General features: G+C 42.1%; 4 protein-coding genes across 6 annotated transcripts; all 4 read left to right on the plus strand.

The window, feature by feature from the left end:
* The first annotated feature begins 10,532 nt into the window (after positions 1–10,532).
* Positions 10,533–49,326, plus strand: SFMBT1 (Scm like with four mbt domains 1). The gene is made up of 20 exons (XM_037385901.1): positions 10,533–10,701; positions 16,901–16,995; positions 22,009–22,249; positions 22,685–22,773; positions 23,690–23,936; positions 25,122–25,219; positions 26,272–26,373; positions 27,598–27,748; positions 29,559–29,641; positions 31,570–31,696; positions 32,403–32,516; positions 33,948–33,990; positions 35,281–35,345; positions 36,800–36,939; positions 38,834–38,943; positions 40,656–40,831; positions 41,589–41,767; positions 41,959–42,204; positions 42,731–42,859; positions 43,766–49,326. The coding sequence occupies exons 1-20, from the start codon at positions 10,674–10,676 to the stop codon at positions 43,904–43,906; spliced, it is 2,604 nt and encodes an 867-aa protein (XP_037241798.1). The 5' UTR covers positions 10,533–10,673; the 3' UTR covers positions 43,907–49,326.
* Positions 49,327–51,528: 2,202 nt separating this feature from the next.
* On the plus strand, positions 51,529–90,244 carry LOC119146687 (store-operated calcium entry regulator STIMATE-like). Its single transcript, XM_037384711.1, has 8 exons — positions 51,529–51,771; positions 70,894–70,942; positions 72,715–72,810; positions 77,037–77,158; positions 83,153–83,265; positions 84,171–84,248; positions 85,144–85,293; positions 86,200–90,244. The coding sequence occupies exons 1-8, from the start codon at positions 51,597–51,599 to the stop codon at positions 86,314–86,316; spliced, it is 900 nt and encodes a 299-aa protein (XP_037240608.1). The 5' UTR covers positions 51,529–51,596; the 3' UTR covers positions 86,317–90,244.
* A 3,092-nt stretch (positions 90,245–93,336) lies between these two features.
* On the plus strand, positions 93,337–97,815 carry MUSTN1 (musculoskeletal, embryonic nuclear protein 1). Its single transcript, XM_037384712.1, has 3 exons — positions 93,337–93,760; positions 96,604–96,724; positions 97,475–97,815. Exons 1-3 carry the CDS (start codon positions 93,632–93,634, stop codon positions 97,579–97,581), a joined length of 357 nt encoding a protein of 118 aa, XP_037240609.1. The 5' UTR covers positions 93,337–93,631; the 3' UTR covers positions 97,582–97,815.
* A 3,382-nt stretch (positions 97,816–101,197) lies between these two features.
* On the plus strand, positions 101,198–121,630 carry LOC119146380 (inter-alpha-trypsin inhibitor heavy chain H4-like). 3 transcript variants are annotated; one of them, XM_037383943.1, is made up of 23 exons: positions 101,198–101,287; positions 104,719–104,879; positions 105,179–105,283; positions 105,964–106,126; positions 106,212–106,322; positions 106,402–106,530; positions 107,398–107,514; positions 108,093–108,261; positions 109,211–109,327; positions 110,843–111,024; positions 111,890–112,072; positions 112,632–112,771; positions 113,404–113,558; positions 114,059–114,091; positions 114,423–114,479; positions 115,627–115,659; positions 116,293–116,346; positions 116,656–116,694; positions 117,170–117,283; positions 117,931–118,105; positions 119,596–119,750; positions 120,607–120,709; positions 121,270–121,630. In XM_037383943.1, the coding sequence occupies exons 1-23, from the start codon at positions 101,213–101,215 to the stop codon at positions 121,343–121,345; spliced, it is 2,646 nt and encodes an 881-aa protein (XP_037239840.1). In that variant the 5' UTR covers positions 101,198–101,212; the 3' UTR covers positions 121,346–121,630. The 3 variants fall into 3 exon arrangements, with proteins under 3 accessions (XP_037239840.1, XP_037239839.1, XP_037239841.1); XM_037383942.1 differs by lacking the exon at positions 101,198–101,287 and adding an exon at positions 102,561–102,669; XM_037383944.1 differs by lacking the exons at positions 101,198–101,287; positions 116,656–116,694 and adding an exon at positions 102,561–102,669.
* Positions 121,631–121,896: the final 266 nt, after the last annotated feature.

Below are 121,896 nucleotides of genomic sequence, written 5' to 3' on the forward strand. Positions count from 1 at the left end.
GGGAAGCTGAGAAACCAGATACTTCGTAGTGCTGTTTGTGGTGGTGTACATTTCACTTAAAGGCTGCTCAGACCAAGTTTAAAGGGTCGCATAATCTGATGGCTGTTACATTGCTGCTGGCAGTTTAACTCTTGCGTAGCACTTTCTGTTGGGCAGCCATCTATAATGTCATGTGGGATTCAGGAGTAGAGATAGGAGTGAATTTTCTTTCCATTTGAGCGCTCTATTTTATCTCAGCATGAATTATACTACATGTTACTGGCAGAATATCTACTTGTTCATGCTGCCTGTCTTCATAGAGGGGATAAGAAGGTGCCGAGCTGTTGTCTGGGACTTAGGAGCAGCAGGAACTTCACATTCTTCTTTCATCTTCTTATCCACTTGTAACTTTAGGCAATTGTATTTGTGCTATAGGATACGTAATGAAAAGTCGACAATGAAAGCAGAGCAGTCTGTTCTGTCTGGTTTCATTATTTGGCCAATAACCCCCAATATTCTTGTAGTCTGTATGCTGTAGAAAGTAAATGGAGAAGGCAGAATAACACGGGAGATTTTGCATTTTAAAAAAAAAAACAAACTTGAATCACTTGGCAAAAAACCCCACAGTCTTAAACGTTGAAGAATCAAACTAAGTAATTCTTAATAGCTTCTATTTGCAACCAGTTATAAATACAAAGCAGCTTTTTGGGACACCCTGTTGTGCGTTATTCCCCTGTCAAGTAAATGCCCTGGCTGTCTGGTGGCATCTGAATTAGCTGGAAATGGAGCTGTGACTTTTACATTCTCACCTGGACTTAACGTGTGGTCTCATGGAAATTGCTTTACCATCTGGGTAGCACAGCATAGGTTGTAAAGACAGATCTTGTAATTTGTTGAGCAGAACCTGAGTGTTTCAACGTCCATTAACCAGGCTTTCCAGGTTTTGGTGTGTTATGTGTATAGTCAGGCATATCCAGGTGGTAAGTCAAATCCTGGAAGCAACTGGAGTTCAAGCCAGAGTTGGCATTGGAAAACTGGCATAAATTGGCATAATCTCAATGAAGGAAGATCAACACCACATACTGTATCAGCAGAATTTTGTTAAATAGTTTCTATGACATACAGGTAACTCTAATGAAAGATTGAGTTAAAGATACGAGCACTGGTCCTGTTTTGTGACAGAATGGATTCTCCTTTTCTCTGGTAAATATTTTTATGCTAATAAAAATGCACATTCACAGACAAAATGTCCATGTTTTCAAGGCAGAAAAGATGCCGGGCTGTAACCTTTCAGTCTGCCGTGAGGATTTTGTTTATTTGTCTGTGTAATGCAGCAACTTGCTGTATTTAAGCTGACGTGAGGGACTCTGACATAAGTTTGCTTGCAAGGCAAGCTGTGGGCACGGGCTGTGTGCTGGGCAGGTGATGGGGGAGCCCCGTGGCTGTCCTGCAGCTGGCTGTGTTGGCCCAACTGCCTCTGTCCCCACTGCAGGCTGGGCAGCTGCAAATGTGTTTCCTCTGCTGCAGGCAGGGTCAGGGCTCTGCTAGAGGGACCAGGAGTGCAGCTGGGGTGCTGCTATGTAAGTGTGTTACACAGATACCTGCCTGAGTCCTGAAGGTGGCTGTGCAGGAAGAACCAATGATTTAGAAGTCTGTAAATAACTTTGGGGTTGGCTGGTTCAGCACAGAGTCATGTGTGCTGCTGTTCTGCCCATGGGCATTGGGTAAACCCTGGGCACGGAGGCCTTTTTTTTTTTTTTTTTTTTTTAATAAACCCTTGGAATAGAGACCCCCGCGTTTATTATTGCGGTGGACTGCAGTGGTGCAGGCTGGCTAACCTCCCCTGCAGAGGTGCTTGCAGTCCTGTAGTTACTTTCATTTGGAAGGTGTGAAGGATGCTCTGGAGCCACATGACTTACTGTAAGCCTGGGTTGCTGTTTATAGTTGCATTCTGGATTCCCCACAACAGATCCTTTGGCCCTTTTGTGTTTTCTGAGAATTTCTTTGGAGGTGTAAGAACATAAGGTGTGTTCTTTAAATGCAGATCTCTTGAGGAGTCTCTGTGTTGCTCTTGCAATGGGAGGGATGAACAACTTGGAGTTCTCTTCTGCTGAAGCAGGTTTAACGGAAGTAGCAGGGAAGTGGGAGAGTGGAACTGTTACGAGTACTAGTCTGTAAGCAAAGATTGCGGTGCAGGTATGATAGAGAAATACAGTAAGTTTTAGTAAGTAATCCAACTCTCATGGTACTAGTTCCTATTTGCATTCATAATACATATATAATCTACATGCTCAATGGGTTTTGTTCCCAGAGGCCATACAGGAGCTGTTCAGATAAGAACAATCAAGCATGCTCTTGGTAGGCAAAAAGATGAAAGGGATTGCAGGAGTCCTGTGCTATGTCTCCAGGAAGGCTTCCTTTGCAAGGAGCCTGAGTCAAGTGTTAAGACAAACACAACTTTTGTCCTTGCAAGGACAAAGCCCAAATAAGTTGACAAGAGTAGAGATGTGGTAGAGAGACAGCAGCAGGGTTGAAACTTTAGAAATTTTGACCACTTGTGATGAAATAACAATTTCTCATGAAGGATAGTCGGTTGTTGGTCACTACTGCTGTCCCTGGGCAGAACGTAATTAGGTAAGGTGAAGTCTGCGGCCGGAGCTGCTGAAGAAGGGTTGGTCACCAGGACGGCACCTATGGCCTCTTACAAAAGAACAAAATCATATGATCTGACTGTAAGAGGTTAGAGATGTGGTAGTGTCAGGTGGTACTCAGAATAGATTTGGTTACAGTTGATCAAGCATCTGCAAAAGTTGTGGAAACATAACTGCCCCATTTATTTATTTAATATTGGAATAACATGGAAATATTTTGCTTTTGTTTTGGAGCACCCAATACGCTAACAAGGTGGCCTAAAGAAAGGCTTGGGAATCATACCCACAGTAAAGGGTGGTTTGATGTTCTATCTTTGATAAATCCTTACCGAAGCAAGCAAATAAACTTCTGTTTACAGACCCATTGTTCCGTATGTGTGTGTAAAAAATAATGCTTTAAAGAACACCAAGTCAGCCAAAGGTTTCTGTTCTCCATGTTGGACAGATTAATTCCTTCAGCAGCTTTGACTTTAACGAAATTGGCAGTAGAAGCATCAAACTTTATTTTGCCTGTCTGTAGTCTATGTTCTGGACCTTACAGGGCTGCCTTGGAAAGATTTGGAGCATGCTAACGGTGCTGAGACAAGGCCTCTGTGGCAGGTAGTTTTCTTCCCTGCAGAAGCAAATGAAATTGGTTTTTTGCTTGTCACAGAACAGCAATTAAAATTCCAGCGTAAATTGGAGATTGAGAAGTCTTCCACTTCATCTTTTGTTTGTGGAGGGTCAGATACAAGGAAGGGATATTGTGAAATACTTACTTTGCTTATACAACTGAAAGATATAAAATACCTTACGTGTTTATACAACTGAAAGTTAGGAAACATTTTAAGTGTTGTCCAGGCTTCCAACTGTTAGTGACTAAGTAAGAGATGACAAAATTGTAAGAGGCACCTTAAAAGCCTATTTTGAATCTAAAAGGCTTGGAGAACTAGAACTGGCATGAACTATGGTGCTCTGGAGACCTTTTCTTGGAGTAGGACTTCTGCCAAGGGCTCCAGTAGGGGTAATAACAGGGGGATGGGGCAAGAGGAAGGGGTGTAGAAGTAGGTATGTATAATACTTTGTTTCCCAAGAAAAATTTTTTAATACCCTTTCTGATGGCTGTGTATTGGCCTTCTAGTGCTGTGGGTATGGAAGAACAGTTAATGGGTGCTTAGAGAAGCATTGATGTGGTTGTTGAATCATAAAACGCAAGAATCATACTCCATGTGGCAGATTAGACAGAGGCTGGTTTTGTGGGTACCCTGCTCTTGCACGGTGTGAATGGATTTTAAAAAGCCTTCGAGTGGGGGAGAGGAGAGCGAGCACAGTATTGGTGACTGCACGTTCCTGCAGCATGCGGCTTTGTGGAGTTCTGGTGAGTTGCTTATCCAGATGTAGCAGAAGCGATCATCAGACATTTGCTGATCTGTCAGTTCCTTACCATCGCGGATATTAAAGATTTCTTACACTGAATGCTGTTCTGAATATCTGTTTGCTTTTGCCTCTCTCAGTCCTGATTTCAAGGGTGAGATTTTTTCAAAGGAAGCAAATACCTGCTGTTGTGCCCTGATGGAGATGGTTGTTGATTTGCTATGGCAGGTAATCAGCTGTATCTGTCTACTGAGTTGGCAGCAGTGCCAAGCCAGAGCCCCTGACATTTTCCTCCAAAAGGATGTGGCTGTTCTAAGGAAATGTGCTAACCCTAGTGTGGCGGGTTTGAGTGCATTGATACAAAGGAGTGAATGAAACTTTCACTGAATAGCTTGAAAGTTAATTTTCTCCAGTGCTGTTGATTTTGGTTCTGGCTGAGAAATTTGCTTACTTAGGTATCTTACTTTTTTTGTGCTGTAGATACTAAGCAAGGGTATTCCAAACTACCGTGATACGAAACTCACCAGTATGCCTGTAATGGATTTCATAGAAATGTTTATGAGGAATCAAGTACTAACTAGACCTAAAAAAAAAGTTGGCTCCTCCTACCCAAATAGTTTATTATGTTGGGTTCTGTTTGTGCTGTGGTTTGTTTGTGTTTTTTTTTTTAAATAAATTCTAGTGAAAGTTAAAATAACTCAAGTTGTCATCCTAGATGGTCCTTTCAAATTTTTGACTTTCTTTTATCAATGAAGGGTTGGCAGATAGTCAGGCCAGGTAGAGTTTCTTTGTCCTTGGAGAGGGTGCAAATGTGTTTTCCAAAGGCCTGATGTTCTCCACCTGGCTTATCTCCTAAGGTAAAGGGCCCCGCATAACTGCATTTCAGCTAGCTTAGACCAGGTTATAGGTTGATAAGGGATGTGGCCTGCGAGTGCCCAGTTGCATACAAATTTGATTGAAACATGCTCCCCTTCTCCCCTGGAGCCACTGTCTCATCTTCTTGTAGCAAAAGGGTAGCTGATGCCTATGTTCATGATTGACTATAGTGGTGTTAGATCAGGAAAAAGGTTAAAAAAACCCTTGAAGCTGTCTTTCACAAGCTGTGGAAATTGCTTGTTTCTACAGTAATAATAAAAGCAGAAGGCAAGCGAGCATCTGGAACTGACCACGGGTTGTAACCACAGTTGCATGTGGCAGCGTAAGAAATAAGACTTGAGGGTCTGTGCCCCTGTATTTCAGAGCTCTGTCCATTGCAGGGGCAGGATTGGGCCCACCAGCCCGTAGTGTTGGTGCAGAGTCTTATTTTTTCTGAAATACCAGCAAGACTCTCCACTGCAAACACTGGACCTAATTAGAAGATGCACTGTACACGGCACAGTTCATGCCATGGCTGAGTCCTACGACAAAGAATGTGTTATAAAAGTCTTTAGATTAAGTACATGTGCCATCTCCCCTCACAGGGACCACATAATTAGTGTTTCCCTGATGTGAAAAAGCACAAGTATGTGTGTGAATGGGCATAGGGGCCAGGAGGACATTCACCCCCTCTCCTGCCGCCTCTAGGCTGTGGTCCAAGAAAAACAGAAAGATCCTTTACCTTTCCTTGTTGTATTAGCAGTAGATTTCTGTTGATATTCAGTAGCAGAGTTGTACGTCTCAGGTGCTGAAGAACCCCTTCCCTGCTCTGACAGACCTCTGCAACAGGTTTCCTGCCTGCCTGCGTGGAGTGCAGCTCTGTATGGTAGACACGGGGTTTGAAATAGATTTTACTGGATGCCTTTGCATGAAGGAATTTGCTGAAACCTTATCCTTTCTGTAGCTTCTTCCCCAGTCCATAGGGGTGTCTCCTGTCCCCGTTGTCTCATGTGCCTTTGTTTTAAAATAATATTAAGCCTCAGACACCAGCTGATTTACTTTAATTCAACATCCAACTTATGTCTGATTTCTTTTCATATTCAAGTGAGCCATCTGGCTTTAATGAACTGTAACTGTTTTTAATGCTGCCTCCAGTTGCTAACATCTGAATATTTCATGTGCTGAAAGGACGTTTGAAATGCAGAAGTGAGTCTGAAGAGTCCAAAGTATTTCCAAATCAGCTCTGTTCCAGGAGCACTTGTGCTCCCCTCCCCTCGAGATTTATCAAAAGATAATCTTTGGGGTGCCAGACTGTAAGCATCAGCCATGGCGGGTGCTAATTACAAGTACTCTCAATTTTGTGTACATAAAACACCAGAGTGGCTTATGAAATCCTGAATAACTACCCAACTTGACTTGGGCAGAATATCAATCAACTTCAACAGGAGCTGCCAGTATTTGGCATCTTTTAAATGAACAGCCTCTGTGGTGTTTGGTTTTGGGTTGTGTTTTTTTGTGGTTAGTTGGGGGGGGGGTTTGAGGGGGAAGGGTGTGTGACTTAAATATTTCCATGTTACGAAAAAAGATCAAGTTCATTTTGCATCACTTAGTATAGTTATAGACATTAATTGAGAGTTGGATCCCATAAACTGAAAATATCTTAATTGCGATTAAATTCTGAGGGTACTTTGCCAGGGCTACACTAATAGAAGCCCATGGAATATGCCCAGATTTGTTGGACTACGTGCTTCTCTCGTTTTTCACGGCATTGCCCTTGTTTTGGCTTAGCATTGTGACAGCTGGTAGACTTATGGTAGACCGCTAACCAAGAAATGTTTTGGTTAATGATTAAAAAGTATTTTGTTGGTTAGTTCTTCGCTGTGTGCCAAGTGCTGTGCGGGTTGCCAGTGACATCCTCTTCCAGCATTACCTCATAAAGGATAGAATGCAGGGAGGGTGTCGGCCTGCCTGCAGGAGGAGCCTTCGGAAGGGGTAGGTTGGAACGTGCGGTTGCAGTAGCTTGCCCTGCTTTGTCCTGAGAGCGTGGAAGAGGTACGTAAGGGACCAGTCGAGACTGACAGAGATTGGTACCTGGGCTTAATTTCTCAGTCATTTTCGCACAGAGACAGAACTGAGTTGGGAGTTAACTTGGGACCTTGTAGCTGTATGCTGAGCATGGTCTTTCTGAGCTGGAGAGGAGTAGGTTAGAAGCAGTATAGCAGAAATTGGCAGCTGAGTTCCCTTCCAGATGCATTCCTGAAGCGATAATGAATAAAACAGTATTAATATCGTCTACACAGTAGATTTTTTGGCATTAAGCTACCGTTCAACAGGAGATTTTAACAATACCTCTTGTTACTCTTAAAATTTTTATTCTCACGTGTAATGAAATCTTTTAAAGTTGGCTGTATTTTTGATGGTACTTGAGAACTTCCTACACTACAGAGCACTGTTGGTGGATATTTCTTTAATTGTGTTCAAATTTCCTGTTTTATTTGTGTGTGAGTGCAGCTACAGGTGTTGTGTGCAGGAGATTTCAGCCAGGTTTTGCAATGCTTTGCACTGCAGTTCCCTAAAATTCATGCCAAGGACTGTAGCTCAGTCTCGGTACAACTTTCAGTTGAAGGGTACCGTGAGTTTGGTTTGACTTGTGCGATATTGCCAGCTAGCGAGCCTGGATGCTCCACACACATGCTCAGGACATTTGCAGCCTGCCACACAGCATTTTACACTTGCCATGGAAATCCTCCACAAAATGGAATTATGGTCCTTTGAGAAGGTTTGGGACTTCCCTTCCCACCCCCCCCCACCCCACCCCCCGCCCCCCTTTTTTTTTCTTTCCAAGTTTTCTGTATCTAAATGGCAGAGGCATTTCTTGATCAGCTTGCTTTGCTTGGAGACCGTGGGACCCTAAAGATAGCGCTATCAGCAGGAGCAGTGACGCTGCCCGTTCTGGTCCCAGCCGTGGGTGTCTGCCCAGTCCGTGTGCCTGGCGCTACGGGAGCTGCCTTCCACCCGTTCTGGTCCCAGCCGTGGGTGTCTGCCCAGTCCGTGTGCCTGGCGCTACGGGAGCTGCCTTCCACCAAGGAGCTGGGCAGGCAAGCCGGCAGAAACAGTTGCTCTCCTCCCTAAATTTCCCTGTAATAGAACTGCCTCTTCAAAATATTTCTATTTTCAACAAACAGATTTTCAAAGGGAAGAACGGTTAGAATTTTTCAGACCAGCTGTAGTTTGCAAGTTGCCTATTTGAATGATAGTACAAATGCAACTGCAGCCTGCATAAAGCTGCTTACGGTCTGCTTGCGGTTGTGGTGGGATGGAAGATGCTCTTTCAGAGAGAGAAGGGCTTAACAGTGTCTTAGTTTTGTAGCCAGTCCAGTTATACCTTCAGAAGTGAAATCATGATTACATCTTTAGAAGCAGCATCATAGTGGAAAACCTCTCTTTTGTGATACTCATTTTGCAGTAAGATTTTTGTGTTTCCATCTGCTAGGCAACTGGCATTTCTTACGCATTTGTCCATGCTATAGTAGAAAAAAAGACCACTTAAAATGGATTAGTTTCTTTAACCTTAATAAAATAATTTTAAAAAAAAAGAACCCTCCTGCAAAACCATTCTTAAGAATTATTGGGTGGTCTCAATAAACATTGTGGGTATACAGAACTCAAAAAAATTTAAAACTTTTCAAATGTGTAGAGCTTTCCTGTTTTAAACCGTAGTTATTAAAAATGTGTTTAGGTGGGAAGTGCAGCCTGTGTTTTTTAAAACCTGATTTTTAGTCCTCTACGTTATTTCTGGTATCTTGCTTAAACAGAAAAAACAGGTGCTTCCCAGATGTTCAATAAGATTGCAAAGGGTATTTGAAGATTATCCTTTTTTTACAAGAATTTTTAAGCCAATAATCTTGTTTTCAGGGCCCTCTCATGCCCCATCTCACTGATTTATATAAAGTTGTCAGTCAAAGTTTGATACTAATAAGGAAATACGTAACCTAGGCTTTTATTTGCTGTACAACTTTGCTTTAGTGGAGAATTTTGTAAGGGAAAAATACTTGCAGTGCATTGCCAGTGCAGTGAACTAGTGGACTTGCTTTAGACCTGTTCTTCCATGGTTTCTACCATTAATAATGAAATGATAATTTAATTGCATGTAGAAGTAGGTTTGAAAATTATGGCTTCTTATCTCAGAACGTTTAGGTGTGTATTTCTGCTCGCTTCTTTTATTTTTTGTGGTTTTTTATTTTATTTGGGTTTTAACCTGGTAAGTTAAAAAAAGTTATTTTCCATTGATACACGTTGGGGCAGGAATACCTTCGGCTTGCACAACCATGGAACACCGTGTGCACACGCGTCATGTAGTAAACTGGTGTGAAAAACAGCCAGTTTCAGTGCATTGTTTTTCGCATGTGCCATTCTCAAACATTCTGCAGGGCGATAGTTTCTGGTTTGCGGTAACAGAAGAAGACATTAAATGGTTCAGCCATCTGCATTTGTACAGCCTCTGTATTTGTAGGTTGGATTTGTCAAAACAGACTGCAAAATTTTCTTGTCGTGCTGTCTCCAAAACAATTTGAGTCTCTATTGGCAAAGAAGAGTATTATGAGAGTAGAGAGGGGCTGTGTCCCTCGGCAATGAAAGTGATTCTTAAGAAATTTGGTGGGCAGAAGGGCTATGTGTTACAGGTAGGCTGGAGTTCTGTCACTTGGGGTTTTTTTTTATCATACCACAGGATCATAATTTTAATGTGATGTAATTAAGAGCAGCCCTCTGCTGCTGTACAGGACTGCTTCTCCTTGAAGAACCATTGACATGGGTGAAATCAGCAAAGATGATGACAGAATGACAGGTGACTGTACCTGCATTGAATATCTTAAAATACGTTTTACCGGCTAGTGTACAGTAAAATGAACTGGTGTAAAAACCAAAGAAAGTTTTATAAGACTTTCAAAATATTATAAAATTAAAATAACATTAAATAAAATTAAAGTAAAAATATCTTAATTGTATCTTGGTATACAGAGTATGAATTGTTTTTTTCCACTTATTATCAATGTTGTCTCCTATATAAATGAGGTACTGTGTCATATAACAGTTTCATTGGTGTCTTCAAGTCCTATTAATGTGATGAAGTGATGGCTCTTTGGTTGAACTGTTAAGAATCTGGGAAGTTTAAAATTTATGTGTACATTTAAACTTCTAGCCGTTCAAGACCAGAGTGGCAAATTGCCTGAAGGCTTGTGGAAAGCAAATGGCTGAAGTATTAGAAATCCACAGCCTAAGCAGACCTTTGTCATTTCTTTGCCAGTATCAGTTTGGCTTTCTTGACTCTAGACATTTTCGTTGGTCCAGGTGACAAAGGAGCTGGATTCTTGTTTTGTCTGTTTCCTAAGCTGTGACTTGATTAGTTCCCTGCTTCTTTAGCCTTGTGAAGGGTTGAAGGAACTTTTTGAGGGGGGTAGATGTTTTGGGGGGCTGTTGAAAGTCAGCTTTATAATTAGTTGACTGATTTAGGAAATTACTTTTTCTTCGGTCTGTAGATGAGGGGTATGGAATAGCTAAACATACATAAACACAGTGAGATGCCCTTGTATGCTTTAAGGTTTTTGGCTTATTGCTGGACTAACTTTTTTAACGTGTATTAAAAGTAAGAAAATCCTTACTGGATTTTTAACTAACAGTTGTTCCTTTCAGGTTTTTTTTCAGGATCCCTTCTTGAATGTTCTGGCTGCCAGTAGAATTGAAGGCGGGAGGCAACTCATGACCACCAAATCGTGACTGCCTCGGATTCCCCTGCTTCTTCTGGCTGCTTGAAATAGCCACTGGGCTACTGTGGAGATGAATGGAGAACAGCAGTATGATGCAGGTAATATTCTGGCTGAGCTCCCTGGATAATGATTCTCAAAAAAATTGGCAAGCAAGATGGAACAAAGATGGGCACAGTGAATGTTTCACAGTGCATATGTCTGGTGCTGTGTACCGTATACAGGGAGAAACTCACATTTCAATGACTGTAGGTTAGATGCTGGATGTGGGGCTTCTGTTTGTTATTGCTCTATTTCAAAAGCAGGGTGTATCCCTGGCTTAAAGGAGGGCAAAATCTGACCCACCTTAGTAGTTGTGTTTAAGAAGCTGTGTCTTTCCTCTTCAAGGTACCACTATGAAAATCTCAGTGGCTTTAACACTACTATTTTAAGGCATTTACCTGTCATAGTGGTTAATATTGTCTTGTTCTGTTCTTGTGTTCATCTTCTAAAAAGTCAGATAACCAAAGTTGTTTGCTGCTACTGTAATCTGTCCTGTTTTTTTGATGTGCCTTGGTATGCTCACTTTGATAGGCTTGGAATATGAACTCCTAACCTGTTGCAGAGTGGTATATTATGATAAATTAGCTCAGAGTTTGGTTCACCTTGAAACACCAGGCTGGGGAAGAGCATTGGTCTGGGATGGCTGAGGATACTAGCAGCTTTCTGAAAGAGTTCTGGGATTTCTACACTCTTACGGGGGTAGGACCGTCCATATTTCTGACTTGCCTGCTGTGGTTTGTTCCTTCTCCATGGCAAGGTCCCTACCTATAGTGTTGGTACAGTTAATATCAAATAAATTCTAATTTGTAGTTACCAGTGTAAACAATGGGATTAAGATTTTATCTGAGTATTACTTCCCTTTGGTACTTGTCCAACAAGCAGCTCTTCTCATAAGACAATTCACTATTGGTAGTTTTTGTACCTTTACTTTATGGATGTCTAATCGCTGTCAGTGTTACTGAAGAAACGTTAAACATGATTTTAATCTACAGTGCTTTTAGCAGAATGCTATCATCTGCTTTATGATGCTGAAATGTGCTTTTTGATTATTAATTATAGCTGATCAGTGAAGTTGTTGTCACCGTTATATCCTCAAATAAGCGACAAAAAGCAGCTTGCGCAAGTATGCAGAATGTCTCCAGGCCCATGCAAATACTCTTTCCTCTGCTAGTGGAAACTGCTAACTTCTGTCATGTAGTGTAAGAAAGAGAAAAGGCTTTGAGTGACAAAGAACAGTAGGGAGATGTATATGTGGTCAGTGGTGGGGTGTTTACAGGCTGATAGCATATCCCCCTGTACCAAAACCTTTATTAACATTTTTCCGTCTTCCTCAAAAAGGATCAGAGGTCACGCAGTCCTCTCTATGTGCTTCTAGAATAGCTAGGAAGGGTTTGATACTGTCTTGAAATTACTCAACAGCTATTTTCCTGAGCATCCTTTTTGTGCGTGGTTTGAGTACAGGTAGCTGTGAAAAGCAAAGAGTAACTGCAGAGAGCTTTACTTGCTGAATTTGAAGATGGTTTCCAGCAAATGCTACCCACGTAAGCATAAAGCACGTTGGTTTTGTTGTGCCCTCTGACATTGTTTCCTGAAGTGCTTTCAGCTAGACCAGTCCCAACTACTACTGGAGCATTCCCTTCAGAGTCTGACTGGTGTCATTTTTTTTTCTGCTTGATGATTTTCAGCAGGTTTTGGAGATTCTGTCGTCTTGGTTTTTAGATACAGGCTCTCTGCCTATGAGAACCTACACAGTGGTCAAGGTTGTTGGTTGTCAGGCTCTCCTGCACTGCGAGGGGAAAAGACAACTTTCATTCTTGTCACAGTCTTTCTCAGCTGCTGAAATTCCAACCTGTCTTTATTTATTCATAGCCTTGCAGCTGGTATAGATGGAAAAGATTAACTGTTATTAAAATCAGATTGAAATGTATCTAAGTTTCAGGGTGAGAAACCTTTAGGTTTAATTGAAGCCTTAATTGAAGGTCTTGCAGACTTCAATATGATGTACTTAAATGTCCAATATGACAGTGTTCAACTAAATCACATTAAAGATGCATGAAAATTATTTGCAGTGAGAATTTAACTTGAATCCAAAGATCACAACAGTCTGATGTAGTCTTTCTCCGCTGCTGGTATTTTTAAGGGCCAGTGTCCTTAATATTTCACTACCTTCTTGTGTCCAAATGGTACAATTCGGTATTCCTTCTCTTCCTGCTGGAGAGCAGCAGGACAGAATTCATGGTAAAATTCAGAAAGGAAGAGTTAGTGTTCACAATAATGCTAGTAGGAATAGTGATAAATGGGAAGTGATACACCTACCTAGGAAACTTCTAATATTTTTAAAGACCATTTTCTCACCTTCAGAGTAGATAAGCGTTCTCCACAGAACCTTTGTGTAGGACACTTCTCAGGATTTACTTGAGAAAATGTTAGCTTGATTTGAAAGCTTTACTGACAAAAAAGTTGTATGACAAGGCCACAGAGATGAGAATTGCATCTGGTTTCTTTTCCCACCTTTACCAAAGCTGTGCTTTGCTGCTGAGCTAATGTCTAATAAAGAAAAATACGTCTCCGTGTAGTAGAAAGCTGAATTCATTTAGGAGTTGTAGCAGTTAAGGATATGGGGAGAAAGAACAAACATACAGGTACACCCATACAGCATTAGATTAGTAAATTGTGCTTTAGGATTAAATGGATTAAATATTGTTTTGCTTGTTGGCATCCATCATATTAATTTTCAAGTTCTCTCACAGTAGTGAGGATTTCTGGTGTAAATATCTGAGGTTTTATTAGAGTAATTTGAACTCAGACTGATCAGGACATTTAATACAGACATATGGCCCCTCAGGAATGTAGCTTATTAAACTGGTCCTCTGTGTATCCTGGGATCTGCTAACCTGCAAGGATGGTGCTGTGCAATAGCATCTTGCAAAAAATACCAACAGACTAGATCAAAGGCTTGATTTAAACAGGGCCTGCTCTGCTCTAACTGTCCTGCCGATAAAACCTGAAAAGCGATTGTATTCTGACTCGGATTTCCAGCTAGCATGACCCTTACCAGAGGGATGGTCCTTCGCCATACTCTTGGAGTATTTCTCCATTCAGATGTCAAAAAATATATATTTGATTTCTGAGATTTTTCATGGTCTATGTAGTCCTACTGTATGCCACAATTAAAAAACTAATTTACTGCTGTCACTATGAAATCTCATACAGCACTTTTGCTTGGAGCTTTATTCAAGTGAGCTTTTCATGTTCCACATTGATTCACTAAGTGCTGCACTAAATAACCTGGAATGTTGTGGCAGGGCTGTGTATGAGAAGCAGCAGAAAATGTGTTAAATCCTATAGCTAAGCGCAGCCCTCAGCTGTGGCAGCCTCCGAAAGGGATGAAAGCACCTGAACTCCCCAGCTCTGCGTGCTCAGTGGTTGAAGTGCGAGGCTACTCACCTAGTCTCATTTAATTAATAAACCTTAGTAAAATTTAGATGCAAGCTGAGCTGAACTCTTAGGAATGAACAGAACAGCCAACGTTCTGGGTGCTTTTTTAATAAATCTTAAAAAAAAATTCCCTCTGACTCAATGAAACTCCCTTAAAATAAAGCGGGAAGAGTATTAAATTTGCAGTGAGTGTTGGACAGGAATTTGTGAAATTTTGTTGTGTGTTTGGTTTTTTTTTTTTCCCTTCCCCTATGAAAAATGAGTTTCAAGAGAGCTTCTGGGTGTGCTGGTGGGATTGGGGCAATGTACAGCAGAAAGGAATCTGAGCCTTTCTCGCTGCAGCGCAGACCTGGGAGGAAACAGCTCTTTTGGATAAAAAAACACGCAGGCTGCAGAGACCATGGATGAGTGGAGTGACAAAGGACCAGTGGTAACTCTGATCCAGTTGGGAAATGGTTTTAACCGTAGTTAGAGCAAAAGGTAGCTGGAGCAGCATGCAAACTGGCTTTCTCTGGAGCTCTTGTAGCAATTAGGTGGCAACATAAGTTACTAATTGACCCTTTCAGTGTGTTAAGTGACCTGTGCCTCATTTAAGGAGCTTAACTGCCCCTTAGACAGTTATCTGATGATAACGGTTATTGAAGACTTGGTGCTGCAAGCGGTTTGGTAAAGAGCAGGGCTGGAAAGCCTCAAGGTCCGTGTGGCAGTCCCAGGTCGAGCCACTTGGCTTTCAAACTTGTTAAAAAAGCACAGAGCAGTTGTGTTGCTTTATGTTTCCCTTCAAACAGGAATGCATTAGACGTTGCAAGCGGTGGGTTTTTTGCATACAAAAATGTTTTTTTGGAGTTGGGTGGAAGCAGGATTGTTGATGCTTTTGAGCAGCTGGGTGCTTTTCAGTGGGAAAGGATGAGCTGCCTTTCTCTAGGTGGGAGAAAAATCCAAGTTAGCTCTTGGTTTTGACTGACCATTGGTGTGCTCAAGCTGACGTTTCTTCCCACTTGGGTTCTGGAGCTGTGAACTTAAGCATTTTTATGGTTATATTAAAATAAGATGATTGTTTTATGAGTTAAGAAATTTTAATCTACTTTAACAACATTTTGCAATGAAATTATATTTTTCTTAGAATGACTTGCAGCCAAAGCTTTGATCAGCTCCACCTACATTTGCAAACAGCTGTGGTGTGTGCCTTAACCTTTTTACTCCCTGAAAAATTTTTAAAATAAAATTAGTTACTTATGTCCTTCTCCAGGTTATTTGTTTAGTAAATTAAAAATTTTTCCCTAAAAGTGGTGGTGATATTCAAGCTCTGATTTTTTTTTTTTTGAGCTCTGAGGCTTATGTAGGGCCAGTACAACCAACTGTGTTTAAAACACCAAAATGAAATTGGGTTTGGGAGAGTTAAGAGCTGCCTTTAAAACAGGTAATGTGGTCAGCAAACAAAAGCTAATTGAATATACATTTCTGAATTTGGGGAAATGATAATTCCTAGAATTACAATGAAAAGTCAAGAACGAGCTTAACAATCAGGTTGATGATAAAATAAACCTACTTTGCACTCAAGACTTGAAGCGTTTTTTAAACAGTTTAACGTAGCTCAGACTTTCTGGCAAATATTTGCCCCTCTCTATTTGAGGACTAAGAACCGTTGTGGAGCATACTTAGCAGGTTGTTAGCATGTCCACGGGTCTGATAAGGGCATGTAATAGTACTTCACTGGTTTCTTTGGACATGTAATGTTTCCTACATAAGGTACTACTCCTTGAAACAGCAGTTACCACCTGTCCTAAGAAAGGCTGAGTGTGTAGGAAATGCTGGTGTCCTGTAACATTTGCTGAGCTCTCCCCATGCTTGCGATACACAGAGATTTCTGTTTTTAAATATAAACAACGTATCAGGTTTCCTGCACTGAGAGATGGAAATCTCTGGTGTTCATTCATAAAGACAACAGTGGTGCAGATGGTAGAACCAGTCTGAAAGTGAAAATGAAAAGTTTTACTTCTATGTCATGTCACTGCCATCCCATTGTGCAGCCGAACCTGAAGCTGTAGTTTGTGTGTTGAGGTTAAAAATACTGTTTACGTGAGGTGGGACCCTCCCTGGTCATGTCACGCTCTGCCTGTAGAAAACATACAACGTGGCTGCATGCTGAACTAAATAGGGGACCTGAAATCCAATCTGTGTTTGTTGTAGAGTATTTTCAGCAGAGCAAGTTAGGTGTTGGAGAAAATGGGAATAGGGAAGGAGCGGGGCAGTGAGCCAAGAACTGAAGGGGACACCGGGGCTGGGGGATTTCAGCTGTGTCTTGAGCTTTTTTCTTTAGAACTACCCTGAATCTGTTTCTGTGGTTTTGGTGTTTTATAACACCTACATAAATACTATGCAACTTAAAAAAGAAGAGAGCCATATTTCAGTATTTATTTTTAGTCTTTCTTTTAAAACCTCTTATGATTGGTATTACTGTTTCCTGGATGGTGTTTAATTTGGTGCACTGATGGTCTAGTGCACCAGATTGAGTCTCTTATTGATACAAATACAGAATTCTTCTGCCTATGTTCTCCTCTCACAAATTGTAAATAATTTGTGCTTAACCAAAATCCTCAGGATCTCACCCTTCTCCAGATCAGATCCAACTTAAGGTCTTCTTCACATACAAAGAAAGGCTAAATAGCATTGTCTGTGTGTTGAAACACGTAACTGAAATTCACTGCACACTTGTGTACTCAGTCATTTGGAATTGAGGCAGGTTTTGCTGTAGTTCTTAGTAGCCTAAAATTTAAGCCAAGAGGTTGCTAAATAGAAAGTGTTTGGCTTTTCTTCCAGATGCTGGTTCCAGTGTGGAAGAAATGGAATTCAATTGGGATGAGTATCTAGAAGACACAGGAGCAACTGCAGCCCCCCATGGATCTTTTAAACATGTGAGTAAGGGAGTGTGTGTTTACTTACCATCTCCCATGTTGGGTTTTTTTGATACACTGAATGTTTAAGGTTTCTTTGAATGAGTTAATGCTCTCAAATCTGGAAGACTAACTAGAATCATGTTTCCTAAAGAGAAACGAGGAATTTCACTCATCTTCCTCTCTGTATGTAGCGCAGAGTAATCCCATTCGCAAGTGCTGAAAGTTGAGGGGCTCCTAGTCTTTTCTGCACCAGAAAATAAGCTTGATTTTTCTCATGAAGCCCAAACTGACCAGTCTATTTCTTCTTTTGGTGATTGCTGCTGGACAACTGCTATGGAGGAGCTACCTTCAGAAAGTTGGTGGCATAGTTCTTGAACAGCGGAATTCAAATGTGCTCTCAGAGAAGGTTTTAATGGTGGCTCTCAAGATGGCCAAGGAGAAAATAATAGCTCTGCCAAACAGTTGACTGTAGTAGTTAGAAAACTGATTAGGATAATTGTCGATCACAGGCTTAATGTATAGAATCAAGTCTTGATAAGCCCTTGTCTTTGCCCTTGAATATCTTTAATCCAATGTTTGTTGGTAAAACCCTGGAGCCCACTGTTCCATTGGGTGAGATCTGAATGTGAAGTCTGCCTGCTTGTACTGGGTCATCAGTGAGGGTGAGCAGTATAGTGCTGGTTTCCAAACCTTTTGGATTTTTTCCGACAACTGAAACACCTTCCAGACTGCCAGCCTGTATCCTTACCCAGCTTCTATTAAAGTTACTATTAATTGGTCTTTCAAAGACTGGTTGTGGGTCTTTTACCATGGCAGTGAGAGTAATGACTTGTGCGTGGCACAGTGCTTGGAAAGCACTCTGTGGTGCTCAGGCTTTCGGGTCCAGTATCACCACTTTCAGTACAGGAGACTTAAATCAGCAGAAAGACAGACTAAGGTCTGTTTGTGAAGCATCACAAAGTATTTTGAGTCCAAAGATAACCTGCAGAAGTGCAAAACATTAAAAAATATATTAAAATATGGCAATTGGTAGTAAAGATGCACAGTGAATGTAGACTTTGCAGAGGCTCTTCCATACACTGGGGTGTAATTGTAAGCTTTTTGTTCAAAATAAACATTCAGGTATCTCATTTCAGCAGGAGAGAGGGCTATGCTTGCTTTATTTTTCCTTAATGTACTGAGGCAGTAGCAAGAGCACGCTTACTTAAGAGTGACAGTGACTGTGCAGCCCACATTGAGGGAGCAGTGTGGAATCAGAGCAATGGCATTTTGCAGTAGCGTGAGGACTGGCCTGTCTGCTCCTCTGGTGTGGTTTACCTTACTTGATCTCTGTTAAAGAAGCTTGCTATCATAGCTTGGACGTTATAAAAACTAATTGTAATGCCGGCTTTACAGCAGTGGCTAACTGAATTAACGTTGCAGCTCTATTTTGTTAAGTGGCAGGAGAAACACTTCGAATGAGACCGTTACCCCTGCGCTGTACTCTGTGCCAACTCAGCTATGTCAAACAAGAGGTCTGATTGCTGTGGCTGCGGTCGGTAAAAATAGTTAGGTTTAAAAATACCCCACATTTTTTATTGTTATTATTCACTACGTGTGTAGAACATAATGCAGTTTTGCTGGTGCCAGTAACATCGTTGTGGAGAGTGCTTCGGCAGGCAGGTGTGGGCAAAGCCTCACTGCATCACCCGGTCTGCTCCTGCTGCGCTGGGTGCCCTCGTGGACTGCATCACCCGGTCCGCTCCTGCTGCGCTGGGTGCCCTCGTGGACTGCATCACCCGGTCCGCTCCTGCTGCGCTGGGTGCCCTCGTGGACTGCATCACCCGGTCCGCTCCTGCTGCGCTGGGTGCCCTCGTGGACTGCATCACCCGGTCCGCTCCTGCTGCGCTGGGTGCCCTCGTGGGCGGTGCGACAGCTCAGCTGGCCACGCTCCACACCCTGGCACAGGCACCCAGCCTGGGGGCTCGGGGTGCCTGCAGTGCTGGGCAGGGGCGGGGGGTGAGCGTGGAAACAGATGACTGCGTGTTCAGAAAACTGTCAGGCATTTTGCTAGCTGGATTCCCTTAGAATTTGTCTGGAGGCCAGTTTTGATGTCCTCTTTGTATTAAGCTTGGCATAAAATTTTGGGAAGTTAATGCTGACGCCGAATTGAAAAGCTGAGAGAGAAGCTTATTTACAGCAGCATCACATCACCTAGATGTTGCTGCTCATAGAAATTCAGTAGTGTACGGTCACGTGATCAGGATTTCTGCTGTCCCTTAGAAGGCCATGGGCTGGAAAAGGTGCAGGAGGAGGAGAACCTCACTGCCTCCCAGTGGATAGTGACAGCCTGTCTATGTGACAGTCCTACAAAAATGTGAGTGTGATTCCAGGATACACCAGGTGAGAGATTTTTTCAGTGGAGAGCGTGCAGGCACTGACATCTGCGCTAGTGACTGGTGGTCCCTCCAGCTAGAATCTCTGTGGCGCTAGTTGCTTGACTTGAAGAACGATATAATTTTATAAGCTACCATCAGGAGAGCCAAGAGGGAACTACTTCTGCACTTTTGAAAAAAAGAGTGGAAAAAACAAAGCTGAAGAATAATGTTGGCGCAAGAGCAAATGAACATGTGTAAATAAATTAATATACATAAATTTTAGATGGGAGCTTAAGGTTTTTGTTTTGTTCTTTTTAAATATTGGGAGTAATGAGACTATGACCAGCTTCCCATTGTGAGTGGTGGGTGAGAAATACCTAACCCATGTTGTAGGAGAGTACCTGATCAGGTTAAGAAACTGTAATACATGATTACACAGCCTGTGTTAGCAAAGAACTAGACATGCTGATGGGAGAGGGGACTTCTTTATGTTTGTGTGCTTATATTAATTCTGAAAATTTTGTTCTTACTGTGAGCAAGATGCATTGGAAAAATGTAAGCCACTTCCTCAAACTGAGTGTGTTCTAATGTTTAATCTGTTTGCACTTTAAAAGTTAAATAATATTGAAATCAAAGTGACTGTTTTGCTTACAGTATAGCAGGAAAAAGAGTTTACCAAAAAATTGCATCGGATGCCGATGTTGTCATCCTCCCTTAGTTGAAATACACTTTCTCTAGAAATGTTGAATATTTTTAATTCCTTTCTGCCACATCTATGTGTGTAAATATTTATCAAAAATAAGTTAGCGTTCAACATCATCTGAACGTATGTGTTTGTTGTGTGTTCTTGCATGCTCTTAATACCTTTTATCTGTTCTTTATGATTATCTCCTGGGCCGAGTCAGGTCCCCAGGTCTGGCCAGTGACGTGGCCCAAGGAAGGGGGAGATGGTACCTGATGGGAAGGAGGGCTGGGGGTTGGAGCTGCCTGGGCAGTGCTGTCACTAACTGCTTGTGGCCATCTCACCTGGCCGGGTGCGTAGCAGGAAGCTGCTGCTCTCAGACCCACTGCTCCAGAGAAAATATTCTCAGAGCTTCCACAGCATCTGCTGCTAGCCAGTCTGCTCGCTCAGCCAGCCCAAAGAAACAAAGTTCTTTGCTTTAAGCCACTTCGTCGTGTCGTCTTGCCCAGCTGCCAGGAGAGGGTGCTAACTTCTTGGTCTCCGCTGTATTCACCAAGGAACATAAATGACAAAAAAACGCACCTGACTTCAGGGAAAGCTCTGTCTGTTGCTGTTGGTTTAGTTGAATGCAGCTCTCCACCGTGAGGCTTTGCTGAAAGTTTGGGTAGAGCGAGCTGCACAGATTTCCCAGTTCCTCAGACTTTGTGTCAAGTTCATGGCTTTTCTCTCGGGAATCCGAATATGAAGTCTTTAGTAATACCTCTTCAGCAAGACAGCAATCTTTTTGAAGAAGTAACCTCTGTAATACCACTTCAAAACACCTGCAGGTGTTGGGTCCTTCTGATTTTGTTTTTAAGAACGTTTTTTTTAAGTGAAGGGTATTAACCTAAAGGATTTGAACAGTTAAGAGGCATATGCTTTTCTTTCTCATGTGGTTCTTTTAGTTTTATTTTTAGCAGACCAGTATGTGGTGGCTGATGAGACTATAATAGCTATGGCAGTTACTGAACCATCAGCGCAGAACTGGTAATAAATAACCCAGAAAATATCTACTGCATCTGCATTATACTAAAAGCTTTTCTTGCAGTTGATTCAAAGAGGAAATGGAACTTGGGACCACTTAAGAAAGAAAACACCGGTTACATTCAGCTGAGAACAGGAGACTGACACGTTAGATTTTTAATTAAGACTGAACCCATGGAATTAAGCATAAATCAGAAACATACTGTAGTGAGAGCAGAACAGGGACCTGCTCTTTCAGGAGTGTTTGAGCTAGGAGAAGTTAGGGATATGAGAAACTTAATGTTTTACCTTCTCTTTTTAAGTATCTGAGCACTGTTCAGTCAGGTCCTCACTGCACGTAACGCCCACACAGAGCACACACAGTGCTTTATTGCTGTCAAAGCACGAGTTCACTGAAGAACTCATATTGTTCATCTTCAATGCAGTTGATGTAACAATGCTGCTTACAGAATTACTTTGGTTATTGGACAGAGACATTAAAAATCCTTATTCTGCAATTTGTGCAGATTTGTGACTTCTTAAATGACCACGGCAGAAGAGACAGTGATGTTGCTATGTAAACCATGCCTGTGTACTTTAAACAGGCTCTTTGTCCAAAGAGTTTGAAAGAGAGAGAAAGTCAAATTGTGTTGCTGCGTTTGACCTTTAGTTTTGCCCTGCTTGACAACCCAGCTGTGAGTTGGAAAGCTTTTCAGTGATGGCTGAGTTATTGTCCAGGGCAGGAAGATGAATTGCAAGGTATTGATTAAGGTTGAAAAGGTACTCTGAAATGCAAAGGAGATTTCATTAATGATGATTCTGTGTGCATTCCGATTTGGGTCACACAGTGTGATGAAGTTGTTTCTCTGAAGAGACTGGATGGCATTTGGCTTGAAGTTTTTTGCTAATGAACATGTCTAAATTGTTCTCCCTGTTGTTCCACAAAGTTCCTGGGTGGTACTGAAATGTGACAATCTTCTTCCTCTTCAGGTGGATACAAGTTTGCAGAATGGTTTTGCCCCTGGTATGAAGCTAGAAGTTGCTGTCAAGTCTGACCAAAACACCTACTGGGTAGCCACCATCATTACTACCTGTGGGCAGCTGCTCCTGTTGCGCTATGATGGTTATGGGGAAGACCGCAAGGCTGACTTTTGGTGTGATATCATGACAGCCGATTTGCACCCCATTGGCTGGTGTGAGCAGAACAAGAAGATTCTCAAAGTGCCTGAAGGTATTGGCTCTACATGCAGAAGTGGGGAGTACCTTAAAAAGTATGGGTTTGTCCTTTGTAAGCCTGACAGGTAGTCTTTGTAATTGCTATTATGTGCAGGTGGTGTTGCTGTCATAAATTGAGGTTGTCTGCCATGTTTTTCTGAAATTCTATGACTTATAGTAGATTTCTCTTTTACCGGAGAGGACTTAGATTAATCTAAAAACTGGATGTATTTTTACAGAGGCTTGTGGTTATCTTAATCATCGCCCACCAAATTCTACTGCTTTGTCATTTCCTTTAAAGACTTTGTTGTTTTGTTTCTTCTTTCAAGACATTACTGGCAAGTCCGGCAGATTCTTGTGAATTAGGCAGCACAAGAGTAATGTCTTGTTGTCTGAATAATCTTTAACTGGCAGGAAGAATCACAGTCTTTCTTCCTCGCTTTTCACTCAGGTATCAAGGACAAGATACCTGACCAGGAGGAATTCCTTCACCGAGCACTGAAAGGAGCATGCAGCGCTCCTGCTAACCTGCTGGAGGGGGTAAGTGCTGCTCTGTGCTGCGTCTTGGGTTTTGTCTTGATTTTCCTCTTTGTCATTAAGGAAACCCTCTTCAGATTGTCAGTTCAGTTCCTTTTTTAAGTTTAGGGAGCATTGTGGTATGCTGCTGACCTTGAAGTTCTACACTCTAGTGTTTCCTATTTACAGTATTTAATTTTGATAGTGCTGTCCTGAAGCATATCTGTCACTGCAGGTTTGGGCTCCTCATTAATCCTATCAAAAGAAAAACCTTTTTCAAACTCCCTTAGGTTTCAGTCTTCCTCCTGTTCTGCTTCTCCTTCATCCTGCTCTAAGGAAATAATCCTTTCTTTATCTAGCTTTCATGTTGTCCTCTTTCTCAGTGGATTTCTTTCACTTTTTTCTTTTCTTTATAGCTAATGGTTAGGTTATTGTTTCATTTAAATCTCACATCTTTGCTAGTGAAGAGCCAATTTTTTATCCCCTCCTCTGCAGTTAAAACAATATTTGCACCTCATATTAGCGTCTGGTTGTGAAGTACAGAACATTATGGTTTTTAAATGCCATTGACATTGTCTTTACAGCTAACATTTTTATCTTTGTATGTTTTCTGTCTAGTCATCTTTGTATGCTAGATGACTCAGTTTTAGAAAGATTATTCATGCTTCCTTCAAACCTTGAATATGTAAGTGATAATGCTTCTGAAAATGAAGATGAGGACTTAAATTAAATGACGTATGTGACTGTATCTACAGGCAGTGCAGAAGCTCTGATGCAAGCACCAGTGATTCTAAACATTGTCGTTTCTGTTGTCTTGTGTTAGTAAGGGACCTGTATTTCTTTACTTCTGTGTTCATACTTTATTTATGCAAAAGGAGTGTGTATAAATAAGTATTGGATTTGGTTTGTTCTGTTGTACAGAATAATTTGTGTTTTGTAGCTTCACAGGGGAAAAAATCCATTGGATCTCATTGCACCAGGCTCCCGGCTAGAACTGCAGAACATCCGGGATTCCCTGGAAGCCTGGATAGTCAATGTGGTAGAAAATGTTGGTGGGCGACTGAAATTGCGATATGAAGGGCTGGAGGATTCTGACAAGTTTGACCAATGGCTGTTCTACTTGGACCCTTTCCTTCATCAAGTGGGATGGGCAGCTCAGCATGGATATAGCCTGCAACCACCTTTAGGTACTTCAAAACATCTATCTTTTATATGGCCATCAGAGGCTAGAGAATACTGCTGCTGCTTTAGTGCTCTAAATCTGCCTTCTGGATGCATACAGTGGTCACATAATCGGTGTGTGATCTGACAAATATTGTATCTAACAGAATATAAGTGAAAACACCAGTAAATAGTCCTACAAGAATTTACAACCGCTCTTTCAAAAGTTGCTAAATGGTTTTGCCTGTTTGTGGAAAGGGAGGAACTCGGGAAGGGGTTGCCTTCATGGTTATTTTCAGTAGGTTTATATTCCTGGCAGGGGGAAGAGTCACCTGGTTTTGAAGTAGTGCTCAACAGGAGCTTTTGCAGTTGTGACTCCAAGTCTACTAGGCTAATTAAGGCATAAACAATTGTTCTAACAAGAACAGTCGGTTTTGTTGTGGGTTGGTGTTGGGTTTTTTTTAACGTTTTCCCCTTATGGCAAGAAGAAGCTGTGCTGAGGAAACCAAACCAATTTCTGTTGAAATGGCTGAGCATGCTGTCTTTTCTAGTGCTTGACCAATCTCTGCTGAAATCAGGATTGTGATCAGGGAGATGCCAAATCGCTGACAGAAACTGGATGGATGGATTCCACAGTGCTATTTAAGTGAATAATGTCTTTTAAAAATGTTAGTTAGCTAGTGGGTTCGTTTCCTTTTAATGTCTATGTAAGAGCTTTGATATACTCACAGGGATCCCTTGTGTGTGATGGCACTGGTACAAGTAGTTCCTCTGATAGAAGAGAGGTGTGTGGTCAGCAATTATAGATGCTAAAAGAGTAACTTGCACAACTGGGAACGTTTCTTGAACTTTCTGCTTGCTTAAGCTTAAAACAAGCTAGCATTACACAGCTGGGGATTTTTTTACTGGTCTTACATTTCTCCAGAAGTTTTCCTTGGTGTTGATGCGATCTCTGTTTTCTCAGAAGAAGTAGACTGGGCAGAGTATGAGTGATACAGTGTTTCTTGACTTCAGTCCGTTTTTGTAACACATCCAAACGTCAAAGAAAACAGGAGTTTTTAAGAGGGCAGGTATTAGTGCAGTTCTGAACAGACATGAATTTAGCAGTTGGAGGATCACAGATAACACTTTTGGCTTTACTGCTAAGTGTTCTGAAGAAAAAGAAGAAGGAAGATGACTTCTTTCACTGTTTTCCTTTCTGTTTACTTAAGCCATTAGGTCCTTGAAGAGTGAAGCAGATTGGCAAGAGATCCTAAAGAAGGTGAAAGAGGAAGAAGAGGAGTCGTCAGTTCCTACAGATCTCTTTAAGGTAAAGACACAATATGTGTAGTTTAATGCTTTGGATGATACCATGAAAAGGCTAAGAAATGATTCAGGGAATTCAGTCACTGTTAACTCAAAATTCTATCCCTGTTTTGTTTTGGTGTTTTTAATTTTTCTTCCTTTCTCTAGTTTAAAAAAGTAAGAGTAAGAAAAAAATTAGCATACTATTGTGCAATTCTTGTTAAGTTAAACAACACACACATCGCAAGTATGTGAGCCATTAGTTGCCAAACTAGGAAAAATCCCTGGTTCTGATCCTTTATAATAACATCTCCAGTTGTGCACCAGCTGGTCTGGTGGATTACTGTCCTAGAGGAGTGCAGGGTTACTACAGTCTCTCATTGTGTGAGTACATCGAAAAGTTTAACATGTGTAACGTTTAATCTGTAACTGATACAGTTACAAGTGGTATATAACATGTCCTGAGTATTAGCAAATGTTACTAATGAGCCTGAATTTAAATATATTTGGATTGAAATTAAAAAAAATTAATCTTCATGGGGTTTGAGAAGTAGGATTGTAAATTTAGTCCTTTAAGTTCTTAGTTAATTTTTCTCAGCTTCTTTTGGACCCGTAAGCAAATTAGAAGAGGAGGTGCTGTTGCTTTTGAATGTGTTGGGTCATACACAGAGTAAGATATACATAACTCTGGAAAAATTGTTTTGCAGGTTTTTGTTAGGCTAAAGATGGAGACCTCTGTAGTTCTCTTTCTGTGTAGCTCATGATGAGTGCTAAAGGGCGGGGGCTGATTTCTGTTGACTTACTAGACCACCCTGTATTGTGAAACCTTGCTTCTGTGTGGGGAATGTCAGAGGATGAAAACTTGAGGACTCAGTTTCCTAAAACTGACAGGAAACTGTCAGTCTCAGAGGACATAATTGACCTTTTCATTATAGAGAGGTTGGTGGTACTCTGACATGTTGATTGCCTAGAATGAACTAATAAAAACTCAAGTTATCCTCTTCAGTTGAATTATGTAAGGTACTTCTCTTTTTGATAGAGAAAAGCAGGTAATCACACTGATAGGTTATTTTTCAGGATAAACCTGTGATTGGGGTGCATTCATTCTCTGAAGGCATGAAGTTAGAAGCTGTTGACCCAATGGCTCCTTTTGTAATCTCTCCTGCTACAGTTCTCAAGGTACCAGGATTCTTTTAACTTGTCATGCTAAGGTTTTATTCGGTTGCTACTTCTGTTCTTAAATGCTGAAGATAACTGATTATCTTAAAATCTTGCACTAGTTTTCAAATGTAAGTATTTTGTATGTCTGCTTTAGGGGACAGGTTGCTGTGAAATAGAATCCTTGCTGCTGGTGGTGAGACCATAGGGTTTGAATGGAGGCGAGAAGTTCCATAAAAATACAAGCTCAAAAGATGAAATGCTTCAAATTGTCAAACCCAGATTTTTAAAACATAACCCTCATAATCTGAATATCCAGTTGAAGATAGGTTTTGGGGTTTTGTTTTTTGCAAATGTTGTTTCATTACTGTGTGCAAGCTCTGATGTTTAGATGGCCTGATTTTCAAACAAGGGCCCATACATGGATTTAAATATTGAAACGAAAACTCCCCCAAAAGAAGTTTTGAGCAACTTCTATCTTCCTGTGTTAGTAAGCAGGTGAAAGGTTCTAAAGAGCCCTGCTTTGATGTAGTAAACCAAAATCTTGCTGTACAACAAAAAAACAGGACATATTTTAATTATTTTTAATATGTATTTTCCAGGAACTGTTGCTTTTTCTTTAGAAGAGATAGTCTTTCAATATAATATCTTACATTTTGGTGGTCTCTCGCTTTTAAACTCTAAAATACCATTACTTCAAATAAGGTGCTCGCCTGTTACTAAAAGGTGCAACTAGTTCCAAGCAAAGCAAAATCATTTACTTTTCTTGATACTTTCTTTCCCTGTTCCTGGTTACTTCAGGAGCATAATGGTTTTACTTGTGACGGTCCATCATGGGACACAGTTCAGCCTTGTTGACATAATCTGTTTGTTATTATGGAATGGTAGTAGAATCACAAACTCTTTAATTTCTCTGCGTTTTTCATAAGAAATTTCCATATGGCACTTGATCACCTTGTTTCTGAAGTGCTCATACATTATCTTTTGTTATGGTTATTTATTTCAAGATAATGCAGAGGAGTTTGCTGGTTTATGAATCCTATAGATTCTCTCTTTTGGTTTATGGGTTTTTTTATTTTGATTTTTATTTTTATTTTTATTTTAAATGCTTACAGTGTTCCAAGGTAAAGGGTTTCCATCACACAGTGTAACTCTTTCATAAAGTTATCAAAATCGGGGAGAGAGAGCAGTAGAACAGAATCTGCTACTTACAAGACCACATGGTTCTCTTTTTGCTGACTACAGGTATACAATGACAAATATTTCATGATAGAAATTGATGACTTGAGACCAGACCGTACAACCAGCCAGTCTTACATTTGTCATGTCAACAGTGCTGGTATTTTCCCTGTGCAGTGGAGTCTGAAGAACGGCTTGCATCTCAGTCCCCCACCAGGTATGTTTGTGCAAGCTTGTCATGCTTGCTGCACTTTGAAGGAAGTAGATTGCCAATCCCCAGAGCGGTAGGTTTAGGCCAACGCTTTTGCAAAAGAATTATGTGTAGTAGCACAAGCCAAGAACAAGAAAGATCAAAATCTGAAGAACAGGAGCTTTGAGTTAGTGAATCTGAAGTTTCCTGGGTACATGCCTGAATTTGAGAAGATGACAGTGGCTGGCGTTGCTGGTCATGCATAAAAACCTGAACACTTAAACAAATGGAGTATGTGTTCCAGGGCTGAAGGCAATGTTGATTTCAGCATTAATTAACATATCAGATGCCTATAGTCTTTGCATTGGATTTTTGCTTCTGGTCAGAATGGAACATTGTTATCCAACATTTTATAATATTTTTAGATTATCACTTAGAAGTTAATGAAGTATTTTTTTTTGAAAGACTTACCAGGCAAGGTAGCAGATTGCTGAAACGTTGCTTCAGGACATAAGGGAATAGGGGAGTGATCCTCAACCATGAAATATTTATTCATTTTCTCAAAATGGAGATGTCAGTGGTACTGTAAAACCAGGGACTCGGTACTCTTATTCACCACCACAGAATTCTAAAAGTTTTGCTTTAACTGCTTGTGACATCAGGGGAGCAAAGACCATGGGATGGATGTTTGTCTCTTGCCTTTCCTTGGGTAAGGTACAAGGAGTGGCTTTGCCTGAACCAGCAATTACCTAGAATTTTGCATGTGAAAGATGAAATCTCGCTTTCTAGGCATGTGACTGGAGCTGACAAAAGTTTTAAGCTTCTCTTCTCATAGTCCCCCTGGAAATGTCAGGCATTCTGAATTGTGTGAGGTCTCAAGAGCCCTACTGGCACCAATAAAACTGAGAAAAATAAATAGGTTCTTTTGTGGTTAGGCCCTCTGTGAGGGGTAGTTGAACTTCATGTTTTTAGACTGTCATGTTAATGCTATATTCTTAAATTAGGTTTAAATTTATTTTTTTTTCATTTCTTAAGCCTTTGTCACAGGCATCCCATGTAGGGGGATGCTTCCAAGGTACTACTGGCATAAGTGCTGTAGTTGTCTCCTTGTTAATATACTGCCAGCCTCTGTCATGGCAGCACACTTCTGCACCCAGTTCCCTTCAGTTATCTGCTTTTTACTAGATCACAGGGAAGTGAAGTATTTACTTTTGTCTTTTTCTTGGAAGGATGCTCTGCCTCCTGATGGACTCCATGTTAAGACTCTTCCCTTCAAACATGTATGCAGATTTACAGCTGTTAGCAAACTTGATGAGCCTCTTAGGATGTCCAACTGCTCTCTTTAATGACTTAGTATTTAGCATGTTCTGGAGAGAGTAGTATGTTGATATTGTGCATATTTTGAGTGCTCTGTTTAAAAAAAAAACAACTGTAAGAGCTGGCATGACAACAGTGAAGTAATCTTGCAGAAATTTCTCCTTCATTTCTTCTGTACCCTGTGAAAAGGGTGCAGACGCTTCCCCGTGTTTCAATCGCTGCCCTTGTCTGCTTATTAGATGTACTTTATTCACACTTAAAGTTGCTCTCTGTAAAGTCACTTTCAGTTTGATGCCATTTCAAGTAAAAAATGGGCCCAAAGCCTCTCTGCAATGAAAATAAAGAGGGTATCTCAAACACATGAGAACCCTGCTGTGGGCTGACCTGCGGTGGCTTGGTGAAGTCCTGGTCAGCTGACAAACTTGAGCGACCCAGACAGATTTCAGTGATGGGTACTTCATGTCAGTTTGAAATTAGTCTCATGCTGTTACGGTAACCCCTTTGCTTTTTCTTCACCTAGGTTATCCTGGGCAGGACTTCGATTGGGCAGACTACCTCAAACAATGCGGTGCTGAGGCAGCTCCCCAGAGCTGCTTCCCTTTGGTAAGGTTCTCTTGCAGAAAAATCTCTCTTCTGTTCTGTGAATGACACTCTTCAATCCAGAGAGAAGAACCTTTTGCATGTTTTTGACTTAAATTACGTTTCCAAGGAGAATAGACTAGTTCAGTTGGAAGGGACCTACAATGATCATCTAGTTCAACTGCCTGACCTCTTCAGGGCTGCCCAAAAGTTAAAGCATATTATTAAGGGCATTGTCCAAATGCCTCTTAAATACTGACAGGCTTGGTGCATTGACCAGCTCTCTAGGAAGCCTGTTACAGTGTTTGACCAGCCTCTCAGCAAAGAAATGTTTCCTGATGCCCAGTCTGAACCTCCCTGGGGGCAGCTTTGAACCATTGCCATGTGCCCTGTCACTGGATCCCAGGGAGAAGAACTCAGCACCTCCGTCCACTTGCCCTTCTCAGGAAGCTGTAGAGAGCAATAAGGTCACCCCTCAGCCTTCTTTTCTCCAAACAAGACAAGCCCAAAGTCCTCAGCTCTTCCTCATAGGACATTCCTTCCAGCCTCTTCACCAGCTTTGTTGCCCTCCACTGGATGCATTTGAGTACCCTAACACTGTACCTGTGATAACCGAGGAAATAGAAAGTTAAAATGATAGAAATGTATGGGAACTAAAGTAGGTGTGTGCCCATTTTCTACATAAGGAAGTGGTGAACCAAATGCTTCAGTTGTGATAAAGCAGATCGAAAATAAATCATTGTTTTGTGAAATTGAGATGTGTAAGAGTCCATGGAATAGTCATAAAACAGCATCAATCTTTGGCAGTCCTGTAATTGTGGAAACAGGGCCTTTTAATACACCTTATTTTCATTTACTTGGTGTACTCTTTCAATCTTCCCTCCTTTCAGCTTGAAAAATTCATTCCGTTGTATTAGCCAATACCAAGTCATCTTAAATTAGTACCAAATACTCATTTTACATTAGTCAGTGCCTGAAGTACTTGCTAGATTTTGGGCTTTTGTTGGTTCAGTGACAGTACTGCTGTCTCCCAAAGCACAATACCTTGTCAAGCAGAAAAGGGTGCTATTTACATCTGCCTTCCAATTCCATTTGCAATACTTGGGCTATAGCAGTGCTTAGGGGAATAAATTAAAATGAATAATTACCATTTTTTTGAAGAGGGTGTTTCTGGCTATGAATTCCTGTTGCCCTTGTTCTGTCTTGTAAGCTGTGGCATCTTAGAACAGGTCATTGAATTTATTATCCCTTTTCTGAGAAGAGTGGATCACTGTAAGCTAGTTGCAGAATTTGTAATGTATTGATCCTGTAATTACGTTGCAGAGTGGCTCTGGGAGGAAGAGTCCTCTGTCGGGTTGTTACTTCTTATCTTTAATTCAGTAGCCTCAGAGCTGGGTAAATATCCATTCTTAATGTTTTAGGAAATTTTTTTATAATTATGAACTAAATTGATGAATAAAGTAAAATCCTACTTATCCAAAAAATGTAAAATGAAAAGAAAGCTTCCTTTGCTGTCTGCCAGAACTCATTTGGATGAGGCAGGGATGTTATTTGTATACATAAAGTGGATTTCCAAGCTAACATAATAGAACAGAGAGCCTGGTCAGGCTATTTGTCAGACTTATCACTTACATAGCAAGCAGCAGAGAACTCCTGGTTGCTTAGAATGCACTCACTCTTTTCAGTGAGTCTCAGCATCCTTATTTTTGAGTACCAACATGCTCTTTTCTAGGTCTGTCTACAGAGCAATTTTTAAACTTAAATATTTTGTAGTTTGTAATATATCTTACTTGTATTCAATATGCTAATCGTCTAAAATCTTCTCTGACTGCATGAGTATTTATGTTACTCTGACACTGAGGCTTTTATGTGTTGTTCCTGTTTATGGATATTCATATCACGTACTGGATATACAGATGGTATTTTACAGAAGTGATCTGCCCTTTTCCTAGTTAACTTCTGACCACGGATTTAAAGAGAATATGAAACTTGAGGCTGTGAACCCAGTTGATCCTGAAGAAGTTTGCATTGCTACAGTCACCAAGTTGAAAGACTCCTACCTCTGGCTTCAGCTGGAGGGTAAGCCTGATGTGGGAGAGGAGAGTAGCACTTGCATTGATTCTTGTGTAGTACCATCACCAAACTCAAGCTGTACCTGGAGCAAACTCACTGTGTGCGGAGTATGGGCAGCAAATAACCATTGTCTCTGTAAAAACACAGCAAAACCCCCCTTGGCATTGTCTGTTTCCCACTTAGCCCTGGGTGGCAGTGCTTGCTTAAGCCAGGCAAAAGTGGCATTTGTGCATTGCAGTGTGGCAGTGCTAGGGTCGTGCACTGCGCAAAGTGCTGATCAGTGTCTTTCAGAAAGCAAGGGCCTTGTCAGATTTTTTTCAAATGAGTGACTTGCATTCTGAGCAAGCTTTGACCAGACCTAGGAAGAAAACTTCTAGATAGGCTCTTCATTAAGATAGAAGAGGCCTATGGCAGCCATTCTCCATTATAATCCCATTTCTTGATTGGAAGTACATCAGCATGCACTTACTATGCACTGTGCATCTCTGCTAAACTGTCGATGGCAAATTCCCATCTCCAGCCTTTAGGAGGAAGCAAATGAGGTCAGGAAAGAATCTGGTCAATAAAAGGAGATGAATAAACAATTGATGCTGTGTTCCAGATATGCCATAAGTAAAAGCAGCTTAGCTGGCAAACATATAGCAAGCTTTAACCAAATGAGGGCTTTTATTTTTATGAGTTCTTTCAATTTTTGCTTCTCTAAACTGAACAGGCTCCAAGAAGCCCGTCCCTGACTGTATAGTGAGCGTGGAATCAATGAATATATTTCCAGCGGGTTGGTGTGAGACGAATGGATATCAGCTCAGACCTCCTCGCAAAGCAATAGGTATCAGTTCTGTTCTTTTGCAGTGGTTAGCAGGTTTGCAGGGTTGATGGAGATGGCAAGACCTTCACGAGCAGGTGACTGCAGAATTACTGCTGGCATCACTGAATTTGGAAACATTCACCATGTACAGAGAATCTATGCCTTGTGCAACTGTTCCCTGGCTGTTAGGTCCAGTTGGAATCCATACAACAACTCCAAAACTGGCAGCGTTGGCTTGAGACCCTTGCATGCTGTACGAGCACGGGGAAAAGTTCCATTAGTCACAATAAAGAAATCATATCTGTGTGTACACACACACACACATGCTATGAATATACTTTTGTCTGAGCTGTTCTCACCATGTGTCTGACTGATTCTGATTTTATACTTGCACTTGTGCAAGTCAAAGCAATGCCGTAACAGAATGGTGGTTAGTGCGTATACATTTTGGAGTTGAAATAAAGGGGACTAAGCTTTCTAAATGGGTCAGATGGTGATGATCCCTAATGCCAAAATGCTGAAAAGTATATCCTACCTGTTTTAACCATACTAGTAAGTAGCATAAGATAGTGTTTTCTCTCAAGTAGTTAGTGAGGTCTCTTTAATAAAGTTAAATGGGAGTTGGAGAAACTGAAGAATTTCCTGAATGTTTATAAAGATAAGAAAATTGTAAGATTGGAACAAGCTGTCATTTGCTGCAAGTCAAAGCAAGGGAAATTAATCTGAGACATGCCTGTGCTGCCAAGGATAGAGGAGGAAGTGGAGGGAACCTAATTAGAGAAAAGATGCTTTAAACAAAGAAAATTCAGAAGTTTACTGGAGACAGCCTGAAATTGCTGGAAAGGCACATGTTTCATTACCTTGTGTGATATTACCCAATTGTGAAAGCCAGAATTAGGAAGCGGACCCACTGTCTACTTGACTTTCTTAGTTACAACAATGTTTTCTTCCTAGCAGTTGGCTTAAGTCATACGTGTTTCTACCACCTAATTTCATGCCATTTCGAAGTTGAACAGTGTTAAAGTTACTCTGTCAGTGAAGTGGCAAGTTAGGCCTATGCACTTAACCTTTGGTTAGGTTTCAGCACCCAAAGGTGCTGAAAAGAAAAGGATATAATTCCTTTTTTGGCTGGTATTACAGCTAGTTTAGGGGCTACCATGCAAACAAAGATGCACAAAAGGTGAGATTTCCTGGAAGACTAGGGATATGCATGCCTGATTTGATGAATTTTTAGTGAAAGTTGAAGTAAACCTTTTGGGTTAGTTCAATTACATGGGGCAGCATGCCTCTAGTGTAGATGGGTCAGCTGTCTCACAGTGCAGTGACTTTGCATGTAGATTCTTGTTGGCCTATAACTTAGAGGAGATGAGTCTACTGTATATATTGTACTAGGCATTTCATTTGTTTGCCTCTCATATTTTGCTGTTTATTTTTTCATTTTCTTCCTTTCAGTAAACAAGCAGAAAAAAATTGCAGTAGTTCAACCAGAGAAACAGTAAGTAACAGGTTTTTGCTTTTATTTTTTGTTGGGGGTTGGTTTTCTTTTTTTTTTCTTTTTCTGCTTGGTAAATCATGTTGTCTTAGAGGAGATTTAGCTTTACAGGACTGTTGTACTGAGGGTTGAGAGATTCCGCAAGCCATTTATCTTCTTGCTGCTAGTTCCTGTCGATGTTGAAAAAGACACCTCTTACATAGCTGTAGCAGGAGATGGAAAGCATGAAACTCATGGTTTTTTAACATTGCTAGTGCAACTCAGCTGAATTATTAAATAGATCAAGTCATTGAAGTTCTGGGCTTGAAGTTGTTGATATTTTAATTTTAAAAGATTGCATTATCAGTGAGTAGTGGAGTGCATTGAAGAAAAACTATCTTGATCTTAAGACTGTGTTTATAAGTTTGTGCTTGAGGCTTTTATAAATTGTGTTTCATAGGGAAAATTAGTAGGTTCCCTTCAAGTTGTATTCCCTTCTCAAATAATACAGTTTCTATAATGTAAACATGCTTAGAAAGTGTGGCTGTCTTAATATGTAATTGTGCTTTTACACAGCTGATCAGAAAATTTGGCTTTAGTGTGAGCGCTGTCATTTAGTAGATGAACTTCTAATAGTTCCTTCCCGGTTTAAATTTGGCTCAGACTAGCCAAAAAAGAGAATTCTACCAATATCGACAATTCATCTATAAACTCTGTGTCATGCATATGAAACTCTTTCATGTGAGCCTGCTTGAAAATGCTCAGTAGAATGCCTGACAGTTGGTTTTATGGACTCTTACCGCTTTACAAACACCAGATCTGTCAGTAGCCCTGCCAATGTTTTCATTGCTGCTAAAATACTGAGCAGACTGTTCTTCCATGTTTTGTAATTGGGATTCTTACCAGAGTACTTGAGTCATTTTGGTTGTATTTTGTTTGAAATCCATCTTTTTCAAAATGCTTAAGGTATGACTGTACGCTGCTTTGTGCCATGAAATGTGAAATGAAGTTAAAAGGAGGCAGAAAATGTAAATTGTTGGTAGCTTTGTGTGATGTGTTTGATCAGTGTGGTAGCCCATGTATTTCAAGCAAGGAAGGATTGCTGCTACCTGTAGCAGTACAGTAGTCCTTTCCAAACTGAATTTGATAGTCTTTGTATGTTGTTATTATGAAACAGGAGAGATGAAAAAGCAGACTAATAAGACGACCTGGAGAGAGGAAAAAAAAAAAAAAAGTAATGGTGGGGTTTAGTAACTGAAAGGTGACTATCCTTACCATCTGTCCCTTTTTCCAACCTTCTTCTTTTCATTTCAGAATTTTGTCTTCAAGGACAGTTCATGATGGACTAAAGAACCAGGAACTGAACTCTTCTGACTCAGGTATTGATCAGAAAGGGCAGGCTAACAAGGACACAAGTCCCGTAACAATTCAGCAGCCTCATTGTTCAGCTGCTTAACATTCTTCTGTTAGGAAAGAGGAGGAATGGGTTTGAAGATTTTCATCCCTTGATGATTTGTTGAACTTCAGAAAAGAATGAAACAAACATACAATTACTTGTGTCCTGCAATTGATATGTGCATTAAACCCAGAGATAAGATTTTTTTACACTGGAACATCCCCTTCTAGCAGAGGATACATGGAGCCAAATGTGTACTGTGACCTATGCAGATGATTTTTATTTTTTTTATTGTCATATGCTTAATAATGTTGGGAGAAACTAACAGGCGCGTTGCATCTGGATTCTTTGAGTTGTTATATTCTAGCTTTGGGAAGCAGGTTTGTCTGTTTTTTATAACTTCATCATCATGATAAACAAAAGCAATTCAAACAGTAAACTGCTTTGTGTGCCAGATGGCAAAATCTAATAATTTTCTAAACTGTTGCAAGAATGAATATGATGAATAAGTACATCTGCTGGTGAAACAGTCGTACAGATCTATCTGTTTGGCAACAAAATGCCTCTTCTGCTGTTCTCTGTACAGTGAAATGCACATCTGAAGCTGCACCAAATGGAAGCTTTATAGAAGTGATTCCTGCTTGTTCAGCATTTTAATTGGCTGTTAATAGAATCATAATGTAAATTTGACTTCATATATTTATCTGCCAGTTACTAACTACTGAATTTAAGATCTTTAAGTGATAGTGTTGCTCAGTCAAGAAAAACTACAACCTGCTAGGGTAAAACAATTTTGTATTTATACGTAAGTATCTTGCAATACATATTATACATTAATTTGGGGCAGTATTGAACCATTTAATACATTTATAAAACTTGATGTCACTTCATCAAAGGTCACTTCATCAGTTGCTGCATCTTTTCCTTGCTGCTTGAGGGAAAAGTCTAAAAATGTAAAGCAATGTGATTGCTGCAGTTTAGGGTAAACAGTGGAGAATAGCTTTGCCAACTTCTTTGGTGGCAGAAGTTTCGGGGAGAGATAATGACTTAACTGGAAAACCTATCCATGATTACTGTGTAGGAAGTCCTTCTGCTACCAGAAAGTTGGGATTGTCCTCTTCTTGCCTCTTCTCACTGGTGTAATACCATGAAACATCAGACTAGCCAGGAAGAAATGTTTCATTTCTGATACATCGCCAACTTTCCTGTAGTTTGACAGTTTGCAAGCATGCGTGTGAAGTATGGAAAAGATTTTGCAGCATCGAATAATTAATGCTGTCATTGCAAATATGACACTCACACTACCCCAAATTCATGTACTTCAAGACTTTTTCCCCTCCTTTTTTACAGCAGGCAAAATACTACTTATTGCAAGAGTCATTCTTTCCTGGGGAGGTTGTAGCATGTGATTTAAACGTTTGCCTTCTCATTTCTCAGTGGTCATTAATGGAAAGTACTGCTGCCCAAAGATCTACTTCAACCACCGGTGCTTCTCAGGGCCTTACCTTAACAAAGGCAGGATTGCAGAGCTTCCTCAGTCTGTGGGACCTGGGAACTGTGTCCTTGTTCTGAAAGAGGTGAGGTGGTTGTACACAGTGGACCTGCATATAGCAGTGTATCATAAATGCTAGAGTGTCTCTCTAATTATAGATGGGTAATTAATAAATTCAAGCTGATAATGAGTAAAGGGCGTGTGTGTGTGTGCATAAAATCAAGTATAAATCATGGACTGGTTTGTGAATGGCTGGAAAGAGTAAAAGCCTCTTGTTTATCTGAGTTACAGTCAACCTTCTACTGCTAAACCCTATTTTAGATTAAAACAGAGTAACCTGTAATTACCATAATCAAAGGAGTTGGTGTCTCTTTATAGCTGTAATAAGTGCTTCATTTTTAATTAACAGAATTAGCTTCAGATAATTCCAAAATTCCTTTACAGTTTGCACTGTTGGTGTTAAAACAGGAAATAAAGACTCTTCTTAGTAGCAATGGCAAACTGTTTTTGGTAGCTGGAAAACAAAAAGAATTCTATGTGTTTTTTAAGTTGGATGTGATTTGCAAAGATCAGATGAAATTGTGGTTTTGTTTTCTAATGTAACTGAGGGAGGAGAGGAGGGAAGAAGAGGCCATTCTTTAATGCCAAAGAGCCCCTTCTCCAGAACGTGTTTCACAGCAAATGTATAGGTACTTCAATGCAATAATTATTTTTCTGAAAGCTTCAAAAAGGTCACGTGGTGATTATTATCTGACCTGAGAGGCTGAAAGTTTCCCAAGGTGTAACTATATGCGCACACTCGAGCTTTCATGAAACAGTCATTTTAAATGCAAGGATTGGCTCAGCATGTCTGGAGTTTTTACCTTCCCTACCACATATCATAGCTGGGAGAGACCTTAGGAAGGACTTTCTGGCAGACGTGCTGTAAAACAAGAGTCCAGTGGGCAAGAGTTAAGCTGATTATTGAAAAAGTTCCATTCCTGCATTGGGAAAAGTACCCCATTCTTTCTGCAGATTTCAGTACTCTGATGTAAGCTGTAAGTAAAGAGCAAGTGGGAAATTGTGTGGCAGCTTCATTTAATTTGGAAGGTTTAACCCGCTTCACTGCCTGAAAGCGTGAAGTGTGCGCAGATCCTACTGATGTACGGATGCTGAGTGTTGCTAAAAGTTCAACCAATAAGCTCAGTTGTATTCATTTCAGTTATGATTGTTGCTCAATTTATGAATCCTAGAGTGAGTTTGGTACTTGTGTTATATTTAATACTCTTGAACTGTAGGCTTCTAGACTGCTGCATTAGCAGGATGAAGCTACAGGTTTGTTATGTCAAGGTTCTGATGCACCCAGTTGGGGAATGATTTGGAATAAGCACATACTAAAAATAAGAAATGAAATTTGAATGCACATTTTGTACTGTTCCCCCCTAACTTCAGGTTATTCATAACTCTGAGTTGCTTTACCACACCAAAGAAATTCTCATTTTATTATAGTACAAGCCTTATCATGGTTCATGAGAGCAAAACAGAGGAGAGCTTGAGATTCTGCAGTGTGATTTTGTAGCAAGTAGTGGGTTGGCAGGCAGCAATATCCTGCAGCATTTTTTGGCACTTCTTCACATGTCAAACAGTCTCTAAGATAATCGCTTAGATTTACCCAAGGTTATGCAAGTTTTGTAGTATTTGGCCCCAGGGTTTAATTTAGTGATGTGTAATTCAAGGGCAGTGGCTCAGAAATTGCTAGATACGCTTGTGACTCTGCAGACAAACTCTTGAAAGTTTGGCAATGCCCAAAGTGTCGACTGCTGTCAGTTTTCATTTTGGCAGTATCGGGAGGTATGTGTAATCCTGCTGTGAATGAGTGCTTTGATGCTAGATAATTTAGGTGAATAGAAGTAATTTCCTATTCTGTCCTGGCACTTTAAAACAGATTTACTGTACAAATAACTTACACGTATTTTTTCCTCTTCCCTCCTTGACTGTAGGTTCTCACTTTATTGATCAATGCAGCTTACAAACCTAGCCGTGTCCTGCGAGAACTGCAGCTGGATGAAGAGGCTGCGTGGCATGGGCATGGGGAGACCCTGAAAGCCAAGTAAATTCTCGTCCTATTCTCTGCTTAGTTGATCCCAATAGCAATGTTCTCTGCAGCCTATGCTTTCACTGCTCACATTTCAGAAAAGGAAAAACTGCTTTACGGCATATCAAAGTGCTGACAGCCATTAAACTTCCAAATCTTTATAAATTTCTCTGTGAATGTCTGGTGAAGTGCATCTGATGTTAATGCTCCTTAATATGCCAGGTGTGCTCTGCTGCTGTCACGTAAGCAGCTAGTGGTCAAGTTAAGAATGCTGCGGTACTGGTACAGCAGTGTATACACGGGCAGACCTGCAGGTGAAGCTTAAGATGATTTATTTAATTCACCTGAAGGTAGTTGTCAGTATGTTAAAGCAGAAGCACATACTGCTTAGGAAGCCTCTCAGACTTCCAAGGTGTTTCCACCCAAACTTTTCAGTGGAAGAAGATTCCTCTGAAATTAAGTTACAGCAATGCTCTGAAATGTCCTGGCATGGAAGTCTTTCTACATCAGCCTACCCTAAGCAGTCCCTAGTTTTCCTACTGAGTTTTTTGGGTTGGAGCTTCTTAGCAAGATTATTTTGTGGCTAGGAAAAAAAAATAGTGATTATATTTGCATATATTTGATAAATCCAGATATTCCCTTATAGTCTAGTGATGGTCTTATAATTAGGTCACTGTGTTTGCATACCAGAGATGAGAGTTTCCCAATGTGCCATAGCAGACTTTCTTACATAGTTTTGAACATGTCAGTAATTTTTTTGCTGGATCGGTTTAATGTGTAGAAAGACGCTTTTCCATGTGTTGAAGGATTGCTCTGGATTTTGACAATAGGAAGATCATATGAAAGGTCAGTGTAACGAGAAGATGTAGCTAAAGAGTAGAGAAAGAAAAAATGTGTTTGGTTTTGCTGAAATTGCTGTGTGTTTCCTTTTGTCATAGTAGTGACACCAGGAATATCTGGGCTATAAGGATAATAGCTCTTTTTTTCAGTGCATTAACTAGGTACTTGCAGGCCTGAGAAATCCCTAATAGATATCAGCATGTGCCAGTAGCTGTGCTGGGAGAACAAAGCAAAACTGATGAATGACTCTGGCAGATACTTCACAGTGTGGCTCTGTCAGTGTCATGGCAAGGCTGATGAGCAAAAAGAAATCTTTTCTTAATTTATATCAAACAGGACCAATATGTGGAGTCATGGCAAGTGACTGTCCTGACAAATTGTTCAGCAATTAGATGAAAGCTGATTGGAAATGTGACGGTAGTTCATTTCTTTGCCATAGTCTGTGCATAGAACAGCTCGCTAAAAGCTGTCTGCTGCTACCTTTATTCGCTAAATTGGCGCATTCCATCTTTGTTTCAGGGACCAGCTGTCCACATTACAGTGGACGCTTCTGCAGTCCCATAAAAACAAAGAAAGAACAAACCATCTGTGAACAAAGAAAACATCTAAACTCTGGGATAGTCCTTTCAGGGGGTATTTTATAGTCGCTGGGAGGGCAGTGTTACGGTGTTCGTTACTGCAGGCATGTCTCTGGCACTGCTTGAGGATCTGTCATAAGAGACAGGACGACTACTTGTTTTCTGGACTTGTCAGTCCATAAAGTTCTTCATTGCTCAGATTTTCCCTCAGGTTTATTTCAGAGCAACATTCTTGTACGCTTCTTGATGAAGTACTTTCATCCTGGTGATTAGAGGATTCCTGAATTACGACCATATTTTCAATGCTAGGTACAAAGGGAAGAGCTACCGTGCAACTGTGGAAGTTGTGAGGACGGCAGATCGGGTGGCAGATTTCTGTAGGAAAACATGTATCAAGCTGGAATGTTGTCCAAACCTCTTCGGCCCTCAGATGGTGCTGGATAAGTGTTCCGAGAACTGCTCTGTCCTGACTAAGACTAAATACAGTGAGTAGGTCGTTGATGTCAAAGCGAGGTGGGGCTTGGGGTGTTAGGTTTTGGTTTCTTCTAGCTTTGGCTCCAGAAGGAATCCAAAATACATTGTTTACACAAGGAGTAGCTCAAGCATTACCTACACAGGCCTACAAAATATCCATGTGCCAGTGTGTAGGGGAGAAAAAAAATAATTCTATATTAAGTGCTAGAAACATGGCTTAACTTTTGGTTGTGTGCTTAAAGTTTTCTTATTAAGACAACTTTTGGGACAAGGACTGATGCTAATATTGTCACTTAAGTGGCATTGTAATTGCTTTTACCAATTTGTTGTGGAACAAAATAAAAAACCTTCAAGCTCTTTTCTTAGCTTTTAGGGTTTTTAGGCTTTTTTAAACTATAACTGTTCGGCACTGTGAGAACAAATAGTGCACTGAGGACACATTTTAAAACTACAAAACATCACAAAAAGTGTCATTAAATTGGACCAATCTGTGGCTGATGATTTTTGTATAAAATCTGATCATTTAGGGCTTCTCAGAGACAGAGGAAGTAAATCTTCATAGGGCACATAAAATTGATTAATAACTCTTCTTCCTTAATCCAAATTGAAAAGGAAAGTACAGACATAATCATTTTGAAACTTTGTAGAATTGGGATTTCTATTGGGAAATGTCCTTTTACTGATTTTCCAGTCCTGATGATGGACAAACGTAACTAGGGACATTGAGGGTGCATTTCAACATGGTGCTCCTTTTTTCTGTCCTGGTAGCACACTATTATGGAAAGCGGAAAAACAAGCGGATAGGTAGGCCACCGGGTGGCCACAGTAACCTGGAAGTAGCCATGAAGAAACCAAATAAAAGACGGAAGAGACGAAAACATTTTTTTGTTCATAAGAAAAAACGTTCTTCTACTTCAGTGGATAACACTCCAGCTGGATCTCCCCAGGTATGAGACTGCCAACAGCTTTAATAGGTATGACGTGATCTTTGACCAGCTTCACTTGAAACGGCAAACTGTTAGCTCCTTGTAACCTCAGTTTGCAGTTGACAAATAGGTGGCAATTGTAGCTTTTGTCCTGAACTTCCCATTGTTTTCATTTCATCACTTTTTTTTTTTTTCCCCCCCTACCTCTTCAGGGCAGTGGGGGAGAAGATGATGATGACCAGGACGAGGTAGATGAAGAATCTCTGACTGAGGATAGTACCTCGGAGCACCAAGACGAATTGCTTGAGGAATCAGAGGTATCGGAGAAGAAATCACTATCGTCCTCTCCTACACAGAGTGAACTGTCTCATTCCCTGGCTCAGGACCGAGACAAGCGGAAGAGGAAGCTCAGGACCTTTTCCTTTTCTGATGATGAAAATAAACCTCCTTCGCCAAAGGTAACTTTGAATGCAGATTTCTGTTCTAGCTTGCTCACTCTTGGGCAAGCACAGGTATCTTGGGAGTATTAATCATTATGGGTGAGTTCTCGTAAAATACTCTCTTACCCCATAAAGGGCATTGTGAAGACACAACAGAATAATTAAAAAATTGTGATTTTTATTACAGTCATATTGCAGGACTGTAAGAAAGACTAAACAGAATGCTGGAGACAAAATGGTGAGCTTTCCATTTCTCAGCTGCTAGCTCTCCTTTTGGTTCACCAGGACAGTGATGTGGTGTCAACCGAATCCTGGTTTTACATCCCTGTTTACTGTCTCTAACAATGTTACAGCTTCTACCCTCAGCACAGTGCTGTTCTGCACATCCCTGCTAACAGAGGCAGAAACCTCTACAATTTAAGCTCCCATTAGAGCTTCGTTTGGCAGCTGAATGTTTGGGGGGGGGGGGGAGCAGAGGGGAGTGTTGGTCCATTGCATATGTAATATTTTGGGGAGTTCTTTTTGTGCTGGGTGGCTTGTCTAGGACATAAAGATGGAAGTTGCTGAAAAGCTGCAGCTGGACAGTAACCCTCTGGAATGGAGCGTGGCTGACGTCGTACGATTCCTCAAATCGACTGACTGTGCACCACTGGCGAGAATTTTCCTTGATCAGGTGTTGTTTTCTGTTACAACATTTAACATCTGCTAAAATGTTGAATCTGGCACTTTGCTTCTTATCCTCTAATGAATCACAAAAAGAAGGTCGTTTAAATTTTATAGTAGGGTTGTGAGGAAACAAACGCATGTGCAACCTTCTGCAGTTTGGGAGAGGAGAGCTAAGGGAATGACCAGAATTTTTCAGGTTTCATAGTACTCGGTGGAGGATATTTTGGTCTGTGGGGCATCCGAATCCCAAAATTATAGAGAATGCCTATGACCAAGCACCATGAACATAGGAGCCTGTTTTCTAGGAGACAGATTTTTGCCATTTGTTTTTACTTTTCCAAATGATAAATATTTTGTGTTTTGCAGACTAACTGCAAGTATCACGGTGTTGTACAGCTGCAGAAGTGAACGGTTTTGTTTCAAGTGTGACAATTAGAGTACAAATATGAGTCAGGTTAACATTGTACTTGCATCTTGGTTAAAATTTGCCATTAAAAGATCATCATCTATCAGAACTGTTTTACTAGAACTAGTGATGAGTATGGTTTGTGGTAGATGTTCCAGAAGATATGCTTTTCCTTGTAGAACCTCTATTTCTATAGAAAGATGCAGAAGTTAGGTAAAATTACTTTCTGCATGCAATTACCTTGGTTTCTATTGTTAGGTTGATTTTTTTTTTTTTTTTTTTTTTTTACAATAGTACCTCATGAGATTCTGTCCCTGAGCCAGTTTTGAGCTGATGTTTTGAGAAAGGAGTAAATTTGTTGTGAGAAAGAGATTTTTAAACTGCCTAGAGTAGCAGGAAAGAAGCATCTAATTCACAGTCATGAATCTGAAATTACAGCAAGTCAAAGCTGAAGGAGCAGGGAAAATAAAACCACAAAATCACTATGGAGTTTTTGTCTTCTGACAGGAAATCGATGGCCAGGCACTGCTGCTGCTTACCCTGCCCACTGTTCAGGAGTGTATGGACTTGAAGCTTGGGCCAGCTATTAAACTTTGCCATCACATTGAGAGGGTCAAACTTGCCTTTTACCAGCAGTTTGCTAACTGAGGAGCAGCCAAGCTGACGTGGACCTTTGAAGCACAACTACAAAAATATGCTCCTTTCTCTCTAGCAAGGAAAGCCAAATGAAATTAAACTGAGGCCCTGGTGACCGAAAAGCATCTGTCAGCCTCAGTTTTTTACTTTGACAAAAGGAAGACAACATCTGGAGCAAAATGCCAATGCAAACATAGGGGCTACTCTATCAGCTGCCAGCTCGGGAACACAATAGTCTCTTGCTCTATGGTTCCCCTTTTTTAATGTATTTTTTAATGATTACATAAAAGTCTGCTCTGGTGGGAAATGACATTTCAATAGTTCTGTAGGCACAGAACTTTAAAAGGAGAAACGGATCCTGTTTACGTTAGCATGTGGGCTGCCAGAAACAACCTTTCTCTGTTCCTGATGATTCACAGAATCCCCTTCCCTCCCTGTGGATGAACACTTGCTTTACCACAGCACTGACTTTGGAATGTGCTCTTTGCACATTCGTGTGTTAATGTTGAGTTTTTTTAATGAATTTGTTCATTGTTAGGACAACAACGTGGCCACAGGGTTCTGAATGTACAGTATACAAAGAGTGTGGTTCCTTTTGGTTGGTTTTTTTTGTTTGTTTGTTTTGGTTTTTTGTTTCGTTGTTATTGGGCCTTTGTTTCGTTTTGTTTTTACTACCTCTGTAGCCTGAACAGTAGAAGTGATGAATGAAAAGGGAGGGAACAACTACTTCTGGACAAATCAGCTGTAGCTGCGCAGCAGTCTCTCGTCTGTAGGCATGTCAGGAGTACAAACCAATATCAACGTACAGAGCTTCTGTTCCAAAGCTTTAGCTGAAACCTGTGTAGGTTTAATCTGATGTTACCTTTTTCTCAGATATTAGAAAACTGAATTATTTTGCACTTCTCTTACAGATGGGCTGCAGGAAAAAAGGAAGGAAAGAGAAATGCCTCTGCATTTTCTATATTTTGGTTGTCAGATTTATATATTTTTTTTTTTAATTGTGTGAAGTTATTTCCTTTTTCTTACAGCAAACAATTGGGCCTTGTACACAGAGTGTGTCAGCAGATTTTTGGTTTGCTACCTGAACATCATTTTGGAGAATACATAAGGAAACTGCTATCAAAAGAGCACTGCAACTTAGCTCTGCCAGTGTTTGCATACTGGGAGCTATCTTATGAGGATGACTTTGTATTTTTAAGTATTTGGAGCTGCTCAGGATGAGGCTTGGTCAAAATATGAGGGGTCGGGAAGGGGGTTGTCTGTTTTTTTTAGAGTAAAGGAGAAGGATCAGAGGGACATCTAGCGCCATCAGTAGACCTACAGTAGGATGAACTGCTGATTCTAATTTTCCAGGGTAGTAAAACCCAATCAGCCACTTGCTGTAGACCTGTGCTTGACACTTTAAGTAACAGGGCTTACATTACTTTTCATTAAAGATGTGGGGAAACTTGCATCAGGCTCAAGATCTCCAACGTAAGCATTAGGTTTCAGATGGCTTGCATTCATTCACTCTGCCTGTTCTCAAGAGTATTTGGAGGAGCACAGGCAGGAGCTCTATGTGTGCAGCCCTGGTCCTTTATCACCTATTCAGATACTTTTTTGCAGAAGGCCCCTGGCATAATAAGGTGTTTGAGGTAGGAAGGTGCTCACTGCAGGAATTGTTTAGGAGGGATGCATTTGCTGGTTTCTGATAAACACTGGTTACTCTGGGCAGATGGATTGATTCAAGCATCTCTTAGGCCTAATGTGATCCCTTATTCTGATGCTGTGAGCTGTAGGATTCAGCAAGGAGGTAGTCTGTAAACCAAGAGCTGAGTTTGCACAGTCTGTGTCTGTATCTGCCACATACGTGTTGAGGGGGAGCTACCTCCAGTGAAAACTGTTGAGAGTAAACAAAGCTAAATAACTGGAGTTTATTTTGTTTGCCCCTTAGAATAACTGTCTAGTCAAGGGAGAACTATTTACAGAAGTGCTAAAATCAATGGGGTTTTTTTCCATTCCAGAATCAAAATATAAATATCAGACTGTTTACTAGCTGAGTATTCATGAGGGAGGGAGGGCAGTGTGTAACTGGGACAATTTTTTGTCTCCCAAGTTATAAACAGAGTCTGAAAACATCATTAAATTGAAATAAAAAAAGCGTCCCCCCTTCTTCCTCATGCTAGGTATGTGGCCAATAAATGGACGTTTTGGCTCTTCATACTGTGCTTAGGTCACCGGCCTGTATTTCATTCCCTTAGGACAAGCTCAGTGATAAGCCATTAGGCCTGAAGAAAATGTTGAAAGAAACACTGCTGCTTTGCTGTCAGTGTCTTGTCTCGAGAAATTTGACCAGCAGAGAACTTCTGGGCTGGAAGATGATGCTTTGGTATCATATTTGTCATTCTCCAGGGTTTCCAGAATTTTATTGCACTGATGCCCAGCAGAATTGACCTGCATAGCCAAGAGATGTTGCTTCCACCTTTCCCCATGGACAGATAGATGTCTTTTTAAGTAGTTGTCGGGAGAGAACAGAGCTGAAAGGGTAATTTAGTGAACCTCTTAACATTGGTGCCTAGGGTTTTAAATACAAATGTCATACTTCTTTTTTTCAGTAAATAAAGCAATCAGCAGTTTCAGAGGTTAGTGGGATACTTACTGGTCACCTTTGGCATGTTTTATAGGCTGGATTTTTCTGCCTTGTTTTGGGAGGCACTGACAGTCTGGTCCCAATGGGATCTATTTTTGTTGAGATTTTCAAAAGGGATGTTTTCATTATTTGTGAAATGTTTTTATGCTGCACACGGGTACTGTACACTCTGTTTCCTGGAAAAAATGCACTCTGTTTTATTGCTGGATTTAAAAGGGATAATTGGGGCTTTATCTTGATGGATGGTGTTTCTACTTGACTCTGTTTCAAGTTCCTCGTTCTCTCTACGCGTGGCAGATGACACAACTGCACTTATATTGGTTCATCTTACTCCAACATGACTTGAAATCAGCTCATGCGCTGCTTTAGTTGCTCTGTTTCTTCAAAACTGGATTTTGGATAGCTGATGGCTGAATCTTGGCTTGGGGTGATACCAGTGTTTCACCAGCAGCCGTTGCTGGGACGGCAGCAATTCAGGCTTCAGGGATTTGCGCTGCCCTCTACCACATCATTCACCGTACAATACGACAACGCTGGAGTCCAGGAGAAAGGCAGTGGCGTCTTGCAAATGTCTTCAGTACCAGAAAATGAGCCCTCTGTTGGGCCTCATTTACTGTTTGTGTGGGTGGTAAATGGAAATTGCCCTTGTCTTACTCGTTGAGGGTTTGTATTCTTGCTTGTCGTATTTTCATATGCACTGTACAGTCTTGGCTTTGCACATCATAGCTTTAGAAACCTGGTGGTGCCTCCATATGGCACTTGTACTGTACTAAGCTTAGCCTTGTTAGGCAGAAAGATTTTGTTGAGTTTCTGTGGCGTGCTTTCTGCACCAACACAAGGATTCCATAATAGAGAAGTATTTGACCTCCAATAATGTCATGGAAGGTTAATGTGGTAGAATTATCCCCCAAAGCAAGAGCAGCTTGCAGTCCATCCTAAGCTGAAGGCAGCCCTACCAGAAGAGGAGAGGTACAGCACTGATCTTTGTGAAAGAAGACTACTTTTCTCCTAATGCTAAACATTTCTGCAAGTTGCTTTTTGAGGAATGAAATAAAAGGCAAATTTCATTTGTGTGTTGTAAAGAACTCCAGGATTGTTCGCAGTCTCTCCTGGGATTAACAGAAACAGTACATACAGAGCTCGGGAGTGGTTGTTAAGATTATTTTCTCTTGTCACAACTTTCAGCAGTATTCTGTTGCTTTAAGATTTGCTAATGTTTATTCTTGATTCCAATGATGCTTTAAAGGAGGGAAGGAGTATTTAGCTGCTAGATCCACAGAAGTATAAATATATTTACAGTTAACTGGACTGAGCACTTCATTCTTCTGTATAAAGTACAAAGACTTGGTACGTTGTTAGCAAAAGGCAAAGCGGCTTGAGAGATTTTTGAATATAACGGAATAGGCTTCAAAACTATCAAGCTCAAATTGGAGACTGGATACCTTTGGACCAAATTTGTTGTTAGAGGAGAAGTTAATAGATGAAGTAGCCTTACCAAAAGCCCAAAATACACTGATCCTATACAAAGCTACTCCTTAACCAGTCCTTCACATAGTGGCAGACTGGTTACTGCCTGCTGTGAGCTGAAATTACCTAAAAGTAGCTAAGCACAAAGACATAGGCTCTGTCAGGAGACTTCAAGTGTTGGCTGAAGGCTCCATTTTAAATGGATTGTGTGCTGAACCCCTATTTCAGAGTGCTGCCAGCCTTCCCCAAACATGCATGTAGCCTTGTTTTCAAAGGCAGCCTTTTGGGTGAAGGGTTAGAATGGGACTTGGGGAACACCAAGATACAAGCCTCTTTTATTGTTACCTGTTTTTCTAAAAAAAAAAAAAAAAAATAGTTGTACGAAATGTAGCAAAAATGAGTTAAGAATAGTGACACTTTGTCTCCATGGTCATTTCTAGCTTCCTCAACATCACATCTGTTATTCTGAAATGCACCAGACCTATAAATGGACTTTTTGATGAGAAAACAAAGTTACTCTTTTAGGTGCAAAGCCAGCGGTGTTTGGCTCAGCTTTAAGCCATGGAAGCGAGCAGGTCTTGCGCTGACAAAATTTGGAGGCGGTAGGTCTAACAGACTTAGCACAAACATGGGCACAGCCTGTGGAAGTCCTCTAGCCTTGCACAGTTCAAGAGGAACAGGCCTTCTGCTTGAGACACGGGGACAGTTCATGCAAGGTGTGTGAATGGACAATGAAGTCTGGGCACGGATGAGTTCTTGCCCACTCTGAAAGTTGCTGAGCACCAGTTTCCAAGAAACCTCGTGGAAAAAAAAAATATCCGGAGGTGTCATGTTTCTCCTCTCCTCTTTCATTTTTTTTTTCTGTTTAAAATGAATTTTAAATAATCTTTGTAGACAATCAGAGGTCTTTTAGGAGACAGCCCTAAAGAGTACCTGCTCTCCACCTGTGGGCCTCTTTCTTATACTAACTCATTGGAACTGATGCACTTTTCCTGTATTTTGCCTTTTTTAATTAGCTGCTTGTTCTTAAACAAAGATTTAAATGCATATTGTGTTGTGTCCCTTCTGCTTGTTGTTTTATCATTCTTTAACTTTTAAATATATATATATGCAGTGAGACTGAAGTACTACATGGAAGAGAAACATGCACAAGAAAATATGCCTATTATGTCCCACCATTGTTTGAGCAGGTGTAACAATTTAATCAGAGGATTTTTTAAAAAATATTTTGGATGGATATTTTGCTTGTTTTGTCTGTAAATAGTGTACATACCTTTGTGGTATATGACAGTTTTAAGTGGTTGTAAGAAAATTAAAAAAGATACTTAAACTGTTACTGATGGCTTTGGTGTTAATATTAACAACAAATGATGCTGCTTACCATGAGCAATTTTCCGTCTTACAGAAGTATGGGGGAAACTATAGCATGTTCTGTTACTTGCATGAAAGGTCAATGCAGACCACCTAAATACTGCTTGCATGGGCTTTACGTTAAAGGGCTTGACTGGGTTGTATACAGTTCCCTCAAATGCAGGAGTCCTATTCATCTAAGCTTCTTTCTAAGGTAACAGATTTTGTTTCACAGGATGCTGAAGCTCATATACAAGAGCTGAGGACAGAACCGCGCATCAGGGTAATTTTTTTTTTTTTTTTATTGCTTCCTTTGGACGTAAGCTGCTTGGTATGATCTGAAGCAAACCTTGCCGACGCTGCTGCTTCTTCTTGATGGTTTTGTAAAGGTTTACACTATCCCAGCCAGTCAAAATTTTAAGAAGAGCTGGCTTTGCTTTCTCTGAATAACATGAGGGTCCACAGGATGTCTCAGAAACAGGTCAGCCTTGTAAAGTTCTTGTTTCCTTACTTGGTGTTCCAACAGATTGTACATGTGTGCTCCTCGGCACTTGTTTCTTGGCTGCACTTCACTTGTCTTGAACTGATTTTATACTGGGTATAGAAAATGCATAGGAGTGGGATGAAACTGATTTGCTTAATACTGTCTTTAAACTTCTATAAATATGTAGGATTTAATGTAAATCCTTTACTTGCCTTCACAGAGCACTGTCTATTTGGGAGAAATCTGAAGGCTTGTGAATAACATATCAGGAGGCAGTGTCTTGTCTGCCACAGGTTTCAGAAGGGTTTATGGGAGTCATGAGGACTGAAAACCCTTGAGGAGGTATTTTTTGGGAACGATCTATTTTAAAAGCATGGAATACGGAGTAACACAAGGCGTAAGCCCTTCAAGTTGTTTCCAGATACATGTGGAAACAAAAATTTTGTGCTTAAAAAGCATGAGGTGAATTTTTAACCAGTATAAGCATCCAGGTCAGGTGTGTGTGTGGAACGTCCAATGTTCAGCAGCAGCTGTGACAGCTTGAAAACCATTCCTGGGCCACAACCAAATAGCTCAGGTCCACGTCGGAATGCAGAGCTGGATGGCTGTGATTCCTGTGTACAAGGTGGGAGAACAAGCAACCTTCTTGGTCCTTGCCCATTCTTTCAGGTAACTCTGCATTCCTGAGCTCTTGCTTTTGATGCAGCTCAAAGCAGAGGAGGGTTCGACCTGGGCTGCCGGGGCACTGAACAGTGCATTCTGGCTGCATGCTCTGCAATTCAGAGAATTTGAGAGCATTTCTTTTTCTAGCTGCAGCTTCCAGACGTTCATGGCACAGCCTGAATATCAGAGAAGACGCTGCTGCGTGCCAGCACTGCTTGGCATCGCCGGCCGGGAAGGACAGTCACGTAGGTGGGTTTGCAAGATAGAAGCAGCAGATGTCATTATTTGGAGACAACTGTTGCTTCACGTGCTCTGCTTAGTTTTCTGAGCCACCTGAACGCGTTGGGCTTCATGGGCCGTACTTACAAACAAATTCATGTTTACATGAGGATTTCAATTATTTCAAGGAACTCAAGAACAGGTGTGAGAAAAGCCTACAATGCAATATGACCCAGGCCCCTCCCACACGGGACATAACCTAAACGTGAGTGCCCTGCCTGGTGGCGGCGGGGGTACGGGGCGATGGGGTCAGGCGGGCCGGGCAGCAGGTACACTGCGAAACGAACGTGCTGCCCCGTTACGTGTTATCCGTTGTGCTGTCGGTGGCTCTTTTAAAAGAAGAAATATTTTTTTGCCGAAGGATCCAGGTCATAATTCTTTCCTCCTAGCTGGATGCCAAACTTGCGGAGCTGTGGGGCCGAGCGGAGCCGCGGGGGGTGCGGGCTGGCCCGGGTTTCACCTGGTGGGGCTCCGCTGCCGTTTAGGAAGCCGCCTGGATGCTGGCGGAGCGTCGTGCGGCTGCTCGGGGCACCGGGCGCCCCGGAGCGTGAGGCTGCGGCGCGGCCCGCTCTCCTCCCGCGGAGCTGCCCGGGGACCGGAGCCCCCAGCCCAGCGCGGGCAGCCCCGGCAGCGCTGAGGGGCGGGGCGGGCAGAGCGGGCGGGGCCGCGGGGCCGGGGCTCGGCCAATGGGAGAGCGGCGCGGTCGGTGACGCGGCGGGGCGGGCGGGAGGCGCAGGAAGCGCGGCGGGGGGGGCGCGGCCTCGGCCGCCGGTCGCGACGTCGCCGCCGCCGCCATGCGCCGCTGAGGCGGGCGCTGGCCGGGCCTCGCCATGGGGGCGCCGCCACCCAACGGCAGCCTCGGCCTCACCGACAGCCCCCCGCAGCCGGGCGGGGCGGCGGCGGCGGGGCCGGGAGACCGCGGCTGCGAGAACGGGGCCCTCATGGACAGCTTCGGCATCTTCCTGCAGGGGCTCCTGGGCGTCGTGGCCTTCAGCACCCTCATGCGTGAGTGGCGGCGGGGGCGGGCCGCGGCCTCCGGGCCTCGCCGGCCGGGCGGGGGTGGGCCGCGGCCGGGCTGCTCTCTTCCTCCTTGGGGCGCGGAGGCCCGGGCTCGGTTAGTGGTGCCGCGACCTGGCTGCGGTGTCCCGGGGCCGTCCGGGACGGGCGCCGGGCTGTTCCGGGCCACCGGCCGTGCAGCCGCCGCTGTGTCCGTGCCGGGGTTGCCGGAGCGGGGCCGTGACCGAGGCCTCCTCGCCGTTCCCGGCAGGGCGGGAGCGGGGCGTTAGCGCCGGCCGCAGCCGCCGGAGGGGCCGGCGGGCGGGCCGCGGGCAGAGGCGGTGTCCGGGAGGGTTCCCGGTACTAAACGCGAATGCACTTTCTGAAATGGGCTTCCCTAAAGCTCGCCCCATGCTGGCAGGGCTGACCGCGGCGGGGGGGGCACGTATTCTGCTTCGAATGCAGCCAGCAAGATGCGGCGGTGTGTGCGGAATCACTCGGGTTTAGGACTTGCAAAAGAAAATGGGCGAGGCAGCGTCACCTTACCCCAAGCGTACCTCGTCATGTCATCAACAGCAAAGGAAGGCACAGTTGTCTGAATCCCAGCGCACTGCACCGCGCTGGCTCAGGGTGCTGGACCTTGGAGCTGGAGCAGCCGCTGCGCTGGCGTGGCTGTTCGCCGCAGCTCAGCTGATGAGCAGTAACTTGTCACGCTGCTCATTTGAGTTTGGTGAGAAGACGAGAAAGGCTGGAGGCTGTCCTGACGTCAACCCTGCCGGCTCTGAGGGAATCACAGCAAGGCGCAACAGTTCTGGTAGACTTTTCTCTCTATTCCATACTGTAGTTAACCTTTTCGTTGAGGAGTGAAAAAGAAGCCTAGTGCCGTTACTCAGCTGACCATGAAGTTTCTGTTAACAAAATGTGGGAGAGGAAGAAGGGAACGTCCGTGGCAAGTGTTTTACAGTTTGATCCAAAGACCAAGATCCTGTTTACGTTAGAATTGCACTGATACCGTTTCATGCTAGCATCATGCTATTGTGGTTAAGTCAGAAGTTTGCTAACACACTGTATTTGCATACTTTAGTGTTTCAGTCACAGTTAACAATTGCATTGCTCGTATAAAAGCTATGCACGTAGCAGTCATTGTTATGTTATTCAATGACAACACTAGTCACTGGTGTGACATTTGGTCAGTCAGAGCATCCTCGTAATTAGAAGTTTTGGTAGTTTCCAAACAAAAGTACCTCTCTTTAGGAAGATGATATATATGCATTATTGGTTTTAAAGAGGAGAGATACAAATAGATAATCCTTATGGATCATGCATCAAAAGGTGAAGAACTGCAAATGGATAGTATCTTTTTTTATGGAAATGGTATCACTTTAGTCATTTTACAATAGCACAGGAATACTCAGTGAAAGCAAGAAAAAGTAAACAGAAAAAGTAAAGACTAGGAAAACAAAAGCCTAGTTGTTAGCTGCGCTTCCTAACTTTGATTACATACTTTTAAACCATGAACTCTTAGGGGGAGACTTGACGAAATGCTTGCGGTTGTAGAAGAAGGGAGTGAAAGGAAGGTAGCCAATCCTCACAGTGGTACTGGTGAGAAAAGGAATGTGTTTCCAAAGTGTAATAGAGCAAAAAAGTAGCAACTTGTTGTGTTTACAGAAGGATAGGTATGTTCTTCTCAATTTTGACAGCCATGTGCTCTTCCACCTTATTTTGGGCCTCTGCCCTAGCAGGAGGAGCAACTGGCCTCACTACATGGAGCAGTTACACCAGTAAAAGAACAGTTCTCTCTCAGTGAAGTGCTGTGCTGGAGGGGTGGTTCTGTTCTGTCTTAGTTTTGTTGAATGTTTCTGTCCTTTTTATATCAAATACAAAATGCCTGGTGCATTGTTTCAAAACCTGTAAAGTTGTCTCAACAAAGAGGACTTATTGTGATCCATGTGGCAGATCTGATGTGACAGAGAAGCAGGAACTTGTGGCTGAGAACAAGAGGGAGAGTGTGAGCTTTCCTCAGCAGTCACCTTGGCACCTACGCAGTGGTTCCTGTCCCTGAGCTGCTGTGGCTGGACTTCTGGAGCTGGATCACAGAACCAATACAGCAAGAAAAATAAACAGGGAGACATGGTTAGTTTTAAGCATTAGTGTTTCCGTGCTTTGGTCCTCTAGCTGTCCGCCACAACAGAGGTGATAGTGCTGAGGGAGAAACAAGTGGCTGTAGGCAGGCACCACTTGAGACGCAGCACCGCTGTCAGGTCAGAGGCGGGCCTCCCTTTTGGACAGCATTCCTTCTCTGTATGCGGCTGTATCGCTTCTCCAGCTCTCAGCCGTAAAAAGTCAGAGAACTGAAAACACATGACTGGCTGGTATTTAAAACTAACTTCTAAAGAACAAGTCACTTGCCTTTATTTTCTGAAAGGGAGCCCTCAGAGATACTCCAATACTTGGGTTGCAATGAATGGTGCAGAACTCTCTGTAGAAAAAGACATGAAAGTAACAGCAACAGAGATACATTGTACAATTGCTGTACACACAGAGGCTGTTTTCCTTTGAAAAATACTTGATTTGACATGTAAAGAATAAGAATTTTTGGTAAGTGGCTAAATCAAAGGCTGACCCAGATTTGCCCTTTTCTAGATGAATCTTACCATGCTTGCATTCAGTGGAACAAAGAAAATTAAAAAAAAAAAAAAATCTGATTGTAGTAACTAGCTGTAAGAGGAGGAGGAGGGCCTTTTCTGTGCCTCATTGGTAGATGTTCATCTACAAGTGACTGAAGGATTGTTCTTAAAGCAAAATTATTTAAGATGCAACGCTCCAGTTTGCCACCTTCTTGTGCATGCCCCTACTGAATTGCTGTAAAGTTATACTATCAACTGACCTGCCAATGACATAAGTTAAACTTCATGTTTTAAGGGCTAAAATGCGGTTAAGTGTCAGGTTTTTAAGTTGTTGGAAGATGTGGTGACTCTCTGTCAGAGGGAGCATGGAAACTGCATTGCTGCAACTATCATCTAATACTACAAGGAAAGGTTTTTACCCTAATCACAGTATTAGCCTAACTTGTGCATGCCACTGCTACTGAATTGGCACAACCAAGAAGTGACAGGAATGGAGAATTTCTTGCTTTGAGCTCATCCTTTGACAAAATGATCATTTGCAATTAAATCTGGTTTCCTTTGCAGTTCTTGTGCTCTTGCTCTGTCACATGAGGAAGAATAGCTTAACTTACTGTCTTACCTCATAGTAGCCTTTTTAATGAGTGATTTTTCTTCTATTACTTTCAGATTCAAATGTACAACCTGTCGTATCCTCTTCATCTTTTTGTTGTAGAAGATGCTTTAGCTACTTATCATCTATTCTGACTTTATATGGGAGCCTCCCTAACCGCCAAAGAGTAGAAGTTTGCCTTTATTTTTGTTGCTATAAGTTGTTTAAGGCCTCCCAAATCCACTTCTTAGTCACTCTGATCTCAAGTCTTCTCCTCCTGTTCTTTGTGTAAGGCATTGTGCACTGGAGGAGCAAGGTCCTTTTCTGGTTTCTGAATCGGTAGGGAATATACTTAATACTATCAGAGCCCACCAGTGTGTTGTCTTTAGTCACTGTGAATTGATTCTTACTGCTCAGAGTTTAGTCCTCTGCTGTGAAGCTAAAAATGTGTTGAAACAGTTTCACCCAGACACTACAGACGTGCCAGTATGTCAGAAATCGTACTGACGTCCAGTGAGACAACTTTTGTTGTTTTTCTCTCAACCATAGGCTCTAACACCCTGTCAAAGGGAACTAACTGGTTAAAAACTACCCCTTTCTGGCAAATCTGCTTGGACTGGCAGCCCTTTTGAATTCTGGTCACTAATTCTCAGGTCTGTTAGCCTGCTTTTTTTGAAGTCTGTTACTAAATTTTGCACTTGTCCCTCCTGCCTAAGTATGTGTTATTTTCCACCCTAGTTTATTTAAGCCAAGCCACATCATAACAGGAAGTCGTAATGGGTTTTCCTTGATGGAAGAGTTGTATGTTTATGCTTCAGGTCAGTAAGCCAAAGATAATATTTGTTTCAAAGTTTGCCATTATAATGCTTGTATCTTATTTCATGGGGATATTGTTTTAAAATGACAGCTTTGCTGCTTAGGTGGTTTCTGGTTTTTTTTGGTGCAGGGAAGTTTTTTTATTACTGATGCCACAAAGCTGGTTTAAAAAAAATATATATATATAATTATTATTTTTTTATGATGTGATATGTTTTGTCAGTAATTCCAAGCACCCCCTGAGCATTCTTTGGTTAGGCTTTTGTTGATAATGAATTATTAGGGAGTGGTGTTGGCATAGTATTCCCTCACATGCATTATTTACAGCTACACCTTACATTGTACAATTTCTATTAGCTGAACCTGCAGAAAGGTATGGGGGGGAAGAACCATTGCTCATCCCGTTCCCCTGTCTGACACAAACTGTTTCAAGTATTTCATCTTGAATATGTAGTTTCTTTACTAAGCTAGTTTGCCAGAAGATTGGTACTTTACCAGAGTGTGGCGATCTTTGTTTCAGATACTTAAAAACAGGTGAGAAATTAGATGTGAGTTGTACTGATGAACTATTGAAATAGAAGAGTCATCTGGTCCTCTGCAGGTAAAAGGTTTGTGTCCACCTGTGAGGAAAATAAAAATATGCTGTAAAGGAGACCAGAGCGTGTGGGTCTGTTACTGTTTTACGACTTTAATACAGTTTGAGTCTGTACTCACGCTGAGAAGGGTGAAAGCTTCTGTGTTAACAGAAGTGAAATGATTGGTACAGGTGTAGTGGATAGGTGAGTAGGTGGGTTTGCTGTTGAGGGTCATAGCTGGGAGAAAAAACCCAAACAATTATTGTAGAGGATACCATGTATATTTTTTTATGTCCTCTCTTTGCTTACAGTGCCTTAAGAGAAGTACCTTAAAAACTACATCCTTAAGGTCAGTTTACTTTACAGCAAGGTTTTCCCACCTGATGAGCCATGCAAGGAAAATGAGTGCTTCTTCATATAATAAGCTATCTTAGTAGGTAGTTTAGTAGAATTTGAAATGCTTTAGCCAAAATGTGATTTTCAGAGGAATGATTTCATGTTTGCATGAAGGTAGAATTTGAAATGCTTTAGCCAAAATGTGATTTTCAGAGGAATGATTTCATGTTTGCATGAAGGTAGAATTTGAAATGCTTTAGCCAAAATGTGATTTTTCAGAGGAATGATTTCATGTTTGCATGAAGGTAGAATTTGAAATGCTTTAGCCAAAATGTGATTTTTCAGAGGAATGATTTCATGTTTGCATGAAGGTAGAATTTGAAATGCTTTAGCCAAAATGTGATTTTTCAGAGGAATGATTTCATGTTTGCATGAAGGTAGAATTTGAAATGCTTTAGCCAAAATGTGATTTTTCAGAGGAATGATTTCATGTTTGCATGAAGGTAGAATTTGAAATGCTTTAGCCAAAATGTGATTTTTCAGAGGAATGATTTCATGTTTGCATGAAGGTAGAATTTGAAATGCTTTAGCCAAAATGTGATTTTTCAGAGGAATGATTTCATGTTTGCATGAAGGTAGAATTTGAAATGCTTTAGCCAAAATGTGATTTTTCAGAGGAATGATTTCATGTTTGCATGAAGGTAGAATTTGAAATGCTTTAGCCAAAATGTGATTTTCAGAGGAATGATTTCATGTTTGCATGAAGGTAAGAGAGTACTATTAGGGGGAATAATGTTCTAGGGAGCAGGAACTTGAGAAGGAATCAATCTAGTGGCCTTTCAAAAAAAAAAAAAAAAAAGTCAGCTTAAAGAAAACTACTAGATAGAAAAGAACTAAAACATATAATTTGCAGTTGTTTTCTATATGAATTTCCTTTTAGCTTGAGCAGCTTTTAAAAAAATGTGAAAATATTAGGGAAATGGCTTTGATACCCCATAACATCAGCAGTGAATACAGGATTCTGAGTAACAGTAACAAGTTTATCCTACATGGTGGTTTCCTAAGACGTAGGGCAGTGGCCCACTAGCAAGGTGGTGTTTTATCAATAAAGGTATTATGTAAGAAGACTTGATATCCCGACTCAATAGTGTCTCATCCTTGTAAGTATATGCTCTGAGTGACACAGTACATGTTCACGTGAATTGCTGAGGACCACCTCAGAAAGGCTCTTCGCACAACTGATTTTAAAACTTGTCTCCTACAGAAGCTTCAAATCACAAATAGGATCTTTCATATTTACAAAGATACTAACAGTATTGTACTCACTGGGTCCCACTTTGAAGAATGCATTTGGTTCTTTTTCCTGGAACTCTTCACAAGTGCAAGTTCCTGGTGAATTGTCAGACACGTGCAGAACTTACATTCCGGTGCATGTTTGGGGATTACCGAGTGTTGGGCACTCTGAAATTACCTGAAGGACTGCTTTCCAGTATGGCAGCAATGGGGATGAATCCCTCTTAGTGTCAAGGAAAACTGTTAAGATATGCTATTAAACTAGGTTAAAAGGCAAAATTTGGGGAAGGAGCGAAGGGAGAGTAAGTTTTTAAAAAGGCGGAGGTGAAAAAAAAAAAAAAAAGTCCAGAACTTGGAAGTAGCAGGACTTTCCCATGCGAAAGCGAGCGGGTGGCGGGGCCGCAGGACCCCTGGGCGGCCCCGGGGGCGGCCGGGCGGAGCAGGACCCTGGACAGCGCCCGGCCGCGGAGCCGGACCTGGCGGCGCTGCGGGCTTGGCGGGCTGACGTGAAGCCGTGATGCCACCCCCCATCGGGCTGGGGGCCAGGGAGGGAGCAGAACTGGGGTGTGACGGTCCTAGGAAAGAAGGTGGTTTATCCTCTTGCTCCTCCGGGCCCAATCCGTGGTAGTCAGCAATGATCAGTATCTCAGTTGGCTACAGTAGCTATTATTCTGCAGGTTAAGTGGCCGCTGTGACTGCAGGACTTGGAAAAGCCCTGTGAGGCCACAGCCAAGTACATTATGCCTTACAGTGATCAAGTGTGTTATCCCCACATGGTGACATGTCGCTTGCATCTATATTACATGGCTGCGTCTTGTTTAAATAAAACATCAGTTTTTTCAGTATCTCTGTGACATCCTTATCCATGTTGAAAACAGAAATGAAAGATGTACTGTGAGCTGCAGCAGGAAAAAACCCAAATGCAAGCACGTGGGTAAATTAGCTAAGTGCATTGTTTTCTTTTACCGTGCTAATGTTGCGGTATTCTTTACTATATGAAACATCTAGCTGGGATGAATTATGTTCATTGTGAGCTCTCCAGAAAAAGACAAATCTTGCCAATAAATTTCATGTTGTACAAAAGCAAGTAACAGTAGTGTTGGGAACTGCTTAGCTGATCCTTTCTAAAGGGAAGCAAGTAACCCGAAACAAAGTTAGGAATAAAAATTTTGGATTTGTTTTCTGTTTTGAAAACAGAAGACCGGTCTTGTTTTGTCGCATAGTTAGGTATGTGTCTTTGTGTTTACTGACAATGGGAGAGGCAAGTTTTCATCACGTTTAGTCTTGCTTAAGCTATATTTCCTTGTTTTTTTGAAAACAGACAACTTGCAAGCAGAATCTCTGTTGGATATAGATTGTAATAGTACTTTATTAGGTGGCTTAACATCCTGATCGTGTCAGGTTATAAATATTTTGGTGTCACTAAATGTAGCCACTATTCTTGAAATGCCGTGCCAGTAAAAGTTAAGGGGGGGGGGGGGGGGGGGGGAGATGCCCATTTAGACAAATAATCTGTAACTTGCACTTTTCATTAACAGTTGACTGATGTCCTCTTTTGTCTTGTTGGCTCAGAACATACTACATTTTCTTATTACTCAGCTGATTGCTGGGTATAATTGTACTCCAGATAATAAGCTTGTTCTAAGTATAATTACACATGTCATTCACATTATGAAATGTTTAGAAAAAAGGATAAGTTATGCTGACATTTGTAAACTATTAAAATGAGAAATTATCCAGAAACTCTGAATCTGTGTTTAATTAGAACTAACTTCTGGACCGTTAGCTAGACCGTTGTTTAATTGTAAACTGCATAATGAATGTGTTCTTGAGTAGTGTTTTATAATTAAATTTGTAAGGAGCTGATTTGTACAAACACAGTGTGCATTTTTGTGTTCTGCAGTGATATTAATTTCATGGTTAATGAAGTTTGCATTCTCAAACTGGTATTTAACAAGGTCTTATCTGTGTGGATTTTGTTGATGAAATGAAAAATCAGGTCTGCTTTCTCATGCCTGCTGGTAGGAAACGCTTCACATTCGCAAAGATTTCTTGATCACGGCAAAATGTATTCCCTATGAAACTTATTATGTTAAATCTCTCTGGCAGACTGAATATAAGCTTGGAGCTTGCATGAGACTGCCTTTGCAGGTAGTGTGGTATAGGGATGAGGTTTTACGGTTTAATCAGGAATAATTAAACATGTTCACGCTGTTGGTCAAGGTACTGAAGACCTGTTTTTCTACCAGTGACCCTGAATCACTTGTTGTCATAACCTCATACATACGTTGTCATGTGAAATGAATGCTGAGGATGAAAACATGCTAAAATGGATTCACAGTTCAGATTCCTCATAGTTCACATACATGGTTCAGACTCAGTTACAGGTGTAAGTTAGGTCACAAGCGTTCTGAGCTAGAGTAGGAAAAAGTTATCCCAAGGAAGGTACTAAACTTGTTTTATTTTGTTGTTCATGGTGGATTTTTTTTTCTCTAGATGTTGCAATTTTTAAAAAATAATCAAATATTTTTATAATTTGAAATGTTTTGGCTTTGGGCATCTTAACTTCTGTGAAGTTTTTGGCTACCCCAGACTCTAAGATACCACCTTATTGCTCTCTACAGCTACCTGAAAGGAGGTTTAGCAAGGTGGAGGTTGGTCTCTTCTCCCAGGTAACAAGCATTAGGACAGAGGAAATGGCCTCAAGTTGCACCAGGGGAGGTTTAGATTGGATATTAGGAACAATTTTTTCACCTGAAGGGTTGTCAGGCATTAGAACAGGCTGCCCAGGGAAGTGATTGAGTCACCATCCCCAGAGGTATTTAAAAGACTTGTAGCTGTGGCGCTGAGCGACATGGTTTAGTGGTGGGCTTGGCAGTGCTGGGTTAACATTTGGACTCTGATCTTCGACGTCCTTTCCAACCTAAACGATTCTATGATTTTAGGATTCCTCCTCTTGTTGGCTCACCTGGGAGAAGAGGAAGACAGTGTTACATTTCCTTGTTTTATCTGGTCACAGGGCATTAAATAGAGCCCAGGAGGACTTGGGAAGCAGCAAGGTGCTCAGGATGTGAAGATTTGTGAAAAGAAGTTTATTTGTGTACTCCTTTTGTTTGAAAGGTCTCTCCATTGCTGTGCTCCACTGACACTGTTGAAAGAGATGAACCAATGGAAGTAAGTGGAAATTGTTGGTGAGAGGTGAACTCGAGAGAGGCGATCCTGAACTTTTAAGGGTTTCACATGTAACAGTTCTATAGGACTAACGTCGGTTTGGTAACTGGTACAACTTAAAAGATTGTCCTGGGCCTCAGTGCTCAGAACTTGGCCAGGTACTGTTCTATAGGGTTCATCTTACCAATTCTGGACAGGCTAGTCAGTCACCTTGAATGTGAGTACTTTACAGAAATAACCTTTACTTGTTTTTTTGTTGTTTTACTTTTTTTTTTTTTCTATTTGTCAAAAATATTTTTTCCATTAAAAAAAATTAAAATTACAATCAAGTATTCACAGCTAACAACAAATATCCTCTGTCTCTAATAATTTTTGAAGATGATATGCTCTAAAATTTTAATTACTTTTTTAGAATAATTGCTCTTACTTTCTTTCTTGGGCTGGAAAAGCTACTATGCAACATCTTCCAGCATAGCTTTCTTGTTTTGAGGAGGATGGTGTGACTAGCAGCGTATGTTATGTGTCTAGGTTTCTAATACTTTCTTTGAGAGGTAATTGTAATGTTAGAAGATTAAATAGTCTAAGAAGCTTCCAAATTAAACAGGGGAGGAGTGGGGGACAACACACACCCACTCTCCTCCACCTGAACCTAAAAGCTTGAGCCTTCTTATGGCAGTGGTTTTAGTGCTGGCATTAGGTTTTGGTGTTTTTATGAAACTTGCACAAATGTTAAGAAGTGTGAAGCTTTATCATTAAAAAGAATGCTCATGCACATGGAAATTATTACATGTGTTCACCTTGATTTCAGAAATTTAATTTATGCCGTGGATATCTAACTGTTAGATATGTTGTATCAAAGTAGTCTGCATAATTGGCCACTGACTCTCCTTTCATGCTATTTCATTGTCTGTAAAGAGAGTGTATGAAAGCAGGTTGTATATTTTTTGTTCTTTTTAAAACAACTGGTATTATGTGAAATGTCTTGCTTGCATCAATAGTTTCAGCAGCCTAGGAAGAATGAATCTGGTAAGCCAAGCTACTTACAAATTAAATGGACTCTAAACATATCGTGTATGTCCACCTTTGGCCTCCACGATTTAATATATTTGCTTTTTATAGTTTTCTATAAATGGAAACAGTTTTCCTTTTGCATTCATTTTCTGTATATCTGAACTTAAATTTTGGGTTTGCTTTCTGCTTTTCAAACTGCTACAGTTACTGGCTTAATTAATATTTTAATGTATGATGAGTGAGCTTGTAGCTGTGCTTTGGCAGTTCCAGCAGTTCCCAGGAGCTGGTTTAAAACAACCAGCTTGAATGACTCAAAGTTCATTGATATCCGTTGTCATACTAATAATGTTAGGAAAGCTTCATGTATTATTGAGTGATCTTGTGAATGCTGTACGTGAAAACAGTGTTGTGAATCGTAAATTGCTGCTTAGTGCACATTAATATGGATTGATTCTGTTTGGTTTGCACTAAATAATTCATGTTTCCCAAATGGTTCTTATTTTTAATAGAAAAAAATCCACTTGAACACAGCAGACTGTATTTTTCAGCTCTCACTAGGTGTGTGGATCACATGGTAGGAATGGTACATGCATTTCTCTAGCAACCTACCCTTTTCTTTTTTTTGGTGTGGTTGTTTAATAACACCTGGTTCAGAGTATAAGTATTTGCAAGAGACCTCTGTATTAAATTTCTAAACCCAGTCTCGCAGGCACTTTTAGGGCTGGAAGTTTAGATTTACTTTGCTTTAATTATCTCATACCTATTGAAACAGAATAGCATATGCTTCTGTCTCTGAGAGTGCTGGGAAACTGTGATTTGTATTATGACCTTTCAGATAGAGCACATCTTGACTGAATGGTGCTACATATGCTAAATGCAAAGATAACAAATGCTTGTCTCCAAGATCAAATCTTGTCTTACAACTGTAGTATTTGTATAAATACTTCCTAAGCTACTTGTGCTATTTATCTTGGAGTTCTTAAATCAGTTACTTGTAACCCTTTATTTTTAGTATTGTTATAGTATCGGCATGCCTTTCAGGATGTAAAGGGCTGAATACTTTTGTTTAAGTAGTGTGTGTTACATGTGTTTTCTGACTTGTAAAGTGCTGGGCTGTCTGGGGAGATAGCGAGTAAATCAGCAATTGTGAGTGAGAACTTGTGTCTAATTCTTTGTCTGCTAAGTTGGTTTACCTATTTTAAAATTAAGCTTTACCTTTAAAATAAAAAAGGGCCAAAGCTCAATTACAGTAGCTGTTGATGTGGTATGTCTGGGTTGCATGCGCTACTAAGACACATTTGTTCCCTTTATTGACAGCCAAGTTAATGTTTCTGTCAGAACCACACTATCATGTGCTACCAGGCTGTGTGAGATCAGCCTTGGTGAAATTGTATTAGACTGAGTTGTATGTGACAGGTAGTATGACTTGTTTGTGTGTCCCTCAGCCAATCTTTACAAGCTAAGCATTTGGAAAATTATTTTTTTTTTAAGCTTAAAATATGCATGTGTTAGGAATAAAAGCCCACCAACTGCATGTAATGCATTTGGCTACCCTTCCTGAAGGAGCAACGTAATCTGTTTTATTCCAAAGCTCAGGTTTTGGGTTTTTTTCTGATAATGATTTGTCCTCTCCTCCCCTGCGTTGTGAAGGGAGCTTCACTGTGTGATCTCCATTCCCTTAGCTATCACCAAACCTTTTTTGTAGGGACAAAATGCACAGGTCGGTTTTAGCTGGGTGTGGAAGCAGGTAGGTAGTAATGTTTTTACAGAGGTTACTTCCAGTAACAGTAACTCTCCAGCATTTATCCAGCAAGCACTGCTGCCCATTTGATAAACTATGTGAAATCCAGTGCTGGCACATCGTTTTCCATCACCTTATGTCATCTGTGTGAGACAAAAGAGCCCTGGTCATGAGATATCTGGGCTTGGCGGATGCTTGGCATTAGCGTATTTAATGTTGCAGTAAAACAAAATCCCTTGTTCTCTGCTCTCACAAGAGTGTCAGTCAGACCTGTTTAACTATCGCCAGGTTTTTGTGGCTAAAAACTGTAGCCGCAATGTTATTCTAACTGCTGCCATTGGAACGAAGAGACTGGGATAAGATCTGCAGTTTTGCAGGTACCGTGGGGCTGTCTGGACACTGAATCATTAGTCTTACGATGTCCCTGAATAACTAACTAGCTGGGTCATTAAACTTTATTGTGTCCAATATTTCTATAAAGTTTCTGCCTGGGTGACTGTCTTTAATGGACAGGTTCTTAATTACACACATATCTCTAGAGAACCATTGAGGCCAAGGACACAGTAGAGTTAAGAAAAGGGGTTGGGTACTTGCATGGCTAATACCGCTTTTTGTCTTACAGAAATTTTGAAAATCCTTTTTGCTGGTGAGCTTATGCACTTCATAGTATGTCAGTCTTTAACACTGACTAGAACAAAATTTTCCTCTGAGTGAGTTATTCCATAACTTTCTTCATCATGAGGAAACCATGGTTTCTGCTGTCATTCTTCAATACGTGTGATTTTCGTTATATGTATGTACGCATACAGATGTAGCTGGCCATCAGTTGCTCTAGTCCAGTATAATTTCTGCTTTAGTATAATTGGTGTCCAAGAGTGTTGACAAGTCTAGGTCATTAAGCAAAAATATAATTAAGATCTTGGGAGTTCTTTTGTAGGGAATTAAGCAGCAGGCTTTCAGGGTATCCTGTGTTTGAGCATCTCAGTTGTAGTTAATGTAGGGCATAGGAAGAGAGGGAGCAATTGCAGTAGGGCAAAAATTGAATTACCAAGACTGTAGCACGTTTTCTTTTTTGTTTGGAGAAATGAGCAGCAAGCCAAAACTACTGGCTCTTTTGGTCTTTTTTTGCGATCACATTTATTACCTCTCTTTAAACACACACGCCCCATGTTCCCATTTTTTTTAAGCTATGAATATAGGGAGATGCTGAGTTCGTAAGTGTCAAAAACTTTTGGCAGTCAAGTTATATGTGGTTTATACATTTGTACACCTTTTTGTAAGGCATCATTGTAGATCATTATCATTAGGCATGTTGTTTCTTGCAAAATTAATTTAAAAAAGAAAAATTCTATATTGGGGAAGTCTGTAATTTCTTATTTCCTCTTTGCTGCTACCAAGAGAATAACGGGGGTGATAAACAGCAAGACAAGCCTTTTAAAAGCTTTGCTTTAGTGGGAAAGGGAGGGGAGTTCAAATGTGTGATAAAGATCACAGGTAACATAAAATCCACCGATAGTTGTCATTCCGTGGTGGTGGTGTGTATTTTCAGGAATTATTAGGGTGTCTGTGCCTATTCATTACATATGGTTCCCACTGTTGTGGGGGAAGTGTTGATACTAACAAGGAGAATAGTGTTTTTGACAGTCTTCCTAAAAAGAATTTTAAAAAATTGAAATCTGGCCTGCATATGTAGTTGATTTTTACAAGTTTTTTACAGTGTTAGAAATTGCAGGATCAAATTTATGATGCATATGTTCTCCTGATTACCAAATGTTCCGAAAATAGTTCACTTGTCTGAGAGTAGCCATATGAAATTCTGCATCCAATTCTGAGTTTGGATGCTAAGGCTTGGTGTAACTCTTCAGCTGTTACTCCATACATAATTAGCAAAACAGCATTCTACTGGAAACTTTAATACTTGTCTTGCATGTTGGAAACCATGTGAATTAAAATCAAAGTAACCCCACAGATCACAACAGTCTTGCACTGTAAGGGCTGTGTTGGAGGATTTGGTTGGTTGTAATGTGTTATTCAGGAAGCCCAGCAAAGCCAACCTGCTGGAGGAGATGGAACATTCTCATGATATAACACTGTACGAAAGCTCAAACTGCAGCAGATTTCTCACTGTTAAAATTCTGTGCATGCATATGTATGTGTGTATGTATAGGTTTTGGTTAACCACACTTTGGTCCTTTGGTAACTGGCTCAATCTCGGGAACTTTTAAGCATCATATCACAGAAAGATGACTCGTAGACTTACAGACCAGTTTTTGTTGGAAGAGAGCCTAAATGTCACCTGCCCCCACCTCCTCCTCAGAGCAGGGCCAGCCTGTGTCCCCTTGCTCAGAGCATCGTCCAGGTGAATTTTCAAGGTCTGTGAGACTGAAGTCTTTGCACCCTCTCTGGGCAACTTGTTGCAGAGTTTAATTGGTCTCATTGGAAACATTTTACTTCCACTATGTTGGAATTTCCTTGGCTGCAACTTGTGGCTGTTTCCTTGTGCCTGTTGCCTGTACGCCCGCAAGAAGGGTCTGATTCTGTTCTCACTGAAAGTGCCCACGCACGTGCGCAGGTTTGCATGTGTGACGTGTGAATGTGACCTTACCCTCGCTAACTTTTCCTACTTTTGGTTTTCTTCTTCTGTTTGCCTAGCTCAGCTGTGGCTTTGCTGAGATCTGGTGGCAGAAATGTGTAGCAGGTTTATGAAATGAAACATTTTTCTCACATGCTTTGTCTTTGACCTGGTTTTGAAGAAGTTTTGAGAAGCAGTGGACATACAGATGAAATTCCCAATTGTCGTCTCAGAAAAGCAGTGTTATTGTAGTACAGCTGTGGAGAACATCAAATATGTTGAATATTCTTTAGCTTGTTTTCCTTTTTTTGAATTTCAAATTAATGAGCTAGTGAAATCTTCTTAGATCTTTACTGGGATCAGAAGGTTTCTTATTGTGAACTTCCAGAACACGTGTCTAAGAAATGCAGTGATACATGCTATGTAAAAACATTTCATATGTTTGAGTTGAGCCAGTTTTGCGCTGCTGCAAGAGCAGCCACCCAGAAGCGTGGAGTTCTTGAAACCATGTTGAAGTTACTTCACATCAGAAAAATTTGCCCTCTGGGACGTTTGAGGAAGTGAAGGAGGGAGAGAAGGAAAGGCTGAATTCCAAATGCAGATTCAAGTGTTGCTTTTCATATTGACAGATTGAAGAGGCTTTTTGTTTCTTGTCTCTGTTCTTATATATGAACATTTATCTTTATTCTTCCCTGTGAGTCTTCAGTTTTCTGGAATACTGACTGCAGAACTCCTGTGTTAAAGTAACTGTTGGAAACCTTTCCACAGTACTCTGGCGTTAATTATTTCTAGAATTTCAATGAAATGGGAAGATGATTCAAGGAACTTGAATTTTGCATTAGCAATACTCTGCCTTATATGCTTATCTATTAACTGTCCATCTGGCAGCTCACATGCTTGTTGGCAGAAGTGCTTTTGTTTCCTTTCTTGAACGTTTCTGGCATGGAGCGTATAAACAAGCAGCACTTCTTTCTTCATTTATAATTCAGTATGAAATTCTGAACATTATTAGTTAATTAATATTAAATATGGTGAATTCTTGCTAGTGCGAGTATAGCGCTCCGAATTGAAGCATATGGAGTGGTACTGTCTCCTCGGAGTGAGAAGTTGGCAGATTGAGATCCATCTGTCAGCTGACACACGCACCAGTGCACGTCTCTGAGTTTACAGTGAGGCAGTGCAGACTGCCAAGAGAAACTGTGAGAGGGGCTGAAAACTTCGACAATCGTGGCATATTTGGGGGGAGGGCAAGTGGGAGAATTGCTTTCCCCTCCCCAATTTGATAGATGCTTAAAAAATTTACAGAAGCTTTATCTGACAAAATGTGCTGGCTTTTGGTTGCAAAATTAATTTGTTAATATTCAGCTCTGAGCTTACCAGTGTGATTATCTACAGCCTGTCATTTTTTTGCTCATATTACTTACTGGGAAGGCCCCAGGTGTCTACAGCCATCCAGAAAGCACGCTCCCGTGCTGGGGGAGAAGTTGAATTGCTGTCGACTTCAGCCACTCTGATGTGATAGCCCGTTGTGCCAGATAGGCAGCGTAACCCAGATACTGCGCAGGGGTGTGCAGGAAAATACCTGGCAATATCTGGTATGTCAGAAGTACCTGATGCTCACAGACATAGAGCTGCAAGAAACTAGGCTGAGAAAACAACCCTGTTTCCTCTGGATCTACTGGGCTTTCAAGTGTACAGGTACACATTCATCAAGTAGCAACTCCTAAAGCATTTAAACAGATTATCTCATTTCATTTAGCGGGGGATGGAAGTATGTGGTGTGATCAGCCATTTAATACATTCCCAAAAGACATCTGAAAGCCTCTAGGCTTTCAGAGCTAACTCTCCTGTTTAATGTTAACTCAAATGAAATGTTATGTTCTCGGAACTGGCCAGAGAAACGTGGACCTTCTGAAGTCTTTTTCTCAGTATGGATAAAATTTGAAGTGGTGTTAGTTGAATTGTTTTTGAGTATCCTCTTCCAAACAATTGTTTTGTGGATACTTCAGAGAAAGAAACGAATCCACAGGCTTATACAGCTTCTTCATAGTAAAAATAGACGTAAGTCTAAGCTTGGAATTCCCACCTCTCCCCCCCAGATATGCAAATCTTACCAGTTTATTTTCTATTTTGTCTGCAGAAAAAGATCTTGCACAAACTCCACAGTAAGTTGAAACTTCTGTTTCTTGCATTTATTTTGTGATGCTTTGTGGCTTCCTGTTGTTGTGGGAAAGTGGCACTAAAGTAATCCATAGTGTGACTGGGGGGGACCGGTCATAAACGGCAAACTCCTTAACTTAGCTGGGTGTTGCTCATTTTTAGCAGAAGTTTTATATTTATGGCATTCTGTTCTCAGAGGAAACTGCTGGCAAATGTTGCTATTACAGCTTTAGCTTTGGTGTAAATGAACGGTCTTTTCCTCTTGTCACTTTTTAATTTCTAACGGTCAGATTACACAGGAGTGAAACACAGTTTCTCTCTCTCTCTGCTGTCGGAAGCAGTGACGGAAAAATGGCAAGCTGTTAGCTCACTGCTCCCTGGAAATGCTGCCCCTCCACCTCAGCGGTGAATGTTTATGTATTTATTTAATTAAAGGCATTCAGGTAATTACATTAATGCTGTATTGTATGAGGATGGTTGGCTTTGGGTGAGCTTGCCTTCCTTGTGAAAAAGTTGTGATTGATTCATAAACCAAAACGTGTTTTAAAGGCTTGGAAAGCCCAGTAAGCATAATTTACATGCAACATCCTATTTGAAACTTAAATTCATCTCTAATACCTGGAGAAGCAGGTCAAAATACCTACTGATGGTTTGCCTGACCTATACCTGCTACGGTTTGTGCCTTTTAAGACAGAATTTCTGCAAGTTGAAGGGGAGGAGGGAAATTGAGGCTTAAATTTTCCTTTTGTTTAAAAAATAAATAATTTTTGAAATAAGAGCCTAAATAATTATTTTTGAAGACTATATTGAAGGAGCTGGTGAGTGACACCGAAACGTGGACAGAAGAAGGAAGTAAACCCCATCCTTAGTGGAAAGGTTTTCCGTTACCCTGTTATCTTTGGTTTGTCTTTGGGATATATAAGGAACTAGTATCTTGCAGCTGTAACAGAAAATAAGTCTGTATTGCAGCATGAGGCCAGGTCAGGCAAAAGCGAGGCTGCCACAGCTCCCTGCCCCAAGTCTGACCTCTGTTAGGGCTGAGCACGTGTTCCCAGTAGGGAAAAAGATTTTCTTGCCCAGAAACAGTTAGAACTGGAATTTCCTAAAGATAGGACAAACTGCAGATCACACAGTGCTACGTATGAGCAACTTTTTATCCCCTTATCCCTCTGTTTTCACACACTTGTTCCTCCATGAGTCATCTAGATCCTTCCTCTTCCCTGCTTTTGGTTCCTCCCCTAAACAACCTGTAGTAAGTCTTGTGCAATCACCAAACACTTTTCCCCTGCATCCCGTAGTGGTCCCATGCCCTGATGCACTGACCACCTTTGTCCCAAAGGCGCTCCAGAGCCGGCTCCCCAGGATGGGGGTCAGCCCTGGCTGGTGGAACTGAGGCTCTACTGGGACAGCTGTCCCTGCCTCCTGAGTCTGTGATCTGTTCCTTCATCTGCCGTTGGGTCCTGCTCCTCCGCGCTTGTGGCGATGGACCTGGGAGTAGCTGGGCAGGCTGTGAGAGGAGCCTTCTATCAGATAACTGAACACTTTTATAGTATAATGTGTTTCAAGATTGAAATAGTCAATTTTATGTATTTTTTGTTGTTGTATAGTTGGCAGTAATTTTAATACTGGATTATTTTTTTTAAATAGTTTTTAATATGTTAATGAGTATCAACCTTTTTGTGAAGGAATTATCTGACTGAAAAAATCTGCACTGCTTTCCTTTTGCAATTCAGTTTGCCCACAAAGGTCTTATTTGTCATCCATAAAATAAATATACTTGATTAGAGGATATATTTGTCCTGTTACTAATGAACTTGATTTATTCCTGATATTATAGATTGCCCCTATATTGTGAGAATACTTTCCAATTTGACTTTTGCTCTCCAGTGAGCAAAAGAAACGGTCTTTTGTAATTCCTGCTTTCCTATCGGAAATTAAATTTTCTGGATGGGCGGTCATAAAAGCTAAGGCCAATGACATAGTGGTTGGTAATATATTGGTTTTTCATGTGAGGTGTGTTGACAGTCAGACGAGGGATCTGTAAGGACGTGAAGGTGACGGAAGGGAGCCAGTTTCTTTAAAAATGTATCCTTAGAGATTGATAAAGTGAAATGCAGCTGTGTAAGATCTAATTTATCAAAGAATGTAATGTTTCTGAAAGATGATTTGCTTTCATTTTTCTATATTTTTGTTGCTTTGAGAGTTGCTGATTGATTTCAATTATATTTTTTTTTTCTTAGTAAAACGCTTCAGAGAACCAAAGCATGAAAGACGTCCCTGGAGGATATGGTATGCTGCATGCTTTATTCTTAAATTTGTTGTTTCATGCATGTTTTAGAAATGGAGGAAATAATTGTTTGCATATGATGATTTAAAAAAAAAAAAAAATGATGGCAAGAAATTGGTGACTGACAGCGAGGAACAAAAAAGGCTACCAAAATACATGAGCCAACAAAAAGTTCTCTTCTGTGTGTTTCCCTGCTAGTTCTTTTCACTAAACACTTCCAAGTATCTCTCTGAAGGTGTACATTTAGACATAAGCTTGTGCTTGCTTCTGAAGATGGGAACTTAACAGTTGCCCCAAGATGCCTCTGAATGTCTACAAACTTACAGAAGCTTATAGGAAGCTCTTGGCTGGGCTTAAACAAAATTCCATGTTCTGTAGCTATGTATAATATTGAAAGCAGTATGGTAAAAGATATAAATAAAAAAGGCATAAAATAGCACCATCTTTTTTATTACTTTTAAAAAGTTGTTGGCTTGTAGTAATGCCAACGTAACCTGAACTAGTTTTGAGACTGATGTAAACATTAAGCTGTCATTCCAGTTGTTGAAGACTTCAGTGGTTTAAATTACTCTCATACAATGCTGCTTTTCAGGACTAATCCTGACCTTTATTTTAGCGAAAAAATAAATACAAAATCTTTGTGTACTACAGTCTACCTCAGCCTGAAGTTCTGAGAAGTGCAGTGATAGCCCTTAATTTTTAAGCAAAGAATCTTGTTCTGGGACTTGAGTACTGTTATTTATAGTATGGTGTACTGATTAGATAAGTAACTCACTGGCTTCCTGCCTCATCTTCAACACTCTGCTCTCAATGTCATGCCATGAATGCGAAAGAATAAAGTTGTCAGGGAGGGGAGATGAATTCAGGTATACAGTGTTGCTTGAATCTGTTGGGTTGTTGGGATTCTTTTAGACATGGAATCAACAAGCAGAAGGGCTGTTGGTCTGTATAAAGAACACACTTGCCTACAGAATACATTTGACACCATTCCTATATTTAACATTTAATGAAACATTCACTGGAAGTTCTGCTTTTGTGCAAAGGATGACTGTAGAAGAACGGTAAGGGCTAGAGTCACTAATGAATCAGTACCCAGGTGGGTTTTTTTTTTTATATTTTCCCTGTAAGTAGCAAACTGTTTTCTCTCTGTCATCTGCTTTGGAGATAATGTTTTCAAGGTTGTAATTCTTTTGCAGTGTGGTCTAAGCTGTTGTACTACAGATAAAATTCAGTGAGACCATTTCATGCTTTCAGGTGAAAAATATGTTGGCTTTTTAGTGAAATACTGTAGATAAAGGACTCATTTGCCAGCTATTAAATTGTTCACCAACAAGCATGTGATGAGAATTTCATTTCTGCCTGTACCATAAACTTGCTAAAAATGCATAAACATGAAAGAACTGAAATATCTGCTGCGGCTGGGATACTCATTGTTTACAGGAGGTTATTAAAGACTTAGCTAGATTTTGTGAAGTTTAGCTCTTTGGTAATGCACATGATACCAAGAGGATATCCCAAGACTTTAACATGACAGCGCTAAGGGTTCAAGTTAGCATTTGGTTTACTGTTAGCAATACCCGTGGAAAAAAGGGGCAGAATTTAAAATTAAACATTGCTAAGTAAGCTAAATACCATGACTCTTTATCATTCTGGTGTTCTTATTTGAAGATTAAGTGAATAATTGAGATGGAATTTTAATTAAAATAAATTTGCAACGTCTGATTGTGGTGTAAACAGTTTTGTGTGTCTTAAAAACTGTTTTTACTCTATACAGGTTTTTAGATACTTCCAAGCAAGCCATAGGGATGTTGTTCATCCACTTTGCAAATGTCTATTTATCAGACCTTACAGAAGAAGACCCTTGTTCACTGTGAGTGTTTAATTTCAAAATGATTGGTCTTTATGGAAGTTCTGCATTTGAGTTTAATGGTGTACATTGATGATAATGCAAGATAAACCTGAGAAACCAATTTTCATGGTAAAAATCAATCACTTTCAAAAACCTTTGGTTTAAGCTTAGTTGATCAAGTATCGGAGTTTCTGCTCTTTTAGTTCATGCCTAGCAGGGCCTGGGAAAGTGTTTTCTGGGCTGTGTATAGATATTTTAGACTGAGGAGAAACTCTTACTACTTCTCCCTCTCCAATTAATAAACAAGGACTTAGGATAAACATTGTAATACAAGGCTGTTTACTGAAGGAGGTGCTAGGGATCAAAGGAAATTAATAGAAAGTTGTGTACGCTGACCACTAGCTGCACTGTTCACTGCAGCGGGGGGGTTCATATACAGTCCTGTTGCTTTCAGGCATATTTAGCAAAATAACAAGTCGTTCACGGTTGTATTTTCTTCTAAAACCTACATTAGCTACTGCAGTATTATTTTCATTTTGTTAAAAGCAGGAAATCTTGCTCTGTACCCAGGCAGTTAGTACAAAAATTAATTTTGCAATGTCACGCTTGGAGAAGTGTGACTAAGTAGATAAGCATTTCACTGTAGTGTATTAAACCTGAAGATTTTATGACTAAGACCCTGTCATGCTCTTTACAGGAGCTCCTGAAGCAAATGGCAGTTGTTTGGGTTTGTTCTTGATAGGGCTCATGCTCGAAGAAGCTTACACATTCCTGGTAATAGAAGCTGTGAAATTGTTTCTAAAAGCCTAGTAATTTCCCCTTTAAAAACCAATCCAGTTCCTCCAGTGGCACCTGCTCACTGTTGTCCTTTGGTAAACAAAGGCATTGCGCAGCTCAAGGAATATGCTTGTGTTGCTTCACAAACCTGTTTTATAACCCTTATTCCTCCTTGGTTTCTTCTGTGTTCCTACATGCTATAAATGTGCAAGTAAAACACTGGTTTGCTCTTCCCACCACAAAGCATTTTGGTAGAGAAAATGCATTTATTTTAACACACTTAACTGTAAAGTTCAGGTTATAATTGTGACAGTTTCAATAATTCCAGGCATCATTGGTAGGATTTTTCCTTGCTTACTGATTTAAGAATTTCACAATAGATTTAAAAACTGGCAGGTGTAAATTGCTTTCATTCCATTTTTATATATTAAAGTATATATTCAAGTAAGCTAACCAAAGCGTGTCTAAAATTGTTAGTGTTTAAATCTAAAACTGTTGTGGTTTAACCCCAGCCGGTAGCCAAGTACCGTGCAGCCGCTCGCTTACTCCCCCTCTGCCCCTGAGAGATGGGGAGGAGGCTTGGGAAGGAACGTACAATTGAGGGTTGAGATAAGAACAATTTAATAATGGGGGGGGGGGGGGGGGGGAATAAAAACAATAATTTTAAATAATTTTAATGAAAAGGAAGGAGAAGGGGAGAGCAACAAAATCCAAAGGGAAGGGAGCTAAGAAAACAGGTGATGCACCATACAATTGCTCGCCACCCGCTGACCGATGCCCAGCGGGTCCCGGAGCAGTGGTCAGCAGGCCCAGTCAACCCCTCCCAGTTTACAAGGTGTTCTGTGGTATGAAATAGCTCCTCCAGCTGTCCTGGCTGTACCCTCTCCCAGTTTCTTGTGCCCCTCCAGCCCTCTGGCTGTCAAGGGCTGAGAAACTTGAAAAGTCCTTGACTTAGTATTAACATGACCCAGCAACAGCTATAAAAGCATCAATGTGTCATCAACATTATTCTCACACCAAATCCAAAACACAGCATTGTACCAGCTACTAAGAAGGAAATTAACTCTGTCCCAGCCGAAACCAGACCAGAAGCTCAACAGTTTATTACAGTATTGTAAAATTAAAAGTAACTTTGTGCTGTGTACCAGGTTTTCAAAATAAAGGGTTTGCTAACATGTGCGCTCTCCTCTACATGTTTTAATATAGTCTACATATATTTTTAATACCACTTTTCATACAAGTGTAACATGACACAAAACAAGAGGGTGTGGTGTAGAGAACTGTTATTCACTGTTCTCGGGATAATAAAAATCACAGTGTGGAGCTCTGTAATTTCTTGGGCAATGATGCAGGCCCTCCTTGTTAGCAGAAAGAAATAGCGTGTAGTATTGATCAAAGCCACTTGCCCTTTCTTGGGAAACATAGATCTTAAGTGTGTGAGTGGGTCAAAATTAGTGAGTAAAAGCAACATTTCTATCTGTGACTTTAATAATAATTTTACTCAGGAAGTTCAAACACGGATAGTTTTCTCTTCTTTCCTGTTTTGTAGTTTGAGTTATTTTCAGAACAAAACCAGAAAAAGGTAGTTTTAGAAAACATTGTGGTTCAAAGCTTGGAAAGAACTACAGCTGGAAGTTGCCAGTTGTTTGGGAATGTAGTGCTGCAACTCAGGCAGGTGTGTGATCCTATCACAGCTGATAAAGCATCTGTTAAAACACCTTGACAGATGGGTGGTTGTTTGAAGAATTTTAAATAGAAAAAGCAAACAGCACTCTTCTCCTGTGGTGCAAGGTACTCAGCTGGCTGTATGCTGTGCACCGGGAAGTTTGTGTGAAGCCCAGCCTTTTCCTCGCTGAACGCTCAGCCAGATGCATTTCTCCAGTAGTGGCAGGTGTTGTTTTTTTGTTGGTGGTGCTGGTGCACCGGTTACACATGAGCAGGGCTGATGCTGCGCATCACATGAGCACGTTGCCGACATGTAGTGAGCCTGATGCGCTTGGGAATGTCAGGCGTGCTCGGCTTGTGTTGTGAGCTGCAATTTGATGTGAAATAGGTGTTGGCATAGCTCTTCTCCCTGCTCCTGACGGCTGCCTTCCTGCAGACTTACAGCAGCCTCTTGTGGCCTTAAAATGACTTGTGTAGGCTTGTAATTGCTGAGTTCCCTCTGCCAAGCACTAAACCTTGATTTTAATGTTTGTCTAGTACCAAGTTCATTAAAACTCTAATCTGACACACAGCTATTAGAAAATAACTACTTTTTTAAAAAGTTTATGTGTAAGTCTTTGCTGAAACAAGGCATTATCTGTTTCATTTTTTGGTTTTGAGCTGCTCTTTGAACGGGATTTTGAGGGTTAGAACAGCTTTTCCTTTACTGTTTTGAATGCACGCATTCGGTCTTTGCTTTCCGCTTTCTGATACTATTTTGTCCATGTGGATTTGTCGCCACAGCCAGCCGAAGCCCACAGGTCTCTGATTTGTATTTTTATCCCTGCAGATAAGTTCCTATAGACTCTAGAGTTTACCGTAAGCATTTGGAATTGCGAAGTAAGAATCTCAGTAACAGGGATTTGCTATGTGTCTCTTAGTGGGCTCTTTCTCAGCTGCTGGTTTCTTCAGCTAAAATCAGTGATAGTAAATAAACAAAAGTGACGAACAAAATGGTCTGATTTTTAGCTGTGCCATTTAACGAACCTAAGAATTAATTTGAAACCCATATTAATCTCTGGTTTCTTGAAACATAGGTAAGATCCCAGAAGCTCTTCTTGAAACAAACTAGTAGTGCAGCAGTTGTGTGTCCATTTGAGGGGTAGTTAGTTGGATTTTGTTTCTGGGAAGGCTTGTTCCTGATTGTTTCAAATGTTTATTGGACAAGAACTGACGTGCAAGAAAGTAAACTACTTTTCTCCCTAACACTAAGTAAGCTGAAATTTGGCCCGAGATAGTGACTGTACCCTATAGGCATGATAGGCTAGGAGAGGGCTCCCTCAAGCAAGAAAAACTCTCTAGTTGTGTCTTTTCCCATCAGAATGAGAGTGTTTGGGATTGAAATTTTTACCTTCAAATTCTTTGAGGTGTCTGCAGCTTTTCTTTTTATTCTTTTTCCTTTTATTCCTTTGGGTTTATTCAAATACAGGTTTTCCATGCAGAATGAACTAAGCAATGGGAAAAAAGGAAATCTAGTTTTAATTTAAACAAGTAAAGCAAATAAAATGAGTATTGGAGTTTTATATAGAGTAATGTACATGCACACACCAGAGTTCATGAAAATACAGGCATAAACAAAATATTAAGACTCTTCTAAAACTATTTCAATTATAGGCTATGTAATTACAGAAGCGAGGAAATGACTATTCTCAGTACTCTGGCTTCTCAACATATATATAGATCTTTTATCAGTCGTGGTGTTAAAATACACAACTTGTAGAAAATGGACTCCTGCTCCTTGTTTTCTTTTACATTTTTCCTTTCAGGTACCTTATCAACTTCTTGTTAGATGCCACTTTAGGGATGCTATTGATCTACATTGGTATACGTGCAGTCAGCAGCATTGTGGAATGGCAGCAGTGGGAGTCCCTTCGCTTTGGTGAATATGGTAAATGTTTCTCTTCTTGCACTGAAATGTTTTTCAGGATAGAATCTCAGAATATTTCAGCTAGTGGTTAACTCATCTTAAAATCATTACACAATGATTATAGTGATCATTTTGATATTTCACGTGTCATGAGGGTTCTTTTAAGCCTGTATCTTGGCATGCACCTTCTGCGTTAGCTCAGTAAGTCTAAGCATTTAGTGAGTTTGGAACAACTACTTGAATATTTTTTTAGGAGCGATCGAACAAATTATGATATTGTGTAATCTCATGGTAAAAATAACAGCATGATAAATTTACTCTGAAACGCTTCTAAATACATGACAGCTGGAAGGTCATTTCCTATTAAAGCTTTGATGGAATCGCATGCTGGTGTCTGAAGGTACAGGCTAAGAGCTCTGCCAGCCCTCTTTGAAGTAAACGACCACATACTTCAAGTGAAGAGAATGGCAAGGTTGTCCTCAAGTGATGTTCACTCAAACTCCTGCATGTAAGGCTTGTATCATTGATGAAAAATGCTCATATCTTTTGTACAGGCTAAGGGATAGACTAGTGAAATCACTTTTACATGGAGTTGCTTTGTCTTCCATTACGTTAGCCACAGAAGGTGACTGATCTGCAGCAACTGCAGATTTGTGGGTGCAGTTGAGTATCATACATACCCAACATCAACATTTAATTCTGTTCAGCCTGTTATCTTCATATTGCTTAGTCTGGCTGGTTGGGAATGGAAGTTCTGTATAGAAGCTAAAAATTACATTTGAAGCTCCTTGAGATAGGAATGAGAGGTGAGGTTGCCTTGTAAGAGAGATATGGCTCTTCATCAGAGAGAACAAACAAACCCTGTGGTTTCGGGGTGGGGAAAGTTAAAATAATGTTTTCCTAACAAAGTAAAACCTTTCATAGCAGTTTTGTAATTATCATTGGTAGGTTTTTTTTTTGGTTTTCCAGGTTTCTTTGTTTTATGATGACAAACACCTATCTTAGGAGAAATAACTGCCTATACCATTAGGGCATTTTTTTTTTGTTAGATTTGTGTAGATTTAATGTGTATCCTGTAGGATATGGTTTATGACTGTTTAATCTGTTTAAATCAGCACTGCCACAACCCTGTTTACTGGCTTTTTTCCCCATGTGCCACAGTCCAGTATTTTCATTCTCTTCCTTGGACTGGTGCACATTTGGAGCTCTTCCCTGCTCTTCAGGGAACTGATTCAGAGGGCTAAACCATCAGAAAATTCACCATATGTAGAAAAGTAAATAGTTCCTCCAGCTCAGTCCCCAGACTTGGGTCTTTAAGAGATTAGGTAAGTACAGGTGCCCAGGGAAGGGAAAAAGGCAAGGAAGGAGCTGAGATACTGCTGAGCTACACCTTCTACTGAGCTTTAAGACCTATTGCCCAAAGTCTCTTTTTCTGATTTGGCTTGAAGCCATTTCAAGATGTTTGATCAGCTTTCAAGCCATATAAAATTGGCTTTTCACTCAGACGAAAAAAGTTGGTGTTTCCATTAGAGTTATAAGTAGGTACGTAATCATGCCAAATACTAGATTTTATTTCTTCCTAATACCATTCTGTTGTTTCCTGTGTAATCTGTTCTCCTCTCCCATTTTAATGTCCTTTTAACAATAAGTGGTCTGTGTGGATGGGAACGTGTGAGGAATATATTTACTCTCCGCAAATTTGTGTCTCTCATTCACTTCCAAAATGAACCTGGTTTTTATTTTAGTTATCAGGCATTTGTGACTGCAGTAACTAAGCTTTTAAAATCAACAAATGAACTTGTTACTTTTATTCTGCTGCAGAGGTGGTCTGCAACTGGTCTGTTATTGTCATTTTGAGTACGGAGATCTGAAATGCCTAAGCTGGTTTATCGATTATACCTTCTTTCTGTGTGTCTATAAGTGATATATGAAATTGTATAAGTTGTCTTTACTTAGTTGTTCTTTCCAACTCATCAGATCACTTGATTAGTGACTAACTTTCTTTTCTGTATCCTCATTAATGTGCTGGCCTGTCCTTAGTGTGTTGGGTTTTTTTAATCAAGCTATTGCGAGGACTATTAAAAAGCATATTGTAAATCTGTGTTTCCATTAATCATGTGGGAGAGGCTTCTGGTATAAAAAGAACTAGATAGCAGATGGGAAGTTATTAGTAATGACTGTGCAATAAGGTTAGACCCTGTGTAAGAAATCCGTCTAAAAAGGACAAGTTGCACCGGATTATTTTTTGCCCTCTTTGTTAAGTGCTACTGTTGTTTCTAAAGTTAAAACCCCTCTTGCCATCTTATTTAAAAATTTTCACTTTGGCCCCAAGAAAACTCTTTAATCATTTGAAATAATCTTACGAAAAATAAGACAAGTAGGATAGAAGGAGGGGCTAAAATTGCAGTCCTGTGGGGTCACAAGTGTGTTTAAACTTAGTATTTTGAAGTTGCATGTGGATGCTCGGCATGCATGGGTGGTGAGGTGGCTGCTTATGGAAAGGTATCGGAGACTTGCCGCGTTTTATCTGAAGTGGTAAAGCTGAGCCCTCAGCTTGGAGGTCAGTGTGATTTCAGTTTGTTTACAAGTGTGGGAAAACAAACAAGAGTAGTCCATCGTCCTGTCGTCCCGTCCCCCCCCCCAAAAAAAAAAAAAGAAGAAAACACCACAAGTCTCTTCTTGTGATTGAGCGATGTTTGTGTTTCTAGAGCCTAAATAATCATTTGTCTCGAGTTTAATGCTCGCCGTGAGCTCATTTCCCTTCTTAGCTCTATTACTTGATCCCTGGTGATTCATTACTTGAAGCTGTCACAAAAATAGCAGTGTCCTGCTGGTTTTAAAAGCCTTTTCTTTATATGGAGGATAGTTTTTAAAGCATAAATGCCTCAAGTAAAGAATGGATACCAAAATAACAGCATTCATAATGGTTGCTGTTTGTACAGCCAAACAGCACTGCACGCTGATTTACAAACAAAGTAGCACAACGCTCCCTCACAGGCTTTTTTACGTCAGAATTTTTAAGTTTACTAGATTTGTCTTTGTATTTCCAGTTTTGTATTTTCAGATTCGTTACACCAGCAGCTGGATTTTAATAGAAGTGTTACTATATTTGCATATGTAAAGAGGAGAAAAGCAGTCATGATCTGTACTGAAAAGAATGTTCCTGCATTCTCCTTCCTGTCTTGTTTTAGGCTACCTTAGCTGCTGCAAGTAGAAAACAGGCGACCAATTCCCTCTTGGTGACAATGGCAACTAAATAGTGCTGTGATCTCTGATTCTTGGGTGGCAAAGCTTAGAAATTGTATTTGATGCATCTTTTCCCTCTAGTGCTTTCTTTGCAACTTGCAGAGCAACTTGCTTATAGCCATATAGGGTGGACAGTGCTTACTTAAAAATTATTTTGGAATTATTTTGGAGTAGTTCTGTGACTTGGCATTTTCTTAAAATAGTATCTCGGGATTTGAAAAACAGAGAGAAGTTACAGAATAGGAGAACTGCATGTATTTTGTTCAAGAGCTGTCTATGAACGTGCTTCTACAAAGTGGCTGATGAAATAGTATGGACTAGTTTTTCATTGCCCAGCATTTTTAAAAAATGCTGCTACAGTTGTAATTGCTGAGGATTCAGAATTTTTCATTTTCAGTATTGCACTTTTCTTGCACTAACAAGATTTCTACTGGTTTGCTAGTTTATTCTAGACATGTAATTTATTCCTAACAGGTATAAAATCAGAATTTAAGAAAGACTGTCAGAGTCTTTAGAAATTAAATTAGAGCTTATGGCTTCAACATTAAAGTTCTAATTTCAATTTGAGTACTGAATCTTTGAATGTACAAATGTCTCAGATACTCTTGGGAACACCTCCTGGATGTGGTGGTGGTGTGAACTTCTGCTTTTCCCATGCATTGCATATTTTATAAAGCTGTAGGGAAAAAAAAACGTTTGGAAGGGATCTCCAGAGGTGATATAATCCAGCCTCTTGCTCAAAGCGGGTTGTTCACGATATGGTCCAGTCCAGTTTTTAATTTATCCATGGTCTGAGATTTAAGAATCCCTTTGAACAACATACTCTGTTGTGTTGAAAGCTTTTTTCCTTTATGTCAGAATTGTGGAACCATCCGTCCTGCTTGTATCTGCCCAGCTTTTCTAGGAGGATGCTGTTGGGAGACTGACTTGGGAAATTGTTAGTAGGCAGCATCCCTGTTCTTCCTACTTGTAATTAGAACTGAGAGATAATTTTGTAGATGCAGTAGGGCACACAAAAATCCTCAAGTAGAATTCAATATACACAACTTCTAATTTCAGTCATGTACTAAAAAACTCCCCCCCAAAAACAGTGTCCCTCCCCACAATGCAAAACATCATGGAACAAAATGTTCACTGGTGATAGCACACAACACTCTGTATTAAGAGTTTCAAAATTTTGGGGCATACAAAATCTCATGTGACAGAATTGGAATAGATGCAAAGTTGCTATAGCCGTCTCTGCTTTTAGGAATTAAATACAGATTAGAAAAGAGCTTAGAATAAATTGGTAAAGTTTCAATGGTAAGTCTGTAGCTAACGCTATTTTTTCCCATATTTGCTAGTTAATGAAGGAAACTAGAGAAGGCTAATAAAAATGTGGCGTATAGAAATTAATTGCTAAAATTTGATTCTCAAATCTAATTCAGACCTTGTATCTTCAGAAGAATCACAGTTGCTCAAATTTGAGTTAGAAAATTTGGAAAAGGAAACATTAGTAATTTTTTTTTTTTTTACAACAGAAGCCATAAACTGCTGCAGTATGTAATTGTAAAACATGAAACATTTTGACATTCTTCTCTTGGACTATTGAGTGTTGATCACTAGCTCTTACTGTAAAACTTGTTTAGGAAGGTTTCTTTGTTTTGGACTTCAGTCTGATATATCAGTTTCTCTTCACAGCTTTTAAGCAGCAAACAGTAAGTCTCAAGACTATTACCAAGTATTTATACTGAAAGCCTTCAGAAATGTTCCAGAAAAGGAAGTAGCGCCTATCCATTATGCATTACAAATACATTAAAGCATCTGAATTTCCGTTGCTGGTTATTCATCCCTAGGCTAAAAGTTTTAAGCTGCCTTTGAAAATGTTGCAGAGGTTATTGTGAAGACTAAAGAGCTAACACCCTCCTCCAAAGCTTCTTTTCAGCTTCCAGTGAAGTGCTGCTTTAAGCTGACCTGCAGAGCTTGTTAGGCATACTGGTCCTCTTTTTTTTCCCTGGGTGTTTGGGTTTGTTTTTTTTTTCCTCTCTCTCTCTCTTTGCTTTCATAGAGTATGATAGTTACATAAGTTTTCATATTCAGATATTTGTGGTCTTCATTCTGTCTGGCAGATAACTTAATGCACTCAGGTTTTCACTCTGCTACAATGGGGTACAGCAGAATTTCAAACCTTTTCAAAGTGAGACTAAAATGTGGTCTTAATTTTTTGTTCAATTAAATATTTCATAGCGGCTTTTGCACCTATTGCTTCAATTACAATTGGTTAGTTATGATAACTAACTATTCAGAGAGGAAAGATATGTTTAAGGTAGCCTAGGGAGAATGGCAGAAATCATGCTTCTACTTGGACTGAAGGGAAATAATTTTTTTATTTTGGGGGGAAAAAAAAAATTCCCCAGCTATGTTTCCCTTATGGTTTCCCTTCTAAGAAACCTAGTACTTCATGACAGAGGGTCAACAATAACAATGTGATGAGAAATAGATGTAATGCAACTACATCTGTCTTGCTTTCATCAGATTCTGTAAAACAGGGAGCATATAACCAGGTACTGCTGAATCAGGTGATGTCCCGTTATGTTCGGTTTCTAAGTGATACTTTTTGAAAGTTGGGATGAGGCTGAAGGAGGGGTAGGAGCAGCACTAAGGAAATGGGAGAAGGCAGTTTAAGAGGCCATAGCTGCCGTGCCTCTTCTAATAGTGCTTTTCTAAAATGTTTGCTGTGAAGTAAAATCAACCCTATAGCATATATTGAACTTTTCTTCTTTCTTGCAGGTGACCCGCTGCAGTGCAGTGCTTGGGTGGGCCAATGTGTTCTGTACATAATGATAATGACATTTGAGAAAACCATCATCATTATAGTGCTGCTTATACCTCAGTGGAAAGAGGTTTGTATTGTACAGCATTTTACAGACAGATTGATCCCAGGTAGAAGCTGCAAAGCGATAGACTTCTAATAGTGTTTATTGGTGTGGCTCAAGCATCATAACTGTCTACAGTCAGTGTCCTTTAAATCTGTGGTAGTGGCATGTTCTTTTAGTTTGGTCAGGTGTTCTGGCATCCATTGCCATCCTATCGTATTTTGGAGGTTCTTTAAATAGTGCAATACATAAAATTTTATTCTATCTTCTTTTCTGAGTGCTGTTGAAGCTACTAAGTTGTTCTTCCTTTTCTTCATTCTTTAACCCTTACTTACAGCTACTTTATATTACTTTTTGTAGGGTTCTAAAGAATTTTTTTTTGCCTGCCCTTGTTGACAGATCTAAATTGTACAAGTTTAGAAATGTGCAATGGATTAGTGAAGCCATTGCTGATGATTGGATGAATAATTAAATTTTGATAGAATATGTGCAACATAATATTCAAAGTGATGGTGCATGGTGTTAGAGCCTGTTAAACCAGTTAGTCCCTATTGAAGGCTCCTGACTTCTTTGGGAACTGTCTTCTCTTTACTGTGTATTTTTTAAAACTCTTCTCTGTTTGGATTTCCTAAAGATGGAACTTAAAATGTGTTCCTGGGGAACACACAGCTCTAAAATGTTCAAGACTCTTCCAACACAGCTCTTCAGGCTTCTGTAAACAAAAATGACAGAGATAAGTTTCTTGTCAGCCCCACTTATCTGTGGTGATTTATAAGCTGTCTGAAGTACTTTCCTTTTCTGCAAAGCTGCCCTTTTTTGGTTCATTACAAATTGTTTCTGTAGCATTAGCTAGTACACGAACAATTGCACTTAGTAGTCCAGTTATGTGCACATGCTGCCATGATCTGAACTTAATCTTTTTCTTTTCACAGGTAGCTTTATTGAATCCTATAGAGAACCCCCAGCTGGAGCTGGCTATCGTCATGCTGATAGTGCCCTTCTTTGTTAATGTTAGTACCACTTGTATGTTTCTGTGAGATGTTTACTTGGATATCTTTCTGCCATGTGTGTGGGGGGGGGTTGTTAATGAACGTTAGTCCTTAAAGCTCAGTGTACCTTGGTGCTTAAGTTAATTTTTAAAGAGCAGGGGTGTTAAAGAGTGGATGAAACATCTGGATATGTAGATTTTACAGAGCTGAAATCCATAGCGAGCTAAGTAACCAGGCTCAGGAGGGGTGCAGAAATGCCTTATAGACCTCTTTTGGCCTGATGACTTCAGTAGATTGAGTGTAATACTGAAATACATACATAGAAATCATAAAATTACAATGAAATTTGCTTTAGGAAGCAGTTGGTCTAAGGACAGCTGAACTGTGAGGTGTCCTGTGTCTGACCGTAGCTAAGAGCAGCTGACCCATGATGGAGCAGGGAGAAAGGGCAAGTGCGCAATCATCCTTCCCAAAGTGTACTCTTCCAGCAATCCGGGATTTAGGGATTAGAGCCAGAGATCTCGGGTGTCCTTGCATTTAATAACTGTTGGTGATACTTTTTCTTTCGTTAATTTGTTACAGCATGGATTTTATCCTTTGAGAACCAAAAGTCCGTTGCACTAAGGTGTCTGCCTAAACATTCACATTTCTACACGAAGAGTTAATATGTGATTGCTCTGAATAGCAGCTACTCTTCTTATTTTCTTCTCTTCTACGAAGGAATCAAGTAGCTATGTTATAGAGCATTCACGTAATGTGTAATAAGCCATGTGACTGCATGCTTAAATAAGATTTTACCTGTTCGGCCAATTCAGAATTATTGTCAACTTTTCCTGATTCTGCCCAAATACTGAATGAATGAACGTACGCTACTCTGAGGAAAACTGAACTGTCACTCCCTTTTTCTTTTTAACAGGCATTAATGTTCTGGGTAGTAGATAATTTTCTTATGAAGAAAGGGAAGACAAAAGCTAAACTTGAAGAAAAGGAAGCAGGACAAGATTCAAGAAACGGAAGTAAAGTCCGATACAGGAGAGCAGCATCACATGAAGAGTCAGAGTCAGAAGTATGTAGAGTTAATTATTGTAATTAATGCAATATCAGTCCAGTTTACCCCTCACACCATTGATTTCAATGTAACATCGTCACCTTAGTTTTGATCTTCCTTGCATGTACCTCTAACAGTAGTTCCTAGCACTGACAGCTGAAAACCAGTTAAGCAAAATGGCATTGTGGCACCACTCATGGTAGTTAATTCCCTTCCAGGTGGGCAGGAAGACGTAATAATATGTTTCAATATCACTGGTGAACGGTGTTACAAATGCTTCTAAAAAACCCACACACAGAATACAAAAATAATAGACAATTCTGATTTAAAGAGGGGTTAACAGCTTAAAGTGAGAGGAAGTCGGTGGAGGCAACTGGCCTTATTTTGCAGAAGTATTTACATCCTTGCCATAGCATAATTTTCTTCTAAATTGTATTAAGTGGGCAGTTTTCAGTGCAGTTGAAGGACAAGGTGGTATCTTTGAAGGTAAGTTGGTTTAGCTTCAGTTGGTTAATGCAACTTTTCTGCATTAGTGAAGTACTATTGCTATGGAGTTTTCTTTAATAAAATGACTGCCATATTACCAGCGTGGACAGAGAGCTTATATATTCTCTCTTGTTTTAACAGCAAGCTGCCCCCACTGTTCTGGATGTGCCCCCACTGTGCTAGAATTGCTTCTTTGGGTTTTGAGTCAGCGATTGTAGTGGAGGTTAATATGCATGTGTCTGTCTTCGAAATTTACTGCAGGTTCCACATAAGGGTGTGTTTGATCGTACTGGCAGTAAATCCAAATTGTGTTCTGTAAACTCTCTCTTGAGCAAATAAGGAGGTGCTTTGCAAGCATAAAATAGCAAAAGGTTAAAAGTAGAATGAAGAAAGTGTGTGACTTGGGTCCATGTTACTTAGAAGCCAATTTGTTTTTAGATCCTTATTTCAGCAGATGATGAGATGGAGGAATCGGACGCTGAAGAGGACCTGCGTAGACTGACCAACTTAAAACCCATTAAGAAAAAGAAGCATCGTTTTGGTCTGCCTGTATGACACGTTCCCTGACCTGTGTGTTTGCAGGTTTCATGGCAAAAACTTCAGTCAGTGGGGTTTTAATGTTGCAATTGCATCTCCCTTTTCATATAAACTGACTTAAAAGCAAGGTCTACCAACAGAATGCAAAGGGTTGGAAGACTTCCAGTTCAGTTGCACTACAGACACACTGACCAATTATGCAAGAATGTCTTTTCATCATGTGTGAGAAACACAGCGTTGTTAAGAACTGGTCACGAAGGGGATTCGTATCTGACGTTTCAGAGAAGATCATAGAAAACAGATACAGCAATCTTTCACTTGCAGTTACTGATGATACAGTTTAAGATGTTCTCAAAAAGACATCAGAATCAACTAAGTTAAAGGAGCGTGTTTTATTACTAAAACTGGCTTTTGCAGCATAATTCCTAGAGCAGAATAGTTTATGGTTACAAGCTGTAACTTAATGTTATTTTTTTAAGTACAAATGTTTACTTGCTACCGGGTACCTATGGAATTAATAGGTGGAACAAAGATTTTTTTCCAAGTCTCCTCAAATCTATTTGACTATTTTATATTTAAGTTATATTTTCATACAGTTGTATTTAAAGGTTCTCTTTGTCAGTGAAAAGGGTGCAGTTCCCTTTTTTGTGCAGAACAGGTTGGAAGATTTGTAGTGAAAATTTTATTTATCCTTGTGTCCTGGTTTAAGACAAAGGGATTGCAAAGGGAAAAGCTCTCTGTCACTGCTGAAGTCACCAAATTATCACTAAAAATGCAGTCCTAAGTGTGCTTTTGACCACATAATTTGAAAATACCTTTTTTAATAGAAGGTGGTGTTTGAATATTTGACAAACGTGCACTTTAGTGTATAACAAGAATCTGTTGTGATAGGTTATTTGTGAAATGGATATCTACGGATGACTCTCTGTTTCTACAAGTCTCTTGTGCATACCTCTCAAATGACCCAAAAGAGATGGAACATTTCTTATACTTTTCTTTATATAGGGCCTGCAGTACAGGACCGCGATCTGATTGAAGCAGTTGTGCTACAATATTTCAAATAATTCTGTCCCTTGTTTTTTTGTTGGAAAAGAAACCCTCGATTTAATGTACTTAAAAAAAAAAAAAAAAAAAAAGATTTCTGCTGTTTAATTTCCATGAAGTCTTATTCTTTAGTAGTGAAAAAAACCCGGAGAGGTGTAATACAGTTGTTACTACAGAATTTTTGTCATTTCGGTGTCTGTCTTCCAGTAATTGACAACACGTGCTGATCTGAAACCTAGCAGACATGTTTTCAGTGACATCCTTTTGCTTTGCGTATTTTCTAAGTGATTGTTTCTGACAGCTTTCCTTGCATAGTTAAACCTTGCGCAGGACAAGGTGATGTGTCGAGAGGTGACAACAGACCTTAGTTGCAAATCTGTTGTAGTATCTGGACATCAGAAATGTTCCAAGCCTTAAACCAAACAGTTTCATTGGAAAACTGCTCAGAACTTTTTAAGATTTTTTACATTTTTTATAAATTTACTAGGTCTTAATGTGATTTATTATCCAGACCACTTAAAAGGGCCTTAGTAAATACCGAACTGTGCGCTCCCGTACTTATAGTCACTATTCCAGCATTCCTTTTCACTGCTTGGCTGCCGAGGTGAACACAACGTTCAGAGGCTTCAGGTACACCTCAGCATGTCCAGCCGGCTAGAAGGGACATTTTACCAAACCTAACGTTTGCGAGTTTAGTTGAGCCACTGACCTTTGTTACTGTGCACTGAAATGTAATAACTGCAATAAGTTTAAGTACTAGTGTTTCTTCTAGATTTAGTCTAAAAACTAATGATGAGGGAAGCTTAATTGGGTTATTCTGAAATGGGAGGTGGGGAGATGGGGAGATGTCCCTTATCAGCGTTGCCTCTGTTTTAGGCTTTTGGGGTTTTGCGTGTGACTTGCATCTTCTCTTGACTGCCGCTGGGCGGGTGCATATCTCCAAAAGCACAGTACTTCAAGGAATTCATTTTCATCAGCAGAATAGTCACACGCAGCTCGCTTTTCCAAAGGGATTTAAGAGCTAGGTCTGGCTCTTGTCGCAAATGTCAGCATTTATTTTTTTAGCATAGGATTTGTTCTATTTCAGATAGTGAAATAAAGTTATTCAACATGGGCTACGTACCACTGCACAGCCATCACTATCCTCGTCAACCATCCGAGATAACTGAGCAGCGCACACAAATATAACTGTACGAGCTTTCCTTTTATCTTTGTTTTCCCTCCTTTTCTCCAGTCAGTTAAATTATCAAAATTATTTCTATTTCTAGTCCTCATGTTTAGCCTGTGAAGTGTCAGTATATAATTATGGCCTTAACCGTGTAAAAGTATTTGTTTTGAGCAGACCTCAAAATTATTGACCAAGTACAAAACAGTTTAAAGCACTACGGAGCAGTTTCTTGAAGGTGGTTACAGCAAAGGTATATGAATGCCTAATTTTTCATGTCTTAAGTGCTTAAATGTCACTTGGTTTGAGATTTTTATATGCCTAGCAAGATGATGTAGTAAAGCACTATGAGCCAAAGAGACAGAAGTATTTTAAATACTGCAGTAGTAACAGGAGGAGCATATCTTCAGAGGGGAAAAAACAGCTCTAACTCTCTCTACTAAGATAAAAATTTTATTCACAACCTCAGCCCAACAAAACAGAAACTGGTGTTTTTCTCTATTCATTCTTTATCATGTGAAAGAGATGGGAAATGTAAAATTGGCAGTTTTCCTCTTTGTAAGATAGAAATTGGAATTCCTGTAGTAGGTACAAGCAGAACAAGCACTTTTGTATGAAAAGCTTGTATGTGTGAGAAGGAGGTACGTGCCTGGTGCTTCACTATGTCTTACTGTTCGTTGAAGTGTATTGGCAGTACAGTCTGAAATAATTTTTTCATAGAGTTGATCGAGTAACAATGTTACATCGTGACGAGGTTTGCATTACCCTCAAACTGGCGCTCTAAATTTATGCCTGGTAAACATACTTCAGGACAGCTCACAACAAAGGTTTAATTCAGGCTGTGCTTAAAAAAATGTGATTCTGTTTAATGAAAATAAGCTATGTAGTATATGCCAAAGTAAGAGAAAGGGATTGTAACTTAGAGAAGAGATACGGAAGTATTGGTGGAGATCGAATATACCGTGACTGGTCATTAACTGTTTCTAGTATCCAACCTGTGATACATCTGCATAAACTTAAAACACTGGTGTCGTCTAATAAGTGGTTTTCAAGTTCTGGCTTTAGTATGTTCAGGTCCCCCTGTCTTACTTTAATTAGGTAAATGCTGTATGTTAACGTTGCTAACTAAAACGTACTATAGCTTTTCTTCAGGGAAAACTCAGAAATTGAGTTGCAAATTAGAGCAATGCAAAGTGATCCCCTCCGGCAGGTGTCTGCTCCCATTCCAGCTGTGCCTGGGGAGTTAAGCGTGGGCTCTCCCGCTCTGCTGAGAGCTGAGCATCACAAGGAATTTCTGCCACTGTGCTTGACTAACCCGTGTTTGCAACTTTGCTGTGCTTTTTACGGGAGAAATCGGTAATGAAAGCAAATAAATTCAGCCACATCGAGTCAGAGTAGATCTACAGCATAGGCGTGCAAACTTTTTTAGGTAAAGTTTCCAGTTCAATTACTGAAAATGACTACTATGGTTTTACAAAGTAAAACTGCAGTATCTTTAAAAAAGGGACTCTTTTGTAGGTGTTTCTGTCTTGCGTGGGTATCCGTCTCAAACTGAATGTTGGGTTTGTTTGTAAGTAAATTCAGAGTATAGCCTATGTGAGCGAAACCAACAGCTGTATTCTGCTGCCCTCTGTTTGGACCATATTGTTTAATCAGTGGTGTTACCTTAAACTTTTAAGGGTATCTGATGTAATTACATTGTATAATGGTTTACAATAAAGTTTGACTTACTACAGATTTGTACACTTGTTTTATACTTGTTCTGTTTAAAAGTGTGCGTGCTCCAAGGTTTATGATGTGCATTGTGGGAAGCAGTTTTTACTACTGGAGTTTAAATTCAGAACCATAGATCTAACTTTTTGCACTGTCATATTGGCATTAATTTCAATATATTCACTTACTTTAATAGCAGGTCCCATTTCAGTTGGAGGGACAACTCTTCTTAAGTAGCAAATTTTGTTTACAACTCTAACAATCCGTGCAAGTTCCTCTCTAATATGTTCCCTGAGGGGGGAGTACTGCATCCAGCTCTGGGCCCCTCAACGTGAGGACGTGGACCTGGTGGAGGGAGTCCAGAGGAGGCCATGAAGGCGACCAGAGGGCTGGAGCGGCTCTCCTGTGAGGACAGGCTGGGAGAGCTGGGGCTGCTCAGCCTGGAGACGAGAAGCTCCGGGGAGACCTCACAGCAGCTGCCAGTCCCTAAGGGAGCCTACGGGAAAGTGGGGAGGGACGTGTTACAAGGGCACGTAGTGGTAGGACACGGGGGAATGGCTTTCAGCTGGAAGAGGGTAGGCTTGGATTAGACATGAGGGAGAAATTCCTTACTGTGAGGGCGGCGAGGCGCTGGCCCAGGGTGCCCAGGGCAGCTGTGGGTGCCCCATCCCTGGCAGTGCCCAAGGCCAGGCTGGACGGGGCTGGGAGCAGCCTGGGCTGGGGGGGTGTCCCTGCCCGTGGCAGGGGGGCTGGGGCTAGATGATCTTGACGGTCCCTTCCAACCCAAACCATTCTGTGATTCTTGCCCTCTGTGTGTGCACTCATGGAGAATAATAATTGGATTCATATTGAAAATAAACCTTCGATGTGCCACCTGGGAACTCCTGAGGTTGCGGAATGTTGACCCGAGGCCTTCTGGAGTGTAGGATGTTGTTAAAATGCTTTAACCACACAGCTGATTATCACAACCTGCTTGTGACTTTTCAGGCAAAGCCAGACCTTTTGGGTGTTGGCAACAAGAATGTGTAAACTTACAAATTTCTGAATGTACCTCCAATGTCCTGCCCCTTGGCAGAGGCATGACCTCATTCAGTACCTTGCTAACCTGTTTCATCTTCTGTTCCCCTTCTGATTTGTTTGCGGCAGGTAGTAGAAATACAAGTGGAGGAAAGATGCCCAAGGATCCTGCTTGTGCAGTGCCTTGTATCATAGAACTCGCGTAGTACCTCCTTGGAGACAGAAAAGGACCACGGGGGGATGTCTAGTTCTAGGACCAACTCACCAAATTCTCTGTGGTTGTCACCGTATCTTAGCTGCAACCCTTCCTCAGCAAAGGAGTTTTCCACTTCATGTTGCAGTCAAAGATGAAAGAGGGTTAACTTGCCTTTTTAATAGCCACTATTAAATAAATGAGCCTATCTTTTTTTTCATTGTCATTCATGCCCCATTTAACAGATCTCAGGACCTCAACCAGGTAACGGAGTTTCTACTCTGAAATGTAAGTAACTGTAGTTTTAGGGAGGGGGGGTTGTAGGGGAAAAATTAGCCCATGATCTGTAAGAGGAAATGATTGTGCCTGTTGTTCAGCGTTGTTTTAGGAAGTGTATAATCGAAGGGAACAGAATTTTCCAGGCTATGGGGGATGTCTTAGAAACTTCAGGATATGCTGCCTGCCTCTGTAGGTGCCTCGTCTCCTACCCCCAAACAGCACGCAAGCTGAAGGTGCTTTTTTGTTTGTATAATGAATTTGTATAAATCAAATTGCTGTGAAAGCCTAACTTTGTTGCTTTTTGGTGAGAAATAACGTAGTACCAATGAGGTGAAGCAGTTTTGAAAGCTGAAGGGAAAACACAGTTCAATGACTTTGATTCTAAATATTTGCTTTAAACACGAAGAATGTTATTTTCTTGTAATAGATAGTGACAAAATGCTGATGCTTATGGGACTGTATAGAAACTTCTTAGTAGAGAAGGAGATTTGTTCCTTTGTACAATAGAAAAAAGCCTGCAGTTTTTTTCTAAAGTCGATGTTTTATTCTACTTTGATACTGCTGTTCTGCAGAATCGTTTCCTCTCATTTACCAAGCTGTGGTGGGTTTAAAATAGAAATTCAATGCAAGGAAATGGCTAAGTGTGTAACATCCAGGCTGCTTCTCAGCCTACGAGTGATTGCCCCGGTAGTGAGGGAAAGGACAGCATCGCCTCAGGCCTGGAAGAGTTCAGCTTAAAGGCAAAATGTGCACCCGGAGGCCCGGGGGATCGTTCATAACCCACAAATCCCACCATCCTGATCGGGTGCTGCTAGTGCTGTGGTACTGACAGAAGGTTTTCATCATGAAAAATACCAATTTTATTTTACCTCCTGTGCTTTTGTCTGTAGCCTAAACAAAACACAGGCAGAGCTGGAGCAACAGCTAGGGCAGATTTCTACCTCTACAACGGTCGACTTTTCTAGTAAAAGGTGTTTGGAGGTCTGCCACGGCTGCCTTTCTCGTAGTGACATACCTGGTGGGGGTCTTCATTCTTCATAGGTGTTGAGTGCAGTTGTAGGAGCTGATTTTTTTGCATGATGGCAAGAATTAATGAAAAAAAAAAAGTAAAAATAAACACCGCACCCAGCCCTCTCCTGGTAAACAAAAAAATAAGTTCATGATTAGAGTTTTGGAGGGATTTTTTCTATTTAATTAAAAAACTATTTAGAGAAAAAATGTTAATGGTTCTGCAAATTGTTTTACTACTCTCAGCATGTACAGTGGGGAACACTGAATTTATTCATGTCTGGGTAAGCTATTCCTATACAGATAACAGGTGAAATGGTTGAGCTTCCTAATACCACTTGAGTAGAAAGTGATTTTGTTCTCTCAGTTGTGTAAGAGCCAGCATCGCAGCAAGCTCAGCAATAGAAGTGTAAGGGTAAGACCATATCCTATTTTATTAACTCTCCAAAACGCACAAAATACTCTTCTGTTGAAGGTCCCTGTGCAAAAGCAATTCAGGGCACCATGTTATGCTTTGGATGTTCGGTTTATATAATCTGTAGTGAATGCATATTTTGTTACTCTGGGAAAGAAACACAAACACTGTCTTTTTTTTTTTCTTTTTTTTTTTTTCTTCCATCAAGAGGATCCAGAGTCAATTTTGTGTCCGTAACAACGTTTTGCCATTTAAAGTTATAAATGGGGCCCCAGCAGGCTCCCTGGGAAGTTGTTTTTGCAGTGGCTCGGGCTTACCCGCGGTCCCGCCGCCCCAGCTGTCTGTCCTCGTCAGCCCCAGTCCAGCCCGGGGCTCGGGGCGCAGCGCATACTGCCAGCCCTCGTCATCGCTAAGAATAAACCTTTCGACAACAACAGCCTCTTGTCAACCTGAATCATCCTGGCTTCTGGTTTGGGAAAATGACCCGGCTCATGACTTCATGTTAGATGCTCTATATAAGACGAGGAAAAAACAGGCGTTTGCAGAGCTCACGGGCTGGATTCAATCAAAGCCGGGAAACGACCCCAGGAGGGATTACGGTCGGGTGAGCACTGCAGTTATGTCACAGGTACGGGGAGATGGGGCGGCCGGCCCCCGCTGGAGCGCAGTGCCTGGCAAATCCATACTGGTTTAGACTGTTTTCTTGGAACAGCATATGAGCAAGTTCCTCTCGTTAACCAATGAATTTGGCTTTTCTGTTATATGTGATTTGTTTGATCATGAAGCATTAAAATATATAAACAGCATTTAAATAAGTTGTTACAAGGGATTATTTGATGAAGAAAGAAAGCAGCTGCCCTCTACGCAGTTAATTAATCGAGTTTTAAAATGTTTTACCATAGTTGTTTTTTTTTTTCTTTAAGAAAAGAAAAAACACTTCCACTGCTCTGGTTTGGGATGTTTTGGAGAAGGAGCAATTTCTGCTCTTTGAACATGCTTTCTGAGATAACGATTTGAAATTCTGGCAGTAGTTTTGAAAGAACGTGGCTCTACTGAATCATGCTGCTGTGTAAAGCTTAATGTATTGACATGCAGGAAAAGAGCATTACTGAAAGTTGTAACTTAGGATATGGTATTTGAGACTGAAACTTCGTGCTACATGCTTTTATGTTCATTTTCTAACTAATGGTTTGTCTTTACTGTGTTCCCCAATATTTGGTATCTCAAACTGATCTTAAAATTAGCTCAGAAATTTTGGGGGTTTCACCTGAGTGTTCTGTTTTCAACACAAGCTACGCGTGCCTGGCGGAGTTCCTCCCTGCCGAGAGCGTTTTACACGGCGGGTGGGATGGAGAGTAAGAGCACAGGGGCGGTAGAAGAGCACAATCCTTCGACCACATAGGGTCACTCGGTTCAGCTTATTTACTCCAAAGAAAAAGTCTTTAAAAACCCGTCACGCGTCTTGTAAACCAATGCTTTTTGACTTGTGACAGGAGGGGATACAGCGCCGGCTGTGCCCACCGGGAATGGCTCCTGGCCAGCCCCGCTTACACACGCTTGCCCTGGGAGCAGTTAGCGGTCGTGTGGCCACAACCCTGGCAGCTGCTGGTGCTGGCAGGCCCAGGGCTGAGCTCTGAGGCTCACAGGAACCGTTCTGTGCAGCGGTTGTGCTTTTTGGCTGGGGGCCAACCGATCCACAGCAACTATCCTGCTGGGAAATCCACCTGTAATCAAAGCGTGAGAGGGTTTATTTTAAAATAACTGGGTGACACTCAACAGCTGTGCTTGGCCTGGCTGTGTCTTAGTGCATCTCGATGCCTCCTTTCCTTACCCTGCCCCCAAGAAATCTTTTGTCCCAGTGGAAAGAAGCCTTGCGGTTATTGCCTTTTGCTAGCAACGGGTGAAGGATCTTAGCAGGTTTCACATTCCTGTTAACAAAACAAGGGGTTTCTTCCCTTTCTGCGTTGGAGCCAGCACAGGTCTGTATTGGTTGCTTGTGGACCATGCCATGGCCATGGAGGACTGTTCCCATCACGTGCCAATTTTCACTAGATGGACAAACGAAGCCCTGGCTGTAGGGTATTTGGTTGACCAGCTAACGCACCAAAATCTGTTGTGAGTTTTGAAGGGTTTGCTACCACCCTTTCCCCTTGCTTGCTTTGGCCACTCGTAGAGTGTTTTCCCCAGAGGTCTTTGTGAATGTTTTGTTTCCCACAACACATGCGAGCGGGATTGACGGCGAGCTATTCTGAGCGTTCCCGGGAATTTACAGCCGGTAGGAAACATGCCGAAGGCTCCAGTGCAGCCAGCCTGCCCCTGCCAAGAGCCAGGCATGCATGTGCTGTCTCTGCAAGCTCCCTGGGACTCGCTGCTCCAGCCGTTTTTGGGCCTTGAGGGGTTTGTTTCCCTCCACAACTGTTTTTAGCTTTACAGGCAGCGCCTAGAAATGCTTAAGTGGGCTCCACCGCTGCCAGAACCCAGATATCAGAAGCCCCGCATGTGTAGCGATGGTCAGAGAAGTTTCTCGATGATGCTTCAGTGTGCAGATCTGTTAGAGCTGGAATGTGTGGGTCTTTTATTCTTTTAATCCTATCTGCTGTGCCCCTGCGCCCTGCCACAAGGTCTGCCTGGTGGGACCTTGGCAATCTGTCCCTGAAATAGTAAACTGAAGGGGGGATGTTAATTAACCGACTGCTGCTGATTGACGTTGTGTCTGACTTTGAAGTGCTAACGTAGAGGTAGGGACGGGCTGGTATGAACCGATGTTATCCTGATTTTCTTCTAGCAAGATAAACCGCAAACAGGTGAGTGCTTGGATGGCGCAGTGCACCACCTGATGACGCAGGTGTTTCTGTATCGGATATCCTTCTCCTTCGGGTTCCGAGTCCGCTGCTTCTGGTGTCTTCAGTACCAGCTTGTAGACAAGCCCGTTGTGTGCTCAGATACCTTTGTTCCCTACATTTAAGATCAATCACTGTTGGGTCAGGTATTGAGTTTACTCCAACTAAACCAAGCCAGACTTAAGAATTTCTCTGACCGATTTCCCAAAGAAGTAGCGAGTAGGCTGAGGCATAAGCACAGTTTAGTAATGAAGGGTTTCTATACTTCCCAAATATTGGACAGGTTCTTAAATTACCAAACTGTACCTGCAGCATGGCTAGGCAGGGCTGGACAGAGAAAATGTAAAAATAAAAAAGAAAAAAATAATGAAGCAATCCTCTCTTTCAAAGGCTGCGCAATCAGAAGACAATTTCAGAACAGAACAGTAAAGTGGCAACAGATTTTGGGAAGGGCAATGAAATCATGATTGTGCAAAGACCTGGAGTAGCTGAGTGTATGGTCTCAGAATTGAAATAGGTGAAATATTGTATTAGCGTCTCCATGTGCCGTAGCCTTTGGGTTAAGGCAGCTGGGTTCCCAGTGCTTCTAAACATGAAAAACTGACGTCTGAGTGATGCATCTGTTTCTCAGCCAGCCCCTGTGAAAAAGAAGCGTCCTCCAGTGAAGGAAGAAGACCTCAAAGGAGCCAGAGGAAACCTTTCCAAAAACCAGGAAATTAAATCCAAAACCTACCAAGTGATGAAGCAGTGTGGTAAGTCTCCTTGATGGAAATGGCTGAGCAGGCTTCCCAAGTGAAACACTGGCTTCATTGCTCTTTTCGGGTGAAAAGGTGCTCCTCGGAGGCAGCAGCCAGCAGTGGGCTCACGGACCCTGGCCCGGCTGGGCAGGGACGGGGCATCCATCGTCCTGACGGACCGAGGGGAGCCAGCGGAGCCCTGCCCGGGGGGAGAGCCCGGCTTTGCCTCCTGAGCCAGGGGTCGGGCCAAGGCCTGGGACCGCAGCCAGCGTCGGTGGCTGCCAGGTTGAAGACTGGAGGCTTGGTCATAGATGAGGGGATTTCTGGCCTCTCAGCTGGCTGAATTTGATGTGTTTGAGAGGAAGCAGAAACTGGGGGGTGGGGGTAAAGGGCCGATGAGAGTCAAGAGACTGGCTGCTTGCACCGCACACCCCTGGTGCTCTGGTTTTGTGTCCCTTTTCTGCCACCCATGGAAGTACAGGGGAAAATGAAGAATTTTAACCCCTTTTCAGCATAATACCCTGAGCTCAGTAGTTTCCAGTTTCTAAAGCAGCTGCAGGGCTTTGGGGTGGGTCGGTGGTAGTGACCAGCTGCGGGTGCTGTCCCGTGCTCGGGATGGGAGCACCGTGCTTTAAGGTTTGGCAAGTTGATGGACAGACAAAATATTTATCCAATGTGTATATATGTATTTCAGCAGCACTAGTTTTACTCCTCAAATCTGGTGTGTTGCTTTGCTGATTGCCTCTCCTGGTTTTCTTTTCCAAGAACAAATGGGCTCTGTAGCACCTTCCATATTCAGCCGGGATCGGACCGGGGGTGAAACAGTCTTTGAGAAACCCAAAGCGGAGCCGGCCAAGAGTGTCTTTGGCTGACGGCGGAGCCGGACACATCTCACCCAGATGATTGTTGTAACGTTTTCCCAAATCCCTGCCCCTTACACCAAAGTCACTGTAGACCCAAGTAGCTGATTTCCACTGTTAGCCATTAAGTAGGGAATAGACTCATGTCGAAAGGTACAACTTCCACGTTAATTTTTAATATGTGCTTTCTTTCTATGTGTTGAATGGTGTTTGCTCTAATGGTTTAATAAAAAAAAGTTGGATACAGCTTGGCACACTGTGGTGACTCATTTCAGCGTAGGCCTGGACTGATTCTGCAGACACGCTGGCATTACGGGCTATGGCGTACTCTGCCGAATGTGAGGAATACACCCCCGCGTGGCACCGTTTTGGTGTCAGTGCAATTTCCTCACGCTGTGCCCTCACCAAGAGGGAGCCAAGGGCCTGCTTAAAGGGCTGCCACAGGCACCCAGGGATTTCACCCGGAGCCATGCCAACCACTGCGGTGCCCTGCCGAGGCCCCTCAGGGTGGGGGCGTCCCATGGGGCAGCCCCCCGGCACTCCTTCATGCCCGGCCTCCTGCCTGCCGCCCACCTGGCCTCCGCAGTGCCGCGGCCCCCGCATGTGGTGTGCCCAAAGGTGAGGTGCCAAGCTGCTGGTGTGCCCCCAGTGCTGAGGGAAGGCTTCCAGCACCTTCCCCAGTGGCTTTTTCCTCATGTCCCCTGGAACGAAGTGAGAAGTGGGATGGCAGCAGCACGGGCGCCGTGTCCCATCCGAGCGAGGGGCCGAGCGACCGGCTGAGCGTCCGTACGACAGCAAGCACGTGCTGGGTGGCAGCTGGGTTTTTGCAGCTCTGTTGACATCTTGATTTGCTGCATTAAACATCCAACCTGTTCTCCCCCAAGATTATAAACTGGAGTATTGCCTTTCAGCTGGATCTTGGTGCTGGAACACGGGTGATCCTCTGCTTTGTGGGCGCCCACCGCCCCTCTCGCACACCCCGAGTCCCTGGCGCACAGCTGGGGATGGTAAGGTAGGTGCCACCTTTATTTAAAGAGCTACTTTAATTTTGCATAGGCTAGAGGTGAAAGCGGTAATGAAGGTCTCCATGCACCGTGAAGAACATCACGTGTGCCTTTTGCATCCCAAACACTTGATGGATAAAACACACAGGCGACACCCACAAAGCTCCCAGAGAGGGAGCCGTAAGGCAGCTGCAGGTCCTTTGGGTTCAAGGTTTTAGAGGGAGGTTTCCTTAAAAAAATTAAAATATTGCTGGTGCCTCCTCACAGGTAACTCAGCACAGCCTTTGCCTCTGAGAAAGGCCCCTTCCAGAGCTCTGAAAGAAAAAAGAAAACAAAACAAGGTGGGGAAAAAAGTTCCAACCCTGATAACACTGGAGCTGTCTCTGCATCAGGTTTAAAAAAACCCTCCTCAATTAATCTGCGATGAGAAGTTGGCAGGAGGTTGTTTAATAATATAAAAAATGATGGAGAGGGACAAGTGGGGCAAAACGTTATCGCTTTCTGTAGTATGCCACGAGTGACTGAGCGTTGCAGGTTTGCTCGGTGGGGAGCAGGAGAGGGGTGCTGTATTTCAGAACCCGTTTTGGACATGCCGGCACTGATCTGGCAAAGCACAGAAGCCTCTGTGTCCCGCAGGATTGCAGCGCGGGTGCAGCGGGGAAGCAAAGTAAGTTATGTATTAGAAACCTGGGATTTTCCTAACTGCTTTATTTCCAGGATGTCCTCTGGTTCGATCACTTGTGATGCTTCCCAGTGTGACAGTAAGTGCTCAGGACCAGGTACCTTTTTTTTTTCTTTTTTTTTTTTTTTTCCTGTCTTTTAAGATGAACTTCATTTAAAAAAATATGCATTGGAGGTAAATGTGGGACAAAGTTGCTCCTGGCTTCTGACAGCAAGGTCCATGCTGTCCTGGGTGAACTGGAGGGACCCCCCCCCGCCCCGCCCCCAGCCTTGCTGCTCTGCTGGGAAAGTTACTGGCGGCTGCTGCAAAACAGGAGATACTTGTAGGTAAGAAGAACAAATAAAAAGCTGCCTAGATAATTTTTTGTCATCTTTTCCTTCGTCCTTGTGACTCTGCTAAGTGCAATCACAGAAAATGTATTTTCTCCTTTTTCCCTTCATTTTCTTAATAAGAAATAGTGACAGAGAAGTGTCTGAACGAAGCCCCGGGGTGTGAGGGTTTAGATAATTTTGCACTCCGAAGTGTCTCCTGTTGAGATGGTGGGTTTAGTTCCCTCCTCCAAGGTGATCTGAAATCATGTCACACCATGTTCATTCCTCAGAGCAAGGAGCACCGGGTGCTGCAGGATTGGTGCCCAGTGCCCTGGCAGCAGCGGGCACTGGATGTCAGTGGGGGTGGCTGTCGGTGGAGGCTTGTACAGCAACAGGGCACAGTGCTCAAGTCTGGGGACAAGGCTGAGCACGAGGATTTTCCTGCAACCGCTTCAGTGAGCCACCGAGGGATGCCAGAGGGATTTCACAGCTTCCCCGGGTGCTGGCCGCCTCCGTGGGAGCGGGGCAGAGCCAACCACGCAGCCTAAGTCTGTGCAGTTAAAGCAGCTCTTTAATGCCCGTGGGATTTTACATGTGGGTATTAGAAAACCGATGACAGATCCACTTAATTAAAGCTAAAGCTTTGGCTCTTCAGGATCTTAGACCACTAAGTGTATAAACCCGTGTATCTGAGGGGATTAAAGCATTACATGAGTTGTAGCAGTTAATCAAATGTTTTAATTTTTCTCTGTTAAAATGTACATATTTACATGTCCTGCTATAAACAAGATAGTATTCGCAAGTAGTATAAGCAGTCTGCCTGGAAAAAGTGAAGTTTATTTTTTTTTAAAGTTACTTAAAGCACAAGCCTCGTAAGACGAGGCTGTGCTCAACAGACTCTTCGTGGTGAACTTCTAAATGTCTGTTGACATTATAACTACTGAGCCCTGCGTCAGCATCTCCTCACAAATCCGAGGCCACCAGAAGCATGCTGTCCACCGGGACTCTTTGTAAAATAGCAGAGAAGCAAACCCAGATGCAGGCATTTCCACAGGATCTCTGTGTTAATTCAGGACAATCAATGGCACCGCCTACCGTGGAGTTATAAGGGGAACCTGCTGTCAAACAGCAACACGGAACAGTGGTTTGCGCTGACAGCCTGCAGGTTCAGGGGAGAAAGGACTGTCCGCTACCCGGGAGCTGCCGGCACAGGGCAGAGGGGCAGGGAATCGCGGTGGGAGGGCAGGACTCAGCCTTCATCTGCTCGGGGCTGGGGGCAGAGGGGCGTCTGTCTTGGTTGCATCTCTGCACAGCACCGGCTGCTTACACATCACTCTACCCGTATACGCGTGCTCAGATAAATGCACACAGGAACCAGGGGCTGACGCAGCAGCGGCGTGTGCTTAGAGATCCTCTGAACTACAGCCCTGGGGGATGTTATTTTTTCATGCCCTGTTGACATTTTCAAGATTTCAAACATTTTATTTTCTTGTGCTCGGCATGCATGAACAAATGAAGCCCGCGGAAAGCTTTCCAACCAACCAAGCAAGCCCAGACGTGTGGCATAGGAGTGGCTCCTAGCAGTTTGCTCCCTGGCCCCCCTTTCTTACCTTGATTTCCCCAGCTGAAGAGCTGGTCTTTCCAAGATGGAGGAGAGAACGTTGCTGACATTGGTGGTCTTCTCCTCACTCGTAGTGTTAGCAGAAACTATTGCTCAAAAGGTATTTGCTCTATTTTTATTTTTTTTTTAACAATGAGGTGACTTTTTGAAATGGATTCTGCCCAGGGTCTGGTTACCCCTCCACCTAAAAAACCAATTATTTCCCCACAAGGTGTTAAAAATGCTTTGTAGAAGAGGCAGATGTTATTTACTACTCAGAGATGGAGAAATATCTTTTAAATAGTCATGTGAGCTGTCTTGCGTTAGAAGGCTACCTAAACACCGCACAAGTGAGGATGTGATTTAGGAATTGTGCTAATGTAACACTTTCTATAATTATTTATGTACAAAATTGGACTTTTAAGACAATTTATTTTTCCAGGGCTACAAGCCAACCCTTGACCAACAAAAACTTCACAGGAATTGCTCGGAGTGCCTGTTAGATGAAGATATTATTATAAAATAGGAGGTGAAAAGAGTCATCCCGCTCAGTCTGCAGGTAAATTCAGGTGCAGAGCTCTCCCAGCCGCTCACCTTTTGTGCAAACAGCCCCACCGAGCACACGGGTTAGAGGCAGCTTTGCAGCATCTCCAGCTGGATACATCGCAGCTGTGGTAGGGCCGCACCAGGCCAGATGTGCTCCCCTGCACAGCTGCTGCATTCATTTATGGGTGGTTTGTGTCCTCTTTGTACAGGTACATATGTGTACGTACAGGCACTGACGACGCCTCTCTCCCCTGGCAGTCCAGGCAAGGTCTGATACTTTATTTTTACTGTTCAGGTAAATACAAGCCACGACTGACTTTGCTATTTGACGAACAAGGATTATGGCTCATCCAAGGAAGCAAAAAGGGACGTTCCAAGAGGGCCACTCCATGCCTCTCACGGGCCAGCTGGGCAAGCAGGAGCAAGGTTTGAGAAGCCACCAGCTGTAAAATCTCACATGAATGTTGCATGTTTTGGCAACCTCCAAATCTCTGAAAGGCTTGAGATATTTGAAAGGGCTCATCCTTAACATTGATTACTGTCAGATGTGGTGGAGGTTCGTGCATCCAAAAATGCAGCTTGTTGCACAGATCAGTTCATCTGCCAGTGGGATTTCATGTATCACAGTGAGATCTAAGTTTAGAAAGAAAACATAAGGATTTCTTAACTTTATGCATTATGAAACATTAAAATTCTAATGTTTAACAGCAAAGATCTGTTGGAAAAATAAATGTTAACAGAGTCCAAGTTTTACCTATGTTTAACATGTAAATACTAAGTTGCTGGGTCTCTTCAAAGTCTACATAATATCCCCAAGCACAAGTTACTCATTAACTGATCCAGATAAACAGAGTTTTCATTTGAAAATCTGGTCTTCCCAAAATGGAGGAGAGAACGCTGCTGACATTGATGGTCTTTTCCTCACTCATAGTGTCAGCAGAAACTATTGCTCAAAAGGTATTTGCTCTATTTCTTTTTTGACAATATCTCGTTTGCTCAGCTGGTGATCTGGCGGTACACAGGAGCTGGCCAGGTAGCACAGGTAACCACTGGTAACCAGCACCTGTGGCGCCTTGGGTGTGTTGCGATGTGATCTCAGAGCTTTGGGTCCTTTTAAGGCCTTTTTGGTTGTTTGTTTGGGCTGTTACAGTATAAACGTGGCAGGAGAGCATTTGCAGGTGTGTCTGAACATGCTTTTCCGCAGGGATGTAAAATATCAAATGTGAGGGGTCAGTGGGTCTCCCTCAGCCACCTGGTTGGGGTTTGGATCTCGCCACAGTTCCAGCAGGACCGAACAAGGCCCGTTGCACTGCCAGGGGCTTCTGATGGGCACTTAGTAACGCGTGTGGCATGGGAAAGAGGGGAGGAGACAGCTGTTTGTGCTGTCTGGAGGAGCAAATTGTTTTGCATCATGCGCGCCAATGGTCTGATTTTAAAAATATCAATATTTTTGAGCCTTGTCTTGGAAGGGTTTTATTTCCATCGTTCCTATTCACCAAAGTGTGAAATGCCACCAAAATGCAGGTGGGTTTCGGGTGGCAGGGACAGGTCTGGTGGGTGCTGCCAGGGCAGCCAGGGGCTCTGCAAGAAGCCGTCGGTGGATGCGGTGTACGGACCCGTGGTGCCTCAGGTGCCCCACTGCTTTCAGGTACCCCCCCGGGGCTGCTTCCCTCCTGCCCCCTCACTAAGGGCACAGCGATGCCCCTCACCATGCTGCGCCCCACTGCGCCCTCATTTCTGCTGGTCACAGCCTAAAATACTGTTGGGGCTGGGAAGCGCGGGGGGTGCGGGTCCCTGTCCCCTCATCCCCCGCAGCATCCCTGCGGTGCTGGTGGCAGGGTTTGGGCAGGGGAAGGTTTGTAGAGGGCAACCTCCTCCTGTGCTGGGGGGCTGTGCCGCGATGGCCACCACGTGCCTGCACTGGCCCAGCAGGCCACAGCTCAGGGCTCCTTGGTCATGGCAGAGCCTCCCCTCCAGGTGTGCCAGAGGCAGGTCCGAGCGTGGCAGGGCAGCGAGTGCGAGTGGAGGTGCCAGGAATGCTCAGAAACCACTCGATGCTAGAAGAGGCCAGTGGATGCCATTAATTGGCGAACAAAGTAGATGGCGGAGATGAATTATCAAAATAACTAAAGATCAATTCGCCGTTCAAAAGGTTTGTGAGGCTGGAAAGTAAAAATGGAAGTGCAACAATCTGCTTTGATGCTGAGCTTTTTTATTTTTAGAAACTCTTGGGCTGTTGTGAGGCTGGTGATGGCCAGATCAGCCCTTCTTAGTGTCACTGCCGAGACCCAGGTAGGGACTTCAGAACAGACAGACATCCTAAATGTGAAAGAAGGGTGTTTAGAGGTAGTTGCTCCAGCAGATTCCCAGTCCAGCCACCCCATGGGGTGTTCCTGGGCAGCTCCGGGACAGTCCCCTCCTCCCTCGAGCGTTGGGGGCCCTGGGAGCACCAGACCAGGAGAAACACAAGCGCTCAAAGGGCATTGCTGCTTGTGCAACCAGCCGTGGGGCTGGAGGGCCACGTGGGGTTTCCAACCTGCTGAACGTCATATGTGACACGAGGCACCGAGCTGAAAAACAGGCAGCAAAGTCAACAGCTGGGAGAGCAAATAAAGAGTCACTCAAAAAGCGAGCAGGTCTCCTCCATAGGTTGGGTGCTTAAAGAGGCATCTGGTTTTTCTGAGGTTAATCTCAGGCAATGTGTTGGGGTGACACAGCAGCTGCTTCAGGGTACCCCAAGGAGAGAAGAGCACAGAAAAAGGCTCGACAGAAGCCTTCTGTGGAACAACAGCACGCAGCTGTAGCTGCAGATTTTGCGTGGGGCTGCGGTCACAGCTGCAGAGATGCGAATGAGCAGATATCTGGCCATGCTGGTCATGAACCACCACCCCAGCTCCAGCCAGATCTGACAGTTTGTTCCCTCACCAAACTTTTCCAATAACATCCCCCAGGTAAGGAGCAAAAACTGAGTGTTTCTGTTTCAGGCTGGTTTTTTTTTTTTTCCAGCATGCCATTGAAATCTACAGCCTCCACGTGGACTGCAAGGTCACGTCACGATTTGCTCACACCATCATCACCAGCAAAATTGTCAACCGAGCTAATGAGTCCAGAGAGGCAACTTTTGAAGTGGAGTTACCCAAGACAGCTTTCATCACCAACTTCTCCATGTAGGACCAGTCCTTGCCTGTGCTGTGGAGGAGGCAGCTCTGGGGGCTGGGGGGTGGAAGCCAGCAAAAAGCACAGAGAGCTGAGCTCTGGAGGGTCCCACACAAAATGCTCTGTTGCTCCTGCTCCAGTCTCCCTGAGACCCTGCACGGAGCATCCTCCTGGACAGGGAGGGATGTGGGAGCCAACCACTGTCCCCTGCTCATGCTCTGAGGGAATGCCACAAAGTGCAGCATTCCTCTTGTTTCTTTCCCCAGCGCTTTCCTTCTAATATTAATTAATTTTTATGGAAACCAAACAGGTCTATTGACGGGAAAGTATACCCAGGAATAATAAAGGAGAAAGTTTCTGCTCAGAAGGAATATGACACTGCAGTCTCGCGCGGGCAGAGCGCCGGCCTCGTCAAGTACGTTGCCACCCTGAGTAAGGCTGCTCTGATGCTCCTCGGCGCCTCGTTTGGCTGGGGCAGGTTAAACCCTGGAGCCAGGCACCTCTCAGTGGGGATAAATGTGAAAAGCAGCCTGGGCTTCTCGTTGGGAGGGACAGGGTGTGGGTGTGTGTAAGTTCTCTCTATATACACACATATACATTCACATATATTGATGATTTATATCTGGTCCTGCAATGGTTTTGGTTGGGGGTGTCACCGTTAAGTGCTGCCCTGGGACTTGCTGTCACGTGGGAGCACCTTGCCAGGCCGGGATGATGCTCAGTCACTGAGGCTGCTTCCCTGCGAGAGCAGCAGACTGTGGCGTTTGAGCCGGCATCACGCTTTCAGGGTTTATTTAATCTGTGCTTCCCGTGTATTCACCCCGCTTCTGCTTGGTCCCAGCCTGAGGCACGCAGAGGTTTCTGCTCCGTTTCTCAGCTTGCATCTGCAGCACCCATAGCACACAAACGTAATATAAGTAATGTATATAATACCACCCGCCATGCAAAAAATCTTCTCTATTATGAATAAGATTTGCTACTACTTTTATTTATTCTATGCGTCCCCTTGGCCATTATGTAGCACGCTTCATAAACTTTGGCCACCACCAGCAAACCCTCCCGGCAGGAGGTAAGTCTCTCTTCTCCCCTTGCCAGAATCACGGACAGAAAACTGGAGCAGTTTCACGTGTCCGTCAGCGTTGCGGCTGCCAGCAAAGTCACTTTTGAGCTGATGTACGAGGAGCTGCTGAAACGGCAGCTGGGCAAGTTCGAGCTGCTGCTCAAGGTCCGGCCGAAGCAGCTGGTTAAGCATTTCCAGGTGAGCTGCCCCTTACCAGGGCAGGGCAGGGAGCACCGTAGCCCTGTTCCCACCAAGATGCTGATGCCGCCTTCTCTGGTGTCAGATTGATGTGCACATCTTCGAACCCCAAGGCATACGCTTCTTGGCGACGGACAGCACGTTCATGACAAATGAGTTAACTGAGGCGCTCACAAAAGTGCAGACCGAAACCAAGGTAAAGCAGCAGCTGCCAGGTATTGCCGCCAGTGGCAGCTTTATGTTGCTTTAAATCTTTTCTTCTGATTGCTTTGCAGGCTCGCATTTCATTTAAGCCAACTGTAGATCAACAGAAGATAAATCCTGAACTCGACGAAACCCTCCTCAACGGTGATTTTGTTGTACGCTATGATGTTAAAAGAGGTGCCACCGCAGGTGTTATACAGGTAAAGAAGAAATAGAAATAAAACCACTTTCAGATCATAGATAAGTCTGAAGGTGAAGTCAAATCAGCCAAACATCAACATTTACTTTGAAATGCTAAGACTGACAGTAAAAGAACTTTTCTTCAATCCAGGGACAGCACAAAGCGGTGCCGACTTTCGGTAAACCCGCAGACAACAGATGTGTTGCAAGAATGGGTCATCCATGAAAAAATAAATCTTTCAGATTTTGTTTCAATACCAAATCTATACCGCCACTATATAGATGTCTCTTGACATATTTTTGTTGTTGTTGTTGTTATTATTTTGGCTGATCTAAGGTGTATTTGTGGCTACCTACAAATGAAGCTTAGAGGAATGTGATTTATGTAACTATTAAAATGACTGCTTGGTTTTCTTTTTTTCCTTGTGACAACTGAAGCATAACTAAAGAGAACAGAAACTTAAAAATATTTATGGACCAAAGCATATCCTAGGGAGTGAAGTACATTATTTTCCATACCATTTCATTAATACAGTATACTAAATGTGCTAAAAGATGACAGTCGACAAATAGAGATGTACCAATATGCGATAACAAAGAAGTAACATAATATACACTGATAATACAGAGGTCTCACACATATGGCACTGAGGCTTATAATATATGTATTTTATATATACACACACATATACATGCTGTTCTCTTGTAATTTGCTCTCTACAGATAGTGTCCCTTCCAGCTAGGAAATACATTTTGATAGTCCTTTGATTTGAGCTTGCCTAGAAGAACAGAATACTAGGCATGCACCCTTCTCCTTGCTATGCCAGAATGTTAAGATTTATTTATCCAGGTGTCATTTGAACATGATTTCACATGTTGTATTTCAGATTGTCAATGGCTATTTTGTGCATTACTTTGCACCCCATGAAATGCCGGTGTTTCCCAAAAATGTCATCTTCGTTATAGATCGAAGTGGCTCCATGGCAGGCAGAAAAATTGAGCAGGTAACTTACCCCAGAGCGGTGGCCTCTGCTGGCGTCAGGCCCACCCGCCGGCCGGTGGGCGAGGTGGCTGTGGATTTGACTTTTGAAGCACGTGCTGGTTTTGTGGAGAGCAAAATCTTCAGCCGTTACAGAAACACTCAAAAATACGTACGCACAGATTTACACTGTTGGAGAGCAACACTTCTCTGACACGGCTCTTCTCACGGGTATCAAACACTAAGGCAGACAGCACTTTTTCTGTCTCTATCTTTGCAAAATAATATGCTTCTAATTTTTTTCTTTAATGAAGTTTAAAGAATTAGTCTGTTTTACCTTTACCGATGACTGTGTATATAGCTTTGCTAGAGAGCAGACAAGCCTGCTACAGCCCTCACAGGTGCTTTTTTTTGTCCATAAGTTAAGTTAATTGGCTGTTTCTGATGGTCTCAACCTGAAAAACACCATTAGGACTAAATAAAATCATTGGGCTGCATCTTGAGTAGTGCTGCAGGGAAACCCCCTTATTACCCTGCCATTCCAATTCCAGTTCTGGCAGAGAAGCAGAAATAGTCCAAGTGATTGTTTTCTCGTTGGCACAGACGAGGGATGCCCTGCTGAAGATTTTGCAAGACCTCCGTCCAGAAGACCGTTTCAGCTTTATCACCTTTAACAGCAAAGTGGCGGAGTGGAAGAGCTCTTTGCTGCCAGCCACTGCGGAGCATGTGGCGAGTGCTACGGGATTCGTGCAAACTCTTTCTGCTGGTGGAGGTACGAGGCACCACCTAGATGCTTGTAACCACAAACGGGCACCCAACAGAATATATTGCTTAGAATAAAATTGTGATTTTTATCAGTCATAGACTGCCACAGAACTACCGTCAGTGCTCACAAAGCAAGTCGGTTTTTAGTAGTTCTGAGTGGGATAGAAAGGCTGGTTATGGGAGTGGACGGCTTGGCTGCATCACATCTATCAACCATACAAGCCACAAAGCTTCATTTGGGGTTTTTATAACAGAGATGGCTGCAAGATTTCCCAACAGTATATTTGTTCTATGAAAAAATGGCCATTCACTCAGTATTTGACAGCAATCAGCTGATTATTTCTTTTTTTATATATCAAGGGTCCCCTTGTAAAATCAGGGGCATAAAATAAAATGCATCCGAAGTTATACTCCTGTGTCAGCCGCGCTGCAGAAACAGAATAGGCAAAACAGGTGTGAAACCTTTCAATTGGTGCACCGCTCCATGTGTTTTATTATTCACTTTTAAACACATCTAAAAGGCTGTATCTCCTGTTAATGTGATGCTGTTAGTGTTAACGTCGGTTTCCTTATCCCCGGTGCTAACACCAACAAAGCCCACCTGTGCCCAGCTTTTATCTTTGACCTCTCAGATAAGGCTAGGAGACACTTCTTAGATGCAGGTTAACAGACGACAGTGTGTTTATTTAAGTGCTTTTTAACAGCTGTAGACATGTTTGTACTGCCCGTGACATATGTGTGGAAAATGCTCCCAAAAGAATCCTCCAGCATTGCCATCACAATATAATACACTGTAATTAAGCCCAGTAGGCTAAACCCTCCAATCCCCACCTCTCTGAAGTTTTCTTCCTGCAGAAAACTTTAAACAACTCTGCAGGGCCTCTGCAGATGAAGTGCACAGATTTCTTCCGATGATTATCCCTTTCAAGAGAGTGATGCCTGCTTTCTCATTACAGGCACAGACATCAACCGTGCCCTGCTGACTGCCGTGAGCGTGCTGGATAAAGCCGAGAGGCTGCCCGAACGGAGCGTCTCCATGATTATTTTGCTGACAGACGGCCAGCCCACTTCTGGTGAGTAAATACCAGCCTCAGCCTCTTCTCCCCTCGATTCTTTTTTATCTTTTGCACTTGCATCCCAGATGTTGGGAGACACAGTCTGCGTTTCAGGAGAGCTTTGGTGTCAGCAGGCTGGGCTATCGCTGGAGCTGCGGCAGAGAGGGGATGGTTATGGGAGGGCTCCGGCAAGGGCTGCCAGAGGGGATGGCAGAGCCCACCTGCCCACGGCTCCGCGTCCTTTAGCTGGCAACTGCTTTGCTAAATTGGCTTCACAGTTTATAAACTGAAGGGAAATGCTGGAGATACTCCAGGCACAGCTGTAACGTGGAAGTACAATACTTAGAGCCGAAACACAGACATTCTGCATATATTATGTGTGGTCCCATTTGAGCCGAAACATGGCAATTTTGCATATATTATGGATGGTCCCATTTGAGGGGTGTTGCTTAGATTTCTCCACCCTCCTTGCTCCAAACTTGAGATATCTTCAAGGTGCCTCTTGTTTGGTATTCTTTTCCATGTCTAGCTCCTAACTAGTGACCAGCTCTGATAGCACAAACCAGAGGGTTGAGATAGAAATAGTGGGTTAAATAAGCAATAACTCCCCATGCAACGGCACAAACATCACTTGTTCTCAACGGGAGTTTATCTAACTTCTGTGTGGCCCCAGCACCTCTCCGAGACCAGCAATATTAATTCAGCTGTAAGCCCCTGAATAAGATCAGTCCGCCTTTCAGGTCATAGGATCCGTACTGCTTTGGGGTTGGTTTACTTGTTTGGGGTCTTTTAGCAAAATTCAGCTTACGGTGCCACCTGCTCAGCGCAGCCCGAGTCTCAAACACCCTGAGCATGCTGCACATCCACACACCAGGTGAATGCTGTGGCATCACTGCGTATGCTGCCTTCCTCGGCAAAGCAGGCTGGGAGGGAAAAAACAGAGCTGCTCCCATGTGTTGCTACAGGCAGTGCCAGCTCCTGCCTGGAAATGCAGGTAGAGCAGTTCTGCGGCCCTCCAGGGTGAGCTGATGGGGTGAAAATCTTTTCCCTTTATCACACAAGGGGGCTGGGAGAGAAGCACGGCTGAGTTAATTTGCAGTTTGTCTGAATTACCCCATTAACCAATCCATTCTCCGAAATCACACTTAGCATTTTTATGGATACTCGTCTTCCCAGCTTGAACAAGTGTTCCCACCCCTTGCACTGTTGACGTGTAGTGTGTGTCCCTTTTGTCCTAAAAACCCTCCCCTGGCCCCTGCAGCCTTGTAAAATATCTTGCACTTCGCCATGAGGACAGGAGTAGGAGTTAGTACGAGTCATTGGGGGGGAGAATCAGGGTCTAACACCCCATACACCGAGTGGTGCTTTCATCTCCAATTCAGCTAAGGGGATTCTGTCCCATATATTTTTAATATTTGATTCTGAATTATTTTTAAAAGACTTCAGGCATTATTTTCCATTAAACCCGCCGCTGTCTTTGTGTACCTTAAAAAACCCGACCAAACAAGGGTATGCTTGTTGGTTCAATTCCAGGTGAGAGTAATGTGGAAGTAATTCAAGAAAACGTTCAGAAAGCAGTCAGTGGGAAATGCGCTCTGTTCTGCCTCGGCTTCGGGTTTGATGTCAGTTATAATTTCCTGGAGAAGATGGCCCTAAGCAACGGGGGAATAGCACGTCGTATCTATGAAAACGCTGACGCAGCCTTGCAGCTCCAGGTCAGGGCTAAGGAATGTGCCGAAAAGCCATCTACCAGCTACAGCTTATGCCTGGTCTTAGCAGCCAAGCCACAGATTTTCTGAGATGAAGAGTTGGGTTTGAGTTTATCTATTAATTTTGGGGTATCTGAGGGTTGGTACCCCAACCATGACTCAGCGTTGGAGTCCTCCTCAGATCAGCTGCATCTGGTCAAACCTGGAAACTCACTCATTTCTGTACCTCTGCAAACAGACAAATTGTCTGGGGGGGTGATGGTGGGAAAACTTCTGTTCTTGGGTCCCTTTTCAAGCCGCTTGAAGTACCACCTCTGGAAGTTGTTTGTTGTGGTTTCCCTAAAAAAAACGGGGTGGTATGAGGCACACACAGACAAAAGGGCTCTGCAGCACCACCAGCCTGGCTCTTTGGGGTCCATCTGACGAGGCGTTAGAACTTTCGGCACATTCTCTTTTTTGGGAAGCCACTTCTACCAGGTTTGGTTGGCTGTGCAGAGACTGTTTGCTGAACACTAGCCCAGAAAGAGAAAGATTAATCCTCAGGATCAATAAAACTTAAAAAATCTGCTGTGGAAAGTGGCTAAAGTAAAACACCCAGCTGGGTGGGATGGTGATAATGGGGATGCTGCTTGGGTACTTACATTACCATGGGAGATACAGTTTATATGGCATCACCAGCCTGGCTGGACAAGGTGAGCTGAACCTTGGGAAGAAAGGAATTTGGTTTTTTTTCTAGATATGCAGCAGTCTTAGACTGCTGGAGAAGAAGCTTTGCTGCCTTATTTTTAAGGGGGGTTTAGACATTCAACATACTGCTTTGCATAATTTTGCAGTCATTTGTGAACACTCTCTCTTCTCTGCTTCTCTTTAGGGCTTTTATCAAGAGGTGGCTACCCCAATATTAATGAAAATTGAAATGCAGTATCCAGAAAATGCTGTTGAGAGATTAACTAAGAACAATTTTGAGCTGTTTTTTGAAGGATCGGAAATTGTAGTATCTGGGAAAATTAGCAAGGAGCTTGATCTTTTGCCAGTAGAAATTAAAGCTCAGTCAGTAAGTGTTTAGTTTACTGTGAAAAACATATCTCCCTTCTGTCTTTTATGGTGCAATAGGAGACTTCAGGAAGTCTTTTGTGTACAATATGTTCTCTATATTTGGGCATTCAGCTGTTTTCCCATTTCAGGAAAATATTTGAGAATTCAAACAATTTTCCCCTCCTGAATTTGCTACAAACGAAAAACCTTAAAGTATATCCACAAACAAGCAAACATCAATTTTAATCCTTCTAAAACCATACTATTTTGGCCCTTCAAGCATTTTTAGGGAACTGGTTTGTATTTTTATAATGAAGAAAGAAATCTGAATTATTCATCTCAAAAATGTTGAAATTTAACAATTATATACCTCCTTTTTTCAACATTGTTTTGAGTCCAGAAATATATATCCAAAAAAAACTTGGGCTGTTGGGAGTTGCATTTTCCAGTGGGAAAAGACAAAATTGAAGGACAAAAAGGGCACTTTGGTACTGAAAGATGTTCTTTTAAGCCTAATAATATGACTGCAAAAGAAGTCTGGAACTGCTTTTTTGATGGTCAGTTTTCTCCCACTTCAGCATGTTGGTGGCTTGACTCTTAAAGAAGAAGCAAACATCAGAGAGAAGGAGCAAGTATTTCAAAATCAAAGTTACATCTTTGGAAATTTCATAGAGAGACTGTGGGCTTACTTAACCATTCAGCAGCTTCTGGAAAAATCGTAAGCTATTTTAATGTTTTGTACTACAAAGTTTTAACTACTTAGAATTCAGATTCTTAATTCACAAATGATACATCAGAAAACAAAAAGAAACAGAAATATTTCTGCAGATAGTATTAAAAACATAGTATACTGGCAGAAGACTTCATTACTGTATGAGGAACATGGGGTGCCTTTCAGTTTATGATGGTGCTGTATCATTAAATGTGTATATATTTATGTATATACATACATGAAAACATAATATAATATATTCTTCATGACATTACTATGAAATAGATTTTAATCGCATGGATTGTGTTGAGCTGTTGTTACACATCCAAAAATATTGTCTGTAGATAAATGAATGGCAATACTTAGTAAAGAGAACCATAAGTATGTCCACAAGACATTTAATAGTTGATGTACCTATTATTTTTACATATTTGAACCATACATAGGCTCCAGGGTTGCAGACAATTAAGCATCTCCATAATTTCAAGCACGAGAACAGCTGAGTTATCCCAATAAGACTACTTGCCCTTTAATAACAAAAAATATTTGTTGAGACACAGCTAATATGAAAAAGAATCTGAAGATGACCTGCTCACAGCCTCTATACGTTATTTCTTCATCATTAACCCAGACTTTAGTGTTTCAGCACAAGAAGAGGAGCAGAAAGCCCTGGAGGCACGAGCCTTAGAGCTGTCCCTGCAGTACAGCTTCGTCACACCCCTCACGTCCATGGTGGTCACCAAACCCACTGGCCAGCAGCAGATGGAGCTGGCAAACAAACCCACCGAAGCTGGTAAATGGGGGCATCGAATCACCCTCCTGAAACGTGCTGTTCCTGGGGCTCCGGTATAGGCTCATCTTATAGCAATGTGCCACGGCAGGGAGCCACGCCGGAGGCAGGAGGTCAGGGATTAGCTTCCTTCCAAAATAAACCACACGGGCCTTTTTTAAAAGGTGAAGTGGGCCCTACTACTGAAATGGAAAATAACTTGTTTAAGTATTAACTGAAAGTAACGTAACAGCTGTTACTCAGCATTGCTGCCACTGCAGGAATCTGCACTTTCCTCTGTAGCGTTAACGTGGAAAAATGAACACAGGGGAGGAAAGCACACCATCGCTAGGAGTCTGGCATGTGCTCTGTCTGCCAGTCCTCTAACACAAAAAAAGCTCATCACCCGAAGCCCAACACACACTTTTTTTTTTTTTTTTTTGGGGGTGGGTCTGGTTTGCACAAGGGTAAAGTCATTTAGTGTTGACTGTATGATACTGATCTGTCCCTCTTCTCTGTGTTAGATAATGAGAAGCCCAGCAGTTTTCCAGTAGGAGGTAAATGTTTTCTTCTTTTCCAGTAGCATATTTTCATAATAGTCTCTAATGAAAAAAAAAAAAAAAAAGAAAAAGAAAAAGGAAAAAAACCTGAGCTCGTGGTGGTTGTTCTATAGTGGGAAGTATCTGAGATTTGTTAAAGCATGTGGAGCAAACCTAAGCGATGACTGCCAAGATCCGTGCAAGGTTTGGGTGGTTAACATGGGCAAAGGGAGAAAATCTTCCATTCGGAAAGTCTTGAAGGCGAAAATTGTCTTTACTCATGAGGAAAAGTAGTCCTTTAGTAAACAGTAAATGTGATGTTTTCTGCTTCTTCCTACCATGTGCGAAGCATCTGTCAAAAAAGTAAGCGCAAGATACTTTGGAGTGACTTCTGAGGATGACTTAGGTATTCGGGCTTTTTTCTGTCTTTCTGGACATAATACATCTGTTTGAATATTAATTTTAAACTTCCAGCGTTATGAATCTGATAATCTCAGCTATGATAACACATTATAATGGCAATGCTTCTGTAGCGAAGAGCCCTGGGTTTGCTCTAGTTCTTTCACAGAAATGCGCTGAGGGAATTATAATGCTGTTCTCTGAGGGTTGCCTGTTTCAGTGTGGCGCTGGGGACTCCCATAGCAGAAGCCTCCCTGAGCAGAAGCAGGGCCCAGCAGCTGTCCTGCCCTGCTCCAGGGGCACGCAGGGCTTGGCACTGCCCCCCCCTCAAAGCTCCCTCTGGCTGCAAGAGGAGAAGAATATGAGGCCACCCCAGCGGCACAACCTGTTTCCGTAGCAGGCGCCAAGCCCTACATCAGTGATGGGCAGGCAGGCATGGCTGCTGAAGGGCATAGGGATGTTCCTACTGGATCTGGCATTGGTGCCCAGCAGAGCATCACTGAGCAGTGTTGCTCTCCATCGTGACAGATCAGCACAGCCAGAGCAGCTGGGGAGGAGAAGGGGCAAACAGGGTGCTGGGCTACTGGGACCACCAAGGGAGGCTTTGATCTTCTTTTTCGGGTGTTGCAGTTTCTCACATTGAGCTCATCTGATTTGTAACTGCCAGCAGCAGTCTGGTCTGGGGCTGCAGCGCTCCGGAGGGACCATGCTGCCAGCCTGCACTGGTGCTGCAGCTCTGCGTGGAGCCGGCCCCTTTGCAGAGCCTCGTGCTGGGTGCTGGGTGCTGGGTGTCCCCTCTCACCACAAGCACCTGCCTTCGCACTGGGACGGGCAACTTGGCTGCACCCACCGCCGCTCGCCCCTCCGTGCCCCCAGGTGCCAGGCGGGCGAGCCCCCCGGTGTCCAGCAGGCAATCAGATCCCTCTTCGTGAATCCCTTCCTCACCAAGTTCTCAGCAGTTTTTGTCCGTTTCCACCCTCTGGCTGGCAACGCTTCCCAGGGGTCACTGCTTGAGTTCTGTGGGCGCCGTTACTGCAGGTAGTTCGCTTCGGGAGCTGCAGCTGGAGAATTATAGATTTGCTGTTCGAAACGCTCCCGTAAGATATGTAAAGCAATCGTGAATAAAATACAGATACTCTCTTGTCTTTCTCCAGATGCTTACAGGCTGAGGAGTGGATCACCTCCTGGTAAGCGCTCTTCCTTTGGTTTTGTTCAGGATAACTTTATAAAGTTTGTTTCATATGTAGGTTCATAACAACGTTACTTTAATAAATACATTTTGATTGTGGATGCCCACTCATACACAATTTAGTTTTTATTATATGTACTTCAGTCCACAGATATTTTATAATGAGCTATAAACTTTTGAAAACAACCTTGGTCCCTTTTCAGAAATAAAAAATAATTACACCTCCTGAAATGAAGTGTGACACCTCCTGAAACTAAATTTGAAAGATCTGGAAAAGCATGTATGAGTTAAGCTGAAGGAAATGGGTGTAAAAAATATTAATTGACCAGTCCTGGGGTTGGCTGTGTGAAGACAATGTGGGGCGCAGCCTCCTGCAAGGAGGGAACCCCAGGATGCTGCAGAGGGAACCCCAGGATGCTGCAGGGACAGAGCTGGGCAGTGCTGGGAGCTCCCACAGCACAAAGCAAGAGGCTGGGGGCTGCCTGCATGGGGTCCGCACACGTGCACGCGTGGCTGCATCCAAAAACGTCACCGAGCAACGTGTGGGAGGGATTCCCTTGCAAAAGGTGGGAAGGGAGATGCAAGGCATGACAACAAACCAGTGGAACATCGGAAAAACCTTTTCTTTCAGGTCGATGGCGCGCTGAGCCCCAGTCCGGCAGCAACAAGAAGCTGTTGTCAGTAGGTAGTTACTCACAGTCGTGTTAAGAGGAGCTGGGGTGGGTGTGCTGGGTCTGGGGAAAACACAGCTCTACACCCTCACACAGCTTGGGCTGAGCGTGCCCCAGCAGCACAGCCGATCCCAACTGGAACAGGCACTGGGCGTTGTGCTTTTTTTCCCCTTTGGGATGTCCTGTTTTAAGCAAAGCTCTCTGTAGAAGTCAGGGAAGAGCTCTGCTAAAAAGGCTTCTGTCACAGCATTCTTCCAGGTTAGCTAGCCAACTTAGAGCAAAATGTTTCATTAAACTCTTCTTACTAATTTTAAGTATTTCAGTTGCCAGGGTAAGAGACAAATTGAGAGCACAACCTCTTGGTAAGTAATACCTATACTAGTCCTATTTTAATCATCAATATAACTGCAATATATAATTTTTCATATAATTTTTTTTCTGACTGCATCAAGTCTATGAAAACCCTTTACCTCTTCTTGCAAACCTTGGCTGGTTCTTTCCACCTAAGTGGAAAATATCCTTATATCCCATGAGAAAGCCTCAAGGATATAACCACCAACAGAAATGTAGTACAGCAGAACTTCAGCCTCACCTTTTTTAAGGGCTCATTGTCCTTTAATAAACTCTAGGTTTAAAAATCTGCCATTTCATTCATATTGAGATGCTGTGTCTGGGTGTGCTTTTCAATAATGATTACTGTGAGGATTTTAATAATTTTATTCTGTAAAAGCTGTAAGTAATATTTTAGGTATAAATTGATAAATTTTGCTGTGCCTGTCCAAAGGGTACAAGCTAGATTTTCCCTTGTGTGCTAATATTGTTCTTCTGCCTTTTCAGCCAACGAATATCCACAGCTTCTCTTGCAATTACCCAAACAAAATGAAATAATCTGTTTAAATACTGATGGAAAAGCACAGCCTCCTGTCCACCTGCTGTCAGACCCGGAGCAAGGTGAGTGAGCCAGATTGCCCCTGGTACCACGGGCAAGGAGAGCCACTGTGGTCTAGGAGAGCAGCTGGTGTCTTTGGGAATAACCCCCCTCTCGTGAAGGGCTGTCACACTGCTGCCTGGCAGTGACCCGAGAGGCTGTGGTTAATTTTTCCTGTTAGCCAATATTAACTTTCACTGTTGCAACAGCTGAGGGCACTTCTCGCAGGTCTGGTTGTGGGTCACCTCCTTCTCCTCCTGTCATATCTGTGGTCTTTAGGGTTTTCCCCTGCCCAGCCCTGGGGGCTTCTGAGGACATGGAGACCCTAAGCCCCACGGTCCCTACATGCTAATGAAAGACGAACGCTCTTAACGTGCTGCGGTTTGTCTGTGGTCCTCGGAGGAGCTGTGGCCCCCAGGCGCCAGTTGTCAGCTCTCTGATTATGGAGCAGAGCCACCCCAGAGAGGAGGTGGTAACATGGGGGGAAACGGACTCTGGTGACCCCACCACAGCCCTGGGGCACGTCGAGCTGAAATCCGGCGTACTGTGCCTCCCAAAACTAGATCTAAGACTGAAGCTGTTTCAGCAACAAAGCTGGCGCAGTTTTATTGAGATCACTTGTACCTTAAAAGCACAGTCGCTTGACAAACTTGTGCTGATGTTGTTAAAGGCCTCACGGTGACAGGGAAACTTGGAGACAGAGTGAATCACTTTGTGCAGTTTGCAATTAGCTATGTGAATCCCCCCACACAAATCCATGTCTCCACGGATGAGATCGTCCTAAGCCACAATAACGGGAGCACTCGGCTGCCATGGACGGAGTCAGCCACCTCCACCATCCAGGGGTAAGAAACATCACCCTGTTCTTTCCCAAACTTGAAAATCCATCAGATCTTTTTTCTCATCCAGGCCTCCGTTTTCACGTTGGCTCAAGCAAACGCTTCCAAATGCCCTTACCCAGTGCATAACTCGGCGTTAGCCAAAGCAGGGAACCTTCCCAATGTCCCATTTCTAGTACAGAGAACAAAAAAGGTTTGATTTTAATTCTCCATTCCTTTTGATTTAAAGAAGCAAAACAACCGCCTGCCTTTCTGCTTCAGCGTCAGAGGCAGACCATTTATCTTCCAAAGAAAAGGACCCGCCGCAGCCCCTGCGCCAGCGCTGTGCCGGCTGCCACCCAGGCTCTGTGTGCCTCCAGCCGCCGGGCGGGTACCGCCAAGTGATGGCTTTGACATTTACTGTCTCTTTTATACATCACTGGGCTCCACACAGGCTGAAGTTTTCTTCCTCCTCAGTTTTAGCAATAACTCACATCTGGGCAGCTGACATTTTTTTTTTATTGGGAGGCATAAAGCGTTTGAATAGCTGCCTGTAACTAAGTGCCCGCTGTTGGAGAAAGGGTGCTTGAAACGTAGACTTTGTTTGTCAGACTAATTAGAGCAGGATCCTTCCCCACCACAAGAAAGAGCTAAATGCTGCCAGCTCCACCAGCTTTTTTGCATTGTAGGGATAAAGCTCCGGGGGAACCTGCTGTTGGTCTGGGGCAGCCAGGACACACTGCGCTCCCTCCCTTCCAGGCAGTTCTAGGCAATAACAGAAGTCCTAAAACAACTGCTTTCAATTATTTTTGTAATCCAAACGGAATGAAGAACATGCTGGACTTATGCCCTTCCATAATTTGTCGTCTGCCAAGCAGAGTGATTCCCCTGCTTCAAGCAGCTGAGCCCTCGCAGCCGCAGCGCTCTGCACGCCAGCGCGTGCCGGCGTGTTTTTGTCGCACCAGACCCGCAAGGGACAAAGAATGACGGAGGATGCTGGTGTTCCGCAGGCCAGCCTGGGGTCAGCATCAAATTAACGGGTTAGAAGAAAGGCAGGGTCTGAAAAAACCTATGCTTTTGATGATGAAAAAACCTATATATATTCTAAATTTACAAAATATCTAAGAAAAAATTATTTCACTTGTCCATAAAGTGGATTGAATTATGTTATCTAGTCTCCCTTTTTACTCCTCAAAATGATGAAAAGGTATTCTTTTTTTTCCATCCAAGCATTTCTTGTCATTATGGATAATGAGGTTTTTCACCAGCGAACAGTTCTCCTCTGTTGGTGTATTTGTATGTGACCTGGTAAGAAAAAGACCTGTTGGGCAGCAGACAGAAAAGATACGTTACTTAATATTTTCTAGCTTAAAAATCACCACCCATAGATCATGAAAAATGCAGGAAAGGGACAAAAAGTAAAAATTAAATTATTTTAATTAGTTAATGTCAGCTAGTTAAATACATATTCTTTCTTCATATTCTTCTTGGAAATAATGTTATAATTTACTTCCTAGGCTGAGAGTCTCAGTCGAGAAGGAAAGGAGCGTTACAGCATCGTTGTCTGATGCGGTCACAGTAAAAATTTCCTTGGTAAAGTTTCCAGATGATTTCCTTGGGCTGTATTTCTTGAACACCGACCGCTTTTCTGACCAAGTCAGCGGAGTGCTGGGTATGTATCTTTACGAATGTATGTAGCAAAGACAATATTGTAACTAAGGTCCTGAAAGAAGAATATAGGGGGGGGGGGGGGGGGGGGGGGTCAGCCACATCGTAAGCCCTTATTCAGATTTTACTTACTTCGGTCCTGACAAGCTCATGAAAAGCATGAAAAGGAATGCTGTAATTCGGGGGTTCAAGAGAAACTTTACATTTAATTTATTCTTTTCAGATAACTAACATCACCCTTTACTGCACCCCTCTGCGAGGAGGGGAGCTCTCACCCAGGAAACATAACATAATGCTTTCTGCTCACTGCTGGTACCACCCTAAAGAGACTAGTATGGCTTTAGAAAACATTACAATAAAGCTAAAATAATAGTTGGGCTCAACCTCAGTAGTGCTGTAGAATGGCATAATTTATGCAGCAAATTCATTTGATGTCAAATAGTGGACTATAAATAATGGACATAAAATTGTGAACCGTCAGGGTTAGAAAATGAAAGCCAGCTGGTTCTGAACCTCTCAACTCCCAAAATCCTGATGGGACTGAAGTTGAAGTTGTTTCAAAAACTTTGCAGAGAAAAAAAAAAAAAAAAAGAAAAAGAAAAAGAAAAAAAGAAAAAAGAAAAAGAAGTAGTGAAGCCCCATCAGAGCAAGGCTGAGTCTCTCTGTGGAGGGATGCTAGGGATAACAGGAGAAACACAGGAATATTCTGAACTTATAAGGGAGCTTCCAAATGTGGTCTGTTTGTTTGTTTTCTGAGGCAGACAGCGGCTTTCCTGGTGTTATAGCTGCCATTACGGTTAAATGAACACCAATACTCAGATATTTTGTATTTTTAAATTATTTCTCTGTGTGTTGCTTAGGTCAGTTTTATTCAAAAGTGCGATTTGAGAACAATTCCAACATCAATCAGCGAGCGGACGAAAGACTCCTAAGTGTGTCTGGATCTGAGCACAAAGTTACCAGGTAACAGATCTGGGATGAGTGACGGACATGCTTTGAGATGCATTTTGTCACCAAACAGCGCAGATCAAAACAAAATGAAACTAAAGGGAGTGTTTTCCTGTAAGAATACGCCCCTTTGGTGTAAATAATAGGAACTTGTGCTTGAGTTTTTCTCTAACAGCCTGCATTTGTTGCTTGTTCAGTGATGCTACAGGGCTCGAGGTTCCTATTTCATAGGGAGGGGGAAATCATTCCCTGGGGCTATGGTTTGTGTGAAAAATGCCTGATAAAGTAAGGTTCTGCTGCACGTTTACGTGGAGGGTGTTTCTTCAGTTGGATTTACCATGAGAAAATTTTTTTTTTTACATTTCCGTTGCTTGTAGCAAGTTCCTGGGATGTGGAAGGAATGTTGTAAGCGCGCGGCTTCTGCTCGCTGTCCCCACAGACCCCCCACCGCTGCCCCCAGCCCCGGCACACGCAGGCCCTCGGACTCCTTGTACCATCTGCAGGCCAGAGGTTGATGCTGGGCCTGCCTTCTGATTATTTTATCACAAATTTCTCTTGGTTTGCTTTTGTTTCAGGCAATACAAGAAAGATTACAGGCTTGAGTCAGCCAGTGATCCTGTTCCCTGCTGGTCGATAGATCTAACTCCCTAGAAAAGAGTATTCTGGAACAGAAAACTATGCAAATGATGCGCTTCCAAATGTTTTTGATACTTTGGCTCATCAAGAAAACCACACAGTTAAAGCCTTACCTGTTACTATATACAAATACCACAAATATTTTACCTTGAAATAATTATATCCAAGATGAGTACATGCTTGCTTGTTTGTTATTTTAAAATGGTTTATAATACTCAATGTGGTTATGTCATTGAAGATTTATATGAATGAACTGAATAAAATTGATAATTTCAGCTCACAGCTTGATATGGACACACAGACCTAGGTTTCCAAATGAAAATAAGTCATGGCATCACCCAGTCCAACAAATGTGTCACACAAGCTAAAGGAGTATTAGTTTACCATTTCTCTCATTTTTTTATTTTACGGAGAAAAACCCCTCAGCCTTGCCGCATTAAGAAGGTTCTTTTAGAGATTGATCCGCAACAGTGGTCAAAGCTGATGAAATCGGCAATAGGACCACGCGTGGGGAGGACAAGGCACACACCGTCCCATTCAGTGCTGCAAAGTTCCCAAGGCTCTGC

Source organism: Falco rusticolus, chromosome 4 (genome assembly GCF_015220075.1).
Source record: "Falco rusticolus isolate bFalRus1 chromosome 4, bFalRus1.pri, whole genome shotgun sequence".
Taxonomy (NCBI): Eukaryota; Metazoa; Chordata; class Aves; order Falconiformes; family Falconidae; genus Falco; species Falco rusticolus.

Bases quoted from the DNA above. Each gene is read 5' to 3' on its own strand.
- SFMBT1 (XM_037385901.1), top strand. From the start codon at position 10,674: ATGAATGGAGAACAGCAGTATGATGCAG. The intron at 23,937-25,121 runs GTACTTCAAAAC...TGTTTACTTAAG, and splicing joins TAGCCTGCAACCACCTTTAG to CCATTAGGTCCTTGAAGAGT. The intron at 29,642-31,569 runs GTAAGGTTCTCT...CCCTTTTCCTAG, and splicing joins CCCAGAGCTGCTTCCCTTTG to TTAACTTCTGACCACGGATT.
- LOC119146687 (XM_037384711.1), top strand. From the start codon at position 51,597: ATGGGGGCGCCGCCACCCAACGGCAGCCTCGGCCTCACCGACAGCCCC. The intron at 83,266-84,170 runs GTTTGTATTGTA...TTCTTTTCACAG, and splicing joins TTATACCTCAGTGGAAAGAG to GTAGCTTTATTGAATCCTAT. The intron at 85,294-86,199 runs GTATGTAGAGTT...ATTTGTTTTTAG, and splicing joins ATGAAGAGTCAGAGTCAGAA to ATCCTTATTTCAGCAGATGA.
- MUSTN1 (XM_037384712.1), top strand. From the start codon at position 93,632: ATGTTAGATGCTCTATATAAGACGAGGAAAAAACAGGCGTTTGCAGAG. The intron at 93,761-96,603 runs GTACGGGGAGAT...TCTGTTTCTCAG, and splicing joins GCACTGCAGTTATGTCACAG to CCAGCCCCTGTGAAAAAGAA. The intron at 96,725-97,474 runs GTAAGTCTCCTT...TTCTTTTCCAAG, and splicing joins CCAAGTGATGAAGCAGTGTG to AACAAATGGGCTCTGTAGCA.
- LOC119146380 (XM_037383943.1), top strand. From the start codon at position 101,213: ATGGAGGAGAGAACGTTGCTGACATTGGTGGTCTTCTCCTCACTCGTA. The intron at 101,288-104,718 runs GTATTTGCTCTA...TTTTTTTTCCAG, and splicing joins CAGAAACTATTGCTCAAAAG to CATGCCATTGAAATCTACAG. The intron at 107,515-108,092 runs GTAACTTACCCC...TCGTTGGCACAG, and splicing joins CAGGCAGAAAAATTGAGCAG to ACGAGGGATGCCCTGCTGAA.